General features: G+C 29.2%; 5 protein-coding genes across 9 annotated transcripts; 3 read left to right on the plus strand and 2 right to left on the minus strand.

Annotated features, from left to right (window-relative positions):
* Window positions 1-28,812: 28,812 nt before the first annotated feature.
* Window positions 28,813-50,768, plus strand: LOC129957288 (uncharacterized). The gene is made up of 3 exons (XM_056069551.1): window positions 28,813-28,941; window positions 41,734-41,799; window positions 49,023-50,768. Exons 2-3 carry the CDS (start codon window positions 41,761-41,763, stop codon window positions 50,766-50,768), a joined length of 1,785 nt encoding a protein of 594 aa, XP_055925526.1. The 5' UTR covers window positions 28,813-28,941; window positions 41,734-41,760.
* A 998-nt stretch (window positions 50,769-51,766) lies between these two features.
* LOC129956999 (ubiquitin-like-conjugating enzyme ATG3) lies at window positions 51,767-78,074 on the minus strand. The gene is made up of 9 exons (XM_056069099.1): window positions 77,832-78,074; window positions 76,878-76,919; window positions 64,204-64,324; window positions 63,750-63,857; window positions 63,095-63,150; window positions 61,064-61,186; window positions 56,746-56,901; window positions 54,448-54,575; window positions 51,767-52,403 (listed from the first exon to the last, which is right to left on the minus strand). The coding sequence occupies exons 1-9, from the start codon at window positions 77,901-77,903 to the stop codon at window positions 52,250-52,252; spliced, it is 960 nt and encodes a 319-aa protein (XP_055925074.1). The 5' UTR covers window positions 77,904-78,074; the 3' UTR covers window positions 51,767-52,249.
* A 400-nt stretch (window positions 78,075-78,474) lies between these two features.
* Window positions 78,475-96,544, plus strand: LOC129956998 (G2/mitotic-specific cyclin-B3-like). Of its 3 annotated transcripts, none has more exons than XM_056069097.1 (9): window positions 78,475-78,609; window positions 81,727-81,786; window positions 81,883-82,190; window positions 82,711-82,870; window positions 87,569-87,799; window positions 89,048-89,203; window positions 92,108-92,254; window positions 93,584-93,714; window positions 95,908-96,544. In XM_056069097.1, the coding sequence occupies exons 2-9, from the start codon at window positions 81,742-81,744 to the stop codon at window positions 95,978-95,980; spliced, it is 1,251 nt and encodes a 416-aa protein (XP_055925072.1). In that variant the 5' UTR covers window positions 78,475-78,609; window positions 81,727-81,741; the 3' UTR covers window positions 95,981-96,544. The 3 variants fall into 3 exon arrangements, with proteins under 3 accessions (XP_055925072.1, XP_055925071.1, XP_055925073.1); XM_056069096.1 differs by having other exon boundaries at window positions 78,488-78,725; XM_056069098.1 differs by lacking the exons at window positions 78,475-78,609; window positions 95,908-96,544 and adding an exon at window positions 79,546-79,633 and having other exon boundaries at window positions 93,584-93,718.
* A 725-nt stretch (window positions 96,545-97,269) lies between these two features.
* LOC129957540 (tRNA N(3)-methylcytidine methyltransferase METTL6-like) lies at window positions 97,270-109,318 on the minus strand. The gene is made up of 5 exons (XM_056069894.1): window positions 108,764-109,318; window positions 107,053-107,187; window positions 104,238-104,408; window positions 101,666-101,807; window positions 97,270-97,476 (listed from the first exon to the last, which is right to left on the minus strand). Exons 1-5 carry the CDS (start codon window positions 108,983-108,985, stop codon window positions 97,304-97,306), a joined length of 843 nt encoding a protein of 280 aa, XP_055925869.1. The 5' UTR covers window positions 108,986-109,318; the 3' UTR covers window positions 97,270-97,303.
* A 1,514-nt stretch (window positions 109,319-110,832) lies between these two features.
* LOC129957476 (bcl-2-like protein 1) lies at window positions 110,833-119,894 on the plus strand. 3 transcript variants are annotated; one of them, XM_056069796.1, is made up of 5 exons: window positions 110,833-111,103; window positions 112,712-113,043; window positions 114,532-114,649; window positions 117,666-117,893; window positions 118,492-119,894. In XM_056069796.1, the coding sequence occupies exons 2-5, from the start codon at window positions 112,796-112,798 to the stop codon at window positions 118,600-118,602; spliced, it is 705 nt and encodes a 234-aa protein (XP_055925771.1). In that variant the 5' UTR covers window positions 110,833-111,103; window positions 112,712-112,795; the 3' UTR covers window positions 118,603-119,894. The 3 variants fall into 3 exon arrangements, with proteins under 3 accessions (XP_055925771.1, XP_055925772.1, XP_055925774.1); XM_056069797.1 differs by having other exon boundaries at window positions 110,833-111,073; XM_056069799.1 differs by lacking the exon at window positions 110,833-111,103 and adding an exon at window positions 111,230-111,365.
* The last annotated feature ends 2,002 nt before the right edge of the window (window positions 119,895-121,896 follow it).

Genomic DNA, 121,896 nt, shown 5'->3' on the forward strand with positions numbered 1-121,896 from the left:
ATACAATAACCGATTTTTTGAAAAACCGGTTTTCAAATTCAAGTACACTAGATTTCTTCGTTGAACTTGAAATGTTTTGTGGATTTTGCAAATACAGCAAACGAGTTGCTCATTCTACTTGTCTTCTTTTCTGAATTCGTTCTTCTAAAGCATATAATAATTTCAAACTTATTTCAGTGTTTAAATTATTTAGTTCATTTAACAGAAATTCAAATATACCTTCACTTGTTAATAAATTGGCATCTCGCCGCCCTGAGCCTTCAGCTGCTACACGAATCTGTCCCAAGCGATAAAAATCAAAATATTTGTTTGTTTTTTTGAAGAAGGAGAATATCCAGGACTTCCGGAAAACCGGTTTTCTTAATTTAAAAACCGGTTTTCAAATGTGACAAATTTACTTTAAAAAAACGTTTTTTTTTTTTTTTTAAACCGAGTTTTAAACCCGTCAAACCTTAGAGGTTAATATGTCGAGCTGTCTACAAGTACCAATGTGTTACAGATTTAAAACCGAACCCTTCAAGGGATTGACCATCTGTAGATCTGTACTTTCATAATATGTAAAGTCAATAAATCACATGCAATGAATTAATGTATGATATTTGGCAAGTGATTTTGTGACTATTGCCACAATTCTCTATCTAATCTTGGTTTCAATCGGTCGGTAACAAGTGTCCAAATACATATTTGGTTTTGTGATCATTTTCTGTTAACAGTATCTCAGCGGTTAAACGCCAATCATCGCATTCTAATGCACTCGTTCTCAACTTTTATTATTGGCCAATTGCCGACGGCTAGTAACATACAAGTGTATTTATTTTGCGAGAATGCGAATTTATTATGCACTATGCGAGAATGTTTCAGGGAGACCCGCCTCCGATGGTTTATTGTTATTAATAAAGCGTAGAAAAAGGCAGGAAAACATATTTCGAGCTGCTTTGTTGCCGACGGACCTTACAGACATCTATACGCATGCGCTAAATAGCTTTTGAAAAGCGATTTTCATTTAAAGAAAAATCTTGCACTCTTTTCAAGATATAAACAAACTCAAGGTCATTTGAGAAGTAATTGTTTGCACATTCCAGGAAATAGCATGAATGGATCCAAGAAAACGTTTATTCAAAGAGAAATGAGGAAATCATCACCCTGCCAGTGCCTAAAGACGATTCTTCGCGTTCTGCTGACAAACCGGCAATAATAACAAACACTAAACCTAACATTAATGGATTTTTGCGAAATCTACGATTTCATCTGTCTGTCATTAGCTCTTAATATTTAATAATGGCTTGAAGAAATTTTTTTCGCTGCATTTTCATTTAAAAATAGGGAAAAGTAAAGGAATTCTAATTTAATATCTAGCGATTTTTATCAATTCAAATTTCGGACTGAGAGTCAATCTTGATTTATTTTTCTTACTTGGCTTACATTCATTTCTAAAAACTTACACAGCTGTGGTAATTAAAAGCATGCATTACGCATATCGTTCATGATTATCTGACTACAAGTATTTCGTCTGAACAACTAGCGGGAGTAGTCTTCCCACAACTTTCTCGTATAATCGCTCAAAAGGATGAATTTGTGCTTTAGATGCATTTTTCCCCAATCGATTGAACCAAAATTTGGCACAAAACTACAATTGCAATGACGACATCAAATACCAAATTTGATGCGTGTCTGAACGATAAATATTAAAACTGTATGTCGTCTAACTCTCTCCGTTTTGTAGTGATCGTGTAACTTATATTTAAACAGCTGCACAGATAGACTTTCTCTGAATAGATTTTGCTCAAAATTTGATAAAAATGGAAGTGTCCAACTGAAAGCAGATTTGAGTCATCTTTGTCACAGGCAGATTGATATTTTCCAAAAATGTGTTTTTTGAACTCGAGGTGGTCTAAGACGTGGAGATTCGTCAAAATCTCGAATTTGAATTTTTTGACGATTAATATTTCTCGATACTTTGTATCGAGAAAGTAAAAATGAAAAGAGTCAGATCTGTACATTTCAGTCAACCTGTCGACGGATTTGATTTGTATTTACCCTTCAAATGTCAAATCTGCGGTGGATCTGATTCACTTATATCTCTTCGTTTTGTAGTTCACTCATGTTCGGTTAGCCATGCAGATTTGGATTTCGATCGAAACCTGATAGATTTCTATAAATTCAAAAGACCATGTGCCAAATCCATCTAGCTCCAAGAGTTTTTAAATTATTATGTTTACAGACATAACTAAAAAAATTTAAAAAAATAAATTAAAAAAAATGTTGTGTTTTTTTTTACGATTACAACACTTTCTCCTTTTATACGATAAAATAATAAAGTTCTCGAAAAAAAAGTATTTTTCATAATATCAGAGAAATCATTCGTTTCATATTCGGCAATCAGGAAGAATCGCAAGGAAAAATGAGTCGATTATTTTGTGATGAGGATTAAATGTTCTAGATTTTAGATATGCACGTTTTTTTTCTTGTGTGTGTGGGGGGGAGGGACCAAATAAACAAAAAACGACATTCTACTAGCCAGTATTATTTATTATAAAACTCATAAAGGACTCTGTTGCGAACGAGATTACATATAATACTTTAGTTGCTCAGTTGGCAACACTTATTTAAAATTAGTTTATTTTTTAGAAGAATAAATAAATGTTTTGATACCTTTCGGTCTCATTTAATACCCACAAAATCAACAGATTCAAAGAATATTTTTAAAATTTTTAGATTTCATGCAAATTCTATGAATGCAACTAGGATTGAATTTTTGAAAAAATCATCATAATCTGACTCGAACTGGGATGCATGCATTATATTATATTAATAATTTTAAGTATTTTATAATTAAAATTTGCGCTGTGTCAAATAAAAATTCCGAGTCATATCTGAACCGCGGGGTGTAGTTTGTTGCCGATTATTGTTTTAAATTTTAAAGTGGTCTGGTCAGGCTTTCATGTCGGACTGATACCACTGAACAGAGAGCCAAATGGCGGCCCGTAAAACATTTTGTCCAGCTATTTTAATTTGTTGACTCATTCTTGAAATATATTCCGTACAGGAAATTAATTTATTCAAGCCGTTGATAATGCGTAGAAAGCTGCGGATGGTTCAACTCTCGGTTGCAGAAATAGCTCCATGAAATGAGACAACTTTCATTTTTTGCACGGATTTTTTATTGAACATAATATACTGATTTTCGTTATCTAAATCTGTTTTCAAATTTATTAACTACTTTTAAATATTTTTAGGAAATCCTACACCGTAATATTGAATGATGCATTATGATATCCCGCATATCCTAGCCCCTATATTCAAACGGAGCAGTCTTCTGCGCTAAAATTAAAAGAGAATTTGTGTATGAGAGTGCGCTCTGTAGTCTTAATTATTCAGCCAAGAGCTCCCAAACATGGCAAAAATATATTTTGGAGGGGAGGGAAATATGTAACCTCAATATATATTTTTTTAATTTTAATTAATTAAAGATTATGCAAAGTTTTAATGTTTTTCCGCAATAACTTCAGGAGATATTATTATACAAAAACCATTATTATGGCATTAAAAGTTCAAAAAATTGTCTTTTAATGATACCGATTTAGTTGGCATGAAATTTTTTCCCTAAATTTTGACAATTTTTTAAAAAATATTTTTATTAATATTCTTTTGTTATTGCTATTATATTCGTTTTGATTGTTCTATAAAGTAAAATTTCGCTTATTGTTGAAAGTCAAAGAAAAGAAGGATTTTGTAGGATATCTGTATATTTTGCATGAGAAATAATAACTGTATCGTTAGGATTTTAATAGCACTCTAATGTCATACGATTCCTTTCTGTTAAGAAGTTTCATGTGCAGTCGAGGAAAACAAAATGAGTTTCCCAGATTTATTTTGTAATCGATCATCTTATGTGGAAACTAAAAGTATCATTTCAAGGCAGTAATAAATACTAAAAGATACCGTGCCTTAAATTTTCGTAGAGAAGTTGTGAGGCGTAAGGATATTTAAATTATACTGATTTAAAGTTTATCACAGGTTGATGTTTAAAAAGGGTTTTTTAAGAAAATTGACGATTTCAATTTTTTTTTCTGAAGATAATTTGATAATTTTTGATTTAATTAGTTTAATTTATTTCATTTCGATTCTTTTTATTAATTTCAATTTCAACAGCTATTATGATCAGCGGACTAACTGGTCTCTAATGACGGCTGGTTGGAAACAAATGAAAATGGAGAAATAAAATGAACCCATTTCTTTTGTCAACTAGGGAATTTTTTTTCCTATAGTTCACACATGTGAGTCAACTGCTTTCTATTTTTATTTTTAATACTAGGATTCATTAATTCGGAATGCGATGCAACGGTTTATGTGATCTCCATTCCGATATTTGTGCACGAATACCGTACTTCGCGTTTAGTCTACGCCCACCTGTCATCTAGCGAAGCAACAAGTGATGACCCTCGTAAATGATTTAGCAGCGGACCCGCCTTCGAAATGGGATGAGTTGAGGGCAGAAACTGTGCATGAAGATAATAAAATAATAACAGTGGGAGTTGTCTCTCCAAACCTTTTCCCTAATAAAGTGTGTTGCCCCCCCCCCCCCTCCCACAGCAGAAAGCTGTTAATCTTGGAAAAGACCGCGAAAGCCTCGCCTGGCTTTGGCGAATGGTAGAGATGAAATACAAATATTTGGCTTGATTTTACTCACACTGTCATGCGATCTTTTCCATGATCTCTGACGATTTTAGTATACCAAGGGAAGTGATATCTTTCTCGCATATTCTCTAATAAATGTACGTGTGTAAATGTACTTGTAATCGCAAGTCATTGACGAGCAACACTAACAAAAGAATCTATTAGAGTGCGCTCTTCGGCGCTAAATCGTTCGAATGCGGCTCATATACAAGTACCGCGAAACCGAATATGTATTTTGCACGTCTATTTCTTTACGAACTTTTAAAACCAAAATCTGTACAGAACTGCAATTGTTGTCACAAAATCACATATTAAATTTTGTAAGTTAGAGTGATTGTATTTTTCATTCATCGCGTTTATATGCATTGGATAAAATAGGTTGACCGTCGGTCAAAAAAGACGGTCAACCCCTTTGGCAGATTTAGCTAACATTTGATATTTATTTATCCTTTCAATCCTGTCAGGTTGCATACATCTAACTGTTCACATTTTGTAGTTATTTCTCAGAAAGGCAGACAGATTCGATCAGCATCAATTTTGTTTTAAAATTTGATAGAAATGAATAAATTTTTGAAAAATATCATATTTATTTCATTTTATAAAGACACGTGCTGAAAATTGCTTTTTTCTTGCTTTAATTGTAATAACTTATTTTTTAATCTGAGCTTTTGTGAATGTGATGGCAACACCTTGATAAAAACCCATTTCTTCCCCATGCACTCATAAATAGAACATTTTGGACTTCTCTTTCTTTTTAATATTTCTAACATTTTGATGTTTGCTTCATGTTCTGAAAAAAGCATGCAAATCGGTACACACAGAAAGGAATAGAAATATAATAACAAATTTAAGCAAAAAATAATAAGCAAATATTAAATAAATAATATTAATTTGCCAAATAATGAACAAAATATATAATATATTCTTACCACGTCTCGTCTTAACCGCAGAATCAAGCTTAACGAGAACAATATGCCTGCGATGATTTTAGTTTGAAATTCTGAGAGCTGTGACTCAACGTAGAAAAATATAATTTTTAGCACCTGCCTGTATGAAAGGAAATAAATAGGAAACAGGGCATTTTCTAGAAAAATAAGTGCAAAAAAAGTTTATTATGAGCTTTTGAGATATCTCTACTCCTTATTCAATAATGTATAATTTTAATCAAACATTTAATATACTCATGATGTCCACTCTACTCGGCCCTCCAACACCTCATTTCTAAGCAATTAGTATTAGGCATGTACATATAACGGGGGAAAAGGGATAATATTTTATGTAGTTTGAATTCTGTTGAATTATGAATTTTTAATCTTTGATTAAAATTAGGAGCCCTCGGTCCTATGAGGCGTATTTAGTAAAATATTCTTAAGAGACTGATAAAAAAAAAGAATTTCACTGTCTTATGATAAAAGCTGATTTGATTTGATTAAAAATTTAAAAATCACTATTCTATAAAAAACGAGCGATTTTAGACCTCTGTTTGTTGCCTCCAAGAAAATGCCTGGAGTTTCTCTAAGGCTGACTGTCCTAAAGTATTGAAATTGTTGATTATAATAAGGATTTTGAGAGCATTATAACACGGTCAAATTTGGACTCAGAAGAGTAGAACATTTTTTTTTATTTGAAAGTTTGAGTACTAAGAATATTTTATTGAATATGATTCACAGAATCGAAGGACTCTATGGAATTTATAATTCATTACTTTTTCAAGAATACATTTAATGATTGAAACAAATAAAATGCTTATATCCTTTTGGAATCGAAACTAAAAAATGAATTTCATGATAAATCGGAGAAACTTTCATAAAATAACCCATTGAGAATTTGTATAAGTTATAAAAAAATACTGTAGTACATATAGAATTTCAATGCTAAATGATTTATTTTCTGTACTCATATTATTAAAAAAACATATTTAGTTTCAGCAAGATAAAAAGTTTTTGTTTTAATTGAAATTTAATTACTTCCATTTCAAATTAAAGTTAAATATTAAGGGTGATGACAGAAAATTAGAGAAATGCATAGTACAATGAAAAGAAGACGTAAGGTTTTTTTGAATGTTATGAATTATATGACAATCCGAATTTCGAGCCTAAAAATATTTTGGAAACGGAAGCTATTAAGATCAAGGCAATGAATAAACAAGTAAAAGTATAATAAAAGACGGTTCATCCAGTTCAAGACAAATCGAGGTGCGGATTTTCATTACCTAGAGAAAATGCAAAACCTTGGGTTAGATCGGTTTACAAAAGATGACGCACATAGCAAATAAATAAAAAAGAAATGCATGCTCATTAAGTTAATAAAATATAAAGCATTAATCTAAAATAATTCATAGCGTGCTAAAAATGTGCTGAAATGTGATACAAAATCGATTATCTTAATAAAAAAAAAGAATATTTTTCTTAATGTGTGCGCTGTCTACGGATAAAAAAATACCTCAATTCGCCATTGTTCATATGCAGAATAATTTTCCGAATAATATTGTATATTTTGTACAATAAATAGGATTATTGTATCCAAACGTGTTTTAACGAATCTTGTCTAAAACGATTTGATATCTGCGAAAATACTGAAAAGTTATTGCAGTATCAATATAAACGTAAAACAGCGTCAGGAAATCGAGATAAGAGCTCTCCCGTTTCATTGTTATTATTATTATTTGGTGTCACTATTAATTACAAATAACATCTCACAATACGATGTTCCAGTTTCTGTGCGCCTGGTGCACGTTAAGTCCGTCGGAGCCAAATGCCCTCCCGCTAGTGTGGTGTGGAAATTTGGAGAGAGGATTGCCAGCTCAAGTGTTTTCCTCGTCACCTGACCGCAGCTCAAAATGACGAGGTCCGTCCCAATATTGCCCTGGTGTGGCTTAAAAACGGGACGTTAATATAACAAAATTAAATTGAGCTTCTGTGCCTCTATGCAGGGTGCACACCTGCGCTATTGCCAGCTTCGAGCAAAATTTTACAGGTGGTCACGAATGATCGTCTGTTCGGGAAGGAGCGAGTGGATCATCTCCACTTAGACCTGGAAAAAAACATTTGCGAGGAAATTTTCACATTGTTTAAAAAGCAAGAGCTTTTTATTTTACTTTGTGTCATTTTTTTTATCAAAGAAAGTGTCGAATTGTCCGCTTTTCTTTAATAGTAACGCGATGCTGACCATGTTTTTGTCTTTTTGTATAATTTTTTTTCCGATGATGCATTGTATTCCGTTGTCAAGAATGCTTTTTTTACATCCGTTATTATATATAGGAATTTTTTTATTATTTTTGTAAAATTTTGGGCAAAGTAAGAGACTACATATCGATTAAAAGTTATATATTTTGCTTCCTTGATGAAATACGTGAGCTTAAGCATGTTTTCTATTACTATTGGGAATGATTTGAATTTATAATGCATTTTTGTTTCATAGTGGTTTCTGAATCTTAAAAAAAATATTTGGAAACATAATTTTGTATAGAAAGAATTTTATAGTGAACCGCGCGTTACATAATTGAATATAATTTTGTTATGAACTCATATGTCATGCTTTTCATGTAAGTGCAACTGGTTCCTGTAAAATGTCAATTGTGTTTGGAAGACAACAATGTATGCAGTAAAAAAATACTGCTAATCGATCCTTTCCCAATTCATTTTTTAAATTCCGAATTGCATCAAAGCAAACCAGTTTCCTCCGGGTTGAGACGTCGTTCACCAGAAAGGTTGACGCAATTACAGAAATTGAAACAACCGCCGCTCTACGACTACCAGCACGAGTCACACGAGAATGAAAACAAATGAACCGATCGTTTCACTTTGGACTCTGGGATTGACCCATATTTCTGGTTCCATTTTTTTAAGCTTTAAATACTTTGTTCTCAACATTTACATTACTCTTTCAGTTTCGCCATGATTCCGTTAATTGCTTTTTGCGAAAGGATTATTGCTATTTTCGTTTTCTGTTTTTCTGCTGCGGCGCGTGTTAGGAATTACGCAAAACCGACCGAAATGAGCAGTAGACCAGACACCAGTTCACAGCCGCCTTTCATAATTAACAGCCTATGTTGGCTAAAATGCAATACCTTGAGTCATTTGAATGGTACTGTTCTGACATTTCTTTTTATCGTTTTTATAGTGCGTTTAACACGCCTATCACGACCCTCTCCTCTCCTGAGGGTATATTTGAAGGATTTTTTTTTTAAAGATAAAACGAGCGACATGTCAGATTTGAATAAAATGCGTAGGAGGAAAAAATGATCTAGATGTAATTATTCAAAAGTTTACTGCTTGATGTGTGAGAAAACTCATATATCGTCATAAATTTGCAAAGTATTATAATCACCAAAATAAATCTCGAGATTTGCATAGATTTTCACGTTTTAAACACATTTTTCGAATGATGTCTATCGATCTGTCGACACAATGAATCAAAAATGCATTGAGCTGGTGAGATTAAGTTTGATACGAGGACTTAACCCTAAATTTGTTGATTCCTGTCAAATTTTAGACAAAAAAAAATCAAAAGACAGAAAGAAAGAGAAATTTTACCATATGTTTATAAATACGTTAACTATAAAAAAAAAAACAACCGACAACTAGAAGGATAAAATTTGGTCCACGATTATATCATCAGAAATATAGGCCTTTGTTCAATTTTGAATTCAATGTATCAATAGGTTGACCATCTGTCAGTCTTTATATTCGCGCGCCTGGAAACAAGATAACGGCTTTGGTAAACGAGCATTTCTTTTATCAGCCTGCGCATTATTTGGCATGCGGATTTGTGATTATCTGCATCAAATTTTGATCGAAAATGAAGTGTCAGATGCTTATTCAAATACGATTATCTAAAACTCGAGAGTGTGACGAATCTCCATATTTTAGACCTCACTGAGTTCCAAAAACAGATTGTCTGTTTGTTTGGGACAAAGATAAGATGCTATGAGCTAGATGGATGCAATTCGGTATGCAGTCTTTACACCAAATTTATAGATTTTTATGAAATTTTATGTAAACCTTTCAGATGAGGACTATCGCCCATTTGTTCGAGTATAAGTTAACAAGATAGCTACAAAACAAAGAGAGCTTGATAAATAAAATTCGGTACACAGATTTAACGTCTATAATGTAGACACATTTTAAGTCAAATTCAACAAGCGGTTGACAGTATGCCGGTCTCTAATTTCAGACTCAAGAGAATAGTGTTATATTACTTAAGTATATGAGAAAGTTGATGGGAGAACACTCTCACTCGTTCCCAGCTGTCGTTGCACATTGGATACGGTCATTCCTTTTCCATCGTCGCAATTAAGACAAGGAAGTTTAGTTAGTTATATTAATGTCCCGTTTTTAAAGCAACACTAGGGTTATTTTTATGATGGACCTCGTCATTTTCAACAGTGATCAGATAACGAGGTCGACACCTAAGCTTCCCCTCCTTCATCTCCAAGCTTACACACTACACCGGCGGGAGAGCGTTTGGCCCCGATGGAGTTAAGTTAAGTGGTTAAGTGGTATCCACCTTATAGTTAAGTGCAAGCGTCCAAATTTGCTAGTCTCAGGATCCCGAAACGAACAATGGATTTTGTTTCGATTCGCAAATCTTTCAATAATCATATAAAGTATCACAAAAGTGTCTCAGTAAAGAGTCCATTTTTCAAGTGAGTGGAAAGTAAACCACAATATCAGAAACTACGTTCCTAAAACTTGAATGATGAGTGTCAGAAAATATAGTTTTGATAAAAAGCCGAGACATAACCATGAAATAATGAATTTAAAAATATTTATTATTATTATATTAAAATATTTATTTTAACGAATTTATAATAAAACTAAATTTTCCAGTTTATTATTATTATTTTCAGTGTTTGGTTTCAAAAGACCCACGAAGCCACTCTAGATGTGAATAACTCCGAATTATGCATTTTCCTTCATTAAATACTCTATTGGTCAGCGATAAGAGTATTCTGGACGATTGACCCTCTGGATGAATGCTTATAAAATAAAAAAAAGGAAATAATTCTCATTAAAAATAAAAAAAGCTTATCATTCCAATTATTAGCAATAAAAATCTATGTTATGATTTAAAATGGTTTTGGTAAATAGTGTAACATGATTTTGTTGAAAATGTTAATCTGATTTTATAAAATTTGTTTTGCAAACATTTTTTTAAAAATATTCTTTTACTGCATTTTATATTTAAAGGTTGTCAATATGTAATGGCGATTGTGAAATTATTTATAATCTGGGCATTATATCAATTCAAAAATGCTTTATATAGCATTATTTAGACTCAACCGCACTTCATGTCTTTGCACTCCTCTGCATAAAAGATAAGAAAAAATGACGATCTCATTTCAAACGAAGCAGAGAGAGGGGGGGGGACACCTTAACATCTGCCCTGAGCGTTATTTTATGCTGGTATGAAACTGTTACTAATAATTTATCAGCTGTCGATATATATGACGAGCATGGTTGAAGCTCCTGCAGACATCAGCGCTTCAGTATTTTATGCTCTCCTCTTGCTCGCCTTCCTTAAATTTTTGTTAACAGAAATAAAGGTGAACCTTAATAAAACATTTTTTTAACTGATTTATTTATTTATTAATTTTGCAGTGGTAACAAACCATTCCCATAAAATGAGTGACAAAAGTGTCAGAACGACTGAAGCACGCACCACCCGAGTATCTGCTTCAAATTTCATTGATTATTCATTGAATGCTGACGTTGCCTTCACGAAGTAAACTGTTGTTCGTCACGAAACGGCGCCACGTCCAGCACCACCAAATGCTTTCTTTCCTCGATTGTTGACACTTTTCAGGGAAATGATGTCACATGAGGAAAGCTGAAACAAGTACATAGCTCGAGAAGGCTGGGGCCATTCTTAAATTACATAAAAATACAGTGACCTCAACCTCCTCTCAGTGGTTGTGTAAGGCATCGCTAGGCAAGTAACATTTTACACAAATCTCACCAATAGATATCTACATATTTACATGCACAGAGAAATAAAGAAATTTGACGTAAAAGCATGTCCTGGATTTTTAATTTAAAAATCGTAGTTTAATTGCTTAAAAATTAATTTTATGTAATTTACATTGCATTTAGATGCAATAGGAGGGTTATTTTGGAATGACATTTGTGTTTTTGAACCATGGTCAGGTGACGCCTTATCCAAAATTCCTTGTCATACGAGCGGGTTTAGTTTAGTTATATTAACGCCCCGTTGAAAAGCAACACTAGGGCTATTTTGGGACGGACCGCGTCATTTTGAACCGTGGTCAGATGACGGGGACAACACCTGAGCTGGCACCTCCCTCACCACACCAGCGGGAGGCATGACGGATTTAACGCGCAAGAGACCCCTTTACACGACGGTTCTTCGGTGGATTCGGGTCTCGAACCTGAAACCCTACGGCTCACAAGCCAAGACTTTACCACCAGGCCACCGCGGCCTTCGTAAGAGCGGGAATATATATGATCCTACAGAATTAATTTCCTCACTAATATCTATAACTTCTATAGAGACTTGATGGACACCCAATGTTTAGAAAGAAATAGAAATCCTGACACATTTATTTGCATTTTTAATTTTATTTCACAGACAAGGGCACTTATTGAAGACTCATAGTTTGTCAGCTGGGGAGTAAGTGTTTTCTAATAAAATAATGCGTACTAATGAAATTGTGATAAAATGAGCTTAGTAACACATTTTCAAAATTGAAATGCAGCATGAAAAATTACGAAGCTGTCTGAAGGGAATAAAGTCAGTGCTGCTAATTTGCATTAGGCTCGCTTACTTGGTGGTTCTTCGGTGATATTCAGGAACTTCCTGGTCCTGAAACCATTAGATTACCACGTAAACAGGAACAAAAAATTTTCAATGCTATTCGTAAACAATTAATCATTCATTAACATACTTAACAATATATTTATATCTTTACGAAAAATTCAAACAGTCTTCAAAAAAAAAAAAAATAACACAAATATATACAGCAAAACACAGACAGTTTAAAATCTCAACAAGAATTTATATGTAGCAAAATTTTGTACAAGGTAAAATTCATTATGCAACTTAAATGTATTTCGTGGGAATCACGACATTGAATTACTGTTATGCTGTAAAATAGAGAGCCTATTCTATGAATGGATTTAATTCTTCAAAAGTTAATTTTTAAAGCCCATACTATCATTCCTAAATTTTATTTCACGAAAAATGTGTTTGTATATATTTATAAGGCACTTTATTCAGATCCGGGACAAAATGTTAACATCTGAATCTGCCTCCATTTGTCAAAGATGTACTTGAGTAGAATTTTACACTTGATTAGTTATTAATACATAAATGTTCATGAAAGTATCGGTTACTTCCAAAACGCATGTTTGGGACGCTCGTTGTTTCTTGCAAATACAAGCACACGAACACCTTTCCAATTCTAATCATTGCACTCGAACTCAAAATAATTTATTTTTTCTGTATCATAAAAGGAAATAAAAGTAAGGGACACGCTACTACCACAACCCCCGATAGACAAGGCCTCTGCGGCTCTCCGTGACGTCACAACGAGACGGTACACTCCACTCCATTCCCTCAAGTCTCTGCGCGCTAGAGAGTGAAGAGAAATTACTTTTCACTTGTTAATATCATTTCATATACTTCCATATCATGCAATTCAACACACATATATTGTAGAATTCATTAATAATTAAAATGCAGCCGCTTTCCACATCACCCTGGAGGTACGGTGCTTGGTATGCATTACCTTTTTTGCATTAAGTGCAGGGCAGGTTTCCCAGTAGGTGTATCTCCCCTAGATTTAAAACTATTATCTTCATTCACTACATCATTCAAAATTATATCTGTTGCAAAATATTTTTGATTAGGAAATTTCAAAATTTCTTATTCACATAAGGTACAGGAGTTCTGAATTATAATCAGAGCCAGCCTTAAATATAAAGGAGATTTTGTGCAAGATACCATTTGGAGCCGCAATTTTTTTTTAAAGTAAAAAAAAAATTACAAACATTATATATAATGCTATTGCGTGTATATTTGTTAAATGAATTTGATTTTGCTTTTAATTACTTTAGTAAAATCACCATTTTTTTTCGATGATTTGTATAGGAAATGCTTGTAAGCTTCTTCACGCCTTGACCAACTACACTTCTTCCTTACTTTTAATTTGCTGAATTTAATTTGAAATTTTTTATATTAGTGATTAAATTGACACATTTTTAAATCTACCTTCTCTCTGTACAATGACAGTATCAATTGCTGTGATATTTTTAATACCCAAATTCTTTAACTTCATCTTCTTTTATTTCGGAATATCATCTTTTTCTTTTTCAAATTCGTGTTTTAAGAAAATTTTCAGAATTCATCAAATTGCATTCTGTCACTTTGGATTCGTCTAAAAATGTGTTGAATTTTGTACTTAAATTTTGAACTTCAGTTTTAATTTTACTGATCAATTTAAAAGCCGAATAAAAAACAACTGTTTTTAGTTGAAATACTTCATTAGTAGTGTTAATTTTGGGCGATATTGAAAACTATAGTATTAAGTATAAAATAAATGGCATTTCTTTTATTGATTCCAATATTTTTACTTCGCATACCGCTGTACTATCTCTATTTACCTCAATAAATTCTTCTAGGACATTACAATTTTTTTCAAACTGTGTATACATTGCATTAACTGAATCCATTCTGGCTTCCCAAAGGGTATAAAAAAGCATATAGAAGTTGTAATATCCAAAAACAAATTTACAATATATACTGCTGGAAATGGTATCACAAATTAATAAATTTAAAAAGTATGATGTGCAAGACATATAAATTGCATGTGGATTTAGAGCAACTATTCTAAATTGCAAAACTTTGTACTTCCGTTTCGTGTTGCTATCTTTGCCTTACGCCTATCCTCTTCAATTCATAATATTTAAATCCAGCTCACTTAATCTTTTCAACAGAGGTTTTGCTAGTCCTTCTCCAGTCACAATGATAACTTTAATAAACCCTATAAACGACGCATTTATATTTAATCTTTTCTCTGCAATATTTTCATACCTAATAATGACTGAAGTGTGTTTGTTCTTAATGGGGAAAATCAAGATTATATTCCATTTGGTTACTGCTGTACTTGGATGATTTTGAATAGACTTTAATTTTGCTAAGGATTTCATTTCATAATGCAGGAATATTTTGTTCATTTGATCGCAGTGCTAAATGATGGCCAATTCTAATTTTCGAATTTTTAATTCTGTTTATATGATTTATTAGCACAATTTGTATTTACTGAATTATTCGATTAAACATACAAAAATTTCCATTATTAGGAGTTTCTATTATTTTCATGGTTTCCACGAAATGAAAGGTTATTACATGATAAATATAGAATCATAAAAACAATTCTTTAAAACAGTAATTCAAGTCGTTCCCTTTTTTTTTATTTGCTTGTTTTGTGTTCATCCACAGTAAAACATAATTTTAGTCTAATCAGTAATTCTTTCCAACCAATAAAGGAATTAAAGTGACAAATAAAACATTCATGAATTTGAATTACAATTTCAGCTTTCTCCAGCTATTACAGCTACCTATAAATAGTGTAGATTGTTCATTTCCTTTTTATTTATTTATTTATTTATTTATTTTTTTGAAAATAGTATACAAAAAAAATGTCGAGTCTTGCGTTTTCAAATAAATTAACCAATTTTCACTATTTGGCATATTTTTTAGTAGTGTGTGGTGGAAAATGATCTACCTTCAGCACTCTTCACAAAAACTTCTTTCTATTGTACAAGTCCGTTTTTAACATATTCTAAACTTATCAGTTATAATATTTGTTCATAAACCTGGATAACTTATATTTATTTGATCATATTTGCTATTGTCATTATCGTTGTTATTTTCTGATTCAATCATATTTATAAAAATATACAGTTTTTCAATAAATTTCGGTTTCTACGTTTTCATTTCAAGATTATGCAGTTTTTGTGGAGCTTCCTTCTCCTGTTGGAACTGTAATTATAACTTCTGAAGTCGAAACAATATCATTACCATAATTATCTCATAGACAAGAAAACATGTCTAGTTGAAATTTAGCTTTTATACTTTTACCTTTTCTGCTATATATTTTTTTTAGAAACAACTTTACTAAATTTATCTAGTTTTCTTTTCTTTCCAGTTTTAGAAGAGCTTCTCAAACTATCATTTAATTTTTTACAATAATTATTCAGTAATGAATTGACTGCAGACCAAATTATCAAATAGACTCGTTTCTCTTTCAATATCATTTTTTTTAAAATGTAATTCACAGACCTACAGTAAAGGAAATTATTCGTAAATATTGACTTCCTTTAATGTTTAATTTAAATACAGTAAGAAATATACAATATAAAACAATATATAATTATTATTGTTTACTCTCATGCTTTTATCGTTATGTTATATAATAAAATTTAACTATATAAACGTAATTATAGATATAATAGTAAACAAAGAATGTAAATATAATTTTCCCTATGAAATGTTGAAGATGACATGCAAGCGGCACAATTTGGCATCTGAGATGGAATTGCTCCAATCACTAGTCTCGGATATTTAAGAGGGGCACTTAATAATTTTCCTGACTTCGAATCAAATAGACTCGTTTCTCTTTCAATATCATTTTTTTTTAAATGTAATTCACAGACCTACAGTAAAGGAAATTATTCGTAACTATTGACTTCCTTTAATGTTTAATTTAAATACAGTAAGAAATATACAACATAAAACAATATATAATTATTATTGTTTACTCTCATGCTTTTATCGTTATGTTATATAATAAAATTTAACTATATAAACGTAATTATAGATATAATAGTAAATAAAACATGTAAACATAATTACGGCAAATATTATAATTATTATTGACAATAATTACAGACATTATTACCTGTATTACAGCATTTTATAAAATAATTCTTTTCATAATGCACTTGATTAAAAGCACGAATAATAGATATTACTGAGCTGTATTACTGTTAAATTTCTAATGTGAGAATAAATGATTTTTCATTTAGAAACGTTAAGCATTAGTTTAAAATAATTAAATAAGCTTACCCTACTATGCTGCGTCGGATAAAATCCTTCACGATGTATGGCACTTAACCACTTCTTTTTAAGCTCTTCATTTTTAGGAAAGGCAAAAACACTTACTCTTGGGCCATTCCTGTAATTCCCATTACAGTTTGGAACACAACAGATCAAAGGCATTTCTATTCCTTATTTTTAGTAATCCAAATGATTTTTTTTGCAAGTAAGAAATGGCGCTTCCTGTCTACTCAAACACAGGAGGGCCACTGGCTAAAACATGTCGTGGGTGGAAAAGAGTTCGTTTCTTATCAGTAAACTTGAAGAGGGTGAAATTCCTCCCTCGGTCCCCCAATTCGCACCCACTCGTGTAACCTCTCGGAGCTACGTCATTACTTTCTGTGACGTAGGTTTTCCGGCCTTCTCTAACGGGGGTCGTGCTACTACTCGGATAACCGAAATTTCGTCCCAGCCGATCACGTGACCAGAACACTATTAGGAATAGAAAAATAATAACTTGCAGAATCGTTTGGCATGAATAATTGTCTGTAACGGTTTTAGTATTTTTTATGTAGCACCGTGTCTCAAGAACTGCAATGTTATTTCTTATGTATTTTTAGTGAATCACATTTTTTTTAAAACTGTAGGAAATACCGTAAACATGGTTTTATTCACTTCCACAGTAAATAAATATGATGAAAAGAGGAGGGCATTGCACTCCTATTTAACACTTTTCGACATACTGTATAACGTATCACAATTAACACGTTATACAGTATGTCGAGAATCCAGTAAAACAGAACTTTACAGAAACTGGCACTTCTAAATATTCAGTCTAGTTAAACTTTATTATTTTTTTCATTCTAAAAACCGGATTTAAAGAAAGCCAATTGTGACAGTCCTCCCTCGTATATTAAGACAATAGTACGCAATTAGGCTTTATAGAACAATAAACCACCATTACTCTATAATAAAGGGGTTATCTCCAATCACCTTCTAAAAAGTTGTGGACCTTAGGTAAGGGAAAGAACGCCTTGCATATGGCAATGGCGTACAGTTGTTTTTGGTGTGCAATTACATTTTTACTGAATCTATGACTTTTTTGGCAATTAATACCTCGCATGCCTAATAGTATCCAAAAACCCAATTTGTGTTCTAGATACATTTTTCCCAACCAATTGAAACAAAAATTCCATACGAACTCACAAAATCAGACAAAAAATGTGACATATTTAAATCATTCAGGACTTGCATGCTTCTGAAAATACAGATTGTCGTCTCTTTGTTTTGCTCAAAATTTGATAAGTGTCAATGATATTGATGTTAAATCTGTGTACCGAGTTTTATCCATCGAGCTCTCTCTCTTTCTTTCTCTTTCTTCTTTTTTGTAGTTATCGTGATAACTTATATTCGAATAGCCGGACAGACTGACTTCCTCTGAATAGATTTTTCTCAAAGTTTGATAGAATTTGATTTTACAAATTTGGTTACAAAAATTTGGTTTTAGGACCGTATACCAAATTTCATCTGTACAGATCAAAGCATTTTTGAGTTTTCTTGCTAAAAGCAGATAAAAAATGTCTTTTTCGAATTCAGGGAACTAGGAAATTTGTCAAAGTCCGGAATTCGAATTTTTTAAGTACAATACTTTCTCATTACTTAATATATTATAAAGTAAAAAAAAAAAAAAAAACTGATTGGAAATTTTGGGTGCCTGCCTTCTCACCGACTGACTCCAACAACTGAGTCAGATTTGCAATGTAACTGATAAAACCATACATCAAACTTTGTTTTAGTCGTTGCGTTCCCAGATTATCGGATTCGTATTTTACAGACAGTCAACTTTTTAATGGATTAGATTCGAAATTGGACTTAGATTTTATGATAAATCTATATGCTAAATCTCATTCATCTGGGTCTTTACGTTCTTGATTTATCGTGTTCACATGAACATGCAAGGATAAACAAACTACCCGGAGGTGGATTTGATAGGAATTTGACGTCTATCTATTGTCTATGTCTATTGATTTTTTTTATTATATTTAAATTGAAATCCATTCTGCCTTCTCAGCTGTCTGAAATGAGTGAATACGATGACTACAAAACGAAAACAAGTAGATGGATAAAATATTTTCATAGATTAAACCTTAAAACTGTAGATGCCTATCAGGTTAGAACCAAATCCGTCAAGAGATCGACCGTCTGTCAGTCCGTATTTTCACAAATATGTAACTGAAAAATGCAATAAATTAAGTATATGAATTTCGGTACGTGATTTTTCCGACTGCAATCGTTCTTCTGTATCACATTTTGCTTTTAATCTGTTCGAAAAATGGCATCCAAAATACACAATCGTTTTTCTGATGCAGCCCCACGTCATCGGCGGGGGTCGCAGCTAATAGGCCATCTCATAACAATAAATAATACACAAACTCCTTTATTAGAGAGTAAAAGAAGACATTTCGGAAAGATCGTTCCCTTTGGTTAACTGACGTGTTCGCAACTTTAGAGACATGTAAACAGACAATCAGGCAAAACATAATTTCTAAAACACGTTTCTGAATGTCAGGGTTCATCAAAATCTCCAGATCAATTTTTTTTAACGATTTCGATACTTTCTTTTTGTACGCTTTGTATAAAGAATAGCAAAAAAGAAAAAGAAAAGTGAGAGAGGACAATCGATGATATTTCATTCAAATCCAGGACATTTTCCCCACTGTTTAAAAAGGAATCTAAATTCGGAACGAACGTACGATCTGATTATTTGTCCTGCTTTCAAAAGGACGTTATTTATGATTAATAGAACAACCGTTTTCTTACATTGATTTTAAAGGAGAAAAAAGTAATCTGTTTGATTTAAGAGCGGATGACCAGGAGAAAACCGATATTCGACTGGACACTGACTGAAAGCTTCCTGCAGTAACCAGGAAGCCGTTGTGACGTCAGAAGTTAAATGATTCGAGGTCACGAGCTAAAAAGTCGTCTGCGCCGATGTGTGCCAAATCGTCGGGCATTAAAGGATTGCATTAAGGCTTCCGAGTTCAGTACGAGCCGCTAGGTGTGCTTCGAATTAAATTAAAAGAGTTTCGGCAACCCACCATTTTTATTATTGTTTTGGTAGTGAGAGCGAGTATGTTCCTTAAATATTCTTCCTTCCTTTCCAAGTTCATGAATGTCTTTGAAATAAATGCTGTCTTCGTGTAACTCTTTGCACTTTTAATACAATATGATCCGAATACTTTTTAGGAAATAAAAGGAACTGGGACGTTCGCGACAATGAAAAGGGAAGAAATTTCTGCTAACAAATAAAGGGGATTTTTCAGAAAGTAAAATTTAATATCTGATTTAAAGAATTTAGGCGCATGGGAACAAATCATTTACTTAATTCTAAATCAGTAGAAAAATATTTGTTTCTTAAACTAATTTCATTCTAACAAATCGAATATGTGTTGTGATGCGATAGTTTTCAAGTTCATAACCGCAAATCGGTAAGCTCAGAGAGAGTTCTCATTTATGTTATGCAAAATGAACATAATATATGGGCATAGGTTGGATAATTACATTAGACATTTTCCTATAAATATGTTAATAATAAAAATTTCAAAAAATAATAATAATGGATATCGTATGATTTGAAAACATCTGATACTTTGTATAATAAATAACCACTAAAGATCAAAAAATAAAAATATATTTAACAGATGCATATTTGCAAAGGTTATTGCATAAGCATTCATACGAATGTGCTCTGCGAGTACCAAAATTTGAAGAAAACAAGTTTCGAGGAAAAGGCCAAAAACAAAAAAACTATCATAGGTGCTCTTGTTCGATGCATTGTTAACTGATAATTTATAAGCTTCTGACTTTTCAAAATATAATCTCTGTAATCCATGACATGCATTTCCTTTTATTAGATTAAAATTGAAGATTCAATTTTTTGTAGGTGCAAATGAGCTAACGATTTGGTATGGCCGCTATCAGTCCATAACGCAAATTTTCACCGAACTGACAAACAAACAGATGGACAAGAAAGTGGATGAATGCATTTTCCTCAAGTTCTAAACTATGTTTAAAGTCTGTAGCTCATCATGTAATTTTAAAGCGATTGCCGACAGACAGAAATGAATGAATTTGTAAAAAATACAATTCTGTGAGTCACAAAATATTAACTCTGCAATGTATTTTTATATTGAATTTTTAAAATAATTATTGAAATTAATTAAAACATAATTGTTTATTTATTACTATATATTTGAACACTAACTATTGATACATCTAGTTGTGATGTATTGCATTTGATAAGTCCTGTTAAATAGTAATTTTAATATTGTATTTGTTTCAGTTTTCTTTTTAACTATCATAGTGATTAAATGATTTTATTTGAAAGTAAATAAATCCTTAACCAATAATTATGGATAATTTTTAAAAATTTTATTACTTAAGGCATTTATTTCCACTGCATGCATATTAAAAATAAATCAATATACATAATTATTCTCAAACTTGAAATATAATAAAATAAATAGTTAACATATTGATCTAGTTAAAAATGTGAAGGTAAATTGGTCTGATATTTATACAGGACCTTAATAATGTGAAATGTGTACAAACGGCAAGAGCGTTCTTTGCATTTTCTGAAGCAATACACGACAAGAGGTAAGGAGAAAAAAAATATTCTGGGCTCCATTTTATTCTTCGAAAGCCCCTAAAGAGGCGTAAAGACGACTGTGGGGTACTTCACCTTCAGGTCACCAAAGTAGTGAGACATTTCGACGGCGTTACGTCTGATACATAGTTAGGAAAACCCAAAATGGAACAGAAGATACGAATAAAAATGCATCACCTCCCAGAAAGAATGCACCTCCTCAGAATCCCTCTTTGTTATACTATATTTGTTTGCTATAATTAATACTACAAAAACACTGTAAAATTTTTTAAATCAGCGGTTCTCACGCTCCGAGTGAAGGGATAGAAATGTGTCAATCCAAACAAATTCTAACAGTGGAGGGATCAGCAATTTTTGGGTGAGAGTTTTTAGGGTATTTTCAGGGTAATCTAATTTTGAGCCCTCATTTGATTCATAGGGGGTCATATACTCGAAATTATTCAAACTAAAGTCAAATACAGTTTAAATTACAGAACAACATTCTTCAAATTTTATCTTGTTTTCAATTTTGCCTAGTCTACTTTTTCGCACTTGGCTTATTAACTCACCGGTGAACTTTGGTTTATAACTTCTATGATGAATTAAAAAACTTCATAAAATTTTAACCGTTTAAAATCAATTTTAAATTTAAATGTCATATTTTTTTATCCACCTTGAAGCTAAACCACTATTAAATCTTTTACTATTTCAATTCATCGTAACTTTTGTTTCTTAGAAACTATTTCTACCATAAAACTACGATTTAGATCAGCAAAAAATGTCTGGTATTGGAAAAATAATGTGACTGAAGGGCAAAATTTATATTTTCTAAAGAGCCACAAAGGATTTAATCCAGCCCTGCTTGGAACCAAACTTGGATTCAAAACTAGGAAAGTTTGTAAAGTGGGTTGATTGGTGATTTGGTAGTGTTTATTGGCACAAAAGTCATATACAGCCATACTGCGCCATAGATATGGTTAAAATAGAGAACATGGATGAACTACTAGTCTTTGGGAATGTGAAAAAATAGAACCAGAAAATAATAGTAATACGAAAAATTAAACTAAATGGGAAAAAACCAGTAGCTTTTAAAAATCTAAAAAGATTTGGATGGGGTTGCTCCCCCACGAGATGCTTTAAAATTGATGAATTAAAGAATTGTATACGATGATAATTAAAAACTTACATTCAATTAAAATATGTAAAGCACTTAAATTAACATGGCATGTTGAGCAGGTAGGACAATGTTCTCCAAATAAAAGTAAACGTTTATGGCCAATGCGGAGTCTTACCAATTTGAAGTCGACACTACGCACTGGAATACCAGGCAAAACTGAAATGGATGGCTAAATCGAATGCAATTTATTAAGTGTTTGCTGATTCCAAGATTCCTGTCATACTGAAGGTATATGTTGTGTGAAATATATTTTTGCATCACAATATAGAAGATCCCTTTGCAGGATAGTAGATGCTGTTTTAGCAGCAATATCCGTCTGCTCGTTTCTCGTAATGCGAACATGGTTTGGAACCCAACAGAAATTTTTTTTTAATTTTTCTTTTGGAGTTCCCGTAGGAGACCTAGAAATTCCATAGCTACAGGATGTATAAGATTATGAAAATTAGAAAGTGTTTCCAAGGAGCCATGCTGTCTGTATCGATGCAAAATTGGCGTTGAGTAGAAGGCGATATTGTTTGAAGTGGGAGAAGGCTTTTAAAATCGGAACTATTATCGCACATCCGAACTGTCTATTTATTTTAGTTTTAATTACACTCATAAAACTGTTCGTCATGATAAGCGAATGATGTGCTCAAGTGTCCTGAGAAGCGATATCGATAAGTTGTTTAGAATCTCATAATTGAGATAAGCAGCGACGTCGATGTAATGCGGTAAAAAGGAAGGTTCGAGCGACCAGCGGACCTTGATGCTCCAAAATAGAATACCGTTTACAGATGCAGCTGATTATTTCTGAGCGGTCATTAAGAAGCAAATATATTGGATGGGAATTACTAGTCAAAGGTCAGCAGATTCCGTTCGACAGAAAAGAATCGTTCCGAGGAGCAGTGATGTAACAGCTGAGTCTCTCGTCGATCCCTTCCAGAATGATGCAATTGTTGATTCTGATCAAAGTTAATTTGAAACTTTCATACTGAAATATCAATTTCTTTTGGTATGCATTTAAATTTAAATAAAATGAACAAATTTAAAAGCTAAATATTCTACATATAAAATATGAATGAAAAAAGTGCTAAATAATAAAAGCATCCTGTGTACCGCAGGAGTACGGATATATAAGTGCAAGGTAAAAAAAAATCCGTTATAAATGCATTCGGAGGATCGGGGATCGAAAAAATTGAGTTCCATCGAAACTACTGTTTTGAGTAAATTAAATGCAAGGGAAAGTGTAAATAATTATTATCACAGCTTGGTGGTGATATTAAAAATGTTCTTAAATTAAATATATGTATATACTCGTTACTCTATTTTTAAAATTTCTCTCTTACCTCTTGATATAAAAGTCACTTCCTATATATATTTATTTCTAAGAATCGCTCTAAAAAATTGCTGACTTTGTAATTCTTATTCTGCAAGCGAAGGAATAAAAATACCTAACACCCACTGCATTCCTTTCAAAAATAACTACAACTCCCTTTCCTAAATCGGCATGTTTCAAGGAAATCTCTATAAAACTCTCTTGGTAAGGAGCACTAAAGGAAAATTTCTCACGCTTTTATTCTCGCATTCTGGTGTGAACTGTCACGTTCCACCTTTGATCTCATCTATAAATCATACCCAACCGTGGAAAAATAAATTGAATTTAATTTCCACTTTGTCTTCTTGTCAATCATTAAGCTGAAAACTTATACTACACACACACACACACATGTATGACACGTTTATACAGAATGCAAAAGAGAGGTTTCCTCCTATATTAAATCTAACAAATGAAGAATAATCTTTCTTGGACGCTCAACATAGCTGTTCAAATCATGGCCTGTGGAATAGCTTCATTGCATCTTTTAGATCTTATAAAGCTGCTGGCTATTGTTGACAGACTCGTGAATTGAAATGTCTCTATAAAACGTGGGGGGCGGGCACGGGGTCAAATACGGTGCACATAGGGACCATCTAATATCACATCGCAGTGAAACTGTCCTGGGAGATTTCCCACGTGAGATATACGTACGATTTTCATCGCTGTGTTGTCATCACAGATCTTCGAGATGTTGATTTTCCAATCGTTGAGTGACCCAAGGACTCAACGATCATAAAAGTTTGGATTCAGATGGAAAAGGTCTTCAAACAGTTTATGATAATGATCTAATGTAAGAGACACTTTAACACCGTTCTTTTTAAAAAATTTAGATCTTCGTACACAGATATCAGCTACAGTATACTAAACGGTAACTTTTCACTTATTGAGCTTCTTGCAGGTTATTATCAGACCCAAACTTAAAATTTTGTTTACGTGCATTCTCTACTTAAAGCTTTGTGTGCACTTTAAATACCTGTGCATTCTCTGCCTGAAATTTTGTGTTTACTAAAGCTCCAAATACCTGTTGCTTCGATGCACACGCTTTCGTGAGAGTTATACCTCTTCACAATTTTCTGCAATGACTTTAATAACGAGTTTTGAACTCATCGCCATCATTTTTTGTCTTTCATAAGTTTGCCTCATTTCAGTTTTTGCATTCCTTCTGAATTCCGGAATCCTCTCGATTTGTCCAGAATATGGACGAATCGTCCTTGATTATCATTTTATTTGCTTATTTGTTGCCTTTGGTGACCAGCGGCTTCACCGAGATGAATGATCATTAATATCTACAATTTAATATTTTATGTAACAAGCTTTTAATATCTTCCTCTGCAAAATATTTGTAAGTTTCAAATTTGGATAGTCATATGATTTGTGTTATTTTAAAAATTTAATAATGTACTTTCATGTATATGCACTTCTCTAATTTTCCGTCATATCTCCTAAAATTTGAACTTTAGTTAGAAACGGAAGGATTTTAATTTCAACTAATGCAGAAATTCTTCTTTTTAAAAACCATATGTCTATTTTTAAAAAAAAATAAATATGAGTACAAAAAATAGAATCGTTGCATTGAAGTCTTATGTGAACTACAGAATATTTTTTACAATTTATGCAATATCTCAGATGATTTTTTTCAATAAGTACTTAAAAATTAAATACGTAAATATACATAAAAATAAACCATAAATACCTAAAAAAATCCACATAAAAATGAAGCCATTTTTCTTATTACATGTATATGGCAATGATTAATGGTTTAAAAGTTAACCTTTGGGCACCCACGACAGTATATATCTTGTATATATAAACCAGATATAGATTTTATTTCGTCTCACTATTGATGAAAAAGGTCTTAAGGGTATTTTAATAAATCAAAATAATTTTGGCACCCCGTTGGTAATCTATTTATTATAGAACAAACAACAGATTAGAATAGTTTTTTAAATATAATTTCAGAATTTTTAATTATGATCTTAAGTCTTTTGTTTGTTACTGCAACGGGCTTATTTGGCCAGATGAAAGAGTCTTAGCGTCTAAATCAGAACTGTTTGCTCGAAAATATAATTAGCTATATACTTAAGTCAGATGTAGTACACCTCCACATCCGAGTCTACACTTTCCGCCTCTTGTGCTTCATTGTTGATTTATTTATTGATTATTGATTGAACTTAAAGTTTATGATATTTGTCCCAAAATAGCTCGTAAGCAGATACAAAATGAATAATAAACAAATTTGAGAGATTTACCATAACTGGGCCGCCTCTGTAGGCAACATTATTATTGAGCAAGATAAAAATATACTCCTCCTCCAGGTTTTGATTCCAATAATTTGTGCATTCTAACTTTTAAACAAATTTCTATTTAGAAATATGCATGGCTTGCCTGTAACTTTAACTTAATAGAATGGTGAGAATTTTTAACTTCAGATGTATATAAGTTTATGCAATTGTATTATTGAAATCAATATTGTGCATTCAAGGAACATATTTTTGACAAAGCAGTAATGACTTTAACAAGCCATTAGAGAATCGACAGTCTTTTGACCTGTAGACATGCGGACACTACAGCAATAAACGCAATATCCAAGAAGAATGAAATTTGGTATATTGTCTTCATTCCCTAACGACGAATCTGTACTAAATTTTGGACCAACTCGGTCAATGAAAAATATTATACAACTGCTTAACCTGTAATACAGTAATAAGTTTACACACTAATATTAGACTAAACGCAAAACGCATCGTATTATGTTACTCTATTAACGCACGGATATTTTTTTACGATGTTATTTCGATATTTTGAACGCTGTACGATACCATGCAAATATCAAATCGATTGTGTAGAATATTTCACGAAATTTAAATACATGAAAAATTCGAGGGGCGAACATGTCTGATGGTTTATGGTTTTGTGGGCCTTTTCCAGATCTTAAGAAATACACTTTTCAACAGGAATGGCTTCCGAGCCTGAACTGCACGAAAATTAACAGATAATAACATTTAATGCTGACAGGTATAACGTCAAATAGGTGTGTTGATTTGAATATTTATGAAAATCGATGTAGAACGTACATAATTTTTATCGAAAAAAAATTAATGACGTCAAACATGACATCACTTAGGCAACGATAGAAGTGATCTCCCTTTTTGACCCGGTATTGGCCTATTTCCTTTCTTTGTTTTTCCAAACGGTAAAGCTGGCTAAAACCAGATGAAATGCTAATTAGAAAAAAAAGAAACCACACCATTCTAAAATGAACACCAATACCTTTCTAAAAAACATTAATACCTTTAGTTAAAAAAATAGAGAAAAATATGGCGACAAAGTAATACGCTGAATACGCATACGAATTACTTATATAAAACATATAACAGAGATCTAAACTTTCTTCAAATATTAGATTGAAATAGAAAATAGAAACTTTATTCATAGATCCTACTAAATTTGAACTTGATATTCTTAGGAGCCTGGAAATAGGCACAACAAAGTAATTTTTTGAAAATTTTAGTTGGTTAAAAATTAAGAAAACTTCTGACGTTTGTTTACAATTATTTCTGAAAATATATTCGCATGAGTGTTTTTGGTGCCCTTAAAATTTACAAGATCATCATATTAATAATATAGTAATTTTGTTTCTTGTTTTTCTTTAATCTAGATATTTAAAAAAATTAAGAAAAATCAAAGCACCAATCATCCCATCCTAACCCACTGGGGTGATTTCGCTATGTTTTATTTCATATGAAAGGTTTTGATTTATATATATCTTATAAATTACCAACTGCTTCCTATAGTCTCTCATTTTCGAGAGATATCCCAAAATACTTTATATTCTGAGTTAAAGGAATTTCCAACCATTGCATTGATTTAATTAATTGTATTCTAAAAGAAATCTCATAATGATAATCGTTAACAATCACATAATAGTTCATGCTCTCATCAAACAGAACAAATGTAGGGCTCTTAAAATAGCTTGGTTTTAATTATCTGTCGCCGTTTTCTTGAAAATGCTTCATTGTGTAAATCTTGAAAATCAAATTATATTTAAAAAATTTAATAATAACCAATATTTTTGACAAACTAGCTGGTTTTCAAAGGTGGCTAATTCTGTGAATAGGTTAGTTTAGTTTCGCTGTATAATGTCCCATTTTAAAGCAACAATACGGCTATTTTTGGGATGGATATGGTCATTTTGAGCAGTTGTCAGATTACGTTGACGATACCTGAGCTTGCACCCCGCCTCTCCAAGCTTCCAAACCACACCGGCGGGAGAACGTTTGTCTCCGACGGATTTGGTGTGCACCAAACCCGCTTACACGACGGTTCTTCGGTGGAATCGAGTCCCGAACTTCAAACCCTTCGGTTCCGAAGCCGAGATCTTTTCATCAGGCAACCGCGATCCTGTGAATCGGTTAGAAAGTCGATGATTTCGTGAATATTAATTTAAACGTCAAGAATTCAGTGATTAGATGACACACATGAATGAGGATGAAGATAGCTCGCCCGTCCTCAATTTTAGTTTTCCCAAAATGGTGCTTCCGGGACCGATTTTGAAGAAGTGAGTAACTGAGTACTGGAAGATGAATGCTTATTTAACTTATTTCCTCGCATAATTTTTCATTCTAGAATACATTCTTTTCTTCTTTGCATGGGAAAACAATGCGGGATTCATTATTTGAAAATTTATCCGCTCGAGGATGAAGGTTTCGCCGAACAATGGGCCAAGGGCATTTCCTTCTATTGAAACTCTCCTAATGAACATCTCTCCCATAAAAAGAACTCGAAGAATGAATGCTTCCTAAATTGAAGTCCATTAGAATCTTACCATACCCACTGCCAGAAATACAGCTGCAGTGGAAAAAAAAATTACTAGAATGATTGCTTATTTTTCAAACAAATAATTCGAAGGCCGTTAAATGTAGAGAAATTTCATTTTATTTCACTTAAGAATCAATAGCTTAATTCATTCATGTGAAATTATGTAATATGGAGCCTCCACAAAAAGGAAAAATAAGTCTCTAGATCGTGAGTTTCTTTTCTCTCTCTCTCTCTCTTTTTTTTTTTTTTTTTTTTTTTGTGTGTGTGTGTTTGTTTTCTTGGAGAAATCACCTGTTTTCTTTTTTAAGACTAATATTCGTCAATCATTAGAACAGTAATTAATAGTTAAAGCAGCAAAGTATCTGGGTATTCATTTCAGAGTTCTTATGTCCTAATCGGAAGATGGTGGCTGCGTTTACTTGAACTAAGCAGTCAATTAAAGGAAAAGATTCTTATCAAATTTTAAAATTGAAATATTACTACCCGCCTTCGGTGACCAGCTTTTTATCGACCATGATAATAGTAATAATTTATCAGTGTTAATCCATTTTAATAAACCACATTTTATCACACCAAATAAAATATTGTTTTAATTTCTTATTTTCAAAATAAGCATAAAAACCTTATGAATAGTTAGACACATAGTAACGAAACGAGTCCAATAGTTAAGGTTGAGGTTAATCTCACATTTCACTTTGAGATATCACTAAAAAAATAGAGGGTTCAGGGGCGCCGATAACTATTGTTGGCGTATCTAAACATCATGAGCATCCAAATAATAAATAACGAAGTCAGTAGAGAATTTGAGGCTGTCGTAATTGTTTTTCAGCATAGAGAAAGCATAGTGAAGTAATGTCTTTACGATTTCTTTTAAAAAGTGGAAGAAGGTAGCTGACGATACCTCACATCTTGATCCGGCATAAAATTAAATAATAGCCGAAAGTTAGACGGAAGTCTTGGCTGGCTTGAAAAAGGGTTGCACATTTTGAAGGAAATAGAATCTAATGAAGAATGAGTACCGAAACGAAGCAAAAATTAAATTATTATTAGCCTGCTGTTGAGAAATTTTACAGAATCTAAAACTGTCGTCGATACTATAAATACCCAAATAATTCAATTGTATTTATATTTTTTATATCTTTGTATTACTTTTCTATCGATAGGTATGAAAAGTGTGTCCGTTATTGCATGGGTGTATCAATAAGTAAAGCACATCCTTTTGAACACAGTAATAAAAAATGCAATGCACGACAATATGAAACGGATATAGTATTACCAGTTTATTACTTTTTAACTTTCATGTTAAGACATTGGTTCCAACGCTGGATCAGTTTGAAAATCAACTCTCATAGAATGCCCACATGAGGAATCCTAGCAGTTTTTGGAGCTGCTGACTCTTTGTTTGTCTAATTATTTTATATAGAGATAGTTAGTTACATGTTTACGAACACATTGCACCTTATTTAATAATTTTATAATTTTTATTTGATCTTTATAAATATATTCCTTTTAATTTTGATGGAAATGAAACAATAATTTTTATTTGATTTACATTTTTTAATTTGCTGCGCTCTGTGCAAGAAATACCTAATTCACCCAGTTTAGGTTGCTCTAACGTCGATTGACTTTTCCTAACGAAGATGGAATTTTTTGCTTCGAAACCTAAGTAATCGCTCTACTACTGCCCAGTTATCCCGTTGGTCGGGGTTAAGCCAGTCTGTCTTCCGTCTCCCCACTATCTGAAGCGCCCTGAGTAGAAATTCAGAAAATCCCGTCTAATCAGACCCTTAAGAAACGAAGAAAAGTGGAGAGAAGGTTTGAAAGCGCGCCATGAATGGAATCCCGATAAATGTTGAAAATGCAATCGTCATCATTATTTCATTCAGTGCTCGAATAATCTCTCGTGAAAACAAATCGTTCCCTTTCGAATGTCGTCACTCTGGGAATGCGAAGAATTTCTTTATCTCACCCGTCGCGGCTTCGGTTTGTTTAAAAATCGGGCCTCTGATTGAGAGAGACTGTCTGTCACCTTCTCAATCGGAGCACAGCATCTGAGATAAACCCCGACTCTGGGAGCGTGTGACGTAGGGGCTGGTTGATGATTGTCAAAGAATGGCTCAACGATAGGGAATTCTAACTGAAGATACATTAAAGTAAAATATTTCTCGAAAAAGAAAATATTTAGAATGCATACAATATTTTCCTTAAACGTAAATAACAACAACAATAAAAGCAAAAAAAAAAAAAAAATAGCGAGAGTAGTTTTGCTCAAAATTTTAGTCCAAACTCTCACTGATAAAAGCTTATTTTCTCTTCCCGCACAAAAATATAGACCTTCAGCAAAGCCTTAAATGCCACGAGTACTTAGAATTTTATTTTTACAGTCCAACATGAGAGTTATGTGCTTCGTGGTACAGTAAAAAAATGTGTGCATTGATTGCATAACATAGACAAACAATAATTACGAAACATCGAACTCCGGAGTGTCTAGCGCTTTTATTGAATCTATCTTGTGATCTTTCGAGTTTTATTTAATGGAATGTTGGGGTATTATTTAAAGACGAGTACCAGAAAATAGAATATGTCATTTGAACGCCTTTTTTTGGACCGACTGAAGTCAAAATTCGAAATAGAACAACAATTGTAATCACCCCATTTTTCATTTATTTGAATCATTGAGTTTACATTCATGTGAAAATACAGACCGACAGATGGTCAACTCTTCGACTGAATCGGTTTAAAATTAGACAAGAATCGACACTTTAGATGCTAAAACTCGGATGTAAATTTCATTTAATCACCATTCTTACATGCGTGCAAAAATACAAGCAGGCATAAAATCAACTTCTTGATGGATTTGCTTCTGCATTTGATACGAATCTATATTTTAGATGTTAAATTTCTTTCACCAGATTTATTCGTGTAGCTCTTTACCTTTGATAGATATCGTATTCATCAGTACTTGGCCAGAGAACAGACAGACTTCCTCTGAATAAATTTTATTTTTAAAATTTAATAGAAATCTTTAAATTCGGTGTAAAGATCATACACCAAATTTTACTCATTTATTTTAGTTAGTGTATTCGCAGGCAGACGAACTTTTCGGATTCTAGGAAACCTGAAACGTGAAGATGTGTCAAACTCCGAAGTATGAATTTTTCGGTGATTACAATACTTTGAATATTTCGTATACGAGAAAATAAAAAACTTCATTAAATGTGGCTTGTTTTGTGTTTAATTTCACGCAGAATTGAAGCCAACCGGGTCTGGTGTACGCTAAATCCGTCGGGGCCAAACTTCCTCCTGTTGACGTGGCGTGGAAGAATGGAGAGGTGGAGTGCTGGTCCAGGTGTCGTCCTCATCATCTGACCGTGGTTAAAAATGACGAAGTCCGTCCCGAAATAGCCCTAATGTTGCTTTAAAATGGGACGTTAATATAACTAAACTAAACTTGACACCTAAGAAAAAATGTTCATCTTCTCTAGAAAGGTTAGGTATGAAAGAGTTCTTAGTAATCAAGAAGCAGCAGTTTGCCTCCAGAAACTTTCTCGCGTGCTCTCTAATAAAGGTGAATTTGTGTTTTTGAGCACATTTCGCCCCATCCGATTGAAGCCAACATCTGACACAGAATGGCAGTCGCAAAACTACATAACAAATTTGATATATTTCTGTCATTCCGTTTGTGAGTTATTACATTTACATGTTTCTGAAAGTTCAGACTGACAAACGTTCAACCCTTGTTGAAGTTGGCTAAAATTTGATTGGTGTCTATACGATAGATGTTAAATCTCTGTACCAAATTTAATCCATCCAGCTTTCTCCGTTTTGTAGCTATCATGTTGATTTATATTCAAACTGCGGAACAGAATTGATTCTCCGAATAATTTTTGCTCATAAATCGATAGAAATCTACACATTTGGTGTAAAGACCCCATACCCAATTTCATCCACCTATCTCAACGTATATCTGATCTATCTTTGCCACAGACAAATATAATTCCAAAATTGTGTTTTCTGAAATTCAGATTGGTCTAAAACGTGGAGATTCGTCGAAATGTCGAGTTCGAATTTTTTAAAGTTTCCCTATACATCATAATAACGAAAAGTTAAACCGATTAGAATAATCGTACCTGCTTTTTTCGAGCCATAGTTATAATATTTTTCTCATTTTATAGACGGTACATCCTTAATCCTTCCTTATTATCTCATTTTTATAAAATTATCTTCTCCCTGACCTTTGAGTTCGACACTCGACTTTTCTCATTTTTATTTTGTGAAAGAAATGATGCATTGTTTCACTTTTTTATTCACGTTACCATGTTCATTTTTCCAATCATTTTATACTTAAGATAACGACCATTTTTTTTTTCTGTTTATCACTGTTGTCAATTGTATTAATATTCATTTTCTTCGTCATTTACCTGTTTCTATGCAAGTGATTGCCGTGTCATGCTTCTCTCTCTTCTTTAAATAAAGTCCACTTATATCTCTCCAAACCGGAAAGAGTTCTCGAGACGGTGTTAAGCTCCAGCATATGAATGGCAGTTGATACAGACGTCTGGAATCTGACCGGCCGGTGAATCCGAATGACAAAACAGAGGCGCCTCTTCACTTACAAAATAGGCTCGTGCCCCAATCAAAGGAAGTATGATACTGACACAGCTATCATTGTGAGGTCCAATCTTACTTATGCGACAAAATTTCATCCTCTTCAGTACGGATTTCCAACCAGGCATAGCCGATTGACATTAACGGAGAAAAAATAGAAGTTTGTTTTTCTAGTTATCAAATAAATAAGTTTATAAAAAAAAATAAAAATTCGTTGTATAATAAAATATTATGATAATACTAACTATTTATGAAGTATATCTGGTCATGCTCCTTAGTCATATGTTAGCCATTAATCACGTTCTTTAATCAAATCGATTATATATTTCATTATGCTCATTTAGTTTTGAGAATAGTTATAAAATTGAATATCTTCTTGCATATAAAAGTGGATGGCGGACACGACAGATAAATCAAAAGAAATAGATATTAACAGTAAAATAAAAATAATAATATAACATAAATCATAACATGATTAAAATGCACTGAAATGGGAAACAAAATTGCTCATCTTACAAAAAGATAGGCCTCGTAACGTGCCACAAAACATTTAAATCTAATACTAATCTGCATGTGGGAGATGCCATTGAAGATTAAAATATTATAAAGGGGAACAAATATAAAAAGGAGACAATAATAAAAAAGGGCAATTGAATATTAAATTTAAACAAGGGGGAGAGGTCTTCCTAAAACTTTAAGGGCTGTTGTGGGTTTTTGGTAAAGTCTCGGCTTCGGAACCGGAGGGTTCCAGGTCCGAGACGAGATTCCACCGAAGAATGCCAAGTAAACGGGTCTGGTGCACGCTAAATTCGTCGGGGCCAAACATCCTCCACTGGTGTGACGTGGCGAGGGAGGTGCCAACTCAGGTGTCGTCCTCATCATCTGACCGCGATTCAAAATGATGAGGTCCGTCCCAAAATAGCCCTTGTGTTGCTTTAAAACGGGACGTTAATATAATTAAAATTAAAATTCCCAAAACTTTATCGCATACTCTTTAATAAAGATGAATTTGTGTTTTAGACGCATTCCAAAACCGTTTGAAACCCAAATTTGACGCAAAACTACAATTGCACTCATAAAATGCCAAATTTGTTATATTTAAATAGTGCTATCGGGCTTACATGTTTCTAAAGGTACCCACCGACATACGTTCATCTTCTTGGTGGATTTGATAGATATCTAAAATATGAATATTAAATCTGTTCACCGAATTTTATTTATTTCGTTCTCTTAATATACAAACTTGTGTTAGAACAGCCAAATAGACAGATTTCCTCCTAATAGATTTTGTTCAAAATTTGACAGAAATCTACAAATTTGGTGTCAAAAATCTTATACCAGATTTCATTCGTTAGGTTCAAAGCATTTTTGAGTTATTTTTGCCGAAAACAATCTGCAGACATTTTCTAAAAAGGTGTTTTCCGAACTCAGTGTGATCTAAAGCGTGGAGATGAATCGAAATCTCGAGTTCGAATTTTTTGACGATTGCAATAATTTCTCTATACTTCGTATATGCGAAAGTAAGAAAAAAGAAAAAGCGATTTAATGCTAAACAAGAACAGTAGAACAAAATTTTCTTAAATTGTTGTTACATTTTTTTTCTCTGACTTAATTTTTTAAAATTATTTTGAGATGCATTTTATTTTCTGATATAAAACAGACGCAATTTTGTACTAAAATAATCACAGATTGTTGATCCTTAGAGCAATCGATGGGCAAATGCTGGGTATTTCCGTATGAGATCAATAATCCACGCCCGCCGCTGAGCACCCACACTGAACTGGTAATGATAAGAATTGATAAGATCAATTGTTATTAAACTAGACGTATGAATATTCTGTCTAAATGCAACACATCACCAAATAGGAGATTTCACTAAAGGAAGTTACAGTTTTGCCATTTCTATATCTTCATACTTCTTTCAATTTACGGATGTAAATTAATCCAATAATTAAATTAGGCAGTTACCTAGGGATTTCAAAGCTTTAGGGAATCCGAACGTTTCAAAAATTTTGTGACATTTTCAAAAATTTTAATTTTTGTGCTTTCATCTGATTCACAAAAAGCTATTCAAACTGAAATCAAATATCGTTTGAATTTAACGACAATACTCCTAGGAATTTTCAGGCCACGGTGGCCTACAGGTAAGGTATCGGCTGCGAAACCGGAGGGTTTTAGGTTCGAGGTCTGATTCCGCAAAAGAATCGTTGTGTAAAGCAGGTCTGGTGCATGTTAAATCCGTCGGGGCTAAACATCTTCCCGTTGATGTGGTGTCAAAATTTGGAGAGGGTGTGTCAGCTCATCTGTCGTCCTCGTCATCGGACCTCGGTTTAAAATCACGAGGACCGTCCCAAGATAGTTTCAGTGCTGCTTTAAAACGAGATGTTAATATAACTAAACTCAGGAATTTCCCCCGTGTATTCAGACAGCCTTATGAATTAGAACAATTTATTTCGCTGTTGGCTGACTGACTCACAAGTCAAAAAAAATTGTCAAATTACACATTACAGTATTTAGACAATATAAAAAAAATTTTGTGATTTTTCATTTTTTTAGAAAAATTATTACTATTTTTTTTTATGTGAGATTCTGAAACTAATTCTCTTAGACGCAACTTGCAATTAAATGTTTTGTTGTTTTAGTCAGTCAAAATTAGTGTTATTCAAAAATTGCTTATTTAGAAATTAAACTGGAATAAATTTTAAAAATATTTCTTTGTAAATTGGGGAGAGGAAAGAATATCCGTTATTTGCATTGTCTGAAGGTTTAAATTGATTATGGATATTGTTTCCCAACATACCCTGCTATGTTCTCCTGGAAACTGTTTTTTACTTTCTGGAAGAATTTGTCCACCGAAATTTGAATGACCGCCTATAGATAATTTACATTTACAATGAAAGGACTAACTAGCAATATATTTGTACACTGAATTTAAAGTGGTAATTCAAATTATTTTCCACTCTAAATTATAGTAATTCAAATTAAGATAAGTATTAATTTGAATTATAATTGTATTTTACAGTTTTGCTATAAATATTGTTACAAAATGCTAGCTAAAAAATTAAGTATTACATAGATATAGCTGGTTTTCAAAAAGTGGGGGGAAGCAGTGCAATATATGAATTTTAAATTAGATATTCCATTAATTTTAAAATACACACAAACAAAAATGTTGATATACAAACAGGAAAGATAAAAACGAAGCAATTGAACATAAATTATTAATAAAACTTAAATATTAATCAAAAAATTTTATTTCACAGTTTTAATTTGTTTTTCGATGAAGTCTATTCAATATGTTGTTAGAAAACAGAAATATGATAAAGCATTTAAAATCAAATAAAGCATAAAATGCACCAAATTTTGAACTTAAAATTAGAGAGTTTATTAATTTAAAAATCTTTTTACTATATTCAAAAACTCTATTCGTATATATATGTATTTAAAAAAAATAGCCATTTAAGATTAATCAAATCAAATTTATTTTTAAAAAATTTCTTTTCATAGAATGACTCGGAATAAGCTTTTAAGACTCAAAACAATTTGTCCTTCGCCATCTGTCTTATTTCTTACATAACATTTGCATGACTACCAACGAAACTGTTCCTTTGCATGTTTTTGAAAATCCCCTTTAAAAATTATATGCATAAAAAAAAGTTCCATCTGTGACCACATTATTTTAAATAGTAGAATTGAGTGATATCTTTAAAAAATGCATTGTAATTATTGGACCCATTAACTAAAGAGATTTCTTCAAGCATCCATATGAAATAAATGAGATTGCTGTAGATTGAAATACAACATTGCATAAAATTCGCTGCTTTCACATTTCAACTTGTTGCCCCCACAAATGGAAACGCAGCCTGAATTTCCAATAAATCCGGACACAAGAGCAAAAATTTCAAAAAGGCGAGGCAAAATGCCACCGGGTAGCGAAGTTTGCATCTCTGCACCGCTTAGGAGGCAACAACCGACGACACCGATCCTGTCTCGTGGCGATCAGGAGGTTATCACGTGTTGCAGACGAAAACGTCACGAGTCGCGTCACACTGCTTGCAAACTGCTTCCGGAGATCATTCTTCCTTCTAATGATCGTTTGATATTTCCTCGCAATGTCTCCTCGAACTTCAAATGAGGACGCTTCTTTCTTTTTCTTTTCTTTTTTTACTTATTTATAGCGGTGGAAAAGGGACTTTCTGCCATTCACGAGAAGGAAGGAACCCCCCCCCCCCCTCCCTCCCAACTACCACCCTTTCGTTCTGTACGAATACCGGATGCGAAATAAAAGAGAATACGACGTGCATCATTCTGAAAAAAATGATTTGTTATGGGACTATTTCAGTGTTAATTAAAAAAGACGATTTCGGAAAGAATTTTATGAGCACAGCTTGTCCTTCGGGGACTGCCATTTTCTTCAATGAGTCTGTTGGAAAAGTGAAGACACGTCAAAAATACAAAAATGTTATCAAGATAGTGATTTTTTTCATTCATTTTTTAAGCTTTTTTAATTTTTTGAAAAATAGTTGGTAATCGTACTCATTCTCCTTTCAATAATTATCTGGATTTTCTTTTTATTGTATTTTTTTCTTCACGTTTTTAAAAAATGTGTATCTATTTTTATTTATTACTTTTATAGCACAAAGATGTGTTCTTCGGAGAAGAGTACAAATCCAGTATTGCCAAATAATAAATTAAAAATAAAAACCTATATGAATGGCATTTTCTTTCTTCCAGCCCAAATACAGTAGTGAAAGAGTCTTTTCATTAGATGGAAAGCATACATCGTGGACGTGATGTATGGCAATAAATGTTACTTAAGAATAATTCGATAAAAACAATCGTGGATCAGCCTGAGACGAGGGTCTGTTGTGTTCATTTCTTTGTCATATGAGTAATGATATTCCACAAACTAAATGAACCCATGTATTGGCATTTTATTAGATTTATTTGCTAAAACATTTATATAAAATATGCCACTTTCATTTCATCTTAAGCCTTTTTACTTTCTCTCTTACATTCTTATGCTTTCTATTTTACATTTTTATACTAAACTACTTTCATTCGTTTTGCCTTTTTTAAGAAAAGCATTTAGTTTCATTTGTATTCTAAATCACTTTTATTTATACGTCAAATCACTTGATTCTTCCATCTGTACTCCTTTTATAAATTTAAGTATGCACCCTATCAGTTGGTCAAGGTGAGATGGGACTAAACAGTTGTTTACTTTTTAAAGAAAAGCTTACTTTCAAAATATCGAAATATCTATATATTTAAAACGCTTAAGTACGTGATACAGAAATCGAGCTTATTACTCATTGTCGAATGGCAACAATTAAATATATAAAAAAAATATCAAAGGAATTTCATACTGTTTCATTCATTGGACATTTTTACAACTGTACTAAATCAAATGCTTCGCACAGCTAATGAATGCAGCTGCAAAATATTATAAGAAGTGTTCTGAAGATAGTTCGCCATTCCACCAAACAGAGCATTTATTCAGAGGAAAGAAGATACAAAAGATATCAAAAAATAGGCTTCAAACAAAAATTTCATTTAGGCTTAACCTTTATAAGTAATTGTGGTAAGATTAAAGATTAATGCACGATTTCTCGCCAAGCACATCAAAATCGGGCCAATTATCCAAACCTCTCTAAAAGTTTGTAATAATCCTGTTAGTATCAATCCTCGGGTGTATACCAGAAATGCTAACAAACGACTTATAAAGTTGCAATCAAAAACTCTCCCGATTATATTTGTCAAAAATTCGCTCAAAATATTTTTCAGTTTTAGCGCCCGTATATTCATTTTAACTCTAGCCATAGTCGTTGTGACTTGCTTCTGGAAAATGATACTCATATCTTCCAAAATAATCCTTATAAAAAATGCTTTTTGTTTTATTTTAAGAGTAAAAAAAAAATTACATTTTTAAGGACATAAATTTCTCTTTCGTACAGTTTTTCATTTAGTATAATTTTTAATTCAATTTGACACACAATTTGTTTAATGTTTTTATGTGACTCAACATTTTTATGGGATTCCAACTCTCCATCAAAACATGTCAAGCATGCGCTTTTGCCAGTCATTCAATCCGCAGCAGAATCTTCATTTCCACTTTTATTTTGTAAAATATACGCTTTTTAAATTGCAGTATACTGTGTTAATTGAATTCATGTGTTTTAGTCCTATCAAAGTACAAGGTGAAATGATTTTTAAAGAAATATATCCCATGTTAAAAATTTAGGTCCAAAACGTCAATGATCTTGGAGACCGAACTGGTCGCCAAAGGAGACTAGAATATATATATATATATATATATATATATATATATATATATATATATATATATATATATATATATATATATATATATATATATATATATATATATATATATATATATATATATATATATATCGCAATTAAGTCTGCATAAAGGCGATTCAAAGCAATTTTCTATTTTGGAAAAGTAGAATGTATTCTTCAAATCAAGTACGAACCGCAGCAAATGAAAGTTTTAAATATATTAATATGTTGACATGTTGTAAAGTGAAAAGTAAGTCTAAATAATCTTTATATTCTCTTTAAATTCAAAAATTCTTTTCATTTTCCAGGGCAGCAGCGTGTATATATAATAAAATGACTATGCTAAATTTATTGAGATAGATTTCCACGCGCCTAGAGGAGGGAAAAGGAAGTTCCAAAAATAACTCAAAAAATAAAGAAGATCGGCCGAAAAGTCTCATCAGCAAAATACACAATATACCATAATAAAAACACGGGAAAAAACTTCATGATACTATTCGTAAAACTGAAGAAGATATTATTAATTAATTATAATAAAAATTACGAACTTTACGATTAAAAGTATGAACTTTCAATGACTTGAAAAAGGGCTCGTACTAAGATTGAAAAATGTATTCTCTGGTATTGTCATATAGTTTTTTCAGAGTTAAATAATAGCGAAGTGAAATTTAATCGAGAAGGAAAGTTAACAAAGAAAAAAAATCCAGAGATTGGGAGAGTGGGTGGAGGGGGATTGAGGATCCGAACTCAAAAATTTCGAGCAGGCATCAAATTACCTGATCAATACTTTCCGGCCATACAGCCACGAATGGAGATTCATAATTAAAATATTTTTTATCCTGATAAAACTAATCAGACGGGGGAAAGGACAAAAGCAAATGAGTGTTATTCCGAGGGGAATATAGCAAAAAGAAAAGACACATATTAGCGAAAAAGAAGAAGAGAGAACTGAAAAGAAATCTATTTCTAAATAAAAACAAAGCGAGTGTATTAACATTGATCGCAATACACTTTAGTATGTAATCAAATATTCCGGCATGTACATTCCGTAACATCTGTGGTGTGACAGTAGCGCAGCTATCGATGGCATTACTTTCTAAATTGCTTAAAATTTCACTTTACCGTTACTTATTTCACTTTTTTTATATACATTTATAGTAAAGAAAGCAGTTCATTATTCGTTTCATAATTATTAAAGAAAGAATTTAATTGTTAGCAGTTAATAAAATTTATATATTAAAACCATGCCCAAGCAGCGATGCATATCTAATAGGAAGGTAGGAAGTGGAGAAAAGAGGCATGTGGCAACACATTCAGAAGGGAATTTTCTATGAATTTAATTAACATGACATTTATTTTATGCTCATGCAAACTCTGAAGATTAAAAACCCAATTCAGAATACACTACCTGATGGATACGCATGAAGATATGTTTATATATGTTTTGAATTACAAGATAATACGAACATTATTATTGCATGATTGTTTATAGATTATGACCAGGAAACATCAATTATTTTTTTAAAAAATTCATTTATTTATCTATCAAATTTTAAAACTTTTTGTAAGTGAATATTTTCTGGAAGTTAATTTAGATCTCATCTGGTTTAGACGCTTTTTTGCAAACCGTAATAATAATGAAGAGTCAATTATGAAATTCTCCACTTGATGCTAAAAATTACGTAATACAAAATGGCAGCAAATGTTGTCACAGCAGATATTCAAATGTTGCCAGTAAAATAAATGCACACAACTGAATATATTTTTTAATTATAATTTATTAATGTGCCAAAAAATTTCTTTCTTGAAAAAAAAAGACTGAAAAATACTTGATGATGGAATGTGTATGTATACAAACATTACTACTTAATGAACCAGCGCATATCTGGAATGGACATTTTCGTTTTAAAATAAATTAAACGATCATACGAGCCAATTTTTTCTAAAGTATTTTCCAAAATGTCTTTTTAAATGTCAAAATTTTTAATTCGATGCTAGATGACACAGGATTGTTTTCTGCCTTAGTTATCATCGATTACATGATCTTCATCGGAAGCTGTTACAAAACATTTATTATTCTTTCAGAGTGAGACATGGAAGAAGAGTTGAGGAATGTTTCTTTACCCTTTACCGGCCACATGGAATTACGTGGTAAGGATTTTAAGAGTTCTGAAACTTTTACAGAGACATTAGGTCCCCACCAGTTTGGAAGTTTAAGAGCTTTTACTGGTCGATGAATTGTTGCGGCAAAAAAAAGCGGGTAAGCTCTACGATTACTTATTAATGTGAACGCAATCTTCTGAGATTTTTTTAAATTCGGGGATATTCGGTTTTCTATGACTTGGTTTGGCATCTTGCTTTCGAAACTTCGATTTGATACAGATATTGTTGAAATAATTCGTTCAGTAAAGATGCGTCAGCACAATCTTAAAGAAAACTGACAGACATTAAGACGTCGAAAAGAGAATTATTTCACGTTTGGACATTTAAAAACTCTGCTTTGCTATGTCCATGTTAAAAGTTCTTTTGAAATACAAAAGATGTGTTCTAAAAGCAAATTTTATAATTTTTTAATGATTAATTAAATAATGAAATGTGTTCTGGACAAATATTGGATACATATGGTTTTTTGTTTATTGCGTATACCACTATTTAAAGGCAATGAATATAATATAACACAGATATTTCTATTTGAGCTGATCTATCCACATTGCCATACTATTTTTTTACAGTGGGAAGACATTAACGAAAAATTTTGACAATGCTTCGGATATATATGAAAGTACGGAAAAATCTGAGACATTTATCAGTCACATTTGTTACATGGAATCATTATAATCAGTTTAAAGAGATTCTGCAATCTTGCCTCATCAGTATGCCCCAAAAGAACATAATCGTGGCTCTATTACATATTGCTGAATAAAAATAATAAAAAAAGCACTTTATCCGGTCAGTAGATTTAAAAAGTGTGGTTCCAGCTGAGGTAATAATTCAGCTGAAAGTTGCCACTTGTTTGAAAAAGTTAAACGACTAAATGGCAAGTTAACATCATTTGATTTTTAGGATTTCGACCGAATGATCTTTATTACAAAATGTCAAGGAGGAGAAGGGGGGGGGGGGTACATCGAAAAAAAAATCTCCCAAGGATCAAGGATTACTCAGTTGAATTAAACCAATGGTAACCGGAATCAATACACAGCATTCTATAGCCTTCTTACAATGACTAACTACTGCTTTGGCACCCATAAAGCCTTAGCCATTACATTTCCAACAATGCTTTCCCACTATAAGTGGGATCGCAAAATCCTAGATTACCACATCCGACTGTCCGCTTCTGAACATTAAGAACAAAGTAGTGGGTGTGGTCTCCGCAAAACTTATCCAATAAAAATGTTATCCCAGACAATACCTCGCACGGCATTGACGTATGCAATAATTACGAAATATTAACCTATAGAGTAAATACAGCATTTTTGCTGAATCTATCGTATGATCCTTGGCGAGGTGTTTGGCGATTCATTTCTTTTTAGGCTCGTTTTTTCCCAACCGATTGAAACAAAAATTTGACACAGAACTACAAAGGCAGTCACAAAATCACGTGACAACGTTGTTATATTTAAGTTATTGCGTTTACATATTTCGGAAAGTATAGACTGGCGGATGATCAAACTTTAACTAGATTTTGTTAAAATTTTGATAGCTCTCAACACTATAAATACTAAATATGGGTGTACCCAGTTTTATCTATCTAGCTCTCTTTGTTTTGTAGTTATCGTGTTGACTTTCATTCGAATAGCCGGACAGACACACTTCCTCTGAATCGATTTTACTCCAAACTGGAACAGAAATGTACAAATTTGTTGTAAAACCCATATATCAAAATTCATCCGAAGCAAACTCAACCATTTTTGAGTTATACATGTCACAGACGGACAGACATTTTCCAAAAATGTGTTTTCGGATTTTGGATGGTCTAAAATGCGGGGGTTCGTCAGAATCTCGAGTTCGAATGATTTGACGACTATGATATTTTCTCTAAATTTCAATTCGTAACTTCATGTTTGTCTGCATTATTTCGCTAAACTTTACCCAATCTGTGAAGTCGAATAATCTCTGCATGTTTATCGTTGGTCAAGGGTTCACTGAACTATTCTATTTTCTATCTTATATGCACACCTTGGGTTCGCAGAAAAATTTTGTGGGCATAGAAGAGTCACTAGAGGAATAAATAAACAAATAAGTATTTCTTCTATATTTGCTTCGGAAATTTCTCAGGATTTTCAAAATGTGTCGATTTTCCGATTTCACAGGTGTATCACAGAGTTCTGGAACTCGAGGTTCTTAATCTCCGGACTGAACAAGTGATATGGGTTTTAAAATGGCATTGAGATTATTTAGTAAGTGATTGTGCTTAATGAAGAGAAATTTTTTCACTGAACAGTAAACTGATTACAACTTACTTTTCGTAAAAATTTTTTTAAAGAAAACAGAATTTTACATAAGTGGTTTTTTAGCAAAATCGGTTCAGAGTTAAGTTGCTGTGGTAAATCTGTAATAAAAATTTAGAATGGAGATGGCGAGCTCTCTTGGCCTTCTTCCAAAATGTTAGGTCGTTGGCGATGTTGTAGCTTTTATCTATTTTTTCGAAGAATTTGGTTGAAAGTTTCTTGCGGAATTCTTGAAATGTTGCAAGGTTGAAGTCTTTAAGGATGCCATTTTTTCTAACAAACCAGTAATTTATTTGTCGAACCGTCACTCTTTGTAGTACTGTCTTTGAAGCAGTCTCACAACTAGGTGAGGCGTATGAGGTCAGGAGTTGGATCATAGTCATGTAGATAAGAGGCTTGTCCAGTTGGGTGGAACAAAAACGGCCTTAATTTTTTTTTTCGATTTTTGTTTGGGAATAGTGGGGAAAAGTTGCCTTTTAGGTCCATAAAGAATAATTGAAAATGTGGTTTCAATATTGCAAAATCTTAAAGCGCCGCAAAGAGCTTGAAATTTGAAAAAAATTGAAAAAACTAACACATTTTAAAATGCATCTTTAAATTTATTTTTTCGATTTCAGTTTGGTAATTGAGAGGTAAAAGTGCTTTTTAGGTTCAAAAAAAAAATTTTTTTTAAAATTTGGTTGGAATACTATAGTATCTTGAGGTGCCCCAAAGAACTTACAGTTTGTAAAAAATTGAAAAATTATAAACTTTCATAAAAAGAATTTTATGAATTTTTCGTGAATATGATGTTACAATAGATGGTTTTAAATACATATATAAGTACTACAACTCGAAAAATTATTAATTGTAAAATATTATAATAATAAAAAATATTGAATCTTAAATTTTGTTTATTACTTTTGTATCCTTAATGATTATAAATGCTACAGTTCAAAATCTACTTCATTGCCACGTTAAACTGCTTTTTTTAAATTAAATTTTGGCATATTTACACTGAGTCAATTTTTGCTCTTATGTATCCTTCTCTTGCGACTGAACCACAGACATTTTGGGCCGATTCAGTCACCAGTTTTACAGCTTTTACCACAGCTTGCGTGTGACAAGGAAGCCGGAAAAAGTCGATAACCGTGTCCATTATATTATTTGGTTCAACTTCAGATGCCTTCAGTATAAAGTCTTCGAGAGAGTCACTGGAAACATGTTTTAACAAGGGAGGGGGGGGGGGGGCTCAGTTGCATCATTTTCAGACCATGAGATCATGTCCATGTAATCCTTTGCATCGAAGTTTATCTTTGGAACTTTGAACTTCCTAATTATGACTCTACTTTCTGTTCTTGCTTTTAAAACACGTTGTAAACCAAATTCTCGTTGAATTTTAAGTTCATCACTTAGCATAGATAAAAGGATATTTTCTGGAGCAGCGAAGTACCCATTTCTTTGAATAATCGGGTCTATGACGTTCTAGAGATCGTCAGAGAGATAGCGTGAATATGAGAAAAGATTAAACATATGTTTGGAACCATACGTACATGATGGGTAATATTAAACCACACAGGCACATACACTTTCACAATGTACTCAACCAGAATCTTAATATTTTCATTTGCCACATACAATCGAAGCAAGCGATTGGCTAATGTCAACCACCTGGAGTGAACAAGTTTTCCAGGATTTCTTGAAGATAAATCTAGTGAGCAATTTTCACTTGATACAGCGATACACATATCCAATAAATATTTTTTATCGGTACTTAAATCATTTTTGCCTTCCAGAAGAGGAAAGTTACTTTCAATTGGCAAGAAGACTATCTATTCAATTGGCAAGAAGACAGGAAGACTATCGCAGTTTTATAGCTGCTGTCATATTCCGCCTTTAAACTCATTGGATCCTTTCGTTTTACCATCTAAATGACAAAAAGATGTCGCAATGGTTGCTCATTACAATGGAACAAACAGATTAACCATTATAAAGGTCTTCCCATTTCCTTTTCCATCAAAGAAATCACGCCATTAATATAACCAGTGTTTACAACAATTCCATCACATCCAACAGCAGTAAAGTTCAAAAGTTGTTTGTTGTATTCTGTATCTTTAAGAAATTCCAGTATACTGTCTGCTATGTCTTTACCGGTGCCATATTTAGGTGTTACATGGCCTAAAATCTTTGAGTTTGGTTCCTCTATTAGTGAAACGTGCACTTCTGAAATAACTTTTTTATACAACTGACTACCTCTCTTTTCTTGAACAATTGCTATGTCTTTTCTCCCATCAAAAAACAATCTTCAATTTTCGGTTATCGGAGTGTAAAGATTGTGTTTAATGAGAACTCTTCGATTTGTTGATCTTGCTCTTCTAATTTTCATTCTATTACATAGGTTTTGTCTTCTTCTGTGATTACACCCAAGTCCTGTAAAGCAGCACTAGTTATAGCTGCAGCAGCTCTATCTGATATTCCGATACAGTCAGCAATGCAAGCTACAGATGGCAACTTAATATGCATTTGAGTGCTTTCCTCTTCCTTCAGTTTCGAAGGGTCTGGTAGTTTTATCTCTTCTTGTCTTTGATGGATCTGGTTGGTCTGTGTCTTCTTACGTGTGCTCCCTTAAAAACACTGCTGTTCTTCAGCTCTGTCAATACCCATTTTTTGCCGTTCTTGATTAAATTTAACTATTCTCTGTAGTTGTTTACTTTTTCTTCCTTCTCTCTTCCGTAAAGCGCTTGTGGTAGCTACATCAATGTTACATTATAATCATTTTCCTGTTAGAACTTGATCGTTTAGAAACTCTTGCTCCATATCTGGTACAAGAGTTTCTGGTTGTTTTCTTTTATGCAAGTGCAAGTATTAAAATTTACACATTTACAGGCAGCAATATCAAATAAACGTTTAACTTCTTCTCTAAATTTTCTGAGGTTGAAATCAAACATTTGAACCTTTTCTGCTTTTAGACGTTGATAAATTCCTGTATTTAGCATGATAAGCTTTTATCATTTGTAAAATTCTTTTGCTAAAAATAAAGGGAATAGAAACTCTTGTCCATATTTGTCCTATTTTGCGAACTAAAGTGTCACATATTTCACTTATAGAAGGATCCTTCTCTGAAGCAATTTTGAGGTTATGTCTAATATAACAATTGCACTACATAACAGATTCGTAAGTAGGCAGTTCAACTTCAAGCAAATCACTCAATTTCCCAAAAATAGGGCATTCTGATATTTGTCTTGTCTTCACTAACTTAACTTGAGCCATTTTTACTAACTGCAAAGTACACAAGCGCATAAATTCACAAATCAGTTACGTTAATCATTACACAACAGACGGAGCGGAGACTCAAACTCAACTGACCTCGGCACCAGCCCTGATCTCATCACTAAACACAGACCTAACTCCGCCTCCCCTCAATAACATCTACTTCAGTGATGACTTAGCTTCCAGGATGCCATAACAATGCAAGAGTAAAATTATTTTCATATTTCTATTCATATTATAATGCTTATTTAAAGTTTTTTAATTCCTAATCGAGGCTCGCAAAAATCTTTAAAAAGTTGCAAAAAGTGTGTTTATATGAAAATTTAAAGTCCTTATGGCACCACAAGATGTATTCTAATATTTTTTATAATTTTTATTTATCTTATCTATTCCAAAAGACATTTTTCCACGCTATTACAAATTTAAAATCAAATGTTGATTATTTCGTAAAAAAACTTTAAAATGTAGCAAAAATTTTCAATTTTATGAAACTTTAACGCTTTTGCGGCACCTCAAGACGTACTCTAATATTGCTCATATTTATAATTTATTTTATCTACAATAAAAGGCGATTTTTCCGCACTATTCCAAATTAAAAATCTAAAGCTCGTATTTCGTTCCACCCTATTGTCCAATCCACTTATTGCTTGAATTCCACTCAACGCTTGCACTTAGTTGAACTGATCCACTCACTATTCGAAACTTCATACGACTGACTTCAGCTTCGATGGCCGGCTTCTTTTATAGCTTTTGGGGCGGGACGCAGATGGTTGTCGAACAATCAAGCCTAACTCGCATCTTATTGGTCCTGTCGCTAAAATTCCTAAATATTCTAGTATCATGTATTTTGTCTCCAAATTCGTCGCCAAGTCCGAGGCTCATTGATTCGGCATTTTGATTAGCACCCAATAGAGCTGACTGTAAAACTGTCTTTCTTATGATAGAACTAACTGTACTGGAAAGCAGCATTACAAATTCGTAACAATATATTTCAGTGTACATTCTCTATTGAGAAAACCTGTAACGAAATTCCCCAGCAACTAGTGAACGGATTTTAATTTTTTTTATTTCATTTAGAAATTCATGACCCTCAGATACATCATGAATGGCCGTCTGCCCTTCGTTTTCGGGTCGAGAGATATTATAGAATCTATTTTTGATACTGCCTCTCAAATAATTGGACTAATTACGCCAAATTTAGCCGCTGATCAATTTTGACACTTTGGTGCATTTTCTGTTTCGTAAAGCAGCGAAGAGAACTGAATATGGATCTTCAGAGCCTTTTGTTCCCATTAATTGGGTCCGCTCTTCCATTCAAATCTACGAGTCTATGATAAACCTGTATACTTCATTTCATCAGGCTAACTACGTGCATTTTTGGGTCACTTTAAGCAATTTAATAATTGAATAGAGTGAAGGGATATTCAAACCAATGTCAAGATGAGATAATTATTTCAAAGTGCGCGGGGATGATCCAAGAGTATGCAGTTTTTCTGAAATATATTAAATATCTCGAATAAAACCCGTGACTGTAATTTGGTTTTATATCTTTATTATTGAGTCATCCTCTTATTTCTGGGAATACTGATAGCGTTTGATGATATTTCTATGCTAAAGCAATATTGTGTTCTAAAATATAAGCATTGCTGATAGAAGATTGAGGAGTTTTCTTTTCAGAGATTGAAGAAGAAAAAAACACCCGATGGTCAAGAGAAAGAGCGAGAGCCAAAGAAGGTGAAACTAGCGATATGGAATCAAATGTATTTCATCGCGTCCATGTCCTTGTACTGCGAGCAACAAAAGCTTCATTCGCTGGAAGAGACTTCGGATTTCTTTGTAGCTAAGAACGTTTATTTGTATGATGTCACAGAGTCCGGCATGAGAGACATGGAACTGGATGCATTCTACAGCTTTTACCTCTCACAAGCACAATTCGAAAAGACCCCGAAATCCGTGATCCTTCACAGAATCCATTATTTCGATTTTAGAGAAATCATGAGAGTGTACAAAATGTTCGAAATTGCGAATTATTCTGAAATCGAGAGCGACATAATTTTCATGAGATTACAAGAATTCTTCAATTCTCTCCAATTTTTGCCGAGATACGATAGTCTGACTTCATCTGGTTACTTCAACAAGCCCTTGACGTTGTACGAATGTCTTAATATCGAGAGGTTCGCTGGACAGTCCTCTGCTCAGGACTGTCGTGGTTTTGTGTCAAACTGGCTACAGCTCCTGTCTTGGTGGAGATTGGCCAATGTGCGGCTGCAAGAAACTTACAAACAAATTTACCATTTGATGAGATTAAGAAAATCTCGAATGAGTTCACGCCTGTGTAGTAAAATTGCAGAAAGCTTCATCAATTTAGACGCTCTCATGGCAAATCTCGACTTACACCATGGGTCTGCTGAGCTGGCAGCCTTGAGGCAGTGCTTTTCGCTCTCCAGAAACATTCCCAACGGCAGAGTATTTGTCCCAAACTACGAATGTAACTTCGGAGCACCAAAAGACATCCTGTTTTGCAATATTTCCGAAGATTCCAAATTGATTGCCTTTGTGGTAGGCTGTAGTTTCCATAATATAAATATTTGTTTTATGATTCAGCGGGTCATTGTGTGTAAACTAGAAGACGCTGATCTCTTAGAAAATATTGCTAGGGCATTAAAGCCTCTCACAGTGGAGTTCTTTTTTGATGTCATCTGCCCTCTAAGAATAGGAGTGAAGTTCGACACCTACATCGTTTCAGTATTCGAAAGCTGCATGGGAAATTTCGAACAATATGCACTCGCGCTCAAAAAAAGTCGAGATGGAAACGAGATCGTTGAAAATACTCTTGAGCATACAATTCATGTATGGATTCGTACTTTGAAACATTGTATAGATATATCGTTGCATGACAATCAGATATTAACATTCTTTCAAGATGAGGCGAAAGCTGTGATTACGAACTCCATAGAACAGCTGGTATCGGACGTATTACGAAACGGAGTATTTTTAGCGTACAAGGTGTTCCAAAACGACTTCGTAACAGAAAATATTTTGTTGGAACTCGCTATACATCAACTGAAGGCTCACAACGCCGGTCTTTTCGAGGTCAGCTGTGCGCAAGTGGCTTACAGCCTAGTGTCTGCATATAAAATTATGCATAATAAGAGTCCATACCCAGAGGGTTGTTTTTGGCAGCCAGAGAGTTTTCCCCGGAGGGAATTTGTCGCCTTCATTGATGAACTCAGGGGGACTTGCGGGTTGCAACGGCTGGGCACAGAGAATGCATCGACGCGGCTCGACCACTGGCTACAGGAAATGCAGCACTCTCTGAGCAGCGGACTGAGAAAGGAACTGCACGATCTGACAGTTCTGGCACAGCAAGGAAATGAACTGCTGGATAAAGCAAAATATTTCCAGGATTTAGAGAACTCTTGAAAATTATTTGTTATACATTTTAATTTTTTTTAAATTATTTTTTAAATATTTGATATTTTATAGATAAATAAAAAAAATGTTATGATTTCATTTTAAATGAAATTTACTACCGAATTAAGCTCAAGAAAATTAAATTGTTAAATTTCAATCTACAAAATTTAACAAAATGAATTTTTAAAAATTTCTTTGTGTGTGTAAGAATTGACATTGTGCTAGAAATTATAAAGAATGACAATTTTTTGAATTATAAAAAAAACTCCATGAAATTTTACAAACTTTCGTATAACTGATATTCTAAGCAAATTCATTACATAGAGAATCAATTATCATCATTTGAAAGTACTTTCTGCTCAAATATATAAACTAATATTAAATATATTAGAATCATATTCATCCTTATTTATCTGGGTCTTGTAATACATATATTACCACATTGAGATGTTACTATCGATTTTGAAGTTCAACAGCCACTTTGAATTTTAAAGAATTAGCAACCAAAGAATAGTTTTAAATTTGAAGAAAAATAAAGCTTGAAAATGTAAGAAATTTCATGCTCTTTGATTTGATATAAGCATGTAATATGAAAACTAAGAATGTTTTATTAGAAGAAGGCTAAAGGTTATTACTAAGAAGGTTATATTCAAGAAAAACTAAAATGTGTACTAAGAAACATCGCTGAGACATATATTTATACTATACTTTTTAAACTAAAAAGCAATATAAATAAGTAAACCAATATTAAATTAGAAAAACATTTCACAGTAGACTCTCCACAATAGTTGTATACTAATATGTCAATTCATCATTTGTTCAATGGACTTTCATTCTTTAATAAATCTTACTAAATACTAACTTCAGGCTCTTGAATATATATAAAATAATTCAGTGCACAAGGATGCTTTAAATAAACTTTATTATGTTTCATCAAACATCAAGAAATATATGAACATGTGAAAAATATTATTACATTTATTACACACAAAATTTAAACAGTGGTAACAGCAATCATTTATAAAGCATCTCTTCCAAATTAACAATATATATTTTTTGTCTCTAAAAGATGAGTATGAATTATTATTAAAAGAACACAATTTCTTAGCAAAGAAATAGTCTTTTAATTATTAAAACCTATGGCTAAAAATTTATTTTAGTACTCTTCATCAAAATACCAATTCATATTTAATATTCCATAGAAACAAATCTTATACAACAAACTTCATATTAATAAATTTTTGAGTTGAAGAAAAATAATTTAACATAAAATAAATTTAGTCATTTTCAAGCAAAAAAAAAAAACATTAAATGCATCTCTGAAGGAGCAATTATTTTTCAAACAAATATAATGATAGACACAGACTTTGGCCCCAAAGGGAAACTTTTTTTCTTGCAAAAATAATTTATCCAGCATATTACTTTCAACAAGGAATCATCTTCAGCAGTAGGGTTCGCACACTATTTACAAAACCAGCAAGACTTTGATTTCATTCTAGGGAAAAATTTTGAGTGTAGTCGTATTCAATAGTGGGGATAACAGCCTGCATGAACTTCAAAAATATGATCAAATACATGTGAACACCAAGTTCACCACCCCCTTCAGTGACAGTATGGATGATTTTTTTCATCACTTCTGCATGCCTAAAAAAGAAATCCAAATTAAGATTTTTTTTAAAAAAAGGAAAAAAAAAGATGTCCATAAACAAAAATACAACTCTCTTTCAATTTTGAATGAATTCACAGTCATTTTGAATTTTCTTTCAATGCAAACTAAGATTCTGTCATTTCAAGGAAAGGAAATTGTTGTTCTGCTATTCAACATATCAATCTTGCAGACCAAAAATGGCTCATTACTCTCTGCTACCTGAAATTCAGCAGGTAATTTTCAAAATAATTGCAGTAGTCAAATTGATTTCTTTCTTTTAACAGACAACATAGGGTCTAGTAAATCTGACTGTCTGTGCCTATCCAGTGTTATGAAAGAGAAGTATGAATAAGCATTTCTATTCTGTTTGATATTAACAAATTTTTATAATAAAATGATGTAATGGAAGGTCATTGTGAAAAAAAAAAGCTTTAATTGTTCCTAAGAGGAGAAAATGAAGACTTAACAAGCAATCCTCTGGGCAAACAAGGTAATAATTGACAAATCAACAAATAAATCCTGATTATTATTTCTTTCTGTAATTGATTTTCACTAAGAATTTTTTTTTATAAATAACTTTTTGTTATAGATATTTATATATTTTATACTTGTGACTGTTTTCTCTTAAATCATTACTTTTATTATGCATCTTTTTTTTTTAAAGCAAATGCTTATTAGAATTTATTAAACAGTTCCTTTATTTAATCATTACTATCTTGGCTATTTTAACTTTGTTAATTTATTTACGTGACAGTACCCGAGTGTTTATTTTTTAAATATCTGCTAGTGCATTATGTTTTACTGCTTTACAAAATATAATATGTATTTTTTTCCCTACAGGCAAAAACCGAAAACTGATTTTTGAATTCAAAACATATGAATAATAACAATTTAGAATTTAGTTAGATTTATAATAAATTTGTTTTCTTTCTAATGATTCTTTGCTTTTGTTTTAAAATTGCCGATTCATCTTTACTGTCATTTTAAAGCCAAAAATGTTATTCTTCACAATACTTGCATTATAAAAATCCACAATGCATAATGATTCTTGTGAGAAAATGATTTATTGAACACTCATTTTAATAGATCGAATTTCTTCTTTGTTTATTAATCACACAAACACCTCAAAATGGAATAATCTTTGAATAGGAATCAAATTGATTTCATAATTTCAATGAAAGATACAAGGTGATATTTTCCTTCTAGGATTAAAATAATCCATTTTTCAAAGATTTTTTTTTTTTATGCAGTTGATTCAATAACTATCACAGTCTTCTGCACATGTCTCTGTGGGGCCATTCCTGATTATTTCTACACACATATATTATACTATTTTCCCACCCTTTTCTCAAAGAAGGATTGAGGATGGAAGATAGAAAATACTCTAAAATTCTAACAAAAGAATTCTCTGCTTATCTGCAATAAATGGGCTTTCAAAAATTCCTTCCACATGTCATATAACCCATGATATGCAATAAATGCAAATCAATCAAAAACCAATTATTGACAAGAAATGGTTCCAATAAACTGAGTCTTGGGTACTACTGGCTATAATATCATGCAGAGTAGAAGTGTTTCTAGTGAAACTCAATAGAGTGGAGGAGAAAGTGCGAGGATAGAAAGTGTGACATATATTAATTCTTTTTTTTCCTTAATTATTTTTTTTTCTCTCACTTCTAGCATTTCAAAATTTATTCATCCTGAAGTAGAAAATAAAATATAAATAATTATCAAAAATCAAAATTTAACCTTAGAACAACCATCTAGGTTTTCTCATTTTTCATGCTTAGTAGTTCTAAAGTGCAATATTCTTTATTTGTATATTTCTAGAATTATATTGGCAAAAAATTTGAATTGTTGTTTGAATTCTATATTCTTCAGACTTCCAAATTACCACTGCATATAGTTTAATAGATTTTAATATTGATTTCTAAATGCTGAAATCTATTCAATAAAAATAAGTTATCTAGAGAGTTCATCATGTTTTAAAAAGAGAATATTTTTTCATATTTTCAACTAATAAGTGAAGTGAAATTATACCTGCATGGGTGCACAGATGCCCTGGGAGGCCCAGGCAGATGGGGATGATTTTCCATGGTCACGGTTTTCTTAGCATGATCTTGACTGATATCATCATACATTTCTTCAATAGTTAAAGGCTTGCGATTCTGCAAAAGAAATATAATTGTATTTAGGCAACAATTTTCAATGAACAGACATTTAAAATGGCAATTATAAAAATATCACCTATTTTGATAATATGCGGGACATAGTAAAAACCATAATAATATAACTAGATATGCAATAACCAGTTTGTGTATTCAATTTTTAAAAAATTGAAATTATTCAAGAAATGTTTTAACTTTGAATATTGATCCAATCTTAACACAATTGTATATTTAATCAATTGCTTTTCACTTTCGAGTTCATTAAAATAGGCCAAATTCATATCATTTTTTGATAGCAATTATTTTTTATCTGAATGTTCATATCTATTCATTAATTGTTTATGCAATAATTATTAAAGCTATAGTAAAAGTGATTAACAATATAATTAAAGAGATAAATAAAATGCAGTTTGCAAGGAAAATACAATGTAGGATTGCAATTTTTTGGAATGTAATGTCAACAAGGAGGATTTTCAAAAGAATTTTACTGTTGTAAGGAATTGCAAGACAATTCACAAAATCTAATGAATCATAATACAGACTCAAAATGAATGAATCAAGAAAAAATAATTTTTATCTCAAATTTTATAACATATGTTTTTACATATGGAAAAGTATTGATATAAATTTAGAAATTTATGTCTCTGACAAAAAAATGTAACCTTACAAAGGCACTCAAACATATAAAGTTTCTATTAAATAATATTCAATTCTATTACCAATGAATTCTACTTAATTCAGTAAAATTAAATTCGACTGAATCAGAGATGATTTAGTACATGAAGATAGCAAAAATTGGGTGCACAAACATTGATGTTATGAAAAACAAGGAGCAATAAATATGATTAGAAAACTAATAATGATAGTTAAAATTTGTTTCAATCACAGTTACCAGTAAGATACTTTTTAAATAATATTTCACTATTCACAAGAATTGTATTGAAGTCATTTGTAACTTTTGTTCAAAATTTTCAACTAAATTTGGTTTTTCAAATTCAGAATGCATAAATTAGTAACTAGAGTTTTTCATTGTTGAAGCCCATAAAGAATAATTTTAGTGCCTTATACTTTGCCTTTATAAATCGCAAGAGAAAAAGGAAGTATTATTTCTACTGACATAATACTAATATATTTTGATATGTTATTGTGATGTTGAATTACTTTTTAATAATTACATTAGAATTCTAACTATCAAATTCTTGTTATTCAAATTGCTTTGCTTCCGAAGTGAAAATGAGTAAAGACAACGACTCAAATTACTCTGACTATTGTATTCAAACAATGATAATTTGATACAAAATGCAATTATATAAAACAGAAAGAATTTAATTTTAGAAGTCATTATATTAATACAATATAAGCAAGTTTTGTTTTTCATCCAAAGCAATAATCCTTTTTCAACAATTATACAAATCAGTTCTGGTCCTGATTAATCTGTATGATTGCAGTTTTACTGTAAACTGAATAATAAGTATTACTTATTAGAAATAAAAACAAGGTTATCCTCTTTATGTGTAATAAAACCACAAGACTGCTGGATTTGCCTTTTATGGAAAGTCTAATTACTCATAAATGGCATGAAATAGGTTTTCTTCTACAGGTTTTTAACATCATTTGATTTATTATGTACAAATTTTTTTTTTTTATATCCAAACATTAGAATTTTAAATTCCAGCTGAAATAAGTGAAATAACCGATTGGCTCAGTTAGAAACACCTATTCTTCACAATTAGTTCAAAAATTGATAATATTTATTTAACTGCCAATGGAAAAGAAAACATTTTGATCACAAGTAAACAACTGAAAAATAAAATCGATAAAAGTGAACAAACTATCAATTTAAAACTTTTTACTGTTCACAAAATGAATCAAATTAAAACATTTGGTTACTCAGGGACTTAAAACTCACAACACTGATACATTCTTCTGAAATTATGTAAAAAAACAGAATGACACAACATGAAAAAAATTGATTAGAAATTCATTTTTAACTCATTTTTCAAATAAAATATTTTTGCCTTTAACAAATAGAATTATCAATTATATTAAAAGAAAATGTGTTGGTTTTAAATTTAATAAGATGCTTCAGTTTATAAAATGAGGAAAAAGACTAAAAAGCAAATATGCCCCCGAATTTCCTAATCAATAAATAAAGCAATTTTCTTCTTACCTCATCATAGCCAAACAGCCACAGCCTTGGTGTCTGATAATATTTGTCATATGTAATGTTCAAATCATATGTTCGTGTTGCAACAATGCCTCCTTCAGCCCCACTTGGGATATCTGTATCCTGTTTGTCAGTTGGCTTTGAAACATCGAAGGTGGCCTAGAAGGATTCAAATGTTATATACAAGTATACCAAAAGCATCTTGAGAATACAAATTAAAAGTCGCAACTGTATTTGTCAAACAATTATTCTGAATGAAATTTTCTACTCACCCTAAAATCAAATATCAATGAAATTTAAGCAAATGGATATAATTAAGGAATCTAAATTTAATGACTTTGCCTGTAAAATTTATATAAATATTTGAAATAACTGTTCATTTTTACAATACCCACCACCATCTGTATAATTCTATGCCCTACAGTTATAATTATTGCTTTTTGAAGAATCAAGTAAAATATGTTCAGATCAAAATTAAATTAATTTCAAGAATGGATATATGAGAAAACTATTATTACTTCATTCAAGTCCCAAGACAATAAACAATAATAAGATTTAAAAAATGACAGATCAGATGCAGATTAGTGGCTAGTTTACAAATTAGCTCAACATTTATACTTGGTTTTTAATCAAATTTGTTTCTAAATATTTAAAATTCTGTCAAAACAGGCATGTATATACCAGTAAAAACCAATAAAAGACAATTTCTTTCAAATTTCTATTTAATTTATAAAAGATATTACTTTTAAGATTGGCTTCAAAATACAGTGAGAATCAACTATTTATTTCGAAATTGTACCTTTTGAGCAATTAAGTCAAAAATTTAATACAAATCTAGAACTCTTGTATAAAAAATTAAGACAAATTTCATTTATCTATCATGAATACTACATTCTCATAGACAACATTGACAGACTTTTCACAAAATTTGATACGAATATAAAATTTTAGTATAACCAAAATACAAAAAATTTCATTTCTCAATGAAAAGATTTCTATGATCTTTTACAATATCTATATTATTAATTAAATAAAACAGTTAAATTTAAGGCAAACATGGTTTAATATATATATATATATATATAGGATAATCACTCTAATCAGCGCCCATCAGTTCCTTTTAATCAGGGGAATGCATCTGCTAACAAAATGGTCTAAATGAACTAAATTATTATATTTAATGTAACTTGAGTCAATAAATGCTCCGATGAATTAGGAATTCAAAATTTTTACATAGGTCCTCTGCCTTTTGAATCATATTTAACAAAATTTTCTTGAGACACCAATATTTAAACTAAAAATTGTTTAACTCCAATCAACTAAATCATTCAATAAAGCTGAATAATTTATGAAATCTGAATATCGTTCTTCTATAAAAACAGGCAATTTTATACCACTTCATAGACCATCTCAAAGAAGATACACCAGTCTTTTACCAGGGTTTCTTTCTCAACAGTGATTGGCCTATGATTATGAAAATGTTGATTGTTCTAATATTGATATATAAAAACTGGTAGATTTAATTGCGGAAGATAGAAACATTTATTTAAAAGTTCAACTGTCAAGAGTATTTTGCAGAATATGATTCCTTACAACAAAAGGACTGTGTAACATTTAAATTTCATAATTTTTTCAAAGGCACATTTATTATCCGAAATAAAATAAAATTTTTATTTGCATCATTTAAATATTTTGAAAGTAAAACTAAAAACTGAATTTTACAATGAATCAGAGAAATTTTTGTTGAATAATTCTTTAATATATTATATAAATTAAGAAAATTATTCTGCGGTGCATGTAAAACTTCAATGCTCAACGAATTCTGCTTTCAATTTTCATATTTAAAAAAAGTTGTGCTTGGTTTCTGTAAAAAATGTTTTAATATTAATTGCAGTTTAACATTTCTACTCTAATTTAAAGTGTAAATTTCATGGGCTCTGACAGAAAATTAGTAAGAGATACATAACACAATGAACAGAACTGTTTAAGGCCTACATAATAGTAAAACTAAAATCTATAACTATCAAAATCTGAAGTTTTGATAACTAAATATTTTACAGAAAAAGCTATTAAGAGACCAAGTTACATAAAATATATAATTGAAAATTTTAGAGATCATTTATACAGGCGAACCAGCTGGTTGCTAAAGGCAGCTAGTTTTTTAATAGAGATATTGCTTTGTGAACTATTGTAATATACATACTCACACATACATTTTTTCCTTTTTGTGAGTATAGAAAATAGCAATTTTGAAGAAAACTAATTCAGAAACATGAGAATATTCAATAGTATTCAATATTAGTAAATAAAAACGGATACAGATTTTCTTATATCTTACTTCTCTTTAAATGAATTTAGTTCTGCTAATTATTTTTTTTGATAAAAACAATCTTACTTTTCTATTAATAATAGAATTATCATTTACTGCAAGATCTATGAATAAGATAAATGTATGTACAAGATCTCATAAATTCAAGGTCAAATAAAAATTTTTTAAAAAATGCAGACAAATAGCCTCAATTCTTGAATTTTATATATAAAAAAAAGTACATTTATTAAAAATATCGAGAGGAATAAAAAGCTACGGAAACATTGTGTTTTCTCCCCCTCCCCCTTGGGACCTCTATAATCACAGAAGGATCCTGAATTTTCATTGATCTAGGATATCTGGGATCAACAAGTTCTGTCAATAAACAGTCAAAATAAAAAAAAATCTCATTTTTTCCCCATTTTTTTGTTGCTAAAATATTGGATAACATTTTTTTTTCTATTTTCTGCCTCTTCTCCATCCACTTTGAAAATAAAATATTTTTTTGTGTTATATGCAGCTGGCCCTGCACTTGAAAATAATATTTGTTATTTTTTTATGGTTGTTTTTCCATCGTTATTAAATTCCCAGAATGGAAATTTTTTAACTTTGATTGCCTCATCTGGAGTAATATTTTTACAAGATATTGTGCTACAATTATTCCATCATCACCAATTAGCTGGTCCGGAGATGCAGCTAAATATGCAAAATTTTAGCTTTTGAATAAACAGCAACATTGGACTTTCAAATTTTTTTTACAAAAGTTTACTAAATTTGTTTTTAGAGGTACGATAGTATTCGCTGAAACAAGTGTGGATTGTGAAGGTGCAGATGACCACAGCTGTGATGGTAAACAAAATAAATAAATAAAAAAAAATAATAATAATAAAAAAGGAAAAGCAGAAAGAAAAGAATGCTGAGAGGGAGATTTTAAGACATAGTGAAGACCAGATAAAAAAAGTCACAATCAGTCAGAGGGTAAAGGGAGGGTTTATAGTGTTTTCCTCTGCGAATGGGAGGAGTTAAAGGAGCATGGGGGGGGGGGGAGAGTGCAAACTATTTTTCTAATTATAGGTCTAAAATACTGCTTTTACACATTTAAAAAAAATAATTAAATATGCATAGGAAAGAAGTACCAAAATGGATGTTTTACAGTCGCTACTTTTATTTTATTTATAACAGAATTTCTTTTAAAATTGTTTAAATGGTTCAGTTGAAATTTTGTGAACTTTTAATTGCAGTTGATTTCATAAAAAAGAAACTGAAGTAGTAAACGAAAAAAAGACCATAATATTTCTACATAGGATAACATTATGTTTGAAAATTGTAGGTGGTGTGTATACAACACCCTTAATCTTCTAAATAAATAAAAGGAATTTTAGTTTAAAAGTGAAATCTGATTTAACACTTATATTTCAGATTTAAATAAGAAAAAGCTGTTGAAAATGTAAGATTTTCGTCTTTGTATACAGGTTTTTTTTTATCAAGTGAAAGATGATTTTACAAATTGAGAAAAACTTGGCATTTCCATTCAGTTTAGAATTTATCAAGATTATCACTTTGCCCCAGTAAAGGTATCTTAATATGAATGACACGATATGTACCTGAAATAATATGACAGATTCAAAAATAAATTAAAAAATTCACATGATAAACTTTTCAGAAATGTCTTCTCACAAAGATCCTTTAATTTTTTGCCTAATTTTACATAAATATTACAATTGTCTTATAATGTACAAAATAATCAAGCAATGCATGTATGTAATTGATACTAATTTCATGTCTTGCTTAAAATCATCAATTCTATCGTGTTCAACATTCACTCTATTGAGAGTAACAAACATATGGGCTATCTATTCTCACTTCATTTGGAAAAGTAAAATTATAGATTTCATAACATTTGTTAGAAAATATATCTTTACAGCATTACACAATCCTCCCTTATAAATAGCTTTTGTTGTACTGATAATGGGTTCATTCCTTAAAATTTATTTCATGAAAAAAAATACATACTTTATCATTTGATTCCAACATTCCACTTTGCATGAAATCATCCATGTCTAAAGCTTCTTCATCATCATCGTCATCATCATCCTCCTCCTCTTCAGCTGGCTTCATAACAGGTTTTGAAGAATCCTACAACAAACAGTAAAATCTATAAATCACATACAGATGGGGTCAATTTGACATACTACAATAGATATTGCACATAAAAAAATTTCAATTTTATCTGAAACTTTTTAAATTAGATTGTCTATGACTCCCAGTTTAATACAAGGAGAATTTTTGATGATCCAATAGAATTGCTCAAGAAATTCATCAAATAATGATAACCATATTATATTGTTTAAACAGAATAGATTTAAAAGAATAACTGCCACAATTTTTAAAATTGTAATTAAGTTCAACACATAACAAAATATATCAAAAATCAAAAACAGCAATTTAACCCAAACAGCAAAAAAGGCGATTAAATAGCCAAAATTAACATTTTAAAATTTCATACATCATCAAAACATTCAAAATTTATATAGTATCTATTTGTACAAATTATAAATAACAAAATATTAAATTAGATTTATTAGATATGATAATTTCATAAGAATTGTTTCTCAGTTGACATATTTTTAATCAGGAATGAAGTATATCTTAACCAGATAAGAAAATTTGCAATTTAATTTCTGAGAAGCTGTTATCAGAGAAAACAGTTGAAATGTTAAACAATTAGAACAAACACAAAGAGTGAATGTATATTAGAGTCAATCAAACTGAATTTTATTTTTTATCTTTTTTAAATAAGGAAAGGAAAATTAACCATTCTTTGTTAATAGCAATAGACTAACCAAATGCACTAATATTCTATCTTAACAATATTAAGGGGAACTATGTTTTCATATGTTCACAATGAAGTATTAAGCCTCCTAGCAAGAAATGAGGAAAGACGTTAAGGAATTTTGCAAGATTTGCAAATGACGCAAGATGAGAAAGGCCATCACTACAAAGCAATCCAATAAGAACCAACTGTCTCTTCACAAAGGAATTGAAATCCAGCTAATGACCCTTGTGGATATAGAGGAATTGGCAAGAAATGAAATAATGTAAGAAAGTTTTTGAAAGATAAGAGAGGGAAAACATTTGGGAAGTAATCAAGTAGGATTGCTTGGACAAACACAAATGAAAATGATAACAGTATAGAGAAATACATTACTTAAAAAAAACTGGGAAAATAATATATAAAGAATAGATACAATAGCAGCTAAAACAATTTAGAAATTTCATCCACAAGAAAGTTGCAAAAAAAAATAAACATTTTATTTCCTATCACAATAATAACCAATAGCTTTAAAAAAAAAAAAAAAAAAAAAAAAAAAACTTGCTTTTTTAAATTAAAAGAATTGTTTATTTAGAATAAAAAAAAGACAAAATTAGAGCACATTCTAATACATATATACAAATAAAAGGATAAAGAATTAAAAAGCAAATTACAAAAAAAGAAGCAAAATATAAGAAAAGCATATTTAATGGAAAAAAACAAACAAACAAACAAAAAAAAAACAAAAAACCCCAGAAAATTCCTATTATTGCAATAGGGCATTTTTGCAACTTTCATACCAAAGAATTTTCTGTTTTGTTTTAGTAGCTAATTTATATATTATTTTTCTATTCTAAATAATAGACTCAATGAACTGTTGCATTAATACATGTCTGATGGTACTGTGTTTGGTCTCCTGTATTCTTGTGTTTCTTTTCCTTTCAGATTTCTCTTCTGGAAAGATTTTATTTGATTTATATACATTTGAATTTTGCTTTGTATAAATCATATATAAACAAACATGAAACATCTAACAGTGCTAAATTAATTCTTTCATAAAGTTAACTTATTTGAAGTGCAATCTTTATTAATTACAATTATGCAGAGAATATATAATTTAAAATCTCCAATATACATGTAATTTCAGTGATGAAGTTATTCAACTATAAGCATAAAGTAAAACATATTATATAATTATTTATTTAGATGAAATCATTACAATAATCACTTACATTTGTCTGAAGCGTCATTTCGTGAACTTGATCAGCAACTGCAGCAACATCACTATCTGAAAGAATGATTTAGCATCAGAAAAATAATAACAAATCAAGGAAAAATAGTTATGTAAAGTAATATAAACAAAAGATACCGTGATTTATAATTATGAATGTGATAATATCTGTACATTCTATGCTAATAATAAAAGCAGATTAAAATCTTTTTTTTTGACGAAAAATTGAAGTTTCAAAATCTTTTCACTGCATTCCAGAAGAATGTAATGAAGTTGCTTCACAACATTTCAATTATTTTCAGGTTACTTTTTTTCAAGCCTTAAAAATTAGTAAGTTTTTCAAATCTGCTTTTTTACAAGTATTTGCACAAAATATGTTTAAGATCAATATGAGAATTCTGTTTTTTCAAATACAGAAAGTTTAACATTAGATATTACTATTTCAAACTGAAACATAAATATTAAAAAGACTCAAAATTTCACGTGTATTATGTATAATCATCTTTTCATTAGAATGCTAAAAATATTTTTAGGAGAGCATTACTAAACTACATAAACAGTAGAAAAAATACATAGCACCAGAATTTTTCTTTAAGTAGAAAAATATCTATTCAGTGGTATCTATGGCTGAAGATTTTAAAAAGAAATACAGATACCTGTATAATGATGAGTATCTACCCAACCACCGTCACCATCATCAACTTCCAGGAGCTCTTCATGATGTTCGGCTTTTTCAATTTCTTTACATCTTTTATAGCAGGGGACTATAAATATAGAAGAAAACAAGTCCTTTAGTTAAAATAATAACCAAAGATAAACTAAGTTTATCATATGAGATAAAAAAAAAATTAAATATTAAAATTTTATACACATAAAATATTTATGTCTGTAAAGTGATTTAATTTAAAAAATAAAAATTACTATGAGTAAAAATATTACTAATTTAATAAAAAAATTCATAAAAAACATTATAAAAAATTATATTTTTTTAAAAATTGCACGCAAAATTTAAAAAACCAATTTGTATAAAATATTTCAAGGAATGATTATTCTATAACTAATTCCGTGTGTTATGAATTTTAGAATGTGTAAATAGAATTGAATAGTTACCATTTCTTGTCACCAGGAATTGTTTATCTGGCGGTAAATACGGCTTCAAGCAAGATTCGTCTCCTTTGGCCCATTGCCACGTTGGGTAATGATGTACAAGATGATCCCCAGCATATACAAACTGAAAGCATTTACTGAATCAATTACTAGCTTACAAGGTAATTGAATAAATAATGTTTAAGATAAGTGGAGAAAATACTATAAATGATTATGAATCAAACTGCATATGTAACTGGACTGAGTTAAGCTTAAGTTCCAAATAGGATGTAGATGGAATGGAATGTTTATAGACAGTGTGGTGAAAGCTTATAAGCCAGTTAACAACTACGCTACCCGAGCAATTGCTTTTGTATCATGATCATGTTACTGGGCTGCGAACCACAAGGTCCCAGGTTCTATCCCCGTGCATCCCAATCTGCTACATTGGTGACCTCGGATGATGAGCCTTCAACCTTCGTACAACTGTTGTGGCGCCATCTACCAGCAACCAAAAGTCGTCAGATTCACTTGATGCAGCAACAGCATCAGCAACCACTCACCCACACACGCTCGCCACAATGCTTGGCGCTACTCAAATGGGTACAGACACATTAGAATCAACAGTTAATAAATAATACATCACCACTCAACAGCCATATCGTTCATCTCACCTCTGACTCGCTGGAGGGAGAGTCTGTGGTGAAAGCTTATAAGCCAGTTAACAACTACGCTACCCGAGCAATTGCTTTTGTATTATGGTCATGTTACTGGACTGCGAACCACAAGGTCCCAGATTCTATCCTCGCTCATCGCAAATCGCCACAACAATATGTAAATAATACAGAAAGTAAACAGTGATAGATTGTTGCATAAAAAGAAAAGACCAGTTCTTAATTATTTATTACTAGTCCTGGAACAACTTCTTAAATTACCTTAACTCTTCAGATCAAACACTTGATTTTGTAAGTACACACATATGTATATTTTGTAAGTACACCTCATAAAGTGATTTAATATACTTCATGCCATTAACCAATATCAAAGGACATTTTACATCTGTATTTTTCAGCATTTAGACCAAGGCATGTTTCATATAGGTTTTATATAGGTCTTAATATACAATATACCTTGATGTAGATTGGACAAAACAAATATTTTTCTAATTTTGCATTTCACATAAATATTGGATGGAAGATAAATATTTTAATGCAGTTTAGTTATTTTCTTTCATTCTTTAACAAAAAGCGAAAGCAAATTTGAATAAAATAATCAATTTATTCTAACTTTAATAAACTAATTTCTGGAATATGAAAGAATGACTTTTGGTTTCATTAATAATAAAATACAACTAAGAATCAAAGTACTTCATGACTCAAGATTATTATTTTATTTTATATAATAATAATACACTTCTAATTATATGAAAAATATTCTTAAAAATACTCTAATTTTTACAAACATGAATACTTTATATAAAATACATGAAACTTTATATAAAAAAGATATTGGTTGCGGCAAGGTGACTACCCATGGGAACAAATATATATATAAACAAAAGAATAATCAAAGTGAAGCTTAATGTGTTAAAGAGAAAATAAATGAACTGAGTATTTCAAATATCACAGAAGTACCCTGAAAAATGCTTGAATTTCACATAACGAAGGAATATATATAGAAAGTGCCTCATCAGAAGCGAATATTCATCTTTTAATAACTATTATAAGATCTAATAACATACATCTAAGCCCCATAGCTGAAACTAATTCAAACAAATATAGAATAGCCAGTAATTGTAATATTGAGCTTAAGTGTTCAGACACTCATTGATAAGATGTTGTAAAACATATAATTCAATATTAGGACATACTATCTTTCAATGTCTGCAATCGATTTGTTGATTAATTGATTTTGAGCTTCAAAACTATTAATAATTATGAGAGAAATTACTTAAATATATGGTAATTCCATATATTTAAGTAATTTCTCTCATAATTATTAAAAGTTATACATACTTTTTTGGAACACCTGTATATGGGTGATCAAACCAGATTAGCTATTATTATTCAAAAATTAATGACTACAAGTTTAAAAAGTTAATGACACAATTTTCATTAAGGTGTATGTACACATTTAAAACATTGAAAATCGTTCAAAATATCGAATATTTTTTTTATTGCTTCAAAATGTTCTCTGATTCTTTAGCTTTCAAATGATACCAAGGTGTTGTCAATATTCGCAATATTTCTTGAGTTATAATTATTTTTCTTGAGATACATTCACTAAAAACTCAAGTTTCAGGGTTTTTTTAAACTCATTTTATGAAGAATGATATTTTTCCCACTATGTTGCTTTGTTCAAACAATCATAACTCAACAAGAAATTAACCAAATATAATTATTTATATATTAAAATAATTTGTGTGAAACAATGGATGTTTTGTGCCTCAATCAAAGTTATATTTATAGAAATAAATTTTTAATAGCTATTTGAAAGTTAAAATTACAGAAAAAATATCGCTTTTTATATTCATTCTTGGTGAAAAAATCGTTAAAAAAACTATATATTTTTATAACTTGATTGAGGCAGACAACATAAAGACTAATATTAGGTATAATTTCCAAAAAAATTGTGTGTCTGTACAAATTAGAATTTAAAATATCATGTTTCAAAAAATATGCTAATTAGCTCATTAAATTATTATTTAATTAATTAATAATTAGTGTAATATGGTTTTTTTCTCACTGAAATGAGTTTAAACATAAATTAATGACCTACTGTAAAAAAACTGGATCTTTAAAGTTAAAATAAAAAAAAAATCTAGTGTGTACGTATATCTAAATAGCATTCTGCAATTATATAATAAGGAATAATTCAAGATTAAACAGAAATAAAATGCTGATCTTGTACTTGTAAAATATAATTGCAATTATTATATATAAAAAAACCTACCAATAATTATTAGGGTTATTTAAAACCATAAATTAAAGTGTTGTGATAAATGTTCCCAAATATTTGTATGTCTTCCCTCTTCACTTCTTATATGTTTTCTTCAATTATCATTTTCCTTAAAAAATTTCCATCTATTCAGAAGAAAAAACATCTGCAACTTATGCTACATTCAAAAGAGTAATTTACATGAAGAGAAGGAGAAGGGTAAAGTATTTTAATCCATCTTAAGAGATTCAAATTAAACTAAAATTGTGCCACACTAGCAACATAACAATCTTTCTGTGTTTAATCATTTCACAGTTTCATGATTTGAAGGAAAACATTTACTGTGGAAAAGAGATTTAGAAAAATTTTTACCACTGCCCAAATATTTTACCAGGTAAAAGAATTGAATTTTTCAAAAACTGGCAATTAAAGTAAGAGGGGTTAAAAGGATCAACAGCTGATATATGAAAATAAAGTAAAACAAATATTCAGAGAGTAAATGGTTTTAATTAAATCTATACAAATCTATATAAACTTTACAAAAATAGCTATTATGTTTCAAAAATACTTTGTCCGTCTAAAAAGTATGTATATTAGGATTTAACTATAATTTACAATATTAAAGCATAAAAAAACAGAACAGTGCAAAGTGAATTTTATAATATATCTTTACTTTTACTAACAAAGAAAACCAATTTAATTAAGCATACATAGATACACTTCACTGCACATCCGAATGCACTCTACAAGGCAGACTATTTGATCAAGAGTTACTAAATTTGATTTAATATATTTGGAGCAGGTGGATATTTTCCTGGAAGCATATTTTTTGGAATTTTAAATTAAAAAATAACTGTGATAACTTTTGAAAATACTATTGCATTAAAACGAATTTTATATCACCTTAATATTTAAAAAGACCAATTTAATATTGGACAATTTCCTCCCCAATTTTAAGAATCTTTTCATGCATAATTTGCAAAGATAATTTTCATTGTTGCAATGAAATACAAACTAATATCATGATTTTATTAACTATTGAACGACATATTAAATAATCTGGCTTATACATACACTACTGGTCAAAAGTATTGCAAGTTTGAGAAATTTCATGTTTTTTCAAGAATAAGCCCCACAAACGCAATATTTTTTCAATTAAAGTGATATTTTTTATGTCAATATATGTTAAATTAATCTAAAGGCAAGATATAAATAAATTATTGAACAAAAAAAATTTATTTAATTTCAAAAAGAATAAAATACAAACAAAATATACAGGAATCCATTTTGGTTCCTCGGAATAAAATGAACTAAAAAAAAAAATTCAAGTTCTTTTGATCAAAAAAGATAATAAAAGAGCTCAAGTTAACTGAAAAGCATTCAATATTTGGTTGGGCCACCTCTGGCTTCGATCACAGCAATCACTCTGTTAGACATGGAATTCACAAGGTTTTGCAACGCCACCTTCGGTATTTCATGGTGCCAAACTTTAGTTATTGTTTCCTGAAGTTCTCGCTTTGTTCTTCGATGATTTTCAGTTATTTTCTTTCTCATTATAATCCATAAATTCTCAATAGGGTTTTAATCTGGCGAGTTTCCTGGCCATTCAAGAACATTAATACCATGTTTTGCAAATGAGCCTTAACCTAAAATAATGTATGTCTCGATATAGAGGTTAAAATTGAACTGAACTGAAATTTAAAATTAATTGTAAAGTTTGTCTTATCTTTTTTTATGTATGGCAGGGTGCCAGATCTTGCTGAAATATTTATTTCCGCCTTAGAAACATGTCACAAGCACTACGAAGCATTTGATCCTTCAGTATACCTACATATTTGTCACAATGCATGGTTCCCTGTACAAAATGAGGTCGTCCATTTGACTGATATGATATGCACCCTCACACCATTAAGCTTTCTGAGTGTTTTGATGTACGAACCAGGCATTCTGGTTTCATGCTCTCCTTTGCTTTACATCAAACGTGACCAGGCTTGTCAGACATTAAAGATAAGCGACTTTCATCGCTGAATATAACTTATCTCTATTCCGAAATATTCCATTTTTTTGTGCACCTTGGCGCACTCCAATCGTTTTTTCTGCATTGCTTTCATCAGTACTGGTTTTTTTTTTTCTAGGTACTTGTGCCTTGTAACCAGCTTCACAGAGCCTCCTGCGAACTGTTCCGGAATAGACAATGACAGACGTGGACTCATTCCATTCTCTTGCAGAAAGTGTAGCAGAACTTACAAATCTATTTTTACGGCATAATAGTGTCAAAGTGACATCAGCACGTTTAGAAGATAACCTTGGACGACTACTTCTAGGCTTTTTATCTACAGTTTCTTCGGTTTTGAATCTTTTTATGAGGCGTGAAACAGTCGACTTATTGCAGTCTCACCAATTAGCAATCTTAAAATTTTAAATACTTCCTTGATGTATTAAAATAATAGCCTGATCGTTCTCACGAGTTAATTCACACATTTTAAAAAGAAATTAACAGTTTAAATTGAAAATCAATGCACAGCGAACTCACTTCGACAACGCAACAAACGAAATGAAATCCTTCGCAGTCTGAGCGCTTTTATAATAAACGAAAGGGACGACGTTCGCACACTATTCATTGCAGAATATTGCTTCACAATAGCTCGAAACTTCTCCACCACATTTATGCTATAAAATATCACCTCAAATGAAAAAAAATATTACTTTTGGAGAACTTATTCCTGAAAAAACGAGAAATTTCTCAAACTTGCAATACTTTTGACCAGTATATATATATATATATATATATATATATATATATATATATATATATATATATATATATATATACATACAGGCCAGAATTTTGATATATAGAAATCTGCAAACTGATTAACAAATCTGAGTAAATTTATTGCTAACTTATAAAGAAAAATTCAATGAAATTTAAAATAAAATGTCTGGAGCAATTGACAATTAAAAAAAATCTAAATATTTTTATTGACAGTAAAAAAAAATCTAATTATTTTTACAGCCAATAAAAACAATAGTGGTATTTAGTATTGGATAAAAAATGACTTTTTGTCATCGTTTGATTGATCTAACAATACTGTTGTATGCACACACTAGTCACATAAAATGACGTTTCTACTCCCCCCCCTCTCACAGGTTTTGGTATTTAATGCTAGTATCAGTTGCACTAATTTTTGACAAACATTTATCACTTTCAGAAAAATTGCATTCCCAAGTTTTTATAAATTTTATATTAAACAATTTTAACATTACATAATCAAAACAAGATAAGTAAAAGTAAAAAATTATGATTTTTTGTGGAATAATTTTGCATTTGGATTTTTAGGTGCTTGGAGGTGAGCAATAAAGATAAATTATGAAACCAGCACTTCTCAAAGCTCCATAAGGATAGTTAAAGAACTTTCAAATCAATCGGCAATTAATTTAAAAAACAAACTATGCCTGGGGGTCGGAGGGCTAGTTTATACTATACTAGTTTACTAATATACTAGTTTATACTATACTATACTGGGCATATTTTGAATATGCCCAGTAATCAGAGATCAATAGTATCTAATGAAGGGTAAGTCCCAGTTTCAATACTAAAATGCATATTACTGAAACTTATTCATGCATACCTGTTAATAGGAAGGGATTTTAGGCAAGCCTGTAATGTAAAGACAGTTTGTGTTTTATAATTATTTTAATGGAGGAACATATTTTTAGCTCAGTGTTATTCATAAGTAATAGTTATAAGAGAGAATTGGAATTAAAAGAACAAGATGATCTGATATAGAAAAGGCCTTCACATGAATATAGAGATATCAAGGGGATGAAATGATCAATCAGGTGAGTAAAGAATATCTAGCCATGCTGCATGAAAACTTTTCAGGATATAAAATCACATGATTATTCAAGCTGCCATTATTTATTTCCTTAACCTGATTTTAAACTACTTCATGATTGCACGTAAGGAATATTAAAAGAAGTAAAATAGAATATTAATCAACAACCAGTTCATATCATAAACAAATCAAGCAGGGAATAGATATTATGTACTACATCAAGATAGCATAGGATGTTAAAGATAAATTGTTTAAAGATACTTTCTATAAAAAAATTCAGCTTGCCTTCAAATATTTTACATTTGATTCAGTGAAATGATGAGAATTAATACAGTGGGTTTTAAGAAATTGTACATTAACATGTTACTTCATTTTTTGAGGCCTATAACTATTCAAAACATTTTAGATATTAATGTTGCCCAAGTTCTCAGATTCATTCAAAAAACACTTGCTAAGTGCCAATAAATAGCTCAATTCTGTATGTCAAAAACTGAATCCACTCTGCATTTATCATTTCTTTACAGTACTGATGCACGTTCAGTAAATGATCAATCTCTCTTCCAGTTTAATTCATCTACTGTTTTATTTATACTATGTATTTTACTAAAGGTTTTTCAACCATCCCAAATGAAATTTGAGGTAGTTTGATTAATATTTGAGCAAACAAAAATAATATTTTTACAGGCATCCGAAGAAGACAACAAATCTTATCTTCATTTTACTTAAAAAGAAGAAAAAGCCCACTCTTGTTTTTTTTTAAATTATTAAAATTCACCTTTTTAATTTTTAGATTTTTTTTAATGCATTTCTTAGTGAGTTTCCAATTTATAATTCAATACAACAGAATTTTGTTATTCTAAATCAATAAATTAAAAAGGAAATGACATTAATTTATTAACAAATTAAATAAATTCTATTTCCAAGATTTCTATTTTTGATCACATACTTATGTAGACATATCACAGATGAAAATGGTGTTATAACTACTTTGAAATGCATATATTGGAATTCAATAAATTTTACCTAAAGCCTGCTCTCTTAAAAAAAAAAAAAGAGAAACCTTAACAGAAATTTTAAAATGACTGCACTCATGAATGATGTCAAAGAACGAAGAAAATGAAAAATAAATTATTAGGAATAAAGTAAAAAATTGATAATAGATTTTTGACATTCTCTACAGTACTACATATTGATTTATGACATTTTTTTAAATAAATTCTATCTTTTAAAAAAAGAGATATAAATATATTTGCCAAAAATTTTTGATTGGTCAACTAAAAAATGCAATGAATGCCAATGATGTTAATACTGCAGATTTTCAGACTTCTGATCTAAATGACATTCATTCAGCTAATAATTTGCACTTTATTTAGCAGAATAATTAATACAATGGCAAGTGAATAAGACATCGCGTTTTTGTTGACTAATCTTTGTCTTTCAGCTAAAATGTTATTACAGGTTATAACAAAAAATTTCATTAAGTATTTCAATTAGCTGCAAGTGAAGTTATAAGGGAAATGTCATTTTATATTATACATGAATAAGGCTATAAGAGTTGTTTCTCCTAATTCAGAATTCAATGAATAATAGTTCTAAAATAAATCATCATTTTATTCATCTCATTGTTACTTCTTCTGTAACGAATTGGTAAATTTATTTAACCTATTTCACTATGAGAATTTCCTAATAAAAATCTAATTAATGGTTAAATAAATTTAATAAAATTATCTTTCTTCTTGACACTGTTATGCAATATGCATGCTCAGAAGAGTTATTTTGCTGTAACCAAATTATGTAAATTCATTATAAATAACTTGGATAAATAAATTGTAAATTAAATTTATTTTACAGTAAATATCTCTTTTTTGCAATCTAATTTACTGGCTACAATTATCACACTAAAGAAATATTACTGACTTCTATGATGACAAAATATAAATATATGTGTTATGGCTAGCTAATCTAAAAGAGCTTATCTTAGTATGCAATAAATTTATTAAATAAATTATTAAATTCTTCAGATTCTGCATTACTAAATTCTTTAGATTCTGCATTCAGTATTATAACTATGTTATCAGGAAATATATTTTTTGAAAAAAATTTCTTTCTTTCAATTATTCTTTGCAGCAAAATCTATATAATTTCAGGTGCTTCTAAATTTTTAATAGACTTTGGATAAAGATGTCTTGATAAAATGATGATTAAAATAGTTATTCATACACACTAACCCCTTGACATATGAATTTACGTGACTTCCTAATTGGATAGCACATCCTATTTGGGACAATTATTATTATTTGAATTCCTAGAATAATATAAAAGCATTTGAGATGATACATTTTCAAATGATTTTTACACTTTAAATTATTTACTTAATTGCAGATTAAAAATTTAGTAATTCAATGCAGAATTCAGACTTATCATTATATACGAAAGGAGTTAAAAAAAATGCATGCAATTAAGAGGATAAAACTCATTTTTTTGGGGAAAATATTAGCTTGCAACAGCTTCAAGGGGAAAAAAGTATTTAACCACAAGAACACATGCCTAAAATGAAGATAGGTATATTAATATTCATTATTCAATTGTTTTTTAATGAAATACATTGCTTTTAATCCTAAATATACATTGAAAAATAAATACATGGGAAATCTAATGTTTAAGTAGTCCATTTATCATATCTTACATAAAATAATAAGTTTTTATATATATTAAAAACATTTTATCCAATCCTCTTAAGAAGCAACATCTTATATCTTTTTCGCATTTTATATTGTTTGTGACTGATCTATAGTAAACTTTTGTTGCACACACATGCTTATTCGCCTCACATTCAAAATACTTCCAAATTCCAAAATGTTGTTTCAATTCTTGTAAAAATTTTTAGTAGGAGACTATGCTAAAAAAATCAATTTTTGGCAAAAGCATAGATTATATTCTTTTATTTATTATTCTGGATTTCTAAAAACTTTCTTTCATAAATTTTTTTGAATTTCTATATTTGTTTTATGTAGCTTCCATGAAAAGAGCTTACATTTGTTCATTTAACATAACGCATCATTAAAGTACAATCTGTATTTACTATATACTACATTCTAGTATTACTATCTATATAGTACAATCTAGATTGAAATATACCTATATTTTTTCCAAAATTAGATCTCAGTGCAAGTAAATTTTAAGAGTCTCATAAAAAAATGGATAAGTATTTACAATTTTTGGATGGCCAGTTAAAGAAACTGAGAAAATTTTGGTATAAATGTCTGCAAATTATTAACAATGAAAGAAAGGGTGAGTATCTGAATAAAAAAAGAAACTAAATATGACTTAATTACCTTTAATTAAATATAAAAATTAGTTATTATGAGCTATTTTGAAACCAAATTAAATAAATTGTGCTTGTCCCATCTGTCAGATTTGTCCCCCCCCCTCTGTTGGCAAACCTATGCCACCACCACCTCTGCTACAAAGCTATCTTTTTCCTGACTAAAGAGAAGTTAGCTATAAAATTTAAAAACTTGAATTGATCTTCTGGCTTACAATAATCCTTATTAGACAGAATTTCAAATACTAATCTTAATAATGAAGATATTTAAAGTTACAACATTTAAACACAGAAAGAGAATTTTGAAAATGCCATATGTTACATAATTTATCACTAAATTTCAATAATGAATTTCCCCGAAATATGATATTTAATAGAAAATTCAAGATAATACAAAAATAGAGGCATTAATAGGAACCTAATGCCATTGCAATAAAAGACGAAAAGTTCTATATTTTTAAATTTTTATTCGATATTCAAAATAAAAAGCTATATATCTGTACAATACAAATGTAAGAAATATATACAAATTTAAAATTGTAATCAATTACTATTTTTAAAAGATTCAGAAAAATTAGAGAAAATAGAAATACATATTTTTGTATATGAAAACCTCTACTGATATAGAGATTTCAATAAATAAATCAGTTTCTGAATTTATCATTCTTATAATTTCTTTTAATATAATATTTTAAAATTATTTTGAGAGTAGTTATTTTTCTTTATTTAACTTTACGATCAAATTAAATAATCTATTCATTTACAAATACAAACTTTTTCTTCTGTCGAAGAAATTATTTTTAATTTGTGAAATATAATTCTTCCACAGGAGAGACTATTACAGCAAGAGATAAAAAAGTACTTAAAATTTAGGGAAACTCATTATCTACATCTAGTAACAGATCCAGTTATCCTAGTAACAGTAATTCTAGTTATTCCAAATAGTTTATTGAACAATAAATTAAATAACCAAGAGGTATTTTGATATAATTTTAATCGGTTTAAGATATTGCTGATTTACTAAGATTTTAAGAAATATGTAAATGTTGTATTATTAGAAAAGAATTTACATTATAAAAAATTTACTCTCTCCTATTAAACTAAAACAATTACATAAAATTTGTAATATGTAGACAAAGATAGGGGCATAGTATTCACGAGGCACAATGTTACAATGTATTTCATTTAAAAATAGTGGTAATATTCACTTTATTCATAACTGTGCCCCATCTTTTTTTTTAGAAGTCCATATATTTTGGAAAAATTTGCACTCTCAGTTATATATTTATAAAGATATCTATGTTTATATATTACAACAAAATTTTATATTTCAATTTAAATTCTCTTCATTCTATTTAAAACTAATAAGAGTGGTGTATTTAAAACTAATTATATTTATGCTCTGTTGAATTACAATGGATAATCTAAATTTACATTTCTTTTTGTAGCAAGTAAAGTCAAATGAGGCATAGTTTTACAAAATAAAATGAGACATACTGTTTACAAGCATAATTTGTCCAAATGAATACTTTCCAAACAAGTATAAATTTCATAAAATAAATTTTATTATTCTTAACAGCTTTTCTTTTTTCATTTAAAGATTTTTTTTATTAGAAATATAACTGATAACACAAATTGATAAAATTTTCCAAAAACTTATCTTTCATACACATTTGCATATCTTTTTATAGAATGGTTGCAATATTTCTCTACATTATTAGCAGTATTTTTTATCATCAATGTTTGGTTATTTTTCCCCTCTGAAGTTTAAACATGAGAAACAGATAAAAAGAGTGAGAATAGGAGAAACAGAGAGAGAGAGAGAAAAAAAAAAAAAAAAAAAAAAAACACCCCAGGGGTTTATTTATATGTATACTTAGGGTTTGAAATATATGCGAATTCTGCAGTTGCAATCTTTATATTTTATCCCACGATTATAGCTATTGAATTATGCATAAGCTAATCAAATGTGGCATTTCATTTTAAGCCTATTTATGGAATCATTGGGCAACAGTATAATTTAATTCAAATGAATATTAATACAGGTCACTTTCTTTATAATAACTTGTTGTTATAGTTTTTTACCACAGTCTGATAGTGGGCATAAGGCAACATTCCCCATCACTAGAGAAAAGGTTAAATACTGTAAGTTAATTTTACTTCTTTTAACTTTCATCATATATAATATGTATGCCAGAGATCAAAGATCACTTATGGAATTTTGTTTTCTTGATATCATAGCTGAAAATAATTGTATAATTAATCAATTACAGCTGATATAAAATAATTAAAAAACATAGGTAATATTTCCTTATTATAATGGTTCTCAGACTTATTTGGAAACTTGCATATTATACCAAGATTGCAGCTTTGATTTGATAATTATGATAGCAGCAGAACTTTAGTAAGTACCTCTTAAAAAAACAAGTCAAGTCTAGAAGACTTTGAAATATTTGTAACATATATTTCTTTAATAATAAATATCTCCAACATCAGTTATTTTGAATGCATCTTCAAAAATGAAAAGCAATAAATACAAATTTAGAAAAGAGAAAAATTTACAAAGTCTACTATAACATAAAAGAATGACATATTACCTCATCTGGAGTCAAAACACCAGTCTCTTTAAACTTAGAATCCTACATGAAAAACAGGAAATAAGGTTACATTTTTAAAAATTAATCTCATACAATAAAGTAATTTTAAATTATACCAATATTCTTCAAAACATTATAAAATTAATATCAATAAAAAAATCACATGTTTATAAGCTTACCAGTTTTCACCTAAAATAGTTAATGGATATCTTCTTATTTTACATTAAGCAGTTTATTAAAATTTAAACAGAATTTATATAATAATTTTAAAATAAAAAATTTAATAGTCAAGCAATTTTAATAACAGATTCTGCAAATTACATTGTTGATTTATATTAAATAGTTTGCTTAATATTTTAATTCAGTCATGATAAATCATTTCCAAATTAACATTTTCTTTTGATAACAATTTAGCTACAAATATTTTTTCCCTCGCATATTTTATTTGAAATTTAAAGAATAAAATGAAAAACACTTCAGGAAATTTCTCATTGTTACTATTAATGAAACGATCTTATTAAAATTAAAGACAATCGTATGTAAAGTTTTAACAATAAGCATTTTATTATGTATAGAAAACTGTGAAAGCAAAATATTTTGGATGAAAAATTTATCAAGAATAAATACTATTTAAAAATCACTTTAAGGAATTTACAGGAACAAATTCTACATAATTTTGTTTATGCTATAGCAGATGAATTTCACAAACTTAGGAAAAGACCAATATAACACATTAGAACAAGCAAGGACGTAAACAAACCACAATCTATGAATTGCAATTCATCGATAAGAACTAATATTACGCCTTCGGGCTGGTGCATGATATTCTACAAATGTAACAGAAGATTTATCTATTAGAAGCCACAGATTTCTTCGAATGAATAATGCATCTATTTTGCGCTATTCAGTCTATTTTATATGTATTTTTATAAACCCAAAGTTGACAAAGATTACCTTTAAAACTGGTGTAAAGAATTCCGCAACATTCAGAGCTTTTCCTTTGACACTATTTATGACACTCTGCATCTTAATTTTATAGAAAACTACGTAATTTATCAAAGAAATAAAATTAATCAAAATTTACAAATTTCGCAAAATCGCTAACATGTATTATGTCCCGTGACAGATTATCTTCCTTACTTTTCGTTTTCACAAGTATCGCGGATCCTGCGCGGAATTTAGTCTAAACATAAAGTTGAGGAGTCTTCTTTATGTTTATTTCGTCATTGCATTACATTGATAAAATGAGTTACATTTTGATAGTAATCGACAACAAAATTATTATTTATATAAATGTCATATATAATGATATTTAAAATGTTTTTCATACAGATTTACTTTGAAAATAGTATTATCCTTCTCCATTTCATTTAACAGAATCGATGTGCTTTAGAATACTTTTTTCTTATTAAATAATAATAAAAGAATTTTTATGAAAATAAAAACATACACTAGTTACACTTTAGTTAATGCATTTAAACAAGAAAAAAAAAATTTGGATCTGAACACATTTTCAATCTCTATCAATTTATTTTAGAAATAAATTGCCAAGTAAATGGTCGTTCTTTAGTGGCATCACTTTTCCTTCACTGCATTCAAGTTTGAACCAATTGTGTTTGATCTCTGCGCATTTCGTCTTTTTCGAATTTGGTTAAAGTTGACTATAATTTTTAAAGATCTTTCAAAATGTTTTAACTGAATTAATTATAGTTTTTTGTATAATTTGAAATCAGTAAGTTCGTTATATGTATATTTTATACGGTTTTTTGTAAAAGTTCTTTACTATTTTTAGTTATACCTTATCGTTATATATTTACTTAACCGGGAAGTTTGAAGTGATTAGTAAAGGTGATTTTATTTTTTAATATTCAAATTTTTATGGATTGTTCTGAATGTAAATTTGTGTTTCTGTATAGAATGCTGAAAAGTAAGAATGGGAGATAATATTTATTTGCATATTTTCCCGCCTTTTCCAAACATTTCCAACGGCAGTGCAACCAAACAGCTTTTGTTTAATTTAGTGTTTACTATAAATTAATTCTATCTTCAAGAGGAAGCTTTAAAACTTATTTTTAGTTATATTTAAAAATTGGCATATTTTGTTTAGTTTTGATGTTGGAAGTTAAATTTTACTGGCCTATATTGCTTGAAAAATTAGGTTTTGCTTCTGTTCCTTTTATTAACTTTTGAGGATACCAACAGACTTCGTGTGAGCTGGCCTCAGTTTATTGCTGTTAATTTAAATGTTTATTACTTATCTGTATTTTGAAAATTTCATCATTGTATACTTTGTATGTTTATTATTATTATTTTGGATTTCGAAGATAATTTGAATTCATGGCTAAAATAATAATAATAAAGCAATCTTTAACGAAATATAAGGTATTGTTTAAGAAAGCTTTATTCAAAATCATTCAAAATAAGTAAAATGTCGTTTTCTCATTAAATTTTCCACAATTTTTTTAATTTTTTTTTGGAAAAAATATCACTTAAATTTATTGAAATATTGATTATCAATTAATTTATGAACAGCACAATTACCACTTTTAAAAAAACTAAAATGCTTTGTTGAAACTTTGTTCTTCACAGCAAAATTGTTATAAAATTAAGTTAGATACTTTTTGTTCACGTCTTGTAATTAGCAGATGGCAAGAAGAAAAACTGTAGCTAGAAGAAGTAGTGAATTTAGAAAAAAATTCCAGAATAAGAATCTTTTAGAAAAGGCAGTGGATAATTGTTTGTTAGTAATGTATAATGTAGGTATATTCTTTGCCTTTTTTTATTTTTATGGAAATTATTGCTCATATATACTCAATGTTTTTTGCTTTATACATGGTCAATGATTTCAATTCGCTTTTTTAAAAAATATTTTATTCAAAACTCTTATATTGTATCAAAATATTTGATTTTGATTACTAATTTTATAAAATGTGAATTCTACTTCTAATAACTTAACCCAGTTATAAAGGAGAAGTAACATTTATATTGAGTAAAAGTCATTATGAATTATGGTTAATTTTTAATATAGTGAAAAATTTAATTGATTTGTATACTGTGAGATCTTGCAAAGGATACTTGCAATTTATTTATCACATGGGAAATAATGAATGAATCGGCATATGTTCTATGTAATATATTAAACACATGACGTTAATGTATTTTATTTTAATGGCATTTATCTTTTTTGTGATTATGTCAATATAAAGTAATAAGAATTTATATTAAATTGAAATAATTTTGAATATTCAGTATCTTTTAATAGCAGGTTATAAAATTTTAAGTTATTAATACTTTGAAAAATTCTAGATGAGGTAGAGAAGAGTATATATTTGGCTTATTCAATCTAAAGTAGGTTTTTTCAAAGTTACGAGATCAAATTGTACTTTAATAAGATCATATTTAAAAAAATACTTTTAATCCTAATCCCCTTTTATAAATGCTTTACATCTTTATTTAGATTCAATAAATTTTATTTCTTTGTTGAAAGTATGAGTGTTGAGTACAATAAGAAACAGCAATAAAACATATCTTTCTTTCTTTGACTTCTGTCATTGTATTTCAAATAGCGGTATTTTAAAAGAAAATAATTACAAGAATACAATACTTTAAAAGAAAATAATTACTAGAATTTTTAAAGAAATAATTACTTTTAATGATTTGAAAGCTATTTATTTTGGATCTTTGGAAGACTTGTATTTAATCATAAGTGTGGTCACATCTTTTGAAGCTATAAATGTATAATACTTGTCCTAATTCTGAAGTAATTTTTCATGACATTGTAATATATATTTTTGATTAAAGATGAATATAATAACTGTTAATATGGAAGATTTTTTTAATTGTTAAGAAAATTCCTAAATATTTGGTAATTAACAATTTGGAAAGTATTGTTTATAATTAATTACTTCTAGATATATAATGGAAAAGTGCTGATGTATGTTTGCAAAATTGTAGTGCTGGCAGTTAAATGCTTTATATTTATATAATTTATCTAATATGATAAAAATTTAATCCTTAATACAGTATAGATATGACATATTTTTAACATGGATTTCGGTATTTTAGAATAGAATTTTATTTTTATTAATTCTCTGTTATGTAATAATTCTACTATATTTTTAGTATTTCAAGCACTTTTTGTATAAATTTATTCATTTTATTGTTCAATTAATCATGTTTATTTTGCTTCCAAATATTTATATCTGACCTAATTTATTCTTTAACAAAGTTCAGGTTTGTATTCCCAAGTCTTGCTCTGCATTCTGATTGTACTTTTCACTAAATTAGCTACTGTATTCTGAAAGGTTATGTTTCGTTACTGATTGCAATTTAAAATTTTGGTAACAAAATATTCATTTACTGTCCATAAATTGATACTTAGTTGCTTATTGCTATCTAACTAGAATTTTTACATTTAAAAATAACAGATTGATGTTCTTTAAGTTTTTCTTAAATAATACAGAGAATGCTGTTTAAAGTACTTTCTGTGCTCATTAATTTTCTGTGAACTTTCTTTCATATTGTTAAGTGCAAATAATAATTTAGTTTTAACTTTTCTTTTCAAATTTTGTGGTTGGAGCATGATATGCCGTGGTAACTAGTATATGCTTGTTTTCTTTTGAATATGGTAATGCAGCTTAACTCAAGTGAAACTTAAAACTGAAAAATTAACATATTTTGATTTAATGAAGTTGTAACTTTGGCTTATATGTTGCTGGGTGGATGATACCAAGTTTTGAACTGTTAAATTTTATATTAACTTAATTTATCCATATTCACAAAATTTCGTTTATAAAATGAAAATTATTTATATATAGCGTTGATTAACTTTTTAAAATTGTCCATTTAGAATTGTCCTGAAATTATGGAATCTATGGCTAGTAAATTAAGAAACGGCAAACATCTACACGTAAGTTCACATCTATTATTAATCCTATTATTTTACCTGGTTGTTTATAAATGATATTAAATAAGTTTCATTTTTGTTTTTTATTTTTACATGTAGGATGCCAGTAAATTTAACAAAGATGCACCAAAGCGTCTTGGCGAATCCTTGCCCGATGGTGGGGGGAAGAAGAGGATTCTGGGCGATATCACCAATCGAGCTCCTGCAACAAAAGGAAAATCTGATCCAAATCTTGTGACAAAGGGAAAGTTTGACTCCAAGAAAAACCTGAAAACAAAATCTGAAAACTCCACAAATCTTGACTCTGAAAATATCAATAAATCAATTTCTTTGAGAAGTCAGTCATCTAAAAGTTCTAGCTCTGAAGAATCAGTCATGTATATCACAGCTATGGAAACCAATGATAGGTAGGCAGATCTGGGTTGTACTATCTTATTTGCTTTCAATCTTTATTTGATAATTTTGTTTTGTATCGAGTCCTCTTATTTAGATAAAAATTGATACTGTAAATTTTCATTCCTGATGTATATATTAAAATTTTCTTGTTAAAAGATCATGAAGACTATGATCAGACGTTTAACTGAATGATTGTAAATCATAAGAAGTAACTTATGAGATTACTTAGAAGTAAAGCTAGTTGCAATTAATGATTATATTCAGTTATGCATCTGAGGAAATTGATCTTAAACGATAAAGAACTACTAATTTTTTTAAAAATAATTATATATCAAGATTTTTAAAGAAGTGAAATCAGATTTTATTCATTCTGATTTTGGAGATCACTCCTTTTTGTAAAGCTAAATCATGTTTTGAACTAAGTTAAAATGTAGATGTTTTATGTTGCATATTAAACTATGCAAAGAAAAATATACAAAATCAAATATACAAAAATTATGGGGCTTTATAGACTATTGATATTTATTTCAGTATTATGGATGTGAGCTCTATTAAAGAAGAGATTGAGAGTGTAGCTGACAGTCCCTGTCGGCCTGAAGGCGTTGAAGATTTTGATGCTACGTGTATAGAAGATCCAAGCAGTGTTCCACAATATGCGAGGGACATTTTCAGATGGTACAGAGAAAGAGAGGTAAAATTTATGAAGTTCTATAGTATTCTAATGGAATTTATAAAATTAAATTAAAATGGAAGCCTGAGTTTTTACCAATAAAAATCCACATCTTAAAATTATTTTGACTTCAAAATGCATAGAGTGTAATTTATAATTATCTGTTATTTCAATTGTGGTAGATAAGCTTTATGATTTCATATAATTTTATAAAAATTTCCATAGCAAACTAGATATTTTTGTTATATACACTTTATTTTTCCTCTCTCAACTATGAAAGTTAAAAATTCAGTGCTAAGTATGATTATTTCAACTAACAATAAAGGGAAATGCGTGACTGTATGTTAATACTCTAAAGGCTGGACTCTGAGAAACTAAAAATTTGATATAAGCATGCTTCTTATGTTTGAAATGTGTACTTTAGAGCAACTTTTTATGAAAGTTTTATAAATAATTTAATGGTTTTTGGCATTTTCTTTCAATTTTGAATATATTTTTATGCAAAAAATCTTTACCTATCCTTCAATTTTAAAAATTGTACTTCTATACTGCTATTAGTGTAAAAAATTTTTAATATTTTTGGATTATTATCAGTGATATATAAGCTATAGTTGAAATTTCATCTCTAAAGTTGGACAAAGTGTGCTAAGATGGGTATATCTTTCATAGAAGGGCTGATGGCAACTTGAAGCAGATAATCTTAAAAATGTTTCTAGTGAAACTTTGCCTTTTGCTCATTATTTGATTCAATTTTCCTTGCTGTCAGAATTCTTTTACTCGCTTCATCAAACTGATGGTATAGGCACTGTTTTAAATTCTATTTATTCTTCAGTTTTGTATCTTTTATTATTGTTTCTCATCTATTTAATTTTTTTAAAGTGACTATATTCAGGATGAATTTTTTAAAAAGTGCTTACAATCTCAGTTAAAAGCCAAAAGTATTTTAAAAATTGAATTAAATGTTATCATTTTTAACAAAAACAACAACAACGAAAAACCTTTCTAATTTAGAAGTTTGTCAAATGGATCATCCACAAGTTTGCAAATAAGAAATATATTTTCTTTTTTATTTGCGAAGTAAGTCATATTTCTGCTCACTGTTTAAAATATTTTTTTATTGTATTTTTTCCAGATCTATCTCAAGAATTTTTTAATGTATGTATATATTTTCTGGAAATAGAAGAAACATGAAACTCTAAGCTTGAAGAATATTTTTCTTAGCCCACAATTTAAGAAGCTTTCTGTGTTTTAGATAAAGAGGGAGGAAGAAAACAAAAAATTATAATGTGAAAAAGCCCCTAACATTTATTTAAACATATTTTATGATGTGATACATTTTTAATATTTTCTTTCTTAAAATATCTTGTATAAAATAGACAAAAATAAAAATGACATTAATAATAAAAGTAAAATAAACATACGTTAAAAAAGTAGAAAAATAAAACAAAATTAAATGGAATCTGTAGATCTTCTTAAGATGTACATACACACTTGAAGATTTTTTTTTAAATTTTAACTTCAAAAATCCAGTTTTTTCACAATAGGTTATAAATATATGTTTAAACTCATTTCAGTGAGAAAAAACCATATTACACTAATTATTAATTAAATAATATTTAATGAGCTGATTAGCCTATTTTTTGAAACATGATATCTTAAATTCTAATTTGTACAGACACACAATTCTAGTTGGAAATTATATCTAGTATTAGTCTTCATGTTGCCTGCCTCAAACAAGTTATAAAAATGTATAGTTTTTTTTAAACAATTTTTTCATCAGCGATGAATAGAAAAAGTGAGACTTTTTCTGTAATTTTAACTTTTAAACAGCTATTAAAAATTTATTTCTATAAATATAACTTTGATTGAGGTACAAAACATCCGCTATTTCATACAGATTATTTTGATATATAAATAACTGTATTTTGTTAATTTCTTGTTGAGTTATGATTGTTTGAATGAAGCAACATAGTGGAAAAATATCATTCTTCATAAAATGAGTTTTAAAAACACCATAACTAGAGTTTTTAATGAAAGCACCTCAAGCAAAATAATTATAACTCGAGAAATATTTCGAATATTGACAACATCTTGGTATCGTTTGAAAGTTAAAGAATCAGAGAAACATTATTAAGCAATAAAATTTTTTTCGATATTTTGAACGATTTTCGAAGTTTTAAGTGTGTACATACACCTTAATAGGGTTGTCATGGTGTGGGAAAAATACAGGAAATTTTATGTTTCTTAGCTTTAAGTCCTACATATGTGTCATACATTATTTGTTATGGATTTGCTCCATTTTTTCAGCAATCTTTCAAAAAGTCTTTAAAAAATAAAAATTTTGCAATATGCTTTGAACAGCAAAAATGTAATGAATTTTATTGCATGATATTAGTGTGAATCAACAAATAGGTTTCATTGGAATTCAGTATTTTTAAAGCATTGTTTGAGAGAGAATTTTATAAAATTATATCATGTATGGACGTATAGTTACTTTTACAAATCAGTATGGACAGACCAGATGTAAAAAAAGTTTTTGACATTTTAAAGGAGAACTTTTGCGCTAAAAATGACTAAAATTTTAGATCTTAGTACTTGTAGACTACACATAGTCCATGAAGCATTTCAGTATGGATATAAATCTGCTAGGTAGAAAGTAGATGTTACTCTAAGAGCAATGCATTGAATATTTAAAGATGGTCCATATAGACTGCCAATTTCCTGGAAGTTAAAAGTTTTTCAGAATTTTCATTAAAGTTCTTTCCCCTGGGTGGAAAATGTCAATGTTTGTAAATGTGCTTTAAAAGTTTTTGAGAACATAAGAAAATTCATAGATTTTGGTTAAAAACTTTGCCTGGAACTGCCAAGAATGATATTATAAATGCTTGTCAGGATAAATTGATTATAACTTCTCTTATATTGCTAATATTCTCAAGCCATCAATGGTTTATTTTTTATATGAAAATCTTTTCATGCTTGTTAAACAGTTAATGAAAACCATTGTCAGAAGTATAATCTGTGAAACAAAAACATTACACTTATTTTTTTTCATAGAAGATGAAACTTAGAAAAAATACTGATGTTGGAATAGACTACAAGTTACTTGATTATTACTGAAACTAAAAAAAGAGACCTTTTTTGCAGAGTTTTATTTATTTGAGAATGCTACTATAAAAAATATTTGAACACATGTCCAAAAAATTTAACTGTTTTAAAAGCTGCATCTTGTTTAAATTCATATTTATTGAAGAATAATGCATTATGTGAAAAAGGAATAGTTGATTTGCATCAACTTTATTTGAAAGCACAAAATTTTCTTAACATGTTCAGACTGTGCAAATATCCAATTTAAACTTTTCTGGGAGGGACTAAAGTGAATACAAAGAACAATTTAATTCATTTAATGGGTTCGTTTAGATATCTATTCTAATATTTTGAAATCAAAAAAATTTCCAGGTTTTTATGAAGTTGAAAAATTATTCTTGTGTTGTCATGTAATGTGGCTGTGGATGGTGGATTTAGTTCTCATAAATATATGCTTGAAAAACTGAAAGAAGATTCGCTAAGTGGTCTGAGAACTGTGTATGATGCATTAAACTTTTGTGGTGGGGTTTAAAATGTTCTAATTTTGAAACATTTGCTTCAGTATGCTAAATTAACACATGCAAAGTATTACAAAGCTTTAGAAATACAGAAGAAATGTTCAGGGAAAGGAAAAAGAAAAGGAATTCAACAAGCTTAAAGCATATTGTAAATGAAATTTTTGTAAAGGGGGTGGGGGTGGGAATTAAATTGAGAACTGAGAAATCTGCCGAAATTGATGCCCAAATATATGAATTGGCAAAAATAAGTAAAAATAAGACAGTAATCTTGCTTTGATGTTTTTTTTTTTTTTTGTTAAGTAATCATTAAATTATTTGTTTCAAGATAGCAAAAATAGTATAATATTTTTGCTATCTTGACTTTAACTTTCCTTAACTTTGTGTGAATTACCATTAAAGAGAATGAGAGGTGATAAATATCCCTCCCCCTCTTAATATGCAAATTTTGTTTTGTTAAATTCTAGGCAATAAAGTTTTTTTTTTTTTCTGTATGTAAATGTATGCATTCTTTTAATATGCTATTATTTAGAGTAATTAATATAAAATTCTTTCTTCTTTTCTTTTCTTTTTCCCCTCTTTATAACTATGATGTATTGTCATTACATTATAACTAGCACATTTCTTACAAAACATATGTATAAAAGGATCCCCCTCCCCATGGACTTGAGTGGCAACCCTGCTTGAGCTTTTTGTTAAAAATGAAAAGTTTATTAGGAATGTATCATGGCATATGAAACTAATTATGGAAAAGTTTTAATTGCATAATACAATTAAGACTTATTTGTCATTTGTGTTGTATTTTGAAAATAAAAAAAAATTATAGCTAATTTTTTTTAAAGGAATGTTATTATAATCTTTATTTTTACTTTATAACAAACCTTCAATTTTATAACTTAACTGTAGTTATTGTTCACAAGATGTTGTGTGCAATTTAAAAAAAAAAAAAAAAAATCTTGGCATATTAGCAACAGTAAAAATCCTAAAAATACTTTTTGAGATTTTTAAAATTATTTGGATGAAATTCTGGTACGTTGAGTTTTAACAACATTTATATTTTTCATTGTATATAATTTAGGATATATTTTTTCTTTTTGACTAATGACTCTTTCTTTAACAGAAACAATTTATACTCGTAAAGTACCTGGATAAGCAGAAGGAAATGACCAAGTCAATGAGAGCCATTTTAGTTGATTGGATGGTTGAGGTCCAAGAAAGCTTTGAACTTAACCATGAAACTCTCTACTTAGCTGTAAAATTAGTTGATATGTATCTTATGCACAATTTTGTGGCCAAATCAAAGTTGCAGTTAGTTGGAGCAACAGCAGTGTTCATTGCTGCTAAATTTGATGTAAGAATTATCAATGTTATGGCGTTTCTAATTTGAATATTATGCTTAGAGGGTGCTTTTCAAGTTATGCAATTTCTTTTCAATTCTTAGAGAGTACTATAAAGTTTAAAGCTCATTTGATGTATGATATAAATAAATGTACTCAAAGTACTTTAACAATAACAAAAAATTAAATATTTCTCAAATTTTAAATGAAGAAATTTTGCCATTTGAGTTTTAAATTTTTTTGTTAATAAAAGTGAAGCATGAGAATGTTGATTTTAAAGGAATTCTTCTCAAAATGCTGATATTTATGAATAATATTTAAATGAAACTGAATTAAATTCCTTTATATATATATATTCCCTTTTTTTAGGGAGGGGAAATAAAATTGTTGTAATTTGATAGTCATCTTTGATGTTTTAATTAATAATGTATTGTAGTTTTAAAAGTTCCCTCTTCCATGGTAATGCTTATTCAAAATTAACAATTATAAATAATATGACATATCAGTTGGGTATTTTCATTGATAAAAATTTAAGGGAACTTTTCATGGTGAAAATACTGTTTGAAAGTATACATTGTATAGTATTTTTGCTTGTTATAATAAAGTACATTAATTGTGTTAATAGCATTTTTATATATTTTATTTATCAAAGTGTGTGTATTGTTTTCAAGTTGTTTCTCTAAAACCACTTGTTTGAATTTTTCTGTTAATTTAATATATAATTTTAAGTCCAAATACATTTTGAGTTTCTTTTTTCAACACAATGTATTTTTGATAGAAGAGCAAGCATGTAATGTTAATTGTGTAAGTTAATGTAGAATTCTTCGCTAGACTTAAGAAAGGATAAGAATTTCTTATAGATGTTATAGAATAAAAACTACTTTGTCTTTATTTTCTTATGTTAAAGATGGGGGGGGGGTGTCTGAATTACTATAATTTCTTTTTATCATATTTTAAATAATTGTTTAATTTAATTTGAGTAATGTGAATATTGGAGGCATATTTGACATATGTTACAATTTTCATATGCATATACTACAAAATTTCATTGTAAAATTTGAGTGGTTCTTTTGTAATAGCATTGTATTTAAAAAAAATTTTTTTTTTAAATAATAATTAATAAAGCTGTTAAATTGATTCATTTGAGAACTAATTTTAATATTCTCAAATTAAAGTTTTCTAGACTTTCTAAGTGCTTTATATATATAATGTGCGATATATAAATATATATATAATATAAAGAAGTGAATTCTCTTTTATAGGAAAGATTACCTCCTCTTATTGATGACTTCTTATATATTTGTGATGACAGTTACAACCGACAAGAATTCTTAGAGACTGAAATAAAAATTCTTAAAGCTATAAACTTTGATCTGGGAGTTCCATTGTCCTATCGATTTCTGCGTAGATATGCAAGAGTAAGTAAAATCAAAATACATAAAATTATTAAAAAAAATTGTCTACATCAAAAGCAGAATGTCTAGTGGAATTTCAGCATGTTCTGCATTATTGTAATGATGTACTTGTTCATAATATTTGTTAACTCTATTTTTAGCAAAAGTTCTTGGACAAATATGTTTAACAGGTAGTCACAGCACTGGGAAAATCCATGGAATTTAAAAATCATCTAAAAAGCAAGGAAATGCAAGAAAATTTTAAAATTTCTATATAAGTTGGGGAAATATAGGGAAGTTTAAGTTATGTTCCTTCTCCCCTCCCCCATCTAAAAATTGCCCATCTCTAAACATTGCAAGAAAAAATTATCATAGTCCTAGCACGAAAAAATGGAAAAGCTGTATAATTGTTAAAACTTGCTATCTTTCTATTAGTTACCCTTTTTTACTGTATAGATCGGTCTAATTTCGATTTTGCAACAGTTGGTTTCTTTCCATGGATTGTAGCTAATGAGGATGTGCAAGACAGCTATAACTACCTGAGGGAATAAAGTAAACTTTTTTGATGGAAATAGCAACATTCTATCTGTGGAAGCATCACTGTAATATTTAGTCACTCACATGCAAGTTTTCTGAATATATTATTTAAGAAATTATGAACATATCCAGAATAGATTAGAAATTATTTTAATGCAATTAGCTACTCAGAATCTATTTAATACAGATTGTACGAATAAAAATAGGAATCCTGAATTGGTAGAGAAGTTCCGCAAAAATCGTTAGCTGCGTTCTGCTTGTTATGTTAGATAATAAGCTTAAGTAATATGGGAAACATGCCAAAAGCAGAAAACATGAAAAATTCCGTACCAGTTCAAAAAGTCATAATTGATATTTGTATCTAAAAGGAATGCAGGGGAAGATAGATATGCAAGTCTGAAGGTCAAATTTAATGTCTGAGAATAAGTTCAAAAATTATCATTTAAGACTGAACTTTTATGGCCATTAAAACTTGTGGCATCACATTTGTCCTTTAAATATATTCAATGATGGAAATATTTTAAAATATTCACTGATAGTAAAATAACAAAAAAAAAAAAATGTACTTTAGGTTGTACAAAAATGCTACATGTTATGTTTTACGGATCCCCCCCCCCCCCCCCCCCCCCGTCAGTGAAAAATTTAATGTGGTGAAGCTTTGGACCATATTTCTCAAAAATATCAAATTAATCTTATAGTAAAATATTTGTGGGAATCAACCAATATAGTCACCACAAAGTATTGGGATTTAGTATTTTTAAAGCATGCCCTTGTTCAAGAATTGTTTGAGAAATGATTTTAAAGAAGTTGCTTCAGAGTTGGACACACAATTACCTTTACAAATTAATCTGGATAGCATTTTAGACCTCCCCAAGTTTGAAAAATACATTTTTCGAAAATATGTCTGTTTATCTGTGTGTGATAAAGATAACACAAAAACCCCTTTGAACTGAATGGCTGAAATTCGGTAAACCACCTTTACACCAAATTTGCAGATTTCTATCAAATTTTGAGTAAAGCTTGTTCGGAGGAAATCCAGCATCCATTTGTTCAAACATTAGTTAGCACAATAATTGTTTAATGGAGTATATTAAATTCAGTATTCAGTACACCGATTAACATCTATAGTGTAGGCACAAATCAAATATTGAGCCAAATCCAATCATGGATTGATTATACGCTGATCTGTACTTTCAGAAACATGTGAACGCAATAACTCAAAAATGTAGTGACTTAAAAATATCAAATATGGTATGGGATTTTTTGACTACAAGTGAAATTTATGTCAGAATTTTGTTTCAATCAGTTGAGAAAAACGTATCTAAAACACATTTGATTTTTGAATACTATTAACGGGTGCCAGGGATTAATCACGAAATAACTCTCCAAGGATGACATGATAGATTCAGTAAAAATGTTAAATTAATGCCAAAAGTTAATATTTCGTAACTATTGTACGGCAGTGCTATGTAAAACGTTCTCTGGCATAAGTTTGTTAAAGATTATGCGAGAAAGATCTGGAGACCATTCCTGCTGGCTATTGTAATGAAATTCAAAATAATATCATTGCTTCGTTGAGCCATTGAATCACTTTATTCTGCAGGTGTTAAAATTGAGATAAAAGAAAGGGAAATGCTTGCTTCTTTTCCGTTTATTTAAATTTGGAATATTTTAAAGAAGTTCTTTGAATTTTTTGACTTTATGGACTTGCTTTCGTTATTTATGAAAACTACAGCTTGTTAAAGCATTTTTATTAAGTGAGAATTTTTGCTTATAGGCTAACATACTGGTTTTCATTAAATTTTAGGAACTTCAAGGGTTCAAAAAAGGCTTTTATTAAATTTTATAAGTAAGAATTTCTATTTAGTCTGATCATTTGTGAATGCATTATTTTTTATTAAAAATATAATCAATAACCATTGGATATGAAAATTATTCCATTCTTCATGTCTTGTTTAGCTGGTTTTAAAACCTTTTTCACGCCAAAGTTTTAATAAGTATCTCGCTTGTTTTTTTATTAATCCATAAATAATTTCATGGAAATAAGAAATTTCACTAGCTAATATGCATGCTGAAATGATGTTTAGAGAAATAATAATAAATACCAAGAAGAGGGAATGTTAATGCTTCCCAATTTAAAATGTTCAAAGCTTCAATTGATAAGCTGTATCACTTCAGATAAAGAATGTCTTTTATGTTCCTCAAAAAAATGCAAGATTTTATATAGTAAATCTTTTTTAAACATTTTTCTTGGGATAACTATCAGTTACTTCCCCCCCCTTTTTTTTAAAGATATAATAAAGTATCATTGAATTAAAATATTTATTTGAAAAATTCTCATTGGTATTGCATTATATTGCCTAACTCCTTCTCCCAATTATGATTTTGCAGTGTGCTCGAATATCTATGGAAATGTTGACATTGGCTCGATTTATTTTGGAAACTTCTTTAATGGATTATGAATTAATCGATGTATTGGATTCAAAATTAGCTGCTGCAGCATTGTTGCTTGCTCTAAAGATGAAGGATATGGAGTGGGTAAGTGAAATAAAAGAATCAATATACTATTTGAACTTTTAGTCTAAAAATCAACATTTAATTTCCAGCTAAAAATTTGTCATGAAAAATGTATAATTTGGAGTGCTTATTAACACAAAACGTGCAAGGAATTGTTTTTGACATAATGGTTATTATTAAAACTAAAACCATGATAGCATAAAAATGGTCATGGACACTAATATAAAAAATATTGGTTTCCATAGTTTTTTTTTTTCCCCATAATGATATCAAGCAAACTGACACAAGTAACTGGAAGCAATGCATTAAAAAGAGGGGTAGATAATGAAATAAAAATAGTTTTGCTGCAAATGATATAATTAAAAAAATGCTGACCTATAGATTAAAATGAGACAGTTTAAGTTGAAACAGAATTTTTGCACATTACTTAAAATATTTAATGTTCAAGTAAATATTAACATTAAACCTACTATGAGCTGTCAACCTACCACAACCATTTTCCAACGGTAGCTCCATTGTATTAGTGAAATGCCAGTACATTTAGTGTTGCTTATTTTGATTTAAAGCCATCCAACAGAATGATTTTATACTAAAGTTATTGTTTTTAGAGTGGGAGTAGGGGAATTTTTATAAATGAAGGAAGATGAAAGAAATTTTAAATGATTCCAGGCAGATCTATTGACTTTTTAAAAGCCATAATGAAGCATAATTTCTTTTAAAATTTATGAGCAGCCTGAAAAAGCAAAAGAAAGAAAAAAAAAAGAAAAAAAAACCTTTGAAGGCATGTAAATAGGACACATTTGATTTTTAGTAAAAATGCTTTCATCAGCTTAATAAAATGGTTAATAATAATTCAGTTATATTTTTAAGTATGTTAGTTAGTTTGGGAGAACTATTTCCCTAAAATGCAACAAAGTACATAATTCATTAATTTCATTAAAAAGAATAATAATTTTTATTTTATTATAAATTTAGTCTGTTTTCTTCAGCTACAAATTTTTAGGATTTTGACAGCACTGTTTTTGCCTTGTTTCAGTTCATTATTAATTCTAAATGAAAAGTGCTCTTGATTACAAATAATTTTGAGTTACTTCATTAACTTCTGGTGGTGATTTGTTAAAAGTTCATAAAAATTATGTTGAATGATCTATTACATTAGAAATTTGGTTTGTTTCAGCTTTGAATTTTTGAAATTTTTAACATGCCCTCTCAACATTTTTATATCAAATGGAATCTATGACACAAATATGGAAATAATTGATGTGTATATAATTTCATTTTTAAAATATTTGATTTGTCATTCATGAATGACAGTATTAATGTAACTGAATGTGTGTGTTTTCTCTGCAGACTCCTACTCTTGATTATTACACAGAATACAAAGAGAATGAATTGCAAGATCTTGTTGTTCATTTGAACAGAAATATTTCAGTTCCTCCCAACAAACACTTACAAACAATCCGCATGAAATATTCCCATGAGTAAGTTTACTTTTTATTTGCTATTAATTTCAGATATTGCTGAATGTTCTTTCAAGATCTTTAATTTTAATAATGAAATATTCTTTTAATGAAAAATGACCTATTTATTTAATAAATAAGAATTTTTTGGAATATAGCAAGGTTTTTATGGGTTTAAATAATTTCTTTTCAAGCAAAATTATTAGAAAACATCTCTTAGTTATAAATAAAATTGTTCTTTACTTTGTATTTTTAAAAAATCGTCAAAATGAAATGTTTCCGTTACAGCACTATATTAAATAATGCAAACACTTACAAGGTTATTTTGGAAAATTAAAGAGAACAGTATATTAAAATTATGGAAGTTAATTTCAAAGTTATTATTTTAATAAAATATTAGTTTTTATGAGTTTCTAAATTACAAAACTTTTAGTATCATTTCCATTATTTATTTATTTTCCTTCCTCCAATTAAACAGATACATATTTTTTAAACATTTCATACAATGTATAGTAAATTTCCTGTGTGTATATATATTATTTCAGTGATTTTTTTTTTTTTTGTTTGTTTGTTATATTTTACCAACGGCATTTTTGTTTTGTTAATTGTATAGAAATTACTAAAAATAAGACATTTTTTATGATCAGGAATTTAAAAATCATCTTTAAAAACTGGGAAAATGCAGGGAGAATTGAAAGTTTTCATTAAAACAGGAAGTTTTAAATTTCTTGCCCCCCCCCCCCCATCCAAAAAATGCCGATCTCTAAATATTGCCTGGTTTTAGTCATAGCTTCCAAAAGTGAAACAATATCATTCACGATTGTGTAATGAGCAAACTGGTTCCTTTTTTTCTCAATACTTGTTTTCCCCGTATAGATTATTTCAGTTTCAATTTGCAAGGCAGTTGTTCTTTTTCCAGGAGGTTTCTGACTTGCAACTAATAGGCATGTGCTGGACTTCTGCAACTATGCAAAAGATTAGAATACATTTATCTGGCTTGATTAATAACATTCAATCTTGAAAGCAGTGCACTAGTGTTTAATGTACTATACTTGAGTTTATTCAATGGTTTGTTTATTATTTGAGAAAGCTTATGTGAATAACTTGTATAAAGTAGTAGTATATGTTTGAGCTTATTTAAAGTAGATTAGAAAATCAATATGTTGTGTACTGTATACTTTGTAATAAGATAATAAGGCTAAGTAATATGAGAAAAGGGCACTTACTAGTCATGCCAAAAGAGGAAAATGTGCAAAACTGCTGCCAGTTCAAAAGAGTCATCCTTGAAGTTGGACTTAGTATCTAAAAGGAATGACACGTCAAAACTGAAAATGTCGGATTTAATATCCAAAAATAAACTTGTTTAGTTAAAGAACAATCATTTAAAGCTGAATTTTTATGTGCATTAAAACTTTTTGCATCACATTCGTCCTTTAATTCATTCAATGATATAATAGAAATATTTTTACATTTTCACTGAAGGTGAAAAAACTAAAAAAAAATCTACGTTTATATTATGTAGAAATGCTATACCTTATTTGTAATGAATTACGTCCGTTAACTCTAGGAAACTGATGACTGAAAAATCAGCAGAAGTTGCAATTGTTGGTGGCCAAATACTTGAACTGGCAAATGTACTAGGCAAAAATGTGTCTACAAAGCAAGATTACAATTTTTTAAATATTATTTATGTTTTTTTGTTAAGCAATCATTTAATGATTTGTATCATAACAAAAATGTTTTATTTCATCCGAGTTCTTAAATTTGTGTGACTTACAATTAAAGAGCATGGGAGGTAATATGCAAGTATTATATTTCTTTCAGTATGTTATTTCGGATAATTAACCGTTGCTTCCTTTCCTTAAAATATTCCATTATAACTAGCACAGGAGTGCTAGTCCCACATTTTCTCGTATCTTGGATATATGTCCAGGGAATTTTATTTCCAGATATGAGTTGCAACCCTGATAACTCTTTCAATAGTTGCTAATCAAATACGAACATAATTAAGTTAATTGAATGTAAATATAATTGTTAACATATTAATTGAAAAATCAAATTTAACAAGTATGGCTTCTTTCTATTTTATTTATAGTATTATATTGAAGTATGTAAATTTATTTCTATATCTTAACTGTTTTAGATGGTAATAGCTTAACTGTTATTGAAATAGATGAACACAGTTTTTATTTTTTTCTCTCTCCCCATCTCTAGAATTTTCTTCCATGTTGCCAAGATACCACCACTGAAACTTTCTAGAAATGGTCAATTGGAAAAAGCTCAATGAAATTGTGTCAAGTGTGAGATGTTTGTGCAAATGTTCAGTTATATGCATCTGTAAATTTTCATTATTTGTAAATATATAAATTAATGAAATATCTTAGGGGATAAATATGTATGTTCACTTTGTAATCTTTCTATTCAATTGCATATTTGTTTCATGCCAAATCAGATATTATGTATGTTGGATGGACAAAGAATTTGTCTAGGTAACATTGAATAATATTCAAATGTTCCAAATATGTGGACTAAACATTATCGGGCAAAATTGATGACAAGCTAAATCTGTAGTGTTTTAATCTTTTTTATAAATAAACTGTATGATTTTTATTCTTCGATCTACACGTTTGTTAAACTTTTTCCACATTATAAGAATTTTAGAGTATAAAATTGCTTTATCACATCTTCCATTAGTTTTATGATGAATACACATATTAGTCTTAATACTGTGGTGAGCCAATATTTTGGCGGAACTAAATATATAAATTATTTTGATTTACATCTGTATGCAAGAAAACTGTTTTATTTTTCTTATGCTCAGGTCTTCCTATTTCCACCTAGTAAAAATCAGTGTCATTTCAACATTCTTCACATAAATTATTTACTCTGTGGTAATATTTATCTTTGCAGATGCATTGAGCTGAATTTAATAAATATTGGTATTTCGTGCCTCAAAATCAATCTTATTCATTTTTATACTATTTTTGTGATAAGAACAAGCTGATAGAATCATTCTTTGCTAGGTAGCTATGAGTTTACATATCAGAGGATTTGTCTTTTCCTAGGTCTACCAATACATAAGCTTGTAAATTTAATGGGTTAAACTTGTTTGGGAAGTGGGATGTTAGCTTGGGTGTCTGATCTTATTCAAATTAGCCCTTGTGTAACTTTGATACAAGACTCTATCTAATCAACTGTTGTAACAAATTGGTTTCAGCTTTCATTCTATCTTGCAGAAATTTACTGAAGTCATATGTTTTATAAGAAACCATTTAATATATATATATATATATTCATTTTTCTGCTCTCATTAATACTGCCAAAATAATTATAAACAACATAATTCCCATCTTTTGATATTAAAATACCTTGCATTTCTTTTAAATACTAATGGACTATTCTTAAATATTTCTGCTGCTGATATTGGATCAGAATGCTAAAATAGAAGACTCAATACAATTTTATAATGTATTGAGTCTAATACTCAATTTTAAAATGCTCTTATAACAGTCTTCAGCTTCTTTCATAATTTTCTACACTGATTATAATAATATGAATTAAAAGAAATCAAATACATAAAAATAAAATACAATATTTATTTCAGATTCTTTCACAGCTCATTTGGTTTACTATTTAAATTGTTCAGTTCAGGTTTATAAAATTTTCCTTGAATATAAACTCTGGGTACACAGATGTTTTCTTTTCGATTAACAGTTTCTCTTGAAACATATTTATTCAATACAACTATGAATCCTGCATCAGTAGTTAACTTCTGAAGGTATTCTGAAAGAAAACTCGTGGTCAAACTTGATTGAATAAATATTAAATTTTATTTATAGTAATATGGATATCATAATTCAAGATTTAAATACTAAACATATATATGAAAAAAAAAACATTCATTTAGGCAATTCACATATATATTAAATGTTCGAATGATTTTTAAACAAATAAAGAATTAAAAAATATCTTAAATATGTTGAAAAATACGTTTAAAATTTTGAAAACCACCTAAATCTGCAAAATGTTACTAATTCTTGAACTAACAGGGTTTTGGAGGTTAGACAATTTTAGAAAGTGGCTATCCCACAGAAAGAAAACAATTTTAGAGAGTGGAAGTCACACATTTTTCAATAACAATGGATTTTCATTGAATAAAACATATAGATTAAATATTTTTTTGTATAGATTTGAGACATAAAATGATGGGGAAAAGCAAATGAAGCAATGATAATAACATTTCACAATAAAATCGTAGGTTTTAATCATTTTTACTGGATAACTAATAGAACTGGATAAAACTGATAATCTTTTTATTCAAAAATTAAGGAAAAAAAATTAAACCTTTTTAAAATGAATTTTGATCCTCTGTCTCTTAACCTATGTGTGAAAATCTCTAATGAGATAACAGAAAAGTTTTAAGATGTCTAAATAAATACTTGTCATTTTAAAATATGGTCAGTTGTTTTATTCAATTACAGAGAAAAGTAAGTTCATCTATAAGTAAATTAATTATTCCTCTACTTATAAAATCTATTGCACAGTGGGTCTTGAATTAAGTGAGCAAGTTTGAGTTAAACAGTAGAATACAGAAAATAATTCATAACCTTAATTTTCATAGCAAACTATTAATAATGAATTCATATTTGTAATCTATACTTATAATAAAGCTCAATGTGTGCGTTGGTGCTCTGCAGGTCAGACAGTTTGACCTACAGCTACCAAATTCGGCATGCACATACATTGGAGGTCGGAAATGTGCACCTTGGAGCGATTTTTTCAAATTTTTAATTAGAATTTTAATTAATTAAAAATTAAGGGAATTTTTGGCGTTTTTCCTTTATAACTTCCAAAAATATTACAGCACATTAAAGATTAAAAAATTATCTTTTTAATGATACTAATGTTTTAACCAAAAAATTAAATTTCTATTTCTAATGAATAATTTTTTGCATGTTCACATTATGAGTGAAAGGGAAAAAATTAGCTTTTCTTAATATGTTGCCATCATATTGACAAAAGCTCAAATTAAAACATAAATGAACTATTATTGCAAATTAAACATATAAAAATGTAATTTTCAGCAAGTGTCTGTATGAAATGAAATAAATATGAAATATGATTTTTTCTAAGAAGAAAATGTAAAGAAAGGTTTTTATGACTTTTACAATATCTAAATTATTGATTCAATAAATCAGTTTTATTTGAGACAAATATGGTTTAATATATATTTTTTCAATTTAAGGCCCAATGGCTAATTTGTAAAACTTTAATAATAGAAATACATCTATAAAGATAGTCTAAATGAAGAAAATAATTATAGTATGTAACATGAGTCTATAAATGCTTTAATAAATGAAGAATGTTTAACTTTTATCTAGATCCTCTGCTCTGTGAATCATATTTAACAAGATATTTTTCAGATACTAATATTTTAAATTAAAAGAGTTAAAACTTCAATCAACTCAGTCTCTAAAACTGACTGATTTATGAATATTTAAATATCACTATTCAATAAAAACGGGTGATTTTAGACCACTTCATCTACTATTTCAAAGATGATAACTAAGATTATACAAATGTTGATTGCTATAAACTATTCTATTCAAAATTTCATAAACAGAGCAAATTTGATAGCAGAAGACAGAAAAGTCCATTTACTTCCTTAAAAGTTGAAGTGTCAAGACTATTTCGCAGAATATGATTCAATTAGGACCAAAGGACTTTTTTACGTATATTTATATACCGAAAAAAATAAAATAGTGTTACTTACATCATTTAAATCCTTTTGAAAGTAAAACTAAATTTCATGGCGAATCTGGGAAAATTTTGTTGAATAATTCTTGAGATATTATACAAATTATGAAAATCATTCTGTAATACACATAAGATTCAAATGCTGATCAACTGTTTTCAATACTGATATTTAAAAAAAAGATTAACAGTTTCAGTAAAAAAAAATTTTTTTCATATTAATTGCAATTTAACCATTTTCACTTTAATAATGAAATTTTACGGAGCTGACAGAAAATTAGAGAGATAGTATATTACGGCTTAAGGCCTTTATAATAGTATGAGTTAATAATATGACTTCAAATTTTGTAGCTTAAAAATATTTTGATGAAGAAGCTATTAAAAGACAAGTTACATAAAATATTTACTTGAAAAGTTTAATGAGTACTAAGATTGGCGAACCAGTTGGTCGCCAAAGGCGGCTAGTGTTTTATTATATAACTATCTATCTTCACACTAACTAACTTTGATTAGTTATATCATACAAAATAAAAGAAAATCTTATTTTCAATCATGCAAGCACCATACACATAGAGCATTCTGAACAATAAACTATGCTCACAGACTTGTGATACTGAGATTGAAGAGGCTAGCAAAGCTTTATTTTGCATTATAAAATGGAGAATAGTACGAGGGCAAAGTATTCATGAGCTTTCATCCATATCTATACTTGTAATAAAGATGAATGCGAGCGTGGGTGCTGGATGCCGAATAGTAGCATCTTTCATTACATTTTTAATGTTTAATACGTAAATAATTTTTTGCTGAGGATTCCAATTACTTATAACAGGTATCTCTTTTTTGAAAAATATACTTAGAGTGTGACATAACTGGTGACTAAATTAAAAATAGATATATTTTTTCAATGAAAAATTTTCTTAGATGCAAATAATTATCAAGATAATAATTTAATTATTAATTTATCAATTAATAATTAAATTAGTTTATATTTTTAGTAATTAATAAAAAATTTAATTCAATAAAATAAAATTGCACATGGCTGACTACAATATACAAGTGTTGATTACACTCATTCATATAAGTCAGTATAATTGATAATTTGTTTATAAATTACTACTTTTCAAAGTAATATTATAATTGTGCTAGATTACAACACTTTATAGCTTTAGTCCTGACAAGAATAGTTTAGTCCTGACTAAAATAGCTTTAGTCCTGAAAAGATTTCAGTTCTTCCTCTGAAAAGCTCATCGTCATCATCATAAAGCTTTAAAGTGCATGAATACTTGAAATAGATCAGCATTCACTATTAGATTAGCATTATTGATACAGGAATAGTGATATTGCAAAATTATGAAATGGGTAAAAAAGCCTTTTTTTTTTCATATACATCTTAAGATTTCTTCTTTTATGGAAGGGGAGAAAAAAACACCAAAATATGGCTCGTAAAATTTATTAGGTCCAACACTGAATTTAAATTTCTGCTGGTAGAAATTTTTTGACCTTATGGATTACAATACAATAGTGAAATTATTTTATGAGGCAGTTAGAGTGCTGTTGGAAAATTTACCCAGGGGAAGGGGGGAAGGGAAGGAATTTCTAATTCATCATTGGTGCAACAGTTTTACCAGCCCATAAGCAAAGGTAAATAGTAATAATAAAAATTCTTGTACAGCAGTTGCACAGCTCGTAAACAAATGTTGAAATGGCACATAAATATTTAATGTGGCTATTATAAAAAGAAGTTCATAAAGTCAAATCAGCAATTGTGACAGAAGGGCTATCAAAGATTTTCACCACAGAAAATGCATGGTTTTTATGCAACAGTGAGTACTGATAACACATTAAATGCCACTATATTTCACAAAAAATAAATATTGCACAAATGATTTTAGGAGGTCTTTGGTTTTGCCAGTTATTTTAAATATATGGAATTATATGTAGGAGAGAAATAAATTTGAATAGAATGCGATATATTTTCTTCTCAAAACTGATATGTAATTATTATTATTGCTAAAAAAGTTCAATATAATTAAAGTGAAAAAAATTCAAACAGTTGCAATGAAATGGATCAATGAAGGCAATATTATTTTATCAGAAATGTATTAAGAAACATCTATAATTAATAACCGAAAGTAATGAAAAGAAAATTCAGTCATTCACAGTAACTAGAGAAACAAATTCTAATAGCATTTCAGTAAACGGAATTTTATCAAATTACCCTCAGAAAAATAAAAGGCTCTAGTGCCATCCTGTCGTACATAAAAATTTTCATCAAGCTTATGACCAGGGCCAAATCGCAGCATAGCTTGATCATACAGGCCATAATCTCTTATTAGCAGCATACCACCTGGTCGTAGAACCTGAAAATTTATATTGAATATATATATTATATTATTAATAATCATAAAGATTCCCCAAATTTTAAATAACTTGAAATTACAGTTAAATTTTAGTTTTTATAAGAAATTAAAAATATATAATGGGTATGATATGCATCTTGATTGTATCATTTGTGACCTTTGAGATGGTAAAGTTATACTAAGTGGGTAAAATAAATTTTGCAGTTTTATACTAAATGGGTAAAATAATTGCAGTGTGGTAAAAAGACGTTTGGGGCATGGCAATAAATCCCCCCCCATTCTTATTTGCATTTTTTGGCTTAAAAAAGTAGAAAATATTGTATTTGAGACACCAAATCATCTATAAACCTTTGCTAAGCCACTGTCTATTTTTAATGATAAATGCAATATCTGATCAATATGGCAAAAATTTATTGTATTACTTTAAAAATTAGGCCAAATCATAAAATTAAAAAAAGAAACTTGTTGAATTTTGAAGTTAAAAACTGTTTCCAGCTTTGCTTTATTTTACATACGAAATATCACTGAAGATACAGGGTCAAAAATATTTGATTTGATGTAATACAGCCCATTGAGATCTACAAAATATTTTTAAAATATATAAATTTCCTTTTCCCAATCAATAATTTTGATGGCATCAGGCAAAAAGTAAAATTTTTAATGACTTGAAGGAAGACACTGAAAAAAAATTGAAAATGTAATTCTTCCCATAGGTGGATTAGATTTTAAAAAATTAACAGAAATTTATAATTTTGATGTATGATATGAAGACTACATATCAAAATTTATTTATTAAGTTCAATTGCATTTTTGAAATATATTTACATTTATATAAACTGACAGGGTTCTAAAAAAAAAAAAAAAAAAAAAAAAATTTTTTTTCTTTTTTTTCTTCTTCTTTTTCTTCTTTCACTTATACCCCAGCTCACAAATGTTTAAATCCCCAAAATTTCAATATTTTTTAAAAATTTACAATACTTTCTCTTGAACATACATGAGAAAATAAAAAAGGATGAGCTCATTCAATTACAAAATAACATTAATATGCAATTATAATTGTGTCATTTTACTATCATCAATACTTAACTCTTTCAGCGGTGGTGGTCGCAAAAAGGACAATAATTTAAAAATAAAAAATTATTGGCTTTAAAATCACAAAAATTGCTCAGAAAATAGCATTTAGTCTCTTTTTAGAAAAATAAATGGCAGCACAAGCAATGTTCGTTTCTTTTATGGCATTAAATTTCAAAAGTTTTAATGACCCATGCTAGAAAGGATTAAAGAATATAAATTAAAATTAATTTATATTCTTTAATACTTTCTTATTAGTGTTATTATTCCTAATTAGTGTTAACAAATAGGTACCAGAATAAGATAGCACAGTTCTTAAATAAATGTTGACATTTACACATAAATTAATAACCTAGAAAAAAAACTTATTGAATATTTCGAAGCAAAAAATAATATTAAAATAAGTCATGCTCATAGTATTGCAATAAAAGAATGGAGGTTAATAAACTGATAATTGACAACTTAATAGCTTTTCTAAGCTTTATTAATCTTTTTCTAAAAAAATGGGTGTTAAATATAAAATATTGACAAATACTTCCTTCTCTATGTTCAAAACACCTATTTTAAACAAATGTAAAAATATAAAATAAAGCTACTAAAAAAAAAATCAAGAGAATTTTAATACATCCTTTTAATCTAAATGAAATTAATCTCATAATTTTTCTTACTTATGGGGATTTTGTTTCATCGATGCCATTTTTAGTATTGACATTTAAAGGACAACAAATCTCCAGTAAAAAATAGGGATATCAATATCTTCAGTCTTGAAAATAATTACTATGATACAGATTCCTTTTAAATTCATGAAAAATGTCAGAATAAAAAAGCAGAAATATTAGAATCAATTAAATTTTTTAAATTTTATTTATTAGTTCAAAAGAAAATACTTTTTCTGTAAAAACTGAAGTTTTTCTTGCAAGATACATGGACTTGCTTTATTTATTCATATCTGTCAGCTTTTGAGTTTAATAGTCTCAATTCACATAGAGATTTCTACAAAGAATTAATGAAAATATAAATATTTGACAGGAAAAATTTACATACATAAAATATTGCCTATTTAATAAAACAAACTTACAAGATAAACTATAACAGGAATTCGTACCCCCCCCCCCCAAAATTTAAGGCAAATTACAATTCCAGAGATTTTAAAGATTCCAAATTTAACAAATCCAGGAAGCTAAGATCAAAAGTAAAATAATTTTTCCAAATATTGATTGAATTTAAACAATAGTATCAAACTAAGAATTAAAATCAACTTCAAAAACATTCAAAATAACCCATACAAGACATATACTAACACATCTATCAAAACTTGATAGATAATTTATTCTTCACAAAAAGAAAATGAATTATTACCTCAAAAATATTTTTTAAAACAAAAGGCATCTTGTCAGGATGAATTGCTGATAAAACAAAAATCATGGTAGCCACATCAACAGATTCTGGAGCAATTTTCTCACTTAATATTTCTTGAGTTATATCACAGACAAATGCATTACAAGTAATTGGGTCATATAAGCTATTCTTCTGAAAATAAATAAAAAAATTTCCAACAATTCAGTTTACATTTTAAAACAAAAAAAAACTTCAGCTAATATTTACTAAATACTTTGTCTTAAAAATTCATAAGGGCTATTGAAATTAAAAAATTCATGACACTTCAATAATTTGATATACAAAAAAATAAATGTCAAATCATCCTAACTTTGAATAGTAAACTAACATGATCAGGGAGGAGAACAAGTATATTAAGAAATTTCTATTTGATTTTAAAAATATCTTCATTATAATAAAGCTGAATAATTTATCAGATTATATAGCGAAGATATGAGTTTACTACCCTGATAGTGATTTAAAGATTTTATAAATATTTGAAAAGATTTAAGAAATACAAAAACTAGCTATGATGACTAAGAACATTTTTTCAAAGGCTTAGTAAAAGAATTGTCCAATCACAACTCGTTTTGGTATTCATTTGAGGGATTAAAAAAAAAAAAAAAAATGCTAATGTAAGAGATGTTAATAACTGAATTTTATTTAAATATTAAAGGAAAGTTTAATATTTATTTGTGATAATTTTGAAAATATCCCTGCACAAAAGGATTTTTATACCTTTTTAAAGTTTAAAAATTGTCTTTTTAACTATAGCAATTTCATTGTCATGCTTTAAAAAAAAATTTGACAAATTTTTAAATAAATTTTTTTATCTAATGTTCAATAACAAATTTCATTGTTGCCATTCAACTTAAATTATTTTCATAGTTTCAAGAAATATTTAATCATATCATTTTCTTCTATCATTTGAATGCCAAAGAGAAAAGATTCTGCTTATTATCTGTGCAGTTTGCACTACAAATTGGAAAATGACAATACCTTTCATGACCACTACCATGAAATTAAAAGATAGATTAAAGGCTAGTTGCATTTTTAATGGTACTAGGGTAAAATAATATGGTTTTAAAGTCTATCACATATTGATTAAAACCATTTTGTTAAGAAAATTATGACCATCAAATTACAAAAAAAAAAAAAAAAAAAAAAAAAAACTGACTGAAAAAATTAATACTACGAATTTACTGGATTTTTATTTTTAGTTGCCATAGATGACTAATAATTGACTGACAATAAAATTCTTTGATTTATCATAATTATTGCTTTCTGGCTAATTTTGAGTTATGATATATAATCTTGGAATAAAAATGACTTTAAAAATTCTTTTGGCATAAATCAGTTACAAGCTTAAAAAGTTGAGGCAAGTTTACTCTAAATTGTGGAACTGAAAATCTATAGAATTATTAAAGTATGAAAATGCATGTCATTCGGATATATATTCATTTTCAGTAATATGCTTATAAAAACGCAATTAAAATTATTCAACAAAAATTTCAACTAATGTTAATAGCAAATGAACTATCAATCCTCAATAACAATAGAGAAAAATATTTGTGATGAGTTTCTACAAGTTCTGAAACTTGCCATATATACACATTAGAAGGCCGGAATGTAAACCTCAGGGCCATTTTTTCCCAAAAAAAAAAAAAAAAAAAAAAAAAAAATTATCCTTTTCTATAATACTAATTTAGATGTTAGATTTCATGAGAAAGGCTCACATGCATGTTACTTGCAATGTATGAAATGCAAGCATTCTTTAGAATATTTAAGCAATTTATTGAATACCATATGAGAAATACACTTTCCTTAAATACCTTGAAATAAAATATATATTAAATATGAAAAATACTTTCCTTAAGTATTGCATATATTATCAAGGCATTATATAAAATGACAAATACTATTTAGGCAAAGAAAGGGGAAAATATCATGACAGCTCCATTATTTAAATAGTTTATTGGTTTTGAAACAAAAAATGCAAAAAATACTTTTATCATTTTTAATAGCACTGCCACAAAAGATGTGAATTTTTATACATGTATGTGCATAATTGGTTTCTTCTAAATATACACAGCATGTAGCAGAAATCTCTTTAATAAATGTGCTTTCATCATGTTGATTTAATCTGCCATCAAATATTATCTTAGCCATGTTTTCTGATACAGTGTCTTCTTCTTCCATTAGAGGTTCATTTCACATTTTATCAGTTTTATATTCTTTAGAATATTTAAGAAATGTGTAAAATGTTTGTTCATTCATACACTGCCAGCTGATTTATGGTGTTCTAAAATGCCTAGTTATTCTGTAAGTCTGTATTATCTTCATCTACTGACTGTAACAAACTGAATAAGTTTAAGGTTACATTTTAACATCTCTCACAATTTGATGCTTAAAAATATGTAGCCGAAGAAAGCAGAAATATAAGCAATGCATAAGAGACTTTACTGAATGCACCCAATATTCCCAGCTAATCAGATGGTCACAAAAGTTGACCAGGATAAAATTGCATGAAAAATCATACTGATTACTACAAACGATCAATTTAAATAAATTATTCTTAGTTATTAAAATATGAAACCATGTCAATATTTACAAAAACAACAAAAATCTTATTTCAATACATATTTAGTATATAAAAGGCATGTATAATGAAGTTAACTTTTTGTGGTCCTCAAAAATGCTACATTCTCAGCTAATATAAAAATGGAAAAAAAATACAAATTACATAATGCTAAAAAAGTTGAGAAAACAATCATATTAAATTCAGAACCTATTTTACCTTAAGTAAATCTATAGCTTGAGGTGAGAAATCAAAAGCATGGATGAAGAATGACGTTCCTTCAGAAATCAAAGGAAATATAAAGTTGCCAACACCACAACCAACTTCTAATAAAACAGGTTTCTGTTTATTATCCTTTAAAGAATAAAAATTATTTAAAAAGCATGTTTATATTATAATATTTTAAAACTATAATTCTTAATGATATTAATGCAAGCTGTGTATGTATTTATTGACACTTGACAAATGACGACTAAAAGAGACAAAATATGGTACAAATATGCTTTAGAGGTGAATTAGAAAGGCTAAACCTGAAATTAATAATAAAATAAAATGATGGATAATAAAACAAGTTTTTTAATTATGACAAACATAAGAGGGGTTTCAGAAAACATTATTACACAAAAATAATTTTCACAAAATAAAGTTTTAATTGGTTTTCTTATGTGATATTTCTTTCAACTTTAATAAATAATTGTAAATTTCATTTAGAATTTTCCATTACTTCAGTGACAATCATATACATTCCATTATTTAATCAACTATTTTAATAATTTTCCTTCCTCTAGCCATAAATAGTAATATTACTTATAAAATATTAGTTTGGAGTAGGGGCCACTAATTACACAGCATACTTTTTTTTTTTTTCTTTTTGTGATATGCATATACAATAACCATATACACCATAAATGGGGTTTTTTTTCTCGTGCTCTTGCATTCATTTACATGAAAAAAATAAAATTTGCATTTAATTTTTCAACTAAACTATTTTTTGCATACATTTCAATTTTAATCATATAATTTATCATTACATTTTATATATTTACCATTTAATCATTCAATTTTATTTTTGTTAGTTTTATCCTGTAATACAGAATAAATTTTAAATTATTATATTTATATTTTAAAAGCCACACCAAAGGCAGTAGGAATATAATAATGATAATTTAATTTTCCCAGGGTTAATAAATATATATAAATAGATATTTTCATTGAGATCCATTTTCAGTTTATATTTTCTTTGAAATTATATGATTAAAAACTTTGGTATGTATATTTGAGAGAATTTGCAATAGAATAAGAAAGAAAAAATTGATTAATTATTAAAATTTGACTAATAATAAAAGCTGTACTTAATTTTTTTAGTTTCATCATAAAGCTACACACAAGTTATAAGAAACAGGATATAAAGTTTTAAGTAACTGACTGATAAAATTGATTAAAATTAAGAAAAATTTCCTTATTTGATATTTCTTTTGCATAACCCACATGCACACACAGAAAAAAAAAAAAATGTTAGAATTTGCCATACATTTAATGTCCTTACTCATGATTGCCCTTAAGTGGAACTGAAATATTCTTTCGAGAAAAAAAAAAATCAACAAACTCTTCAATTAATCTTTAGGAATGTACTTAAAAAAAAGATTAAATACTACAAACAATTAGTACATGGCACTTTGAAAAAATAAATTAGATAAATTATTCAACTTTATCATTTACCGATTTAATTAGACTTTCATAAGATAGTTGGTCAGAAAAAAAAATTTACTCTAGACCTTGATTAAGATTTGATATTTATAAAAAAAAGTCTGTAAATTTTGCCAATAAAACAACTGCAATTACATTCCAAATATTCCACTTGTACTTGAGAGCAGATTTTTTTTTAAAAAAAGTTGAATCTTACAGCTTAATAAGAAGTATTTTTACTTACTTTGGATATATTGGCGAGTTCTTCGAATTCACGTTTTGTCCAATGCCTATCCTTAAAGAAATTTGTTTTATTTCGCTTATAAAATAAATCCCAGTTTTTCTTCGCTTCAGCTTCTAACTTATTTCGTTTGAATTCAGTTAACAAAACTTTATCCTTAGATAGCTGTTCTATTTCTTCGCCGCTCAATTTGCGAGCATAATGGCCACAAATATCTGGTTGCATCTTGATAGTTTTTGTTTCTTTAGAACCCCGATTATATTATTAACATAGTAAATTTGACATATTCGATAATATAGTGCATTTTATCAGTAATTATAATCAATCAAGAAAAAACAAATAATTTAAAAAAATTCAACACAGAAAAAAATTGAGATACACATTCACTTTATTTGCATTCTCAATTAAAAATTCAAAACTACAAACGATTTTTTGCACCTCACGTGTATTCGGGGGTTTCTTACGTTCAGGACGTCACCAATTTGTTTACCTAATTTGAATCAAAAACGATGCTTCACGTGCTTTGAAGTTGAAGTATATTTTTACTGTCTTATGCTAGATAAAAATTTTATTCACAAGTTTTTCTTGAAATTAAACCTTAATTGTTGTTCTTGAAATAGAAGAAGAGAATGTCCCGATTATCGGAGTGAAAAATGTGCATTTCGGTGATATGCTTTCCCAATTCTATTCTATTTTTACTTTCAACGATTGTTTAAATTTTACTAAAAAAAATATAGGAATTTGTTTTTATGGAACTTGTAAACTTGTTTCAGGAAAAAATACCTTCCCCCCAAATATATTTTACATTTTTTTACCACTAGATGTCGGAGCAGTAGCCTATTTCTATTGTAATGGCTAGCGTCTCAATCGCCACTCTTATGTCTATGGAGTGGGCGAATCCACCACAAACCATACATTTCGAGGTAGAAATGTTAGAGAATGAGAGGTGCGCTCGCAATAAATGCTATAGCTTACATTTTGCAACAAGCGATTTAAATGAATTGTTTCCCACTGAGAATATCTCTATCATTGCTTTTGCATCATTTTTTGTTAGAAACAATATTGTTACTGTAGTGAGTGAGAGAAATTACATTTTAATTTATCTCCTATTAATGTACTTTTAAATCAAATGGGTATTTCTTAACTTTATAAACATCGTTGTTTTGCTGTTCATTAATACATATCAAGGAAAATTAAAGCACAAGTTGGATTTCTGAGCTTAGAAATTCTAAAAATAGATGCTAGTTCTGAGTACATCAAGGCAAACGCACTCAATTAAATATTAGCAAAACAAATTTTCCTCAGAAAATAAAGGTATTGTATTCACACAATTAAATAAATAAATTGTATGAAGCTCATCTTTTTTTTTTCAATGAAAGTGCCTATTAGATAAAATTTCCTCCCCCTATACTATTAAAAAGTTTTTTTGTAAAGGGATATATATGATTAGTCATTAATATTAAACTTTTTTTGGTTACACAAATCATGAGTTTTGTATGTGGTAGCAGGGGAAACATTCGTCACACTGAAAGTATTTTTTAATAGAATTCAAGATTCATTATTATCACAAAAATTCAGAATCCTCTAAAAACAGCTAAAGAACTGGAAAAAAAAAAAAAAACATTAGAAAAAAATGACAAGTCATATGAAGAAAATGAAGTCTTAAATTTTTTGTTTGTACTGAAAGATAAACACTGTCTTATTTTTTTTTATCTAGCATTTCCTGTGCCAAAATAATATACAAAAGAAAGTTGATAAAGCATGAAATAGAATTTATATTAAATAATCTTTCATATAAGATGAAATGGAATTAGTATTAAGCAATCATCTCTTCAATAAGTTGAAATGTTACTGAAAAATATGTTTTAAACTAATCTGTTGACTTAAGATTCGCCTAAAATACCATTTCACACCCATCAAACCGATAAAAGTATATAATTTAACATAGAAATTATAATGCTTAGCCCGGATACCCCTCTCTCTCAAACGTCCCTACCTCCGAAAAATACAGCTTGCGATGGATTCGTCCTTGCCATAGGGAGAAGAGTGGGCATTGAGATGCTTATATTGAAACCAATCTGAGGATAGAGATTGGTAAAAGCGGGAGTGTCTGGACAAATAACATTCGAAAGCATTGTTATTGTGTCTGGTACAAAGCAACAATACCTGTTGTTTCTGTTTGAAGTTACATGTTGTAACATGAAAGTTAAAGACGCTTGACAGAATTATTTCATGTGCAACGTTTATGTTCAATGAAAACTAACTTTTTTACGGGACAATTCTTATTAAAATAAAAATTGGAAATTTCATTAGGTATAATTTTTCTTTTTTTATTGTTACCAGGTAAGCACATTTTGTTACTAAAGTGTTAATATGAATTCATTGCTCCGTTGAAAATAAAGAAAGGATCGGAGCTTCGATAGTTTGTTAAGATTGAATGTTTATTGCGTAATATGACGCAATCTAGTATCTACTTATAGATCCGTACTTCATTTCATTTGTACCCCTTGTGACATATTCAAAATATTTTACACGGATTGACTGATGTATAGAAATTTGTTTGGAGTTGTCATATGGGTTAGTTTTTCAAATGTCTAAATGAGAGGTGTGTTTTTTTTATTCTAATTTTTATTTCTTCAGATAGAGAGTAATTCTTATATTTTTTTACGCTTTTTTATTTGAATGCTTTAGTATAACTACCTTGAGTCTAGCAAAGTCAAATTAAACTTACTACTTTTAAAGTTGATTTGTCGATTTTTTTTAATGTGTAGTGTTAAATAAATTTATCATTGCAGTTATATAAATGTTAATAGAATTGAAAAATCTGTACAGAAATATTGCAATGAAACTTTTGAGAAAGATTTACAATTCATTGTTGCATTCAAGTTAAAACTAATTTCTTTATAATACTATTGCACTATTTTATGTTGAATGTATTGATAAAATTACTATGTTTCTTAAACAATCTGACTGTTGTGATTATATTTATTGTTTTAACTTGTTTTCGAGAATTTTAAGACATTGCTGAAAATCTGATTTGGAAATAATAAATTTCTATCTTAATGCCTGTATATTTTGAAAACTACTTTTTTTTATTATTTTTTTTAACTTATGTGCAAGCTGAATAAAAAAAATCAAGTTGTAGTAAAAATATGCTTTAATTGTTAATTTATAGTTATTTTTTAATTAGTTTCATATTCTAACTGCATTACAAAGAAAATCTGATTTTTAATAAAATTATAATGGCTTTCTTAAAGTTGTTGTTCAAAATAATGTTTAGGAATATTGAAAAATTTTTAGTAAAATATTTTGTTCTTATAGTTGTTTCATTCCAACTTTCTTTCCTTGCTAAAATATTTTCTTTTAATGTAACTTATATTTTTAAAAGCCTGTAACACCTATTGGTTTTTCATTCTCCTTTAGTTTAATAGATTAATGTTGGATTGATTATAGAGGTATTAGAAATAAATATTGTTTATAATGTAGTATTTTCCAAATAGCCCTTTATTAGTTTTGATTGTACTTTTAAAAATATAAATTAAAATATTTAATCTATTATAAGTGTTAATATAATATACATTATTTTTTGTAAAAAATTTGTATTTATATTGATTTTTTTGTTATATTTTAAAAATTAAAACTGAACCATGTATATTTTGGGGAAAAATTAATATTGCATAAGCACTAGAGGATTGATTAACTCTAACTGCAGCTTAAGGGAAGGGGGGGGGGGAGAAAAGGCTAATGTAAAAATTTCTGTAATTTTATATCGTGGAAATGACATTTTGAAATGAAATACATTCATCGTTGTCAACTGTTATTTAATTAACTAAATGCTTTCTAATTGTATTTATGTATGCTTAGTTATAACCTACATCATAATGAAATGTATTTTTAAAGGAAAAAAGTTCATTATTATAATAAACATAATGCATTCATTATTCTTTTCAGGTTTCTGTACAACAGTATAGGGGATTTTTGCTTTAAATGATTATCTGTCTTGAAAGTGTGTTGTGAATCATTTTGAATGAACTCATGACTACACCAATTCTTCTTTCCACCTGCATGGCTGTACCAGTGTATGTTGCTGAGGAAATTGCAGTGGGAAGATGTGTGTTCCAAAACTTTGTACATGAAGAATTTGAAGAAGAAGGTGTGCCTGATGAAATTCTTGAAGAAGTAGCTGAGGAAATCCTAGAAGAAAATGAACTGCAGAACGATCACAGTTCTGCAGCTCATCATTATGTTGATGAAAATTTTGCTCATGCACTGCATCATGTTGGGTAAGTCTATTAATAAAATACAATGCATTTGTTTCACACATTTTAGATGTGTTTTTTTAATGAAAATTTTTCTTTTAGTCCCTTTAATTCAGGATTTCTAAAGTCATCAATTTTTCATGAGACAAAAACTTTGCAGCTATTGCTTTTTTCAGAGTTTTTAATATTTGTTAAATCTGTTCAGGAAATCAGCCTAAGTTGTGGCATTTCTATAAAAATACTAATTAACTATTTATATTAAACTGTTTTTATTTAGTATTAATTATTATGTGATTAATATGTTTTTCTTTCTTTCTTTTTTTTCTTTTTTTTTTTTTTGGAATTTATTTACTTATTTTTGATAAAAATGTTTGGCATTTATTATCAAGCATATTCAGATCCTTTATGTAACTACTTTCATTATCTGGTAACATTTGTTAAAATCCTGAAAGACATTCAGCTTATCTGCTTCTGTTGTCATATTTCTAAAGCATTTTTTTTTCTTTACTTTTAGAGTGGGTTCTTTTGAAATTATTAAAATTACATCACTTCTTTCTTGGGATATACTCTCATGTACATTCATATCCCATATATACCTAACATAACATTTCAGTTTTATTCAGTTTACAGTGGAATTTCAGTTTTATCCATGATAATTGTTCTTGCTTTTCTATATTGTTTTGAAATTTGAGGTATGACTGCAAATAACAATGTATTTTGAGAAAATAAATCTTGAGTTTTAAGTAATATTAATATTGTTACAAAAAAAAAAAAAAAATCAATGTTTTATTGATTTAAAATATTTCAATCAAATGCTTCAAATAAATAATATTGTATGCATATTTATTTATCATCAATTAATAATTTTCTATCTCTAGCTTTTAGGGATAACTTTTTTATTATGAACTTTTAAATATATAGGATTTTCAAGTGTTTTGAATTTGCACTTATCCGAAAACACTGTTTCTAATTATATTGACTCTTTTAATGTAATTAATGTCAAAATTAGAAATTTTACATGAGATCATGGATTTTCTTCTAATAATCATGTACAAATTTGGGTGATGCAGGGGATTTTGAACTATTTTTTGTAAATTTGGAGAGGGAATCATTGAAACTTTTCGGTTGTTTCATTTTGAAAAAAGGTAATGGAATCTGATTCCAGTTGCTGCTCAAGCTACCAACTGCATAATGTTTAATGCTGAGTTAAGAAAAATGATCAAGAATTGTTTTAAAATATACTAAGGACCAAAATAATAAAAGCATTCAGTTATCGATATATATTTTCAAATGGGTTTCTTGTCTGTTGAAACTGATTCACTATTTCTAGATTATTATTCATAAAGCATCATACTACTACATTTTTTTGGAATGTAAATGTGGGAATAATATTCAATTTTCTTTTTATTATCATTAAAAAATGTTATTCTGAGATATTTTTTGAAATGTAGTTATTTAGACCAAACGCAATATTTTTTTTTCATTGTTCTATTATTATTTTATTTATTTTAGTGGTGAAAGTCCCTTTGTAATACAGAGCTCTCGAATTATTGGGGCTACCATTCGAGAAATAGCTAATGAATTTGCCCAAAGTAGAGAAAGACAGCGCATAAAAGAGGAAGCTGATAAGGTATGTATCCGAATTGCTTGAAATTTTTAATTTAATTTCTTAATTTTCTTAATAAAAACTTCAAGACAAAATACCTTGCCTTAGTCTTTTTTTCAAAGAAGTCTCAATGAATTTTCCTGTACTAAGAATACAACTTAATAAATAAAATTTATTTTTTAAAATTTTGAAAAATCTATATTTTTAATTGCAAAATCAGAATTAAATAAATTGATTGAAGTCTTAAATCATTCTCAAAAATAAAATATTGGTATTATTATTATTATTATTTTTTTTTTTTTACTGTCATAGAAAATTAAATTAAAACTATTTTTCTGTATAAGTTTAAAAATTAATTTCCAAAAAATTTCAAAAGTTCATAAATTCTCAAATTTCCCCAAGTGGTTGAAAAAAATTAAGATGATAATTTATATTATCAAAATAGATTTAGATATTTAAATATTCATAATTATTATTAGCTTGTTAGCTTCATTATTAGATTGTTACTTGATTTCCAAAAGTATTACTGTTTTTCTAAATACCCAATTATTTTTATCTTGCAGTTTTTAGGTTCCAAAAAAATGTGCTATGAATGACCTGAATGTTTTTATATTTAATGTTATCTTTAAAATTTTAAGAACATTTTATGCTTGAATGTGTAAGAAAATATAGATATGAGTTGTCTGGTTTTGAATTGAAAATCAGAAATAGTTGATTCCATCATGTTGGGGTTTAAGGATTACTGTTAGGTCCTAAAAGTAATTAGCAATTGATTATTCAATAGTTTACTGCAATCAGTCTGCTGTTATATAAAAATACACTAGGCATCTAAATAAAAATTTGATAGAAAAATTTTGCTTTAGTTAAATATTATTTATTTTTGCTTTGTATTATTATTATTGAACAAACATGTTAAATTCCTGGCTAAGAATGAACTTGGTTAAACAATAAAAAAAAAATTTATTTAGAATTACATCTTTCTTACTTCTGCTTATCTTCATTCATGGCATAATAATAAGGGTTTAAAGAAACATGATCCTTTTTCTTTCGCAAAAGAAGTGGGTCTACATTCTGGAGATGTGGAACCACATTCTTTAAAGCCTTATTGAAATTTTAAGTTTGACCCTGATCAATTTCATTTCCTTACTGATCTCTTGGCCAAGGTTAACAAAAAATCAGAATTGCCTGAATTTACTAGACAAATGTCTCTGGAAACAATTCGTAGCATTCCATCTTCAGCTCTGAAAATGTAGACTGGTGGCAGTAAAGGAGATGATGGCGTTTCTGGTAGTGGCGTACACATTGAGACTCCTGAAGGAGCTACTGATATTTTGATTAGAAATCCTGACAACTGTTCTGTATTCAGGTCCAAACTTATTGCAATCTATAAGGGACTTCAATATATCGACACATCCTCTGAAATTGTCTTCGGAGACATTTGGATTTTAACGGATAGTCATGCCTCTATACAGCACCTTTCTCATTGAGTGAAAGTGGGGGAAAAGATTAGCATGAATATCTTAGACCTTATTGCCAGGCTCTCCGCTGAACACTGTACACTTTCAATGGGTCCCCTCACTTGTTGGTTTAAATGGTAATGAGATAGCAGATAACTTAGCCAAGACAGCCTCAGCTGACATATTTCATGGTGATGTAACACTTATTTTGAAATCTCCTTTGTCAAAAAGATGGGGTCGAATGCACATTGGTGAGTCCCGCCTGCTCATCCTTGGTACTTTGGTAAGAGTCCCAGTTGGTGTCATCGTCGGGATATATGTAGAAAACAGCAAACAGCTCTGTCTCATTTTTTGAGTGGACACACCAAATCCTTCACTTTCTAACATGATCGGAGGATTTTTGCTGAATGTCCTTGGTGCAAGGCAGATAAAGCCTCTCCTAATCATATTCTTAAACGTTTAAATTTACTGTTTTTGAGATTTTAAGGGATCCGCTATTGTTTTTGGACTTTTTAGAGATCTTTGGTTTCATGGAGGTGGTATAGCTGGGCTATATACAACCTGGGATCAGAAACAACAACAACAAACAAAAGAATTATATATTTAAATTAATAAAAGAATTTCAACCTTTAAATTACATATGAAATATTTTCAGATTTGGAATTTTTTTCAATAAATATTAAATCATACAAATTGAAGTAATCAAGACCCTGCGATATTTCTTTTTTTACTAAAGTTTTATCTTAATTCGTATTTATATGTATTTGTTTGGTGGCAGATTTAAGAGACAAATTTGGCAGAAGTAATTATCATGTTTAAGCTTATTAAAGGAAGTAGAGCTCCTAATTATTAACCTTTTTTAGTCTTGTAAAAGTGCTATAGATCACCCAGATTTACGAAGCTACTACTTAGTTTACTGTACATTTTTTGTATATATTCTGTTAACCTCTTTTTGTGTGTTTATATGTGTTACTGGTTCCATGCAGGATTGTTTTAATCTTTTTTAAGGGGCAGGTGACAGTAAAAAATAAATAAGAATCTTTCATCAAGAACAAAACTTCCTTTCAATTTTATTAATTTTTAGAAAAAATCTTTTTAAATCAATCTTTTAATTAAAAAAAAAAACTATTAAACCTAGAACCACTTGAGATTAGCTTTGTATGTATGTTTTTAGGTATGTTTACAAGAAAATCTAATGGTTCATTCTAAGTTTGTAATACTCACCTTAGGTTTTAGGAAGATTTTCTCATTTCATTGATCAAAAATTAATATTTAGCTGGTCCTGATTTTCATTATACGTTTGACTCTGAATGTGCTTAGTCATTTAACTGATATGTCCATACATGCATGAGATTGGGCCTATTAACTTATTAGATGGCATTAAGTCAGTCATAAACTTTAAAATGTTTAGATACTTTATACGAAAAGTAAAATCATGTATTTCCAAAGCAGACAATAGCATTTTATTAGGTAATAAAGAAAATAAAACAGCATTTTCTTAATCAATTAAGTTTTTATAAATTAATTTCTGTCTGCACTCTAGCTCCTTATTGAAAAATAATGAAATATTTTGCACTTTTCAGGTTAATTTATCTACCATTAATTATCAAGGATTCTATACAATATTGGAAGAAGTTTTTAGACAAGGTGTTAACAAATATAATGTGGTTGCTTTATTTTACTTTTGTGCTGATGTTCTCATCAAATGCGTTAAATCACAGCTGAAAGACATTGGCATCAAGTTATTTAAATGGGCTATACAGTACATCGTAAATCGTGTGTGTGCCTGGGTTGCTAGACATGGTGGATGGGTAAGTGTTAATTTTTGTAATTTTTCTTAAAAATCTATTATAAAATGCTTATATTGATGAAAATCAGACTGAATTTGTTAACCAGCATTTGGTAACAGCTTGGGCATTTGAATTGTTTACATATTTGCTTCAATTAAAGTCTCAGGCATACTTTTTTTTTTTTTTTTTTTCAATTAGGAAATATGAAAAAAAAAAAAAAAAAATGTTGAGTAATTTATTGTTACAAACAAGAAGTTAGGGCAAATGACGAGGGTTCTTTGTCACAAAATATTTATGAAATTTATATGTTGAAAAACTCAAAATTTAAATATTCATTTGTGATATATTATTTCCTGTTCCTGGTCTACAAAATATGAAATGAGATATCTCTTTTGAAGTGAAAAGTATTTGAAAAGAAACTACAGTTACCATTTCCTTTCAAATAATTGTTTCCATCAATTGTGCTTTCTTTTCTTTTATGGTTCTAAGAGAATTTTGCTTCTTGAATAAGCATTGGAATTTTTGTTCAGATACGTTAGATAATTTTGAAGTTAATTTGTTACTAAAATGTGTTATTTGTGTTTGTAATATGTTTCATCATTATTTATTTATTTTTCAGGAAAAAGCAATCAAACACACATTCAATAATAATGGTCAGTATATTGTAATTGGTGCAGCTGTAGGCATTTGTGCTGTAGGTTGCTTTATTTTGTACAAATGGAACAGTTAAAAAGGTCACAAGACTTTTGCATGAATGAATAATTCATTGCCATTTTTTTTTGTTTACTAATTTCATTTATTTTTTTCTTTCTGTTTATTGGATTGTATTACCAGAATATTGCCATATGTAAAATTACTCATGAATTGCGGAAGTCAAAAACAAAATGTTCATGAAATGAGTGTTGAGTTTCTAATTATCTTATACTTGATTTTTACTACCTAGTATACTATTTTTGTGCAGAAGACTTTGTACACAGATCAAAAATATTTGTTTTAAACTTTATAGTGAGAGAAAAGTTTGTATTCTTCATAGTATTTTAAAAATTCTATTAAATATCCAGCAGCCTTAAAAAAATTATAAGCAGAGTTTACTTATTTTGTAAAATCAAATATAAATTTTATTGTTGTTTAATTTGGTGATAGTTGGATTTCTTTTTGTGAAATGAATTATTTTTTGCATTAAAAGAATTTTTAGCCATTCGTTTTTAACTATTCTATGTATGTAGCAATTTTTTTTTTTCTAATCGTCTTTGTAATTTTGTACTTTAATTTTGAGCTTATTGAATACAGATATGTGCACAAATCAGTATTAAGAGAAGCATTCAGCTTTGAAAGAAGTTGTAAAGTCATTCTTTTATGTATATAAATGTATTCTGATAAATAATTTTAATTCATAAAAATTTTGCTTTTGTTAATATTTTCTGGAAATTGTGATCTCCATTCTTGTGTTATTTATTTGTTTGCAGAACTTAAATTTCATTCTCATGTGTTTATTAAATCATTTTAATGAATATGTTGTTATATTTCAGACTGTTGTTCTCATGTATTGCCCTCCCTTCTCTGTCATAACAAAAATTTCAATGTAGAATTTAGTCATTTCGTAAAAGGACAGAAACTGAGAATCACTTTTGCATTTTTATATTGCAAGAGTGGTCGTAAATCTTCTAAGTATTTTTAAAGACTGTTTCTCATTATCGTGAGGGTTATATAATCTCATTTTTATAAAGAAATTTGTTTAAAGAATCCGTCTTTGAATTCATAATCAAACTTTTGATGTACAAATTATTTATATTTGTATGTTTCTCATATTTTTGTATTTTAAAAGCTGATATTTATTTTCTCCTGAAAGAAACACTTTTGTTTTGCTGAGTCAAATTTTTGAGAAGTCATCTGTTTTGTAAAGATGTTTGTTGCTTCTTGTTTCATGTCATTTGTACATTTTTGATGCATGTATTTCAACTGAGTCCTTTGTTATGTATGCTTTTTTTTTATTTCTTAATAAAAAATTAAAATTGTTTTAAATGTGGCTAATAATTTTCTTTTCTTCATAACTCTGTGTTTAAAAGAAAGTGCAGATGATAAATATAAAAATATTTTGGGGAATCTTTTTATTCGAGCAAATATATGTGTGTGTGTGCGTGCGTGCGTGTGTGTGTGTGTGTGTCTTCAGTCTTATGAAATATGAATTGTCTATTTCGTTTCAATACTGTGAGACCGTAGCAGATAATATTGTGCAATAATAAATAATATATTTAAAATACAATCAAATGTTGATTGAATGTATTGTCTACTAATTTTAACAAAATATACTACATATGAAACAAAATATACTACATAACATACAAAATATATACTACATAAAATATACAAAATATACTACAAAAAATTTATTACATATGTTTTAAAACTTAAATATGTATTTGAATGCTATAAGTTCAACTGGCATGATTCTTTGTTAAAATCAATAACCATGGAAATGGAGGACTCAATGCAGCTAATTTGTATTTCCAGTTGATAATATTCATAGCTTTACCGAACTGAGCAAGAGTGTGTGCGAACTGGAATTTTCTTCTTTTTCTTTTAGAAGTCAATTAACTTCTTTATTGATAAGGTTTGTATCATTTGAGTTAGTTAAGAATGAATTTTGCAATATTTTTAATACTAACTTTGCTAGGAATACCCTACCCCCCCCCCCTCCTTCTCCCTGACAGAGGAAATAGATCAAAATTATTGTTATTATTATTTTGGTGTGTGTGTGTGTAAAACTGCTGTTCTTTCTTATAAGCATATTATAAAAAATGAGATTTTTTTTCTGAATTCAAATGTTAAAAATGTAATGTATAGGAGACTGAAGCTGTATTATCACTATCATTTAAATAACAATCTTTATGATACAACCTTGAATATTTCAGCTTCTTAATTAGTAGCAAAATAGACTTGCAGTGCTGCCCATAACTGGGTGGAAAGTAAAACAATCTGAAACATAATTGAAATCTGTGAAAAAATATTTTCTTAAAAATTTGCTGATACTTTAATTGATAAGCTTTTATTAGTAAACGGACTCATGCTTTGGTTTAAAAAAAGGTTTATATAATATTTTTAATGGTTTAATTTGGAAAAATTCTTTTTTTTTTTTAATTACACATCTCTGAATCTATAGAATCAAGATATGTAAATATTTGCTGAGAAAACATTTTCAATTCAGATTTGTGTAGTTAAAGGTCCATGCCCCCTTTTGTCATTTAAAATGATAGCTAATTTAGAGTAAAATACTACAAATGCAATTTGATAGAGCACTGAAGAAAGAAATGCATAACTTTCATGGGTCATTTGGTTAAAAAAAAAAAAGTAGTGAAAATGATGAAATTGCTCTGATGTTGGAGATTATTACAAGTTCCAATTTCGGAAGTATTATTATATATGGTATCACATATTAAATATAAGATTATAGTTTTGTTTCATTAGAAATTGTATGACAAAAAAGTAACAAAAATTGGCTTTGCACTTTATGGAACATTTTTTTTATAACAGTTGATTGAAAATAAACGAATGTTATGATAAGTATTGCATTATTGTTATCGCGAAGTTCTGTGCCGTCTTCTAAATGGATGCTTGAATAGATAACCACGACCTTGATGAGTCATTGTTTGCTAGTGAATGCGTCCCATCACTACGAGACGAGCGAAACACTAACTGGCGCCTTCAAGCGCAGCTGCTTTTCTCTCCTGCTCAAGGGCCTGTTAGTTTTACTTTCTCGTTTACGTAGTAGAAAGAAAAAAAAAAAATACTGTAATAGGTAATTCAAACTCGAGGTTTGAGCGAATCGTAACATTTCAAGTCTCAAGAGTCCGAAAAACACATTTTCGGAATGATGTTTGCTTGTTGTTTCTAATTGCACTTGTCATAGACAAGCCCACTGACTTTAAGAAGTCATGTTTGCTTGTGACCATGAGAAGTAAAATATGAAGACGAAATTTGGTATTTGATGTAACATCAAAATTTCCGATTTTTATCAAATTTCCAA

Source organism: Argiope bruennichi, chromosome 11, assembly GCF_947563725.1.
Source record: "Argiope bruennichi chromosome 11, qqArgBrue1.1, whole genome shotgun sequence".
Classification (NCBI taxonomy): Eukaryota; Metazoa; Arthropoda; class Arachnida; order Araneae; family Araneidae; genus Argiope; species Argiope bruennichi.

Coding starts and splice junctions, on each gene's coding strand:
- LOC129957540 (XM_056069894.1), bottom strand. CDS start 108,985: ATGCAACCAGATATTTGTGGCCATTATGCTCGCAAATTGAGCGGCGAA. Junction 104,409..107,052: donor AAGCTATAGATTTACTTAAG/GTAAAATAGGTT, acceptor ATTTATTTTCAG/AAGAATAGCTTATATGACCC. Junction 97,477..101,665: donor AGCCTTTTATTTTTCTGAGG/GTAATTTGATAA, acceptor GTTTTCTTTCAG/AATACCTTCAGAAGTTAACT.
- LOC129957288 (XM_056069551.1), top strand. CDS start 41,761: ATGTTTCTTTACCCTTTACCGGCCACATGGAATTACGTG. Junction 41,800..49,022: donor CGGCCACATGGAATTACGTG/GTAAGGATTTTA, acceptor TTTTCTTTTCAG/AGATTGAAGAAGAAAAAAAC.
- LOC129957476 (XM_056069796.1), top strand. CDS start 112,796: ATGACTACACCAATTCTTCTTTCCACCTGCATGGCTGTACCAGTGTAT. Junction 114,650..117,665: donor TAAAAGAGGAAGCTGATAAG/GTATGTATCCGA, acceptor TGCACTTTTCAG/GTTAATTTATCTACCATTAA. Junction 117,894..118,491: donor TTGCTAGACATGGTGGATGG/GTAAGTGTTAAT, acceptor TTTATTTTTCAG/GAAAAAGCAATCAAACACAC.
- LOC129956999 (XM_056069099.1), bottom strand. CDS start 77,903: ATGCAGAGTGTCATAAATAGTGTCAAAGGAAAAGCTCTGAATGTTGCG. Junction 63,858..64,203: donor ATTCCTGGTGACAAGAAATG/GTAACTATTCAA, acceptor CTATATTTATAG/TCCCCTGCTATAAAAGATGT. Junction 63,151..63,749: donor AGATACTCATCATTATACAG/GTATCTGTATTT, acceptor TCATTCTTTCAG/ATAGTGATGTTGCTGCAGTT.
- LOC129956998 (XM_056069097.1), top strand. CDS start 81,742: ATGGAATCTATGGCTAGTAAATTAAGAAACGGCAAACATCTACAC. Junction 81,787..81,882: donor GAAACGGCAAACATCTACAC/GTAAGTTCACAT, acceptor TTTTACATGTAG/GATGCCAGTAAATTTAACAA. Junction 93,715..95,907: donor CGCATGAAATATTCCCATGA/GTAAGTTTACTT, acceptor CCCCATCTCTAG/AATTTTCTTCCATGTTGCCA.